This window comes from Rissa tridactyla, chromosome 2 (genome assembly GCF_028500815.1).
Source record: "Rissa tridactyla isolate bRisTri1 chromosome 2, bRisTri1.patW.cur.20221130, whole genome shotgun sequence".
In the NCBI taxonomy this organism is placed as follows: domain Eukaryota; kingdom Metazoa; phylum Chordata; class Aves; order Charadriiformes; family Laridae; genus Rissa; species Rissa tridactyla.
In genome coordinates, this window is record NC_071467.1 from 27,115,633 (window position 1) to 27,259,811 (window position 144,179).

Here is a 144,179-nt window from a genome sequence, read left to right on the forward strand (position 1 = left end):
TACTGATGGCCTTCTTTGCCTCAGTCTTTGTTAAAAAGGTCGGCCTTCATGAATCCCAGGTCCCAAAGACCTGGTACAAAGGCTGGAGCAAGGAATATGTACTCTTGGTGGAAAAGGATAAGGTCAGGGAATACTTAAGCAAACTGGATGTACATAAGTCCGTGGGCCCTGATGGGGTGCACCCATGAGTGCTGAGGGAGATGTCATTGTGAGGCCACTCTCAATAATCTTTGATTGACCATGGTGACTGGGAGAAGTGCCTGAAGATTTGAGGAAGGCAAATGTGTCTCCTATCTTCAAGAGGGACAAGAAGGAAGACCCCGGGGATTACAGGCCAATCTACCTCACCTCAATGCCAAGGGAGGTGATGGAGCAGGTAATCCTGGAAAGCACTTCCAGGCACATTAACAACAAGAAAACCATCAGGAATAGTCAGCATGGCTTCACCAAGGGGAAGACACACTTAAGAAACTGCTACGATGAAATGACTGGCCTGGTAGACAAGGGGAGAGAAGTGGATATTGTCAACTGGACTTCAGTAGGGTCTTTGACACAATCTCCCAGAAGATCCTCATAGACAAGCTGTTGATGTATGAGCTGGATGAGCAGTGAGGTGGGTTGAAAACTGCCTGAATGACTGGGCCCAGAGGGTGGTGATCAGAGGCACAAAGTCTAGTTGAGGCCAGTAACTAGCAGTGTACCCAAGGGGTCAATACTGGGTCCAGTCCTCTTTAGCATCTTTATTAACGATCTGGATGATGGGGCACAGCGTACCCTCAGCACGTCTACTGATGACAGTGTTATTGTCCATCATTTGTACGCACAGTTCTTTTTCCCATGGTGTCTGTGTAGCTCCTATTGCTGGATTTCATCAGCCATTTTAAAATGCAATCCCTGAATTTCATGGTATGTTTCTGCTAATCCTTGAATTTTTACTTTTGATCCCTTTTAATGATTTTGTATAATCAGAAAATTTTGTTGTTTACTATTTAGTCATTTAGGACTGTACTGAACAGCATGCATCTCAGACAGATCATTGTGAATATGCCATGGTTAAACCACGACATGCCTCCATCACACTGGTACAAAACCAGTTATTATTTCTATTTACATTTTTCCTAGGCTTTAAACAAGAGGAGTAACTTTCCTTTTATCCCATAGCAACTTAGCTGTTTTGGCTATCCAGTTATAATATTCTGACCAGTCATCTTTAGCCACATTTTTAGGTGACTCTTTCAAAGAACTCTAATAGATACAGGAGGCATGACCCTCACCTACAAAAATTATGGGGTATCTCCCTCCATATGTCACATCCACCCAGTTCTATTTGCTAGTGTAGTTTTAACCATTTTCCTTGGTAGAGAAGTCAGATGTGCTGGCCTGTAGTTTCCAAGCTGCTCTTTTTGCCTCACTTCCCCAGCTGTAAAACCGTGATGCTGCTACTCCTTTATCTTATAGGCCTGCAACGAAGGTGAATTAATTTTTGCTTCTGAATCACTCAAATATCAGTGATATGAATGACTATAAGGCATTTAACTATTGAGAGAAATCTACTAAGTAGCAGATAAAAAAGGGAGACCACACAATAAACAGCAATAAAAAATAAAATACTGAACTACCTATTATTTGTGGTGTGCTGAGTAGAAGCATGAAACTGAAAGGGATGATTACCACCCCTTAGTTTGCTTTACAGCTTCTCCAAAGCCACGACACATCCTCACAGAAAAAGGCCTCTTCTAGGAGGGAAAAAAAAAACTATTCAGTAAAACAATGGAGAATCCAGTATAAAGCTTAGAAAAAGCGTATGCCTTATTTCCAGTCTCACTTTGTCTAGCTTGAACTCTCAGCTATTAGCTCTTTACATACATATTCTTTCTATCTGTATATAAAGTTGTTCCCAGATTTTGATTGCTTAGATAGCTTTTCATAGATAGTGATCAAAGCATACAGTAAATTTCCATTGTTACATTAAGCAGATTGAGGTTCATGAGGCTGGGGTCTTAGAGTCCCTTTGGCTGGATATGCAAAGGGACTTAGGCATCTGCTGGCTACTTTAGGTTACATTCACATAAAGTCCAACATTTAGCCATCCCTTAGTCACTAGACTCTCAGAGTGTTGCTGCATCAGATCACATCATATAAAAAGTTTTCCAAGGACAGGACTCTTCATGGAGAAGAAATTCCTGTTTTACCTTGCATTCCAAAGGAAAGAGTATTCACCTGGTGGGAACTGTTTTCAATCCCTCTTTCTACTTGATTCAAAATAAAGAGTAGATTACAGGTGCCACACTTGCTAGGAGAGGGCCCTAAGGATTCTGCTGTTGAGTAACTGGGTGTAGGAGGAAAAGCTCTGTTTCTGATGTGATGAGTTTCAGAGATGAACTGATGCATTCAACTCTGTATTAGCTAAGGCAGTAGTAGTACAGAAAGGGGGATAGTGCTAAGGCACACATCCGGGGTGGGAGAGGAGTAAGCTAAAGTCCAGATGTAATGGAATATTTTATTATTTGTACAAAATAGAGGAGATTTCTGAGGGAAACTGAGGAGAACTGTATCAACCTAGTAATTTGGGGCGCTACCCTGCCACATGGAGAACGTGGCTCCCCGAACTATATTACAAATAATTTATAAAATTTTAAATAGGTATTTGTTTCCTGGATGACCACACTAATATTAGGCGGCAGAGAATTTCTTTGGTCAATTTTGGCATGGCAAAACCCACATGCATTCTTGGAAGCTGCGCTTTTTTTTTTAATGCTGTAGTAGGTAACTGTTATGTTGATACTTAATGGGTTAGCTTTTTCACCGAAGTAGCACCACAGTAATTTTCAAAACGTGCTTTTTCACAATATGAAATTCATCATTTTAATTATCAAATTAAAACAGTAAATATGAAAATCCCCTCCCTCAACTCAGACGGCAGTTGTTCAGGTCTAAGAACTGTATGTATTACACAGAATCATATTTCCAAGGACTGTATTGGAAAAAACATCATATATTATGATGTTATTAATCTTCATTTGGAATTGGGACACGCACATACATATATAAAATTATTATTGAGGTGTGTGTGGATGTTAGAGTGCCCAAATTCAGTTCATAAGAACAGACAATCTCTACCATACAAGAAATCTGTTAATATTGTATAATATAAATAAGTTTGGGGGTTTTATTCTGCAAGGTCCCCAAACAAATCACAGCTTACCTGTCTTGTAATAGGGCCTGTTCCAAAGACCTTTGAAGTTTCCAACTGACTCAACAGATCTGGCCTTAAAGTAGCAAAACCTTTGTTGAATATTTATAGATAACCACTTATTCAGTGCTGGCTTAAGAAAAGAAAAAGGAAATAAATTAAATGCATCTTCCAGTGACATAAGCCTCATGAAGAATTAACTAGGATAAGCACTTATTCTAGTTGGTGCACTGTCGATCTGAACAATGCAGACAAAAATAATAATTAAAACATAGCTTCATGCTGAGATGAAACTTTCAAGAGTCTCTACTGTGTTAAGCTTATGATTTTTCTGGTTTTGTATTTGCAAGCATAATTATGTCCCAGAGGCAACAGGAGCTAGTGCTTGTCAGTCCCCATTTCCCCCTCCGATAGGAGATTAATTTCTTTATACAGAAATCCAAAAGTTGATGCCAGAGCAATAATAATAATGTAAACAAGTCTTTTATTCTTTTAATCTGGAATGCATAATTTAATGGCATAGTTGTATAAATAATGAAAATACCACATCTACTTTAGACAATTAAGGGTAAACTGAAGGTAACGTTTAATGTAGTATTGATTGACTGTATCAACTGAATGACGGCAGACATCTGTATGGATGATAGCAGTTAGGAAAATGCTACCAAGTCTATCAATACAGATTAAGTCGGGGTGGGATGGCGCAGACTTGATGGCTCAGAGTACTGGTAATGGAATAGGGAGCGCTTCACCTCCAGCACACTGACTAGAGCCAGCCTAGGTCAGTCTGTGACTGAAAGTCATTACCATCAGATGGCTCTTCAGTGAAATGAGTTTGTCCTAATGGCAGGCTGGCTGTGTCACAAAATGCACCATCTATCATGACTGACACCGTGTTGAGATTTTCGGCTGGAAGGAGAGAGGATGGGCTCCACGTCCCTTCTACCCCTGTGGGTAGCAGGGGTAAGGACAGCTGTGCGGGGTTGCTCTGCCCATGCTGCAGAGGTTTTCAGAATGTCTGATTTTAGGGACCACGCGCTGGGGACCATTTAGTGCTAGACACTAAAGTAGGAGCAAGACAAAAGTACCTGTGCTGAAGAGGTTGCAATTGAAATGTAAGACATGACATGAACTAAGGGGCAGAAATGGTAAATACGGGAGAAGCATGATTGGAGCAGGCTCAGCATACCAGTGGCCTCAAGTGACAGCATGTACTCTGCTCTGCTTCTGGTTTTGGTTGGATTTGAGAGTAACGTAGTTTCATGGGGGAAAGCACAACAGGGTTTGTTAGAAAAAAATCCCATGAATAAAAGCACAGTGGAAGACAGTATCCTAGGTTAGTCAGAGGCGAAAAGCATCACACTAAAGCTAAGTGAAAACAAGACAGGATAGAAGTAAGGAAGATGTGCATACAGAGCCGGTGCGGCGGTGGGAGACACTGGAGAGATGGAAAGTGGGAAGTGACATGGACAAAGGCATGAGCTGAGGGGATTATTCCTTACAGCAGCAGTTCTCGTTGGATATGAGCAGAGAAAGACTGTATCTGTCAAAGCCACCAGAAATGACATTGTTAGGAAGTGACAGGAGCACAAAGAGAGTTTTAGTTTCCTGCTTGGATGGGGAATACTGTACCTTTCAGAAGTACTGGAGAAAGGTATTACCTGAAAGATTTAATGATAGCCTGAATAGCAGCACCAATTAAATAGCTGCTTTATTGGCAACATTCAGACTACAGTCCTGGATGAGGGAAGGGGGCAGAACTCTTACTCATAGTAACGGCAAAAGGAATGGAACAAAAATAAATAAGAACATTCTTTCACATCTTTGAGCTTAACCTGGCGGTTAGACATACATGAGAAGACATCAGGTTAGACAGCAGACAAGTTGTTGCATTTGGGGGAGTTAGTTTTCTGTATGTTAATTTAATGTGCCTTGTCAACTTGGAACAAAGACGTTGAGCATCATTTTCCAAACTTTTATCTACTGAACTCTAAAAGCTTAGGGACTGCTTCTAGGAGCTCTGCAAAAGACAAATACGAAAAGGAAGCCTTAACTTCTATTCAGAAATCTTTCACAAATCTTAAAGTTGAAAACCACTGCATAGAAGGAGAGCAAAAAGGGACAGATTCTTGTCAAATTGTCAAGAGTAAGCTGAAGATCTTGTGAAGAAATGAAAAGTAGGAGGAAAACCAGGAAAAGACAGTCATTAAAAACAATGGCCCATACATTTGCTTCTAAATTTTTGTGAAATAAGACCATGCAAGTTTAAAAAACACTTTGGATTTTTCAATTCATCTTCTCAAGCGACATGGCACCAAATTGATGGGTGTGGCAAGATCAATAAAATATTCCTCTCTGATTCATTCAGATACACATTTCGGTTATAGTTACGTATTTAGTAATTATATCCCTTGTGTATTTGATACCTGCAAGAGACCGATTACAAATATCCTATGACACATATACTCCACCCAGGCTGCTTCTTATCCTAGAAGAGACACAGCAACCCTGTCAGTAGTACTTTTTAGCATCTAAATGTCAACCGCCCTCCTGACCATTCCACCAATACACATGCCTTCTCTGCAGACGAAACCTCGCAATGGGAAACAAACATTTGTTCCGATAAAAGAATTCCTCTAAAGAATGAAGAAATTAAAGACAGTGAAACTAAAAATGGTGACAATTTCTCAGTGGCTGTAGAGCGCTTTTTCATTAAGTCATAATTCCTTATGACTTCGTCTTTATGGATTCAGTATCGAGGCTGCTGGGCATATACAGGTTTATTACTTAGAACAACCTGGTGGTGAAATGAGTATCACGATGAGATGAAATTAGGTGAAATTGAACTAGGACTAAATGTATTTTGCTACTAGGACTCACAAGGAGAAATTCCTCAGCGGTTGTTCAGATAATGCAAAATCATGTAGCTGGAAACACCGACTCTGATATTCCTTTTTTTGGTTGTGATTACACAGTCAAAAATCACATGTAACAGCTATTTGAATGTGATTGTTGTTTTGCACATAACACTATATTCAAATGTCCATGAGCATAATAATGAATTGGGTTTAACTGAGTCATACTAAAATAATCAAGGAATCAGAATAAATTATTAAAAACTACAATCATAGAATGGTTTAGGTTGGAAGTGATCTTAAAAATCACCTAGTTCCAACCTCCCTGCCACGGTGAGAGACACCTCCCACTAGATCAGGTGGACGTATTTTACACATACATGGTTCTTGTCTTACCATTAACAGTATGAATGAAACACTGTTGAAAATTCTGAACATGCAGACATTACAAAAATCAAGAGGTGGTGCCTAAAGTGGGTGTGACACTCCCTGTTCCACAGGGGACAAGATACCCCGGGAAGAAAACATAAGGTTGCGTCAGAGAACTGCCATGTCCAAAGCAGTTAAATACCCCTATTATGAGATTTCTTGGCAGAAAAGGTACAAAAAAAGCTTTGGGTCTCATTACTCGAAATCAGGATTGGCTGTATTTCTAAGAAAGCTGTTTCATTTCAGCCATCCATTAAGCTTGCTACAGAAATGACTGGAGACAACCCTGCGGTTTGGTACACACGCCAGACAGAAACTCCGATTAATCAAGTTTTCTGTAGGCTCATTCTCCACTCCGTATGCGTGTCATCGACAGAGATGGGGAAGTTCAGCTGGGTACGGCTTTCACCTCCTAAGTTGCAGAGGTAAACAAATGCAAATATTTCTTTTTCGTGTATCTTTCCTTACCGGGGAGTGTTACACTTGGTTATCAACTGCCATTTTGCAGGAGGCAAAGTGTGCACTTGCAATACTAATCAGAAAGCTGTTCCCAGGGTCTGTGGCTTGCTTCTTGTGCCCAAGTGAATGACTCATCTGTTGCAAGGAGCCTAGAATCATCTCGAGGTGGTGAAAAACTACCTGGCATGGTTAATAACTTCTCATACGTATGATTTTAGGATCTTAAATGTAAGTTCCCTCACAAGCAGGCTTGTGATGAGGTGAAGGTGGCTAATTGCTTTTCATTCTCTCTGTTTGGAGAAGCAATTCAGACACGGGTAGGCAAAAACGGAGCAGAGGGTGTGAAGAGTGCAAGAGTGAACGTCCAGCCTCCCTCAAAGCATCTCCCCTGGAAAACCCTTAGAGACACCCATCGAGAGGCGCGGGCAGCCGGCAGCGGGGCCGAGGCCGTCTCTGCCCCAGGGTCTTCCCCGAGGCACCTGCGGGCGCGGCGGGAGGGCGGAGGCCGGGTCAGCCCCCACCCCGGCGGGCCGGGCGCCGGGGCTCCGTCGCAGGCCGCGGCCCAGCGAGGCGGGCGGGAGCGGGAAGGCGGGGCGGGGGGGAGGCCGTTCGGGCAGGAGGCGGTGGCGACGGCCCCGCCAGCACAGGAAGTCGCCCCGCCGAGAGAGGAGGGAGGAGGCGGAGCTCCGCCGCTCGGCCCCAGGTACCGCGCCGCTTCCCCGGGGTGGGCGAGGGGCCGCGGGCGCCAGGGCCGGCCGGCACCGCCGGGCCTGTGGTTGTCACGGCAACCGCTCCCCCCCCTCGCGCTGCCCCGCCGCTCCTCCGGCGCCGCCATTGGCCTGGGGGCAGGCAGTGCCCGCACTGGCGGCGCGCTCGGCCGGCCCGCTGTCCGCCGCGGGGCCACGCTGCCATTGGCCGGGAGAAAGCGCTCCCCTCCGCGATTGGCCGGAGTGCGCTGCCAATCGGGGCGGCGCCGGCGGTGGCCGGGTGCCGCCCTCGGGAGGTGGGCTGAGGGGCCGGCGGGGGTCAGCGGCCGCCGCCGCGGCCATTTTGGGTGTGGGCGGGAAAAGGCCCGTCTCTTCCCGCTCGGCGGGAGAGCTCTGCCCGAGGCGGGAGCGGGCGGATCCCCTCAGGGCCGGGCCTGGCCGTGCCACCTCACGCAGCCCCCAGGGCTCCTCGGCTGCCTGGCCTGTTTGCTCCATGCCTGCAGGCGGCTGGTGCCAGGCAGGGTCCTCCGTCAGGCTGTCAGTAGCCGAGTTGTAGGGAAAGAAACCCCTTACCGGGAGCCTCCTCGGCGAGGGCAGTGTTTGGGGCCTGGCCCGGGGGCCGTCAGGCTGGCTGAACTGACTGGAGCCTGTGAGGGTGCCCACGGCTTTCCCTCATGAGGTCAACTCATGCACTGCCCACCAGGCAGCATAGTGCGTGGCTGGGGGGCGTAAGTGTGTAACCCCGTCTCTGGGGTTTCTGGGTGCCTGGGAGCTGGACAAACAGCTGCTCTGTGTGTGTAGGCTGACCCCCCACACGCAGTGAGACCAGGACGTGTTAGAGCTGCTGCACGTGCCGTATGTATGTGGTTAGCCGGCTCTGCATATGTAGTAAATCTGGTACAACCTGGACTTGTTGAGCTGGCTGTTGTTTACCTTGCAGGCGTGATGCGTTCCGGGTACATTGGACTCCTTTGTGTTTTCTTCTGCAGAGTGTGCTGGTCAGGCTTCTGCTCAGAAAATTCTGGGCAGAAATATGGGAGCGGCAATATTTCTAAATGTGAAGTGTTGGCAGGGATTTCTGCCAGCGTATTTGTGTGGCTCAAACTGCTCTGCCTTACGTCAGCCTACATAGTTACGAGGATAGAGCGTAGTACCAGCAGGCCCCTTTAAAAGAACTCGTGGTGTAACTGGACTGTATGTATGGCACACACATTCGCTCAGGGTAATTCAGTTGCATGTTATACAGGGATCAAGTTCTTTGCTGTTGAGGACCAGGCTCATTCCTAAAGAGATGATCAGAATGGAAGGGTACCTCTTGATAAAGACATGTTGACTTTCTTCCAGCCTTTGCTACTGGTGTGTGACTTACACAGTGGAAACCTTTAAAAGTAATGTTTAAGGGATACACAAAAATCTACAAGTATGGTGAAAATGGAACCATTTCTTAATCACTTCACCTCTTGGTACAAAACGGGCTGGGGCAAAGTTTGTTATTCAGAAAATAGCTTGTCAGCTCACGAAGGACAAATTGGCAGATGCTGTTGTTGGCATAATTATCCTTGATCATGAATTAGTATCATTTACCCTTTTAGGACTTGTTTTCTGTCTTCATGGAAGCTGTGAAGATGTAAGCCTACTTCAGGTCAGTACTCTGCGTTAACATAGAGAAAACGCAGTGTTGACTTTGAAATAAATTAATCACACCAATACAAACAGTTGACACATTTGTTTTAGGAAAGGGCAGTTGCTCACTTTTTTCTCTTGTTCTCGCTTCAATCTGTAAATCCTTTTTGTAATTTATTTTATAATTTATAGTTCTATAACTTATGTATAGTCTGCCAGCTGAACCTGTTTGAGTAGATGAGCCCAAGTAGATGACCTCAAGAGGTCCCTTCCAGCCTCAACAATCCTGTAATTGTGTGAATTTGATTTGTTAATTTAGCCAAGTAGAGATTACAACAGCGTTCTACAATTAGCTTCTTAGTCTGTCCAAAATAGTTATTTTGTATCTGCAAAAGCGATATAGAAAAATACTTAGTTATTTCAACATAGAAGTGGGAGCTCTTCAAATATCAAGTTTATATGCACTGGAAGATTACACATGCACTTCTGCCAGCTCCCGAACTTCATAGCTCTTGCCATTACACTCTGCAGCCCCTTCAGAAAAGGAAGCCAGTTTTGTCTGTGAGTTTTATAGCAGGTACGGGAAAATCCTCTAATTCCCTATTGGTCATAAATCCAGAACAAAGGCTGGTCATGTAAGCTAATATATTAACCTGTGATACGGCCCAGTGTATATCTAGGATCTACCTTGTTCAAATATTTCAGCCAGATCCTACAGCCCAATCTTAAAGGATGACTTAAACTCTACTTTATGGTAGTAGCTCCAGGAACCATCCAATTTTAGATCCTACCTAGAAAACAAGATGAGGGGGGGTTCTTTGCAATGCAATGAAGACATATCCCTTGGATTTTTCTGTGAAATTCGTTTCTTGATACCATAAATTAGTTTTTGTTTCTTACATAGTTTTAAAAATCTTTCAAAAGAAACCAAATACCATCAAGATTAGTTACAGTTAATCACAGTTGGAATTTTAGAGTTTCCATAAGATTTTTCTCATAACTAGGAAGGTCTTGGTTTTGTTTTCCTTTGGGATATTTCCGTATTAATCTGAATTTTTCATTAGGCAAGACAAGCTGTGAATTACAGACGAGGATAGGATAGTTTGGAAAGTCTTTATATGTGTCTAAAGCAGGCTCATGTTACAAAATGGGGTCACGTTAAAAAACCCTAAAACAGTTTAATATCATCTTGGAGAGACAAGTCACTCTATTAAGTACTTATTCTTCATAAGTAAATTGTTATGTTTATGTGTTATGAGATACATAAAGAGAACGAAACATAGATGATTGTAAGGTGTAGACAAAGAAGCTAACGATTTTCATTTACAGTAGAAGTCTCCCTCAATCCTCTGACCCTCTCGTGATACTACCGTTGTAATACAGTTACTCCTGGGAAACAGGATAGCAAAAGTCTATCCTTTCTGACACAAACTCTGCTTTCAATTTTTCTGCTCTTGTAGATTTTTTCATTTGCTTGCAGGTTGACTTTTTATTGAGGAAAAAATGTGAAGAGATTTACAGAATGCATACAAGCTGATCATTTTTTTAAATAAAAAATGAAGTGTTTTTCAGTGAATGGCTATCCTCATTTCAAATGAAGTCTGCAGTGATTAAATATTAAAATGATCGATGGTTTAAATTAATATAAAAACTTTTCAGGAGATTATTACAAAGATTAACATTTTTAATGTTTTAACACTTCCATAGTTTATCAATCACAGGCACAGTGAAACTGCTTTTAGTTACCATGCTGATGATCTCGTATATCATTGCAGTGTTATGTACAACATAAACATCATGGTGTCGTTGGTAGAGGAGATGAAGAAACATAATTTATGTTATGGCTCTTTAATAATCGGTTTTAGTCTTTTTGACACACAGAATAAGCAGGTAAGACTTTTTTTCCCTTTGGAAAGAAGATAAGAAGGAAAGATAGTTCCAGAAAAACAGTGGTCGTTGTCATTTAAGAAGGAACTCTGTTTCAGGTAATGGCAAACAGAGGTGGTCACCGGTGCTGCTACAGAAGAAGAAAAAGCACTTGCATGTGTTTTTGCAAGTAATACTTAATGCCGCTTTATTATCCCAAAATTATCTGTAACAGCCTATGATTCCTGATACATTTTTATTCATTAGAATTACGTTTGAAGGTCATGGGAAAATGTCAAGGCACCCCAGGTGCTTTTGTATCACTAGCTGTGCATAGATACCCCTGTAATTCAGTGGGCTGAGTAAACACTTACTCCAGGCATTCTTAACGTGGACAGTGCTAATCCCTTTGTTTCCCATTTCTTCTGCATTTTTTAGCAGCAAGGCTAAAAGTCAGTGTTAGTAATTTTGAGTTTGATTGTGCCTCTCTAACCACATATTGCAATGATACAATGGAGCTTTATATAATACAGTTTATTGTGTTCGAGGACTTTTTGCAATGTTAAATATGATAATTCGTACATCAACAAAATATTGCTTATTCATGTGTTGTGATTGTTCTTGGCATCATCCTTCATCTGGTATGTTTTGCCATCAAAAACATGACAGAATCAGAAAGACACGGTGTGACGAATTAGGCAATGTAAACCCAATAGCAGGTGTGAAGAAGGATGGGAGATAGGAGAGGAAGGGTGAAATAGAAATCCAGGAATACATGTTGAACTGGTGAAGTGAATAAATGCGGAAAGACTGTTCTGACGGCAGAAGCTGATGGTGGAGAAGTCACTTATACCAGAAAGGGCAAATATGAGAGAGGTAAAGAGCAAAGGTTAGCACTGGATTAATGTTGAGAATGGTACTGGGAAGTTAAAATCCAGAGGGCAAACTGAAGCGCACTGTTCTGTACAGAAGTTTGTTGTCAGCTACTAATGCTGTTATTTCTATTCTTAAGTAAGACAACAAAATAAAGGATGGGGTTAAATCGCCTGTAGTTGGTTGCCTCTAGCCAGAAAGCCAGACCTATCCTCATGTATTTCCATTCAAATAAAATAAATAATGGAACAAAATAACCTTTCATGTTATGAACTGTTTTTTATAGTGGGAAACAGATTGGGTTGGAAATGCAGTAGATTTCAAAGTTTCAATTGTTTTCTCTCCGGCTGTGCTCTGTGGTGTAAATGAAGAAAAGGTTAAGTTTACCCATGATAATTCCCTCTCACATTTACATTATCAATCAGCCTTTGTAGCTTTTTGTGCTTTTATCTATTGTGTTTTCATTGTAATCTTTACATATGAAGTTCTCAATTCTACAAACTCTTATGCTCAAATTTATTCACGCATGGCTCTGGCAGATGTGCTCTGGAAGCCTTAGATGCTGTGGTTTAAGATGCTGCCAGCTGGTCGTCTTCTCCCCACCCCTCAGATCGCAGTCTGTACAGAAAAGCCAGCGATACCCGCAGCTCAGTTTGCTTCCCTCACCTCAACTCACATTTCTTTTTGGGTGGCTTGCACTGAGTGTAGGCTAAGAATGGGGTCCTGGGGGCAGAATGTACCCCCTTCTGTTGCCCTTTCTTACAGGCTGCTCATCCCTGGCAGAGAGGTGATTAAACGCCCTGGGGTCAGCAACATCTCAGAGCCTCTCAGATACCCAGAGCTTGTTCATGAGACTCCCTTATAGTTTCAACTTGAACATGTTTTAAACTTTCTATTTTAAATTACCTTGTTTTCAACCTGTTACTGTACCGAGTCAATGTGGACATTTCAGTACTTGGCTTTAGCATATCACCATCTCTAGTTAAACTCTCACCTCGTGGTTTTGTCTGCCCTTAAAAGTGATCAGGCCTAAAAGCTCATATTAAAAAAACATAGGTGTTTCTTTCACGTAGTAGGTATGCCATAGAAATTGTCCAGTAGGCGCTTTCAGTGTTGCACTCCTATGTGGAGCTGATCATGCTGCCGCCAATTACGATTACATCACTTTACTGCTAGACCAGTTTTGTATTACTTAGTTCTTGCCAAAAGGAAACACTTAACCTGAAGCAGTGTATTACTTGTTTTGTTTTGGTGTCTTGGCTGTCAATCTGAAAGTACACTACTTGTATGGCTGACATTTAAATTTGATTACGTCTTTGATTTACTGTTACTCAACTAAAATTAATTTAAAAATTAGGACTGTACAGTAACAATAAAACGGATAAAGAGCTGGTGAGCTGCCAGCCAGCACTCAGAAGTAATGGCTGGAGGCGACTGTCAACAGATGAGAGCTTGTGGGGACTCTCCCCAGCGTTCGTGTTGGGTGTGATGCTTTTTGCTGTTTTAGTCAATTGTCTGGGTGTAAACATAAAAGCAATAGTGACAAACTATGGATGGCTCAGTGATTGCTGGATTGATGAAGAGGGGATGAAGTTTAAAGCACGGCTGTGATCATGGCAATAGAAGTTTGTTTAAATGCAGTTTGTCTACTAATGTGTCAAGGAAGAAGGAATGCTGGATGTGTGTGCAGAGTGGAAGATTTTATCTTGTTAAAGGCGTGACTGCGGGAAGAAATGGGGTTTGTGAGGAAGCACCTGTAGCCGAAAGGGATTCAAGTGCAGGGCAGTGACAAGAAGGCCTGGTGCAGCCTAGTAGAGGTGGGGGGAGAGGGAGAAGGGTGGTTTAAATCCCTTTAATAAGACCAGTGCTGGAATGTTGCATCTAGGTCTAATTTCTATGAAAAACACATCCTGAAAGATTTGAAAGCATGATGAAGGTCCTGGAAGACAGAGGCTTACTTCTATTAATGGTATTACCTTTGGTAGGTGTGCCTGAGAGTGGGCTTACGCTTGCCGTGATGTTTCTGACCACACGTCTACCTTCACCCATGTTGGACCTCAGCAAGCTCTTATTCGCTCTCTCTCCCACCTGGCTGCTGCAGAGGCCCTCCTGCACAGGCAGTGTTGGGTGTCCTAGGCAAGGCTATGCCGTATCTGTGTGAATTTGTCGTTTCCTCCTGTTACAGAGGGCATGGAAAGCATTGATTCTTTTTTGTCTTATGTATGCATTGTGGAAAGCTCTCTATAAGATGTTTTTTCAACCTTAGACTTTGGTGTGATTAAACTCTAGTATGATTTTAATGGAACCACAAAGAATTGCAGCAGTTAAAAATTTGGGGTTTTCTTTTTTTTGATTCTGCAATCATAAAATGGTCAGATGGATGTTGCTTTCTTTGGATTTTTTTGATATTTGCTGTTTAATTTATGAATCAATCTTTCCATAATTTGGAGTGAAACGGTTAATAAAACATTATTAGATTGCTGTTTACCTTTTTATTCTAAAAGATAGGATAATTTGAAAGCCTGGGTATACGAAGCAGCAGACCAACAGGCTAAATAATTTAGGAAGAGGGTATTCTGGAAAAATGATTATTATAGAGACAAAACCTATTTAAAAAAGCTTGAAACGATTTTCATTTTAAGTACACCAGTGGGGTTAAATAATATTAGTAACTTCTGTTAAAGTAACAGATCATAATTTAAAACAAAAGGTCCCAGCGCACTTGCTAATATCCTTTATGACTTCAGTAAAATACATCTGAAATGATTTACAAAGCAAAGCTTCTGGATGAATTCTTCCAGTTCTACATGGGAAGAGAGCCTGTTTGTCTTCATGCATGTTTATATAGACTCATGGAAATTATGATCTAAATGTGGGTACCGTACTAAAACATAGCCATATATGCAGAGTAAAGAATTCAAAGCACTTGCATTTTGTCATTTATTGCACACAAGTAATGTATATTGTGTAGGCTTGGTTCAATTCTGTATCGTGACCATAGAAGGACTCTAGAATATGTACCATACCTTGAGGAGACCTTCAAGGGAAGGGAATGGTGTGTGTAGAAAAAATCTCAGGGCAATGGCTCCGTGACCAAACTTGTCTGGTTTTGAGCCTTCAGGCTTAAGCACCGTCAGTGCTGGAAATAATGAAGAAAGATGTTTCCCCTGTACTATATTGGTATAGATTTTCATTAATCACCTCATTAAAAATAATTAAAAAAAAAAAAAAGTATGGAAACAACTGGGACAGCTGTAAAGCTGAGTGCATGGGATAGAGTATTTTGGAAGTTAAAAGCAGAAGCAACTTAGCTAAAGTTGTTTTCAGAGTTGACCCAGCTCTCCCTAGACTTCTTAAGCTTGGTTACAAGGTTGTACAGCTTTTGGTACAGTAGTGGCTGGACTGAGCAATTGTAGCGGGAACAGAACAGACCTGCACTTTCTTGTGGTGTTGGTGTTGAATCTTTGTCCTTCGGGAAGCCAGGCTGAACTCATGTTACTGTATGCTCTGGCAGGTTTGGGTTTTTTTGTTGTATGCAGTCTACAAGGCTATATTGGAGGCATTATATCCCCCTCCTCCTAGTAAGACCTTATGGTAATGCTGAAGTATACAGTCTCCTTTTACTCTAGCCAGGGGCATGTGCAAACCCCTAGTTTTTAGAGAGATGCACTCAGGAAATTAGAGCGAATGGAGTGGATTGTCATCTGCCATTTTGTCTTAGGCTAGGGTTTATGAAGAGATGCTCTCCCAGAAAATCTGGGACCTTCAGATTTTCATATGACTTTCTGATATTTCAGCTGATACTTTTCTGCTGGTTGTTGATTTTTCTTTTTGCTGCCTTTTCTTCCCAGCTGCACTCCACACTTCCCTCCTCTACCTTAATATGAGGCAAGTAAACAGTTTACCACATTTTCTGATGGCTATCAAAGCTTATTTTTTCATTTGGCGCATATGACGGTTTTAGTCTGTTTTTGATCCACTCCTTTAATTCAATTTTTCGTTCAAGATTCAGATTTTTGATAGATATCAATGATCTTACGTTCCTTGTTTGCCCAAATAGAACATAAAGCTCCTCCAGAGATGGTATCATGTAAGCTATTACTTAAGTCTTTATCTTAAAAAATCACTGCCTTTAATGGGATCTCTAGGTAGGTTTCAGGAGAGCCGAGTCTTGAGCAATTTAGATATAATCTGCAGTGAGCGTGCTTGGCCTATTGTTTTGAACTACTTTGGAAACTACTGAGCTGATGTTATTTAAGCCGTATTAAACTCTTCACCCAATTATGGCCTAATCCTTCAAAACCAATAGAGTAGGACTTGGTTTTGAAAATGCTGCTGCTAACTTCTATGGGTCTGATCACTCAGCCTGGCTATTAAGCGCATTATTACGTGCTGTAGGTCTGGGCTTTACATTTGATATGTTAACACAAAGTTATCTACTGGTTTATCTACTGGTTCTCACCTCAGACAATTTTAAGAAAAAATACAAAAAATGATGTATTGCATTAAGGCTACAGAAATGTATGTCAGTTTTATCTTCTGCTCTTTATGGAGAGGATTTACAGGTTATTCTGTCTTCAATCAGTTACTGAAAAGTAGAAGAAAACATAAATGCCCAAATGACCAAATTCAAACTCTTTACACTTAATGTTTGTTTTGCCTTGTGACTAGAGTAGGTTTATTTTTTTTAAAGCTGAGTTGCTTTCCAGAATGCCTAATACAGCATGTGAGACAACAAAAGTGGCATAAAAGTATTTTTCTTCATTCATAGATCAGTGTATTTAATACTTACTGAGCTGCAGTAGTTTCAGAGAAAGGAAAAAACCCACATTCGTTCTGAGTGCTGGATGGAAAGATTACCTTTTAAGTCCTTTTGAACACCAGGTTTAGTAATGGAACTAATAATTCAGTTTTGCTGAAGTGTTACGATGAGGTCTGCGTGTACTGAAGTGTTATTTGCTGCTGTCATTTGTAGCCTGCTTTCAGCTTTTGCATGCTTGCTCAAGGTAAGAAGTGAGGGCGATCATTAGGTTATAAACATGGTGACCAGTTTTAGCAATTACTGTGACTTGAACTCATGTGTGATGGGGCATCGTATTATAGTACAGTGAAATATAGAACAGAAGGGCACATTTGTCTGCCTCCCGGTTTTGTGCCTGTGGGGCTTGTTTGTGGCTGTTTTCTCTTCTGGTTTTCAGTTATTAGGTTGATTGTCAAGCAGGAATGGACTATTTGCTGAGAGCTGGCTTTCTTCTGGAATGATAGACAAAATAGATGGGATATCGATATTAGAATTAATGGGGGAAAAAATAAGGTGAAACTTAGCTTTAAAATAGTTTAAAAAGCATTTTTTTTAAAAATAGCGTGAGAGCAAAAGAAAAATTCCAGCAGTTGTCTTGTTTTGATATATTTCTTCAAAGGAACTAGTTCAACTTTTAAATAATTCACTCAGAAATTTTGGATTTTTAATGGTCCGAGATAATGCAAGTGGGAGAAAAAGGCACAGTAGAAACAAAGAAGAAATCAATATGGAATTACTTATTGTTCCAAATTTTTTTGCGCGTGAATAACTTCAAAAGTTACAAGATTTATTCTCACTGAAGGTCGTTATCCCATTTTTCAGTATTGAAAACATCGTGAAACAGACTTTCTGTCCTCTGGATGGTTGTGAACTGTAGTTTAAGATGGATATGCTAAAGGGAAGTATAATTACCGCCTAAATATTTCTTCTCACTGAAGGAAGAAATAAGAATTTCATTTCCGTCAAAAATGAGCCTAAGCTTAAAATCTACAAATGAGGAATTGACAAGTGTATATAATTAAAGCACCCAAGCTCATAGCAAGCTATGACTTGTGGCAGTCCCAGGAAAGGAGTAACATCTGGAAAAAATGGACTTTTTGTCACTTCTCAAAACTAAAGAGAGAGGAGAGGGGAGGAGAGGGGCTATTTTCCGGTTTAAAGAAGGGAAAGAAGTCACTCCTCCCCTTCTGTAACACCTAGCAGGGCAAAACAAAGTTTCTGAGGTTTTGGAATAAGACGTCATAGAACACGTGGTGCTCTATTAAATCTCAGAATTGTAACTTCATAACATATTAGAAGTGAAGTGCTTAGGCAGACTTAGCTGATATTGAAATTTAAGGTCTATGACCTCTAGCTTTATACCTGTTATTTAAATTATTCCCTACTTCATCAAAGGAAATGAGTGCTGAAGGGGGGTGTGGTGGGGATCAAAGAGGGAATAAAACTGCCTGGATTTGACCGAACCGCAAAACGTTGGCTGCTGCCGCTTCAATTACCGAGATGGAGCAAGTAATTGTTTCTCATCGTTGCTCTTGACTCGATGAAGTTTTAAGTGGTGAGGCGGAGAGCGCATGCTTTGTTTCCATCTTGTGCAGGCATGGTGGTGGTGTGTCGTCTGTACTTACCCTCAGACCACAGAAGTGTCTGTACAGCATCTGTGGTTGCTCCCACCAGAGGCTGTATCCATCCTTGGTGGATGTGCCTCTGGGAACTGGGGTGGTGTGGATGCCCGTTCTCTTACCACCCTTTTTACCTCTGATTTCTACCATAGTCCCCCCCCAAAAAACCCACCCAACTTTAAACGGATTCTGTTATTTTGAAGAATCTTAATCTGAAATACTGCATATGGTGTCATTTATCGTGTAATTTTCCCTTTAGCAGAGATTACTCTCTCCTCTGGGAAATACTGCATTTTGAACTGTCTGGCAAGGCAGAATCGAACCACATGTATGCTTTTTTCCTTCATGAACTTCTTTAAGGATATTTTCTTGACACACCAGTGCCGTCCTATATTCATAAAAAATGAAAAAAAAAGTTCATCTTTGAACGTTTGGAATTTTAAATTTGTTCAGATGAAGATCTGTCTTCATATTAAAATGAATATATGTTTCACAGATGGTATAGCTCTACTCGGCTTTGAAGTGAGTGGGGAATTTGGTTCTGGAGACAAATAACAAATCCTAATAATGAAAAGTAAATGTAAGGTGCATAGAATCTCTACAAATAGAAATATTCTTCTGAGAAATGTCATATTGTTTTTATAACAAGTGTAACACCAATTGCCAAACAGATATCTTCTATATAAGTAATTTTTTATAAGTGAGTTTTGGCCTAGTACATTTTGATTCTTCTTTCTATAGAAGCTGTGACAAATTGTACTCTACTGGGAATGGAAGGAACCTTTGACATTTTTAATATCATCTTTTTGCTTAAAAACCCCAAATTTACATAATTACGAAGTCTTTTAAAAAAAATTTAGTCAGGTTTACAATCCTTGAAATTTTCGCTTTTTTCTTGGCTGTCATGGATACATTTAATGATAATCTTTTCAACTTTTCAGATATTTAAAAACGTTTTACGCCTAGTACAAGGAAGTAGACTTTTTGCTAGAGGAGCGAATGCAAATATTTGGTCTTAAATAATCCCACCAAATTTTAGGTCCTTAGGGGAGGTTTAGGAGCGTGGCAAGAAAGCTATGCTTTCCAAATCCAAATTGCCAGAGGCAATTTGGATTCCTTGCCATTGCATCTCCATTCACGGTAAAGGGAGCAGAGGTGGCCTCCTGCATAACTTGGGCGTCTCACTTACCTTCCTGGAATAGGTGGAACTAATCTGGGTTGTTGATGAAATTTATTTTTTGTAATATATTGCCTCAGGATTTTGAAACAACCTGGAGAATATGCTAAATATTCATATGGACTATTACCTGTGTACTACTTTTGTGAAATAAATTTGGAGCTAATTTCGTGGGTTTCGTAGGTGTTGTATAACTAACAAACAACAGAGCAGCTCCTTTCCCTGGAGCGCAAAGGGGATTTACTGGAAGTAACAATGTGCATTTTGCTCCTCCTGCTTACATGAAGCTATGAAACAGCCTGATCTATGTCAGAATAAAAGTCGTACTTCCTAGATGGTTTTAATCTTGGGATATGGTACAGCATTTTTTGTTCTGTAGAATGTTACGATTATTTTAGCAATATTCATTCAACTGGAGTTATGGATCATTTGATTCATTTTCCCAGATTTAACTGAATTTTAATCACCTCTGTTGCTTTCAAGGTTAAATTAAGTAAATAAATGTTAAATTCCTTTTATTAAAAGAAAATGAAATAAATGCCCAAAGTAGCACTACATTCTGCAGGAAGCACCCTGGGCAGGTACTCTTTCCTTTGAAATAATAATCTCATCCTTTGAGACAGACTTTGCAGAGGAATGGTGAAGACTACTGTAAGACTTATAGGACGTGAATGGACTTTTTTTGCTTGTTTGTTTGTATGGTTTTTTTTAAGTAATAGTAGTAAAGGTTTTTAGATTCTTTCTCTTGGCTGAAGTATGGTTAAAGTATGCAGCTGCATTATTCTTGCAATTTTGTCTGCAGGTTACTTCAACTACATTTCTTCCACTGCTGTACAGACAGACCTTAGTTACTGTACTTCAGCAGTACACCATAAAAAAAGCCAATTAAAATAACTAACAGCAACGATTTCCAAAATGCAGACGGCTTCCCACTTGAAATGCATTGTCACCAGTTCTTTGGAATAACTTGATGTTTGCAGAGGATCTGATGTGCTCCTTGGATTTTACCCGAGGAGGATAAAAGGCTATTTTTGCTCTCTTGTAACTTGTAAGGGTTTTGATATCCATTATTTATTAAACTGTGAGCTATGGAATTGACTGGTAAAAGACCAGTTCTTTCACTGACATCAGTAAGCTTTGAATCCTATTAAAAAATGATTTGTGTTATTAATTCACATTATCAACCTGCATTGCATTCAACAACGAAGAAAAAAAGAAAAGGGGGGGGTTTCAGGTTAGATATGCATTTGCAATTAAGGATAAAGTACTTCTACATATATGCAGGTATTCACTGTGCGTTCACCTGCATTTTCAATTAGAGCTGAAGACCTGGCCCAGTACTTTCACATTCTCTAGTGGATTTTTTCCGTCCTGAATTTATACTTGCTTTTTTCTCAACTGACTAGCTATATGTCAGCTACAAAACCAGTCATTTCATTGATTATTTTTATTTCTTTAAAGTGCTCTCTATTAATATTTAGTCATCTTATTGCTGAAGAATACAGACATGCTATTAAATATCACCTCCAAGAAAGTTTGTACACGTGCACGTAATGTAGATCTTTGAGTGTTCACTGGCTCACACTTTAAGCCTTATCACTGTTATTAATCATTCATATTGCACCGTAAATGCACAAAGTGCAATCTTTTGCTGTATAGACCCTGTGTTTGTTTTTTATTAGTATTTCTGAAGCCATTCATGGTATATTTCTAGTTCATTAAAGTAATTGCTTTAATTTTTTTTGGTTGATACAGGCTGTGTATGCATCAAGAATAGTGAGTTGGGATGTGAATGCTCCTGTGGTCAGGCCTTGAATGGACATTCAGAAGTGGTTTTTATCTCACAGAATACTATTGACGGTTATAGGTTATAACAGGCAATTTATTGTGTGTATTAATTATTATCAGTCACTGCTTATGAATAAAAGAGGAGGAAAAGAAAAATTATGTGTTCTTCTGAGGGTGTAAGCCTTCAAAGGTGAATTACTAGAAGGGAAGAGAAAGAGGGTGAAAAAACAGTGAAGGGTACCACAAGAGCAAAGATGTCTTTTGACCTTGTAGTATCTCTGAAATAGCAGTAAACAAAGAATCATTCCATTGGGCCTTGCGTCATTTTCTTAAAACCATCTTTTGTAAAATCTTGAAAGTTGAGGAGGGCTCACGTTGCCTTCAAATGATCTGAAATTACTGTTGAAGTATTTTCAGTAGCCTGTAAAAAGAGCAGTGACAAGCTCCTTTATGTGTTTTTTTTTAAATGGTTATGTAGTCATTAAAATTCCAGGGACCCGAAGGCTGCCGGGGGTGCAGGGGGCATGGCGCGCTGCCCATCCCTTCCGTTCGGCAAGGAAATGGAGGAAGGGCCAGATCCTCCGCTTGCTGACAGCGGAGGCGGTGGAGCAGCCAGAGACGTCTGGGAGAGACTGGAGTGCAAATTTCATTTACAGTAAAGTCAAGATGACCATTTACTGCAGGATGACCATTGCTATTTTACATGGGGAAAATGCGCTTTTCACATCACTTTGTGACTCATAAAGGTTACAGGCTTTTCTGTTATGGAAATCTGATCAGAAAGTTATGTTGGAAACCACTCGTACAGCAAGGTTCATAAATAATAAATATTATCTCTTATTAATCCATATTTTAGTTTAACTCTGGCTCGTGGCAAGTTGCTTCCTCAGGGAATGCAGGATTCTTTACAAGAGAAGGTGATGAGCCACAGTCCCCGAGGAATTAAATTGTGAAAACAATCTCGGTTTCGTACATGCTAATATAGATCTGTTATTCCCTTTCCACATCTATCACAACACATTCTAAATTGTGGCTGATCTTTTATGCAAATAGCTGTCTTATTAGACATTGCGGCTGTATGTGCTAATGTCTCCATGGGTTTCTCGGGCGTTTGCTATCTAACCATCAAAGCGGTGGAAATGAATGATGATTACTGCATCCCTTTGAAGAACAAAGAGGAGTCGAGGTTCTAGATGTGGGAGTCGGTGACACCGAGCCACACGGGCAAATGTGAGTGTCTCTGTGGCTCGTATTAATTCAGGAAATAATTTTTGTCTGCATTTTCTTCTCGTGTTTTATTGGCACTGCTAAAACTGCAAACGTCTTTCACAGCTGATGTTTTGTTACAAAACATTAGTAGGCTATTGAAATTGCAAAAAGGCAAGTCAAAACAGTCTCTGACAGTGGCATAAAAAAGCCAAGAACTAGTTTTGCAGTGTAAAATGTATCTGTTATCTCCTCAACTAGCTGAAAGTTCAAATGTTAGTTTTATTTTCCACTCTTGTTATTATGATGTGAACGCTATGTGAGAATTCTAACTCGGTTGAGAAAATAGCTGGAAAGCATAATAGAGGGGGAAAAAACCCCAGTGGATTGCGGTTCACTGCTTAGTGTTTTCCATAAAATGGGAGTGTTCTCTGAATTAAACCAAAATAATGTATGGAGACCTTAGAACACTATAATTGAGTTTTCTGTTCAGACTAAAAAAAAATAATGGTATTCTTTTGTACCTTATTACTACTTCTAAATACATTTTTAAAAAATTGCTGTTTTTTGAGAATCGAAGTTCATTTTATGGCCTGTGTCCTGCACTTTAAATTAAGGAGCCTGGTTCCATCTGTGGTGTTCTGCTTTTGTCACCTGGCATTAAATGCCAATAATTCTTATAGAATAAATGCAAAAAAAATGAACGTTGTGGGTTTTAAACACGAATCACTGATGGCATCATTCCTGCACCTACACTTTGAACCTCTTGTTTGGTGTTAAAAGGAAATAACGGCAGATGTTTAAGGTTGTGATGCTGATGGTAGCACATTCAGCAGTGCCGTGGCATGTTTTTGTGCCCATGGTTTGGCATCGCAGTGCCAAGGGCTGCGCTTCTTGGCAAAGCCCGGGGAAGCTCATCTTGCTGTAACACAGCTGGTTGTGCCTAACCGAAAAGTAAAACTCTTGCAGATACTCCAAGGCCACACATGCACAATCTGCAGATGGTTTGTGGCCATCCGGGATGGTTCAGCCAAAGTTTGCCCTTGGCGCTGTGCTCGCCAAGGCTGCTTGGCAAAAGGCTGTTGTGTTGGCTGTTGTGCGTCTTCTGCACTCGAACCGTAAATCTGACACTTCTGAAAAATGTCCATCCTTTTGTGAGCGCAGGGTTGATGTTGGGATGCTTGTGTCATAATCATGGTGAAACGATGGGGCTTATCATCGCCGTGATGAGTGTTGACTTCAGCCTAGACAAAATGGTTGAAAACCAGTGTTTTGAGCAACAAGTGTAACTGTAAAAGCCAGGTATTTCTTGACTATGGAAAAAGAGGTGAAATGAGCATGTTTGTAGAATCTTACTGTATCTTTTGAGTGGCAGCCCTGCGCAGGGATGAATAAGAGACCATAAAGTTTTGCACATTAAATGGGTATATTGGGAGTTTACTAGAACACTACTCAAATGACACTTATTCAGTTACGCGGATGGTAACTGGATAGGAGCACCAAAGTACCAAAAAGAGCACCTTTGGAGGAATGAGAGTGCAGTTCCCTGTGCAGTCCTAGTGTCACCTGCTTGTGCTGTGCAACCCGAGAAGCCCATTCAAGAGCCAGGATGATTGTTACCTAAATGCATTGAAGGTGGGTTAAACTCTCAGTACTTCGTCTGAGAGGTGTAAAACGGGCACAGTCCCAGCTCTCACCTTTATTCTTCACTTTTTCATTCACAGATCTCTAGAGCCCGTGAAAGGAAGGTAGGAGAGTGGAGACTCACATGCCTAGTCCTGCCTCAGATTCCCAGGCATAATGTGAATGTGTTTCCCAACAATACAAGCAGCTCAATACTACATTCACTCCTTCGTTTACTAAAGAAAAAAGTTATATAGGAATTTAATTCAGTGGTACAAAGTGCTGAATTACAATGCAATCAGTTTAAATCCTTTTTTTTTTTCTTTTTTTTTTTTTTGTTCAAACTAATAGGCATTCTGTAATGTTAGGAACCCATGCAATGGGGAAGAAGGTATGTTTAGAATTTATCTAATAGTCTTCAGGATAGTATGATTAACTCCAGCGTCTCATTGTACTCTGGGAAGGCTTGTGTCTTTGTGTATAATCATGTAAATGTTGCTTGTTACAGGTTTTTCTGATGTTAGAAGTCATTGATTTCTTTAGTAACTTATTTAGGAATAATGCATTATTTTTTTTTCTGATACCGACAGTGATTTTTGGATTGAAAACGATGGGTAGAAAAGATGCCTCTACAGCAAGGACTCCTGTTGACCAATACAGGAAACAAATAGGTAAGAGATGTAAAGAAAAGTTTGTGTGCTTAAAAAAAAAACCTCTGGGTTTTTTTTGCAGCCAGACCAGCTTGTTTAACAAAATGTATTATTCCTCTTAAAAAAGTTCATGTTGCTTGTGAGTGGTACAAAATAATGCATGCTCCAGGAAAACATTTTTTGTGTGTTGTTGACTAGTGCATTCAGCAAAACCTTTCCTGCCGCCAGTGTCTCACGTAACTTGAAAAAAGACCATGTTCTGTCTTTGGAAATGCTAGTGAAATACTGCACTGCAGCAGCTACATGATGTTTCTGAACTGTTGGAACTTCCCTGATTTTGCTGTTGGTCTCCAGTGGCCATTTCTGACAAAGCACTGTTCCAGCTTCATAACAATTTTTGGTAGCTGAATGATACAGACCTTTACATTGTGTAATTACATGTATTCTGACGTTAATGGAATACTTTTGACACTTTAATCATTTATTTTCCTAGGTTTTTCTGTTCTTACTCATTGTAAATGTAGGTAACTTGTATACAATGTATGCACATGTGCATGCATGAACGTATACACATATACTCACACAGTTGCATACATCACAGACACAAATCCCTATTTCTTTGCTTAAATTCAAAGGTAAGTGACTTATTTGTGGAATCCATATATGAGGATTCTGTCTCTCTAGGTGTTAAATAATATTATAAAACAGACACAATATTTAAAAAGTACATATATAAAATGAAGTACCTTAATCCATACTCAGTTATTTAAGTAAATGACTTTGTTTTACAGTTGCTAAGCACCTACATCTGTGTTTAAATATGCAGAAAAATAGCAAGTGTCTGGGAAAAAGGCTGTTTATAATGTACATTCTCATAGTGAAAGAGCGAGGGTATGTGAACGACCTTATTTTTATCGTCTCTTAATATTTTTTAGTGGTACCTTACTAATTCAGTATAGGTGTTTTAATGGTCTTTTCCACATTTAAAGTTGAAAGTAAGGAAGTATTTTATATTTTATTTATTTTAGATAGCTGTGGAATCATAGAATCATAGAATGGTTTATGTTGGAAGGGACCTTAAACACCATCTAGTTCCAACCCCCCTGCCATGGGCAGGGACACCTCCCACTAGACCAGGCTGCTCAAATGCTTTGTATTTCCTAATCTTGGGCAGTTTGTGTGGCTGGCCTTGGTTAATTCTCTGAGATAGTTGGAAACATGGCTGAAAAGCTCCAAGTACCTTTACAAATGGGAAGCAGATACGCCACAAAAATGTTTAAATAGATGGGCTCTCTGCATTTTCTTGATTTAGGTTTCATGTAGAAATCCTTGCAAGGAAACTAGTACCCAGCAGAAGATGTCACCACAAATATTTCACCCAAATGGGTTTGGTGAGAAGTGGGAGCCCTGCAGCTCGTCTTCGGGACAACTCGTCCTGCATAACTGGGTGTTTGAAGAGAGGATGATTGCATCAGCTTTGCTGGCATTTTCTCCGCATGTTTTTCATCGCGGTTACTTCTTTTTCATCTGCCTCCTTTAGGGCTGCTTTTCATCCCTTTGTGAACACCTTCAGGTGACCATGGTTGGAGTCAATTTTTGAAGTCCTCCATAGAGCAAAAGAAACTGCTGATCTCCAGTGGGATCCCTGGAGAGGAGACTGGGCTGCTGGAGGACCAGAGGGGTGTAAATCTGAGTATGAGACTCACAAAATTACCTCCTGCTCTTCCAGGACTTGAGCTAGTTCTTGCATGTTACCACCGCACAGCACCATGGTTGCACATCTCACACCTGTGAGATGCCAGGACTGATCAGCTGTGCCTTGAGCAGGGGAGAGGACACTGCTGTACCAGGTGGGCGAGAGGATTTGTACTGGGGCCCAGCACTCAGAGGGATCCTGTTAGGTAGCTGACTCTCTGGTTTCAGGCTATCATGTTGTCTGAACAATTTGGCACCTTTCCTGTTATGTGATGCAGCACCGTAATCCATTGTGTACTGCAAAATAACGTGTCTGTATTTTGAGTCTATATATTACAAGCTCATTTTCCTTAGATGCGATGCATTGCTCTTAACTTGGCAAAAGCAAGTGTTAAAAATTATCGTAGGGAAGAATCTCACACTGGCAGGCAAATAAACTATATAACCTAGGAGGTGTTTCTGTGATTGTAGTATTCCTTAGAGGACAGAGCGCAGAAACTAAAATAGATTATCCACTGGCTTTTGCTCTGACGATGGTTGTTTCAGCTCACAGTCTGGTCATTAACTGATATAGCCATAGAGTTTGCCAGTGGAAATTGGTTCTCTGGTCTCACCGGTGAACTTAATGAGAGGGGGGAGTTGAAAATTTATGGATATGGTCTTATACTGTAATGTTGTGGGCATGTTTGAGTTTTACGTATAAGCATTTTGGGCTAGCTTTAGTCCTGGTAGCTGAGCACAGCGGAGCTATCCCTCTAGTCTCATTATGCCTTTAGGTGTATTGTAGGACAAATAAGTGTATTATTGACAGATAGTGTCCAATAAAGAACTTTTCTTGCCATAATGAATATGGAAATCTTTCCCTTTTTTTGCCATTACTTCTTGATTATTTTTTTTCTTCTTACATAGTTTTGCGTAAATGATGGTAATTCATCTCTTTACCACAGAATCACAGGATGGTTGAGCTTGGCAGGGATCTGTGGAGGTCATCTGGTCCAACCCGCCTGCTCAAGCAGGGCCACCTAGAGTTAGTTGCCCAGGAACATGTCCAGACAGCTTTTGAATATCTCCAAGGAGGGGAACTCCACAACCTCTCTGGACAACCTGTTTCTGTGTTTGAGCACCCTCAAAGTAAAAAAATATTTTCTTTGTGCGTTTCAGTGTGTGCCCATTGCCTCTGGTCCTGTCACTGGGCACCACTGGGAAGAGCCTGTCTCTGTTCTCTTTGCATCCTCCTTTCAGGTATTTACCAGGTATCAATGAGGTCTTTTCTCCTGGGTCAACAGCCTCAGGTCTCAGCCTTTCCTCACAGGAGAGGTGCTCCAGATGCTTACTTTTAACTCTTCTTTGATGTCGTTCTTCATAATCTCATTCAAATACTTATTGAAAATTATACAGGAAGAATTTCAATTCTGTCTTAAAATCTGTTCATCAGATAAGACCTACACTTGGCAGCTTACGTACTTTTGCAAGGATGCTTTAGTGTGAGGCTGTTCAGTAGAAGACCTCCCAGAATACAGAATGCCGACGTGCTCCAGGACCGTGTAGCCTATGGGAGGGTCATTCGTGTTTGTAGGAGAACAGAGGCAGACGGCTCATCTATTTTGGAGATGGATGTTTGATCACCCCTTTCCAGATAGGTTTTATCTAGAAAAAATGACCAAAGGGGAGGCTGCATGGGGCCTGTCTTAAAAAAAAATAATTTATCAAACCCATTTGAAGTTTTAAATCCATGCTTGCAGTGATTACCATCCTTCTGTTCCAGACGGTCGGTATCTGTGGATTCTTGAAAATATTATGATGGATGCTGGCTGAACAGCTATCTCTTGCTGACTAATGGTGTGGCGTTATTTTTTAGCTCACAGTTTGATGTTTTCTAGCCTTGCTGGGTAGAAGGTAACCAGATTGAATCGTTTTTAATACCTTTTTTTTTGATGTGAAATGGCAGTCTTCAAGGAACAACATGTCACAAAGTCATGTCAACTTCAACACAATTTTCAGTTAGATGTTTAGCGGAGTAATTTGAAATAAAAGCAGATTTTTAATTTCGTTTTGTTCCAAGCTTTCTGTTTTGTTCTGAGTTTCCATACGGCACGCCACATGTTTGCCCTGTGCCATGGTTCAAGTTCATGTTGATCACTTCGGTTCAGCCGTTTGCCTTTTTCTCTCCTCCGTGAGTGCCGGATCACTCGTGTGTTGTTTGCCACTGTGCCATTAGCGGTTGCTGTTTGCTTCAGTAGCATTTTCAGAGGATTCCCCCAGCACAGAGATTGATATTGCTCTTCTCTGTCAACTGGCTTTCAGCCATCTCTCCTGCCACCAGCCAAAATTTGTCTGTAGTGCCTCTCGTTCGGCAAGCGCTCCAGTATCCGACAGCGGCACTACCTTTTCTGTGGGAGCAGAGGCAGCTTTTTAGTGATCAGACCAAACTGGCACTGGCTTCATGAAGATTGTCCCCAGGTGGGGCAGGGAACAGCAGCAGCAGCAACCTTTTCAAACTGGCTTAGCCTGTGCCTGGAGGAGGGGGGACGGTGCCGAGGGAATCTCTCCCCGTTCAGTTCCCTGTGAGCAGCCGAGGCTCTGAAAGAGGCATGAGGAAAAGTAATTTTAACGCTGTTTATTCAGCGCTCTCTCACATAGCCAAACATATACCTGTCGTGCAGCAGCAAAAGGGGCAGCTCTTCTGCATAGTGTTTCCTTCTCACTGCTGCTGTTTGTGCTGCTGTGCCTAATTTGCTGGGATCAGAGGAAAGGTGTGAGGCAGTATGCATCTTTCTGCATTTATGCAGCTTTGCTCTGCAAATGCTGTGAAAGTAGCAACAGGTTTTGCACCATATTTGCTTTGTTTACTGTTATGTGTGCTTTAAGTTCCCAGAACAATTCCACATGTATATTTTCCATCCTCCTTCATCTGGTGTGTCGCTTGCTCGGCATGGAAGCCACAGGATTTGTGGGTAGTGTTCATGACTCGTGTGATTGCGGGATCCTAAGCAGGCATACTGAGAGGATTATAGCATAACTAAAACCTGGTCTACAAATCAGGAATAGACATACTTTTGGCTCCCATTACTATTGTGTTGCTGTAGCATAATTTTTCATGAGGAGAGGTTGTTTGCCAATCATTCAACCTCCAATTTGTAGACTCAAGGGTCTGCTTATTGTCTGCTCTGTATCTTCTGGCTTGCTGGTTTGATCTTTTAAGGGCTGAAGCTTATATAGGCATAGCCCAGGGGATCTCTAGAGTAAACAAGGCTCCTCACAGCCCCCGGGAAAAGAGTAGAAGTTATGAATGAAAATAAATTCTTTTTTTTTTTTTTTTTTTTTTTTGGAAAGCACATGTTGCTAGGCTGAGCATGGTGGCTTGATGGTGGAGGCATCCACCTATGGCTTGGTGGTGGAGGCATCCACAGTATGTGTTGGCATAGTACTTGCAGAGCAGCGGGGCGGTGAAAGGGACTGGTTGGGAGTCCTGAGACCCTGGCTGTAGCAGCGCAGGAGGGCAGGAGAGGAGAGAGAACTGCCCACCTGAACTAACAGATAAAACTCTGTGGGTAAAGTCACCCCTTTTTTAAAACTCCTCAGTGTGGGGAACTGGTGATTCATCCAGAAGAAAAGAAAGGCACCTCATCCTAGTGCCAAGGGTTATGGTCCCACTGTAGCCCCGATGAGATGGAGAAGAGCTTGTCTCTCAGCATGAGCATGATGGGCAGATCTGGGCTCTGTTGCTTCCCAACCTCCTGGGCAGAGCAGCTCAGCTGTCAGCTGGGTGATTGTGAAGGAAAGCAATCCCAGTTTCCCAAACCAGGAGTTGTTTGTGGTAATACAGTTGCACTGACAATATCACAGACTCGCAGAATAGTAGGGGTTGGAGGGGACCTCTGGAGATCATCTAGTCCAACCCCCCTGCCAGAGCAGGGTCACCTACAGCAGGTTGCACAGGAACGCGTCCAGGCAGGTTTTGAATGTCTCCAGAGTTAGAGACTCCACCATCTCTCTGGGCAGCCTGTTCCAGTGCTCTGCCACCCTCAAAGTAAAGAAGTTCCTCCTCATGTTGAGATGGAACTTCCTGTGATCAAGTTTCTGCCCGTTACCTCTTGTCCTGTCGCTGGGCACCTCTGAAAAGAGACTGGAATATGAAGGAATAGACCTTGATGAGATGGATGGATGGATGGATGGATGGATGGATGGATGGATGGATGGATGGGAACTAATGGCAGCAAGAATGTCTCTGAGGTTCCCACCTCCAGCTACCAGCTGAGTCATGAGCATGGACCTGTTGCCTCCCTGTCTCCAGAGGGAAGCTCTTCTTGTGTCAGATTGCCATCTCCACTTGCCCTGATTATAAAAGAGGTGTCTGTCTACCACCTCACCTCTCTGCTCTCTACCACCTCACCTTTTCCTCTGTTTTCCATTATTGTTCACCTTCTCTGTTCTTTTTCAGAGTTAACATCCCTCCACCTTCCTTATCTTGGGTAGTGCCATTACATACTCAAATCAAACTGGCTGCTGACAGTCTTCCTTTTCATCTTAAAAAAAAAATAGGAAAAATGTTAGATTATGATACTTTCTTCTGAAATATATTATATACTTTGAAGTGAAATGTGATTGTTTTGTTTTGGATCAGGAAATGTTTGTTATCAGCATCAAAATTTTAGATTTCATTTCTGAAACAACAGCAACAGCAGCAACCGCAAAAAATGTTTGGACTGAATTTGTGCTGAAAATTTCAAAATCGCACCATTTGTCACAAAACAGGAATTCTTGAATCTTTTGTCTCTTAACAAAAGGCACAGGACCAGAAGGCAACATTTGCATCACTGAGATTGCTCTTCACTATCACAAGTGAAGATGTAGCAATGGATAATTCGCCAGCCTATTTTTTTAATTAGTCATCTTTTTTTTCCCCCCATGTCTGATGTCAGTCACCTTTTTATTGGGGGAAAGGTAGGGAGGGGAAAAGTACAGAAACAAATACTTGCTCTTCAAAGTTCAGACAAAAATGGAAGCGACATCTCCTACTATTTATTTAGAGTGCAAAACAACCCAAGAAATAAGCAGTTCCAATGCACAGTGTGCCTTTTTTTTTTTTTTTTTTTTTGCGTATGGAACATTACATTTACTCTCTTGAATTTTTCTAATAAAAATGTGTTATTAAGCACATAATAAAGAGAAGTAGGAAAAAAAACCCCTCCTTTGGCTATTATGTGTGACTGTTGACAAGTTTTGGAATCTTTTCCTGTGCTGAGTTTTGTACTTCACAGTGATATGTCACGGGTACAACGTGTAGTCCCTTCCCTTTTGTTTGGGAGGAGGTTTTACGAAGAATGAATTTCTTTATTGCAAAAATTGAACTAGATCTTTTGGTCAGTGATTGCCGTTTTAATTTCAGTTTTGTGCCAGTGGCATCACTTCTTGGAAACTAAAGCAGGAGCAGCTGAGGAAAACACTGCTGTGAAGTGAAGCCTAGTCTGGCTGTACTAATTTAATCCACATTTTGTGACGATTGGGATGTTTTTAAATATGTTCTGTGAAGGCTGATGATGGATTTTAAGCACATACAGTATGCGAGCACTCATTTTTTAAAGTCCAGAGCGGTAAAGCTATATTTTATTGCCTTGGCTTAGAGCATGAAAGGTGATGGTAGATCTGGGTATGTACTCGTGTTTGCGTGGATGTTATTTCGTTTTCATTTGCCGGGCAGACGCAGCCCCATCCTGAGCAGTGACGGGAGGGGTGGCTGTAGAGCCGGGGGCTGCGGGAGCCTGTCACACACCGTGCAGAGAGGCTGAGGAGGAGGGCCGTCTATCTAACCCTTGGCCCCCGCCGCCTCTCCACAGCAAAAGCCCAGAGTTTCTTCGAACTTGTTTGGTTACACTGCTTTTATTATACGTTTATACTATGCTTGTACAGTACTTTTATACAGATGGAGGCTCACAGCCAGCTCTTATTTTAATCTCACCGACAATATCACCATTTCAGTCGGTGGAGTCACTACGAACTTTTTTGTAGGTGTAAATTAGAGTGAAATTTGACACGCTCTTTCCGATTGCGTGTTGTTATTTCAAGCAGTTGCAATTCCTGTGAAGTATCTGGTGTCTACAGGGCTCTTGCAATGATACATATTTGTGCTTGTACTTACTCTCAGCTTCTGATCCATTCTTCAATGGATTCATTTCTACAGCCAAAAAAATCACCCTAAAACAACCTCTTTGCATCCTCTCCAGGATACATAAAAATTTCACTACAGACACATAAGCATGTATGTATTACATTCAGAGGCAGAGCAGTTTAACATTTTTAGAAATACTTTCACCAGGCTTCGAAAATCTTAGCTTGTACGTGTGAAGGGTGGACTTCGAAGTACTCATATCTCCATGTGAATCTGTAAATCTTACTTTAGACACCCATTTCTAAAAAATCTCAGACATAATTTTTCTACGTATACGGTGTTCATATATATGCATTCTCTGCATGTGGCGCGTGCATTTGCATTTGTAGGTAATATTATGTCAATATAAATGCAAGGAGAGCTAGGCAGTGAACTACAAATCTGATTTCCTCTTCTTTCATCATAAGGCAGCAGTGCAGAAGGTATAAGAATGAAAAGCACAGTGCACACGCATCTATCAAGATGCGCTTGACAGACGTTTAAGGTGGACATAACGCGTAGTTGTAACTGCATTTCTTCAGTTACAGTGCTATGAGATGTAGTGCTATTTTTTTTTTTATTTTTTTTTTTTTGAGCAGTTAAGTTTTGTCCAGCCATTATCCTGCAATGGAGGGTGGCAATCTGTTAAGCCTCCGCTGCCCCTCCACTCTCTGGACTAGTAGAAATGAAGGCAGCAAGGAGCCTGGCGAGCATTGCAGGGGGCACTGGTCTAAGAAGAAAGACACAGAGTCCCCTTGGCTCAATTCAAGAGCTTTAAGTGAAGGGACTTTTGTATTTCATGCTTCAGGATGTGGCCATTATGTACTTTAGCAGGTATTGCACTTATTTATGGCCTTAAAAAATGTGTTAGATGTCTGTGTTCAGGGTAAGCATGACCATAGAACAGTCATCTGGCTTTTGTAATGAATTTGTTCACATTGGTGATTGCTATCATGCGGTCCATTAATTGCACATTGTCAGGGATTTCTGTAACTGGTTTGTATTAAAAATATTTTTTCGGTGGAAGGTTTTGCTTCTATTATGCCTTATTTTGGAAGAAAGTTAGGAACTGGCTACATTGTGGTTTTCAAGGTCTTGAACTATTTATGGGATTGTCTGCTAGGCTCTACGTATTACTTGCAGGCTTTAAGTGTTGGATGGGAAATGAAGTAACAGGGCAGCAGGAGAATGATCTTAGTGAGCTCAAACTGTTCGAATGAAAATATAAAAAGGCAGTTGCTTAATTTGAATTACAGAAATCGCAAACATCATGTGGCTAGCTTTTGCTTTTACTCGATGGTAAAGGCTGATTAAAAATAAGCACTATTGAAAGTATTCACACACTCAAAGTTATTTTGAGATTTTTTATTTGTGTAGCAGTTGGATCAGTACAGCAAAGCACCATGAAGTGAACAAAGAGCTCTACAATAAGAAGTGGAATGTGGGAAATCAAATACTGTGCCCTGATTGAGTGCTCTGGTTGCAGTTAATATATTTACAGATAATACAAGGCAAGTCACTGATCTGTTGTTTAATCTCTGAAATACTTCACTTCAAACCTGGTCCTTGTCATCGTTCCAGACACATAGATACTCTATTTACCATAGGACCAACGGAGTGAGTTTTGGTCTCCTAAGCTATTGATACTAGTCTAAAATAACTCATATATATAATAATATTTTCAAGAGTTTTGACTGCCTGTTAAATAGGAAAGGTGGAAAAAGACTGCCTTTTCCGGAGTTTATTTTCTGTGAATATCTTATCATTATCGCCATACCTGCATCGGTGCTATAAGATTTGTAGCAATACCGATATCCTTGATTGTGATATTTGATTTTTTGTTAACAAAGTAAGAGTAATCTTAGAATGCATGGGGGGTTTTGTTAGAATTAATTTTTCTATGGTATTTTAACCAAATACCCGTGGGCTTTCTTGTTCATAAGAATTGGAGTTTGGATGATCGAGGGTGTGATCGGTAAGAGTATGTGACACAGCTCATCACTAAATCACTTGCTCAGGTTCAGCCTGGGTGATAGTCATGGGAAGATGGTAACTGCCTGGCAGATGTTGGGTGGCATTTATGATGCGATGTTTGTGCATTCAGTTCCTAGTGGAGAAGTGTTGAAAAACATCATTATTTGTTGGCAGTCAAAACAGAGAGGAGCTGGATAATGAACTAGCATATGGAGTGAAACAGTGTCTCAGCATTAGACATGGTCCCTTCAGCTCAAGGTTACAGCATACTGATGAGAGCGTGGCCCAGATTCACTCAAGCTGTTGTGGATAAGTCTGAACTCAGAGGGTACGTTAAATCCCTCGGCTTTGAACCTCTCGAGCGCTCTGTTCGTGCTGACCTGCCTCTTAGCAGCGCTAATTAACTTGGCCACAATGCTGCGTATTATGGCAGTGCATCTCCTGGTTTGAAGTTGGCTTGCACCTAACCACATCACAGGCAGAATGAGGGTGCGACTATTTGTGTAGACCTGGCCTGAGAGGCCTTCAGTCACTGCCGCTGAAGAGCTGGAAGAAGTTTTAACTTAAAGTAGAATGCAGATGGGGTCTCCTAGGAGTTTTGCAGGCGTCGAGTGGAGATCATCTCTGTAGGCTTCTATTCTAAAAGGTGAAAGGTCTGAGTTTGGGCTGGTGATTCATGTCCGCACTTGTAGGTTAAACCAGCCTGGTACTGCTTTCTGGCACAGAGGCCAGCTGGCATCGAACGACCCCGACCGTACTGTTAAACCCTTTTATCCCTAAAACAGAGTGGCTGCTTGCAAACTGCTTATTGAAAATTGCTCCAGGCCCATGTTAACTCTTGAGCCATATGTAGGAATTGCTTGGGAGAGTGCTACTCTGGGCACAAACTGTGCCAGGGACTGTTGTAGCAATTGGAGTGTGAAGACCAGTGAATTCCAGTTCCTATTGGCATTGTATAATATATTGGTACACCTGTAACCAGATAGCCAGAGGGCACAGTTTGACATTACAAAGTGACCTTTAGCAACACCTACCTCTCTCTACTTGTTCCTGTCCCCATGTCACAGTGTATACTGTACCGTCCTCTGGGATGGCACTGCTGTTTGTGTGCCATTTTGATCCAGCCTGAAGAAAAAGATGTGCTGGGCAGTTTTTCAGCTGAATCAATTCCCTGATCTACTTCATCATCTGGCTGCATGCATGAACTGAGGCAATATGCATCGAAGAGCAGGACGGCACACTGCAGGGACTCAAGTGTGTGGCAAAACTCAGGCCAACAAGTGCCATAAGCCAGTATTGCTGTTAATCATATTGCAAAGCCAAGCCACACCTCGAGTGAGTCCAGGAAGAGTCTTTATTCCGTATAACATGCAGGTTCAACAGATTAGAAAGCGTAAGAAGGATTCGCTTCCTGTGTAGGCTTCCCCTGCCTTCTTAGAATCACTTTTTATTTCAGTCCAGTGGCTCGTGTGGGTCAGAACAGTCCTACTGGCTGAATTACTTTATGAATAATATCTATGATAGTTTAAATCCATGTATTTTTAGAGGTATTTCACACTGTCTGCAGTGAACAATGATGATGTCTTCCACACGTGTGGAAGGCACAGCAAAACCTGAATGCAGTTCTTTTTTTGGCATAACCTTTTCCGTAATGTTCAGGTATAGTACAGTGTATTTTGCCTACTGAGCATTAGAAAGAAACAGAGTCAAGTGACTAGCGGGATTATCTCTCTGAAGAAATACTTTTCCAGAAAGGATAGGCTGCAGTCTGCTGTGTCTTTTCTGGAATAGATGGGGACTGTGCAAACTAGAATGAACTGCACAGGGAGAAACATTGAATAAATTGCAAATCAAATAGAACTGAAGGTACGATCCTTAACATACTTCATAGTGTGAAGTGTCTCAGAAAATCAACCTGTTAAGTACAATACCAGATGGAAACGATTGGTAAAGTTACAAGAAAATCAGACTTATGTCTGTAACACAGGAGGCTCAGTGTGTCTTGATAGGCAGCTTGGAAAACCACAGACCCCATCGCATATATTCCGTGGTAGCGTTTCTGTCCAAATGGCTTAATGGAAAAAGCAAATATGACCTGTTGTGTTCGTGTAGAGAAAACTATCAAATTCTAGTGAATAATCGTCATGAAAAAGACAAAGAGGGAAGTGCTTTCATGTACTCTTCAGAGAGGGAGAATAAAATATTCTGGATGTGGCAAAAGCAGAAAAAATGTAGTCCACAGAGCATCTTCCCACACACTCTTCCCCATCTTACTTCTATCACTGATGCAAAAAGAGAAATTAAAAAGCATAGTTCAGTGTTAACATTTTTGCTTTATCCAGCTACTTTTCAGGTAATTTTTAGTCTGAAGAAAAACACTTCCTACAGTCAAGAGGCCGTAAGTAGGAAGGTTGGATTTTATGGTGGTGGAGATTTGGGACAGGTATCACACTACCGAATTTAGCAAAGTTATTTCAGATGCTTCATCCTTGTAACTGGGAGCAAAATCCAATCCGTAAATGGGAAGATAAAATGAATAACATTTAGATACTGGAAAGGCTTATTATGTTTCTTCACAGTTTGTTTGTTGTCTGTTGTCAAAATGCTAAGAACTGTGCATGTTGCTAACTTAGTAATAATTCTTGAAAAGTTTCATGATAAAGGAGGCTAAGGATCAGTACATGTTTCCCAGAGAAGTTGTGGAATTTCCATCTCTTTTGGAGATGGAGAATTTTTTTGAAACTGAGTTGTACAGAGACCTGAGCCACATGATCTAACTTTGAGGTTAGCCTGGGCTGGCTTCTGGTTAGAGTAGGTAACCTCTAGAGGTCTCTTCCATCCTGAATTATTCTGACATTCTCCGCCATTATTCTCATTTGTTTCTGAAATGATGGAAATTTGCTTAGAGTGGTACCAGTGTAGAGTCCTACCACAGAAAAGGTTTGCAGAGCTTCTCAGTACACTCCTGTGCATGGGCAGATGAGGAAATAGAAAACTAGTGATATGGTACTTGTCATACATCACTCTATGGGAATGTCAGCAAGAGCTGCATCAGGATCTTAAAACATGGCTTATATCTTTACTTTGATGACCAGCTAGCTTGCTACCAATGCTGTAAATTCATCAGCCAGAAATCTTAAACGAAAGGTCCCCTTGTGTCCGATGATCACCCATGGTCATGAAAAAAAGTGTGTTTTATCCTTGTATGTATTTAAAGGAAAGATAAGAAATACTAAAGCCATTAAATAGGGTGCTGGAGATACTGTGTTTGATGTACTGAAGATGTACTTAAGAAAGACGAATCGAAAGCAAAAGAATTGCTAAAGGAACTACTAGAATGACCAAGGAGAGCCTTGTTTAGCCCAGCTGAACACAAACTAAGGCAAATATGGTTCCTCTCACTGAATGTTTTGGGAGTAAACACTTGGGAAAGACAACAGTCCGTATATATGCAGTCTGTAACTGTGTATAAATCGTCCATAAAGAAACGTAGCTGGAAAGTAGAAGGCCGTTTCTTGCCAATAGGATATTGAGCTTCTTGAGTAATATTCTAGTGGTAGGGCTAAAGACAAAAAACCCCTCAAAGCTCTACCTTGTTTTCCAACTGATCATTTTCTATGCTCAGCTTTGAACAAAACTGAATGATATGGGTGCCTTCACTAGCAGAGTACTGGATTTCAGCAGTTCACCAAGTCCTTCCTAGTCATATGTTCCATATGGACAAAGTTTCACTGTGAAGTGGAGCAGCTTTCTGAGATATTTATAGAATTAGAAAATGCATTTGGAAGGATTACCATAACTTTCTGACTGTAGTTTTACTTGTGGAAAAATTAATACTGAGTATTTTCACCAAAATCAAGATTTCAGCAGAACTGAAAACATAGTCTTGAATTTCACAGGCTTTTTCCTTGTTATTGAACAGAATATGAATTTCAGGCTGAAAGTCCTGGCTAAAAGGAGAGCAATGAGGGAAAAGGGGAACATTTCAATTGTAACATTAGTTTTTCAGTGCCTGTGCTCTCAACATAATGTGGTGAAACTATCAAAATGTTTCCACAGCATCATCTTTTCCCATTTGTTTGGGGTTTTCTTAATGAACTGCTGGGTGTACCTTTGGTGTTGCTGCTCTTTTTGTTCTTTATATTGTAGAAGTGCAGTATTTAACAGTCTAGTAGTAAGTACGGTATGCAGTTTGATGGAGGATCCCCAGTTGTACAGCTTTGACAGGACTTTCTTCTGTCACCCCTTGGCCCTAGCTGTTGCAGCATGTCCCACTGGTAGGAACAGGATGTGACTCCGGCATTCTTGTCATCAAAAAATGTCAATGGGAAACTAAAAAATGGTTCATACCAAATACTTCTAGCAATTAGCTCATCTCCAGGGGGACAGAAAAGAGAAACACATAGTATTTGTAGGTTGTCAAGGAACCTGGGAACATATTTAATTCATTCAGTAAGTAAGAAGAGTTTGGAAACAGTTCGCACCAGGTGCCAAAGGCTGTGGAATAAGGGCATGGTAAATATGGGCTGTCTCCACCGCATAGACTGCTGACTGAAGTGCTTTCATTAGGTGGAGTTTGCCTTCTCCACCTATCTATTTATTTATTGAACAGCATATGCAAAATCAGTCATTTCCCAAGAATTATTTTAACCTAGCTTAGCACATTTTGAAAGAAATTCATGGGGGTGTGCAGCACTAAGCATTACCGAAATCTTTGGCATAAAATTGCTTGGATCTTGGAAGTGCATGTCAGTATGGGGGACATTGAAAGAGCTTCGTTCCCAGTAAATCTTGGAATAGGTCAATATATTGGCTAGAGTGGGTTATAGTTGGGTAAAAACCTGGAGCAGAAAGGGATCAAGACACATGTGTTTATGTGGACTGTTGGTGCCTAACATGTCACAGGGACATATCAACTAAGGCTGATCGTGATGTGGGATGCTGGCCTCAGAGAAGAATGAGGTAGGACTCTAGCCGTGTGTTACCTCATCAAATTTCTGCACTTTTCCTAACCCATAAGAAGGAAGACTGTTAGCTAGGACTGCCTGCACATTTAATGAATCAAAACGTGAATGTCTTGTCCAAGGTCATACCCAAAACATGTGGCTGAGAGAGGAAAAGATATTCTGGTCCTCGTCTATTACCCTCACCGTAAATGCATTTGTCATCTTCCGTTGATCCTTTGGCTCATTTACTGCACTTCATACAACTTGATCGATGAGTCTTATCATCCATATTTACTTAGCTACTGAAAGAGGAAGGGGCTCCTGAAGAGCATACATTATCATAAAATGATAAAAATTCATAAAATTCTGTATTCTGGTATATATGTTAGGAGCAGACATCTTTATATTTATTCCTTGACTTTTCAATGCCCGCCTTTGAACTTGCTAGTATCCGTATCTCTATTAAAAATACAGGTGGGTGCCTAAAGATTTTTCCTGAGATATTTCTGTGGAGAAAAACGATAAAAAATAAAGCACTAGCCCACCACGGAGTGAAATGTCAGTGAGTGCTTTTACCACACTCTGTATCTCTTTTATCATAAGAAAAAAAATAAAAATTACCAATTAGAACATGAATGTTAAATTAGCATTGTATTTCTGCCACACCTTTGGATTCTGCACCAAAAGAACTTAGTAACTCAATGTAAGTCTTCGTTTCATGTATGTTTCATTCAAATGTTAGTTGCAGTAATTTTGTTTTAATAATTTAGTGTCCTCTATTCTGCATATGCAAAATCCCTTTGCTAAGTTCTTAGAAGTTGACATAATCAGATCCACTGGCTTTTTCTTGGATCTAGGAAAAGTATGTCTGTCATAAGGACTGCATTGTTACTGAAAATGAAGTTGTGTCTCTTTTCTTCTGAGGAAATGAACTGTTGAAAAACAGGCCATGGGGAGGGTATATGGCTTTGTTTTGCTCTGTGTTTCTGTATCTATCTATCTACAAAATGACACATTCAGAAAAACAATACGCTCCAAACGTGAGACAAACCTCTAGGTTGTGAGGAACTGAAAAATGACTCTGAAAAGGAAATGCATTGACTGGTTTTCACTCTGCATGCTGTGTATAATAAATGTGTCCTTTCTGGTATATTTAAAGAACGGAATCAATCAGAGCGAGAACTGTTCAGGTAGTTTACAAATAACCTCTCTCATCTGTCCTGAGCAATGCCCGTCCTGTCAGCGGGGAGCCCACCCCCACAGGAGGTGGGGGATTCTCTCTGCTGATGCCGCACGTCAGGACTCTCCCCCAGGAGATGCACTTGAACTAGGACCAAGTCACTGGTCACCTAATGGTCCATGGCTGCAGTTGTGTGTCCTGTATCACATGCTAGGCAACACTAGGTGACTCTACACGATGGGGCTTCTTCAGCAAGGGAAGAGAGGAGGGAGCATGGGGTTACGTAGGACCTTTGTGATCAGAGCAGTGGCCTTATAAACAGTTTGAGAGGAAGCAGGCATAGCTAAAAGTTAGTTTTCTGTTTGAATCTGTTTAATTTTGTATGGTTTTAATTCCAGAAATGTAAATTGCTTTGTGCATGGGTTTATAAATATTTAACACACATTTTTAATGAATAAGAAATTGACTTTAAGGGTCAGTAGCAGATTCGGTTACTTTTTCAGGTACTTTTTTTAATTGTTTCTCATTATATTTGTAGATGTAATTTTAAAATCTTTAAAAATAAATTAATATAGGCCATCAGAGAATCATTTCTAATAGATAACACTCATGAGTGTTTTTCACTTCTATTACACCATTAGACCAGGATCTCAGGGTTTTTGATGAGTACCAAAGTCTTGCAAGGAAAAGAGATTTCCCAAGGTCATACAGTAATTTTTATGGAAGATTCAGGAATAGAAAACACCTCCATGCTTTATCTACTCTAATCAAATAGTTTTCCAGATGGTAGACTATTTTCCTCAGCAGTCTCTCCAGCTTTTTTGTATGTTTCCTACAAAAGGCAGCGTACTTAAAAGATCATCCTGTGGAATAAAGTTTAGGAGAAAATGATGCTGGGATCAATCTTTGTTTCTTTGACAAAATTAGCCTAATATATGTCTTTCACTATTTAAGTTGTTTATAATATCGTCATGTTCAAAATAAGACTGTTACTGAAACCAACTGACTTTATTCATTAAAATACAACAGAGCACTGATGCTGGTGCGAATGATGAAATAAAAGATAAACTCATTTTCAGATAAACTCATTATCATCACTCTGATGGCAAAATGATTAGAAAAATACAGCATTTAAGTTACTTGATAAATTTATATGCCTAAAGAGGTGGTGTGAAATAAAACCTAGCTATTCTTCATTGTATATTGAAGATTGCAGTATTTGTGAATGATAGCAGACATTCACCTGTAAGGCAGCAAGTCCAGTCGTGAAGTCAGGAGTAAAATGCCAGTATTTTACATGTTTTAATACACTACATGCATACACGCATAGTTCCTTTTCTATGAGCCTTCAGAAAGGGAAAAGGATGGAGTAATACGTCTGGAAAAATAAAGATAAATTTTAAAGTTAACCACCATCCTCTGTCCTACTATCTTAACACAAACAAGGATCTCATCCCTGGCTGTAGCCCAGTTCGGCTTTTGAAGGTAAAATCCTCCTAAAAAGTCTCCTAATATAATATGCCTTCAAGACATTATTACACCTTTAGTTCTGAGGTCCATAAACCATTACTCTGGGAGTTCATAAATATGCATTTCCTTTACACTTTTGAGTAAGCTGCTACTGCTGTCATTCACTTTTAGTTAAGACCTGTCAGGTGGTGTTTCTGTTGAAGGAAAGAAGTTTAAATTATGAGCGAACTGAAGATATGTGGTTCTTAAGAGTGCTAAAATTATGAGTGAGTTGGAGAGATTATTCCTCACAAGTAATTTTAGGATCCCAAGGGATAATGGTGATGTGTACAAGAGACGCTCCCTTCTCCGCTAATTCCATTAAAAGCCTCTGATTTCTGCATTGCTGGAGTGAGACTCCGAAAACCTGTTTTTCCATCTTACATAATCACTTTCACAGTATCCTGTAACATCCACCTCTGCTAAGACTGTCAGTGCATTGACTCCTCGAGTGACAGTGATATATAGGTCTGACAAAGCATCCTTCGCAATATGCTTCATTGAAGTGAGAACTGCAAATGCTGACGGTATTACTGGAAACCTTTTACTTAGGCAGAATTAATAAATTACAAGTTGTATTTTGGGATGGTCTTGTAATACACAGCTGGTCCAGAATGATATGACTTACTAGTAAGGAATTACTGCATCTTGGCAGACAGCATCCAATTTATTTTCAATTCTGAGAAAAGTATTATCCACTGGATAAGGCACTGGATCAGGAGTTAAGGCATTCAGGACCACAGTTGTGCCGTTCTTCTCGTACCTGACCTCATGCAAGTCTCTTCACCCAGATGTCTTTTCTTCCTTCTCCTACTCTTTCCCTTTTTAAACGTGGCTGTGATCGTTCACAGGGTATTCCCCTCAGCTCTTTCGGCTTCTCCGCTCTTAGGTGAACACCATGAATCCCATACTTGGACTAAATCCATAAATTCAGTCCATTACCCACAAGTTCTAGCTCCAGTCCAGGCTTTTTTTTATTCAGATTTGGGAAGCTTTTCTTTAGCAAGTTGTGACCAGTGGTGAATTAATGGTGAATCAGTCTGAAGCAAAGAATGTTTTTAATCTTGGCAGCAAAGACGCAAGCTAACGTTAAAAGGGATTTCAGCTTAACAAGGCAGGTGTTAGAGAGAAGTGACCCTAGCTTCTCCCGAGCTGCATGCTCTGAGGCTCTGTCCCTGGTTCATCATGGGACTTTGTCAATGTTCTTTGTTTACTGCAAGGCTTTTTTTGTTTTTCATAAAATCAGATATGTGATTTAATGCTGGGTGATGTACTAATCATGTTCAAACACTGCCATCCTATCATGTATGTGAACAGAAAACTGTGAAACTGTTAGAAACAGATGCGATGTGGTGTCTGTGGTGGAAGTCTGGTTCTTTCATATGGCTTCGTCCGTTCTCCGAGTTGCTCAGGTTTTCCATGCCACCCGCAAGACCTCCCTGTTGCAGCTGAGGAAAGGGAACCTGTGGGTGACAAGTTGTGTCCTTCCCTTCCTGGGCTACCTGTCACCATCCCTCCTCTAAGCAAAGTCCCGCAGCAGAATGGCTGGTCACGTTTGGCTGGGGAGGTCTGTGGCTCCTGGGAGGGTGCTTGTTGGAGGAGCAGGGGCACAGGAGAAGGGATGACTCCAGATCCCTGTGGTGCCACAAGTCCCACTGCGACATCCTCCAGTGACAGGCCCCAGTCACCTAACAAGGTTGGACACATCAGGTAGTGTGGGGTTAACTACAGCAGAGGGAGAGAGATCCTCCTCTCCTGAAACACCGCTGACCCTTTATCCAGAAGATTTAATATTATTATTACAGTAGTTGGTGATGTTGTGGTGCTTATTCAGCAACCGCTGTTGTGAATGGCTCAGTGATATTGGCTGGCAGTAGCATGATATACGCCAGAGTAATTTGGAATAAATTTAAAATTACTGGTATTGAAAAATCTTCAGGCAGTGGTTGGTTGGGTCCTGTTCACATACTCAAGAGGTTAAATTTATTGCCAGAGATGTGGTCTAGAAGAGTTTCTTGCTGGTTCAGATAGGTGAGGGCTATTGAAGGGGTTCGCTTCAGTGGGGAATGAGGGAAGGGGCTATTGCTTTCCTTTTGATCATGGTGTTAGAATCATTTACATGTGTGTTGTTTTTTTTCCTGAAAAAAATACCCCAGTAGGGAATCTTTCACTTCTCCTGTGACCTCCGTTGCTCCTGTTCTGTTTAAGGTCAAAAGAAAGTAATTTATGTAAGACAACAGGAGAAATTTCTGGCGATGTGGTTGCGGAGGTAAGAAGAACAGAGAAGATGTTTTGTGGATCATCTGTTACGTGGATATGCTTTATTGTGGGCAACTGAATTGGATGACCTGGTCATCAGTTTCTATATTTTCCTTTATTGTCTTTAAGTGGAGAACTCAGTGGAGAACTATTAGTAGTATTTTCCTACTTTCCTGCCTAAGCAGAGGCTAGCTTTTATTGGAGCTAACCTCTAGTAATTATAAAGCCAACATCACAATAACAAGCAAACAGATGGGACATGTAATATTCATAAATTATTGAATGCGGCTTCCTCATCCTTCACAGTAAGCTCTTCAGGACAGGGACAGGCAGTGTCTTGTAAGCACCTACAGTACAACAAGGAGGTAAGCAACAGCCAACGTGATTTGTCAAATCAATTCAATTTTCTCCTCTGACAGAGTAGCAAACCTTATCGATGGGGAAGAGGAAGAGGTGCCATATGCCTTGACCTTGTCAAGGCTTTTTGACAGTGTATTCTGGTAAAGAAGCTAGAGATGCATCAATATGAAGCTACTGCAAGATGGGTACCAAACTGGTATGAAAGCTGTTCTCGGTAGTTGTTAATGGTTTATTGTCTATTTGTACAGGTGTAATGAGGGATCCATAGTGGTCTGTCCTGCACCCAATATTTTAATTGCAAGTGGGATAATGAGTTTAGTTTGCAAATTATACCAGTATGGGAGGCAGTAAAGAGATAAGAGTTTAAGATTAAAATTCAAACTAAATTTAAGAAATCGATGAAATGGCTTGGAAAAATAGAATATAATCCAACAAGGAAAAGGGCAAGATTCTTAACTTTGGTATAAATAATCAACCCACAGACTGAATATGGTTAAGAAATGCTTAGGCAATAATTTTGGAGAAAGGGTTTGTAAGAGTGAGCAGAGTCACAGGCAGACTGTGATTGAATGAGTAAGGGGAGTTTATACATGAAAGATACCAATAAGGCCTCAGATGAAATGCTGTGTTCAATTTGCTACAAAGATCAGAAAAAAACATCCAGAGGAGAGCAAGAGGAGCCCAGAAAGCAAAGACTGAATGTATAAAAACCTTAATGTAAAGAAGAAGGGAATGAATCAACTGTCCTCCAAGTCTGTGGTGGATATGACAAAAAGTAATGTGCTAAGAGTTCAATACGAGAGATTTGAGTTAGATATTAGACATGAGGACACTTGTCATGATAAACCGAGTGGAGCACCATGGGAAAGCTAGTGAGGATGTGCAGTCTCTGTTTTTAAGGACTTGTTTTTCAGTGACTGTGTAGTCCCTGTGTGGAGCATTGTTGGTGGATGAGTCCTCCAGGTTGGCATCTGTGACAACAATGTAATCATCTCTCTTTCTCTTGTCTTTGCTACTTAGCTTCTGCTATACTGGCAGATCCCCTCCTGTTCAGCGTTTCTCCCCTATTAAGTGCGCTATAAGTACACCTTCAGACGGGATATATTAAGAGTCTGAGGCCTCAAAGGGACAGAGATGGCAAAGACCATATGAGCACGCTCAGGACTTGTGCAGCTTTGGAACGATGGCACTGCATGCTACCTCTGTCTTCCTAGAAAGCTCTGACCATAAGTCTGTTACCACTTATTTTGAGGTATATCATATTTTCCTCTATTTGCAGCCAACAAAGTTAATAAAATCAGTGTAAGCCAAATTGAAGGTGGGCGCAGTCCGTCTCAGGCAGAAAGACTCTTTATTTGCTGTGTGTCCCTCTTACCATGCCTTACGATGCCTTTTTCATACCCCTCGTCATCAAAGATAGTTTGATAGTTCAAAGTATGATAGTTTCCATTGTCCAAAAATCATCTAATCAAATATTTGATAAAAATAGGGCTTTTAATTGCATTAACGGTAGGTACTTCGCTCCTAAGCAGTAGTGGTTTTGTTTTACTTTTCTCATTTTCAGAATTCATATTCAAACATGGTTGATTATATGAAAATGCATCTGTTTGTTAGCAGTTGTTCCATAGCAGAGTAGTAAAAATGTGCTCAAAACTACACGTGCACATCAATGCATCTATGTATTATATAGGTGGAGAAGAAAAGAAGCAAAATACCTACCCAGTGATCTGTTTCAAATTAATTGTGTTAATTTATTTTTAAGAAAGGTATTTAATGTTTTCGTAGTTGCCTGTTTGAGTAGGAAACGTTAAGGAGATTGCTGGAAAGGTTAATTGAAGAACTGCCATCGTGTGTGTTAAGATACTCCTTTTACATGGAGCTATTACTTTTTAATAGCTGTAGGCATGCACCTGTTGGGCTTCAGCAAAAGACTATAAAAGATGATTTAGCACTGAAAGGCTTGAAAAAGGACTGCCCATCAAATAGTATCTAGTAAGCATCAATATTTTTAGGGCTGTTCTTCAGATCTTTTATTACGGTCTTGCAGTTAATTGAGTACATACTACAGCTATTGAAAACCATGAAATCAGCAGACAAACTGGCTGATTTAAAGTATGGATGTTATTTTTTGTTTCATGCATTATTGATAACCAGTTTTCTGAATTTCTTTTCTTAGTTGCTTATATAGATTTTTAAAATATTCCTTAAAAGAAGTATCAGAAAAGGTGCTAATTTAAATATGTTCTTAATTACTCATTACAATCAGCGTATGTCTAATACAAATTTTAGACGTAAAGCATTTCTGTAATGAAATGTTGCTTTTCATGGCAACTCATAGCAAATTCTGAGGGATTTTCTAAGGGATTCTAAGGGGTATTACCAGATTTCCATTTTGGAATCAGGGAAAGATAGCAATAATTATATGGGTATATTTTGGTATACTCAAGAATGCTTTATATTTTTTTTTTTTTTTAAATCTTGCATGCAGCATAAAAGGAACTTATTCATTTTAATGCATCCTTCTTGTTGGCTTAAAGCTGAAATATAGTTGCTTGAAAATTAATTTACCCCTCATGAATGACTGGTTGGATTATCTTCGTAGCATTAAATGTCAACCCTGAGCTCAGAGCACATTGTGTCTACGGTAAAAAGTTGTCCCTGAGCACTTAATGTTGTGTTAAATGATGATGTGTCCTTTGCAAATGTATTATTAGTGTCAAGCTGTTCCGTCTCTCAAGATTGAAAAATGGTCAGTGATTTGAGCTGCCATTAAACCTGAATAAAATAGAGGCAGGCTGTGGGGGGGTTTCATGCCTTTTCTGAGTACAGACATACTCTTGAGCAGGTATAAGACATACCAAAATGTTTCTGTTAACCTAAGAGTCCAAAAACTCCATTTGGAATCACAGCAATTAAAAATAAGAAAATCTCACTTCTGCTTTTCAGGAAAGCAGTGGTCATTGAATACATCTGTGTGATGCTAAGAGCACGAGAAACAATAATAAATACTTGAGAGCTTGGTCTTGTTTCCGTAGATGTGAGCTACAGTTGTCACCGATTCTCAAACATAGATTCTAATGCTGTTAATGATGTGTGATTTGCTGTCTGATTTTAACTGTTAGGCCCAAAATTCCTGTGGAATTTTGTTTTTGTGAGGTTCCTCTAACATCTTAAATAAATAGTTATTTCCAGTTTTAAGACTTACAGCGTTATGGAGGGGGCATGCATGCTTAAGATGTGTCGTCTGTGAGTAGAGTTTCACAGAGTTTCACTGGATTGAAATTCTGTTACTCAATGAATATACGATGACTGGTTTAGAATCTCTCAAAGATATTTAATCATCTACTTCTGTATATGCACCTTAGAAGCTAGGTGCCTAGGTACCTTTATAGATCTGGGTGATGTTACAAAGCACTTGCGAAAACACCTCTTTCCCCATGCCAGACATCTAACTTGCTGGCATTAATAAAGGCAGTTAAAGGAAAATTCCCCTACTGTGTATAAGATGATAGAGCCCAGTTTTGAGGAATCCCAGGGCATGCAGGAAAAAAAATAATTATATTTCCTATTAAAAAACAAACTACTGTAAAGTTAAGGAATTGTTGAACGTACAAACTGTTTAGTGCATTGACTTGCTGTTTACAGACCCGACTGAATTCCTTTGGTGCACTTTGGTTACATTAAGGTATTTCAGACAATGCGATTTTATGGCCAAATTCTCCCTGAGGTGTCAGCCACTTAACTGGTTCCAGGGAAATGTTCCCTGATGACTGGAAACGGGCAAATGCCGTGCCCAACTTCAAGAAAACTAGGAGGACGTGGATGTACTAGAGTGAATCCAGTAAAAGGCTATGATGACCATCTGGAGCACAGGGTGTACAAGGAGAGAAGAGAAGGGTCAACTGAGATGTTATTGCTGTCTACAAATATTCAATAGGAGGCTACAGACAGGGTGAACCCTAACTTTTCTCAGAGGTGCGCAATGGTAGGACAAGAGGCAAGTTAGAACATGGAAATTCCAATTAGGTAGGAGAAAAATGTTTTTACCAGGAGGATGGTCAAATGTTGAGAAAGGTTGCTCAGAGAGATTGTGTAATCTCCACCTTTGGAAATACTCAAAATTCAGCTAGACAAGCTCAGCTAGACTAGCCGCTTGAGCAACTGGAGCGAAATTTCAGGTCGGATCTGGTTTAGAAGTTGGCTCTGTTCTAAGTGAAGCGTTGGATCAGATGACCTCCGGAAATCCCTTCTAACCTAAATTGTCCTATGAGACTGTAGCTTAAAGCCCCAGGGACTGTAGCTGGTACACAGGAACAGTTCTGAAGAAGCAGCATGATAATTATGGTACACCTTCACAACAGTGCGCCTGTAGTACAGACATAGCTAGCTGGCTTGGGAAACACCGCAGCATAGCTGAGCAAGGGTGGAATTAAAGCTGTGATTTTAGATGCATTTTGCAGTCCCTTCATGGGTCTGTGATGTTCCCTGTGTAGTACTAGTAATACTTAAGATTATTACTTTGAAGGTAATTTGGCCATGTCTGCAAACGCCCCGAGAGTCCAGATAAAATAATGTAGGAAACCGGTTCTCCTTCTCCACTTGTCCTTTAGATGTAGCTTCCTTGGCTCAGATTAATTTTGCTTAACCTTAGAAGTGAAACCAACCCACCTGACTTGGGTGCTGGACATCTCTAGGCTCTCTCTGTTGGTGGTGACAGTAAAATAAGCGCTGACAGGGAGCACTTTCACAGAATCACAGAATGGAATGGGTTGGAAGGAACCTTCAGAGATCATCTAATCCACCCCCTCTGCCAAAGCAGGTTCACCTAGAGCAAACGGGACCCGAACGCGTCCAGGCGGGTTTTGAGTATCTCCAGAGAAGGAGACTCCACAACCAACTTTAGGCTGTCTTAGACTGCTGTCACTCAGTCTTTGGAAAAGTCTCTCTATGGGAAGTAAAGAGAGACCTAAACAAGCAATCACCTAAAACTGAAGTCAGGTGCAATGGTTGTGACCTTCTGTGCCTTGCATGTAAGGAGGTTGTGGAGGATCGTGTGACTGAGCCTTCCTCCATCTTGGACCTTCGCCTCCGCCAGTGAGATCTAACGTTTCCTTTCCCCCTGTTACAGCAGGGAAGAGGAGGGGATGCTCAAAGTCAGACTGTGGAAACCCTGAAAAGACTAGAAGACCGTTTTCTTGTTCTGTGTTTCTTCTGTGGGGTTTTGTGGAGGGTTCCTGGAACCTTCGCTAATTCAGATCAATAACGATAATAAGAACATTGATTTTAGCTTAACTAGGTGGGTGATTTCACACTTCCAGTTTGACAGTGAAGCTTGCCACAGTCTGTCTCTAGTTTCCAATTAGCTATGTATACATTTCAGTATGGGTTTCAGCATCAATTACGTTAATGTACTTTATTTAAACTACAACTGGTAACTAAAATTTATCCAGTACTTGTAGTTTTATTACACCTTAAACAGTGCTTTAACACATGAAGTGGATTGCTACTGTATGGAAAATGTCTTACTAAGTTTTGATTATGACTATAATACCAGCACAGAAAGATTCAGGACAGCAGTTTGTTGGTTGTTACGAATTATAGTTAAAGTGTTGAAAGGAATGTTAAACCTGTAATGTTGATTAGCAAATTTTACTATCTGTCAGGTTTTTTGGCATGCTGTAAATAACTCATCTTCAAATAATTTGTCTGAGTAATTAAATTTAGATTGCACATTTCTCGTTTCAAATATTTTGACTCTTATCTATTTGCTTTTCCATTGTGGCTTAATTGGTGTGGTCTATATAAACGGACAATAAATTTATATACCTTTGTTATAAAGATCAGTCAGTGAATAGAACTTGGTATTCATCCCAGACAGAATTATGATTGAATGTATTTGCAAGATTAAAGCACTGAATTTACTTTTTTCTAATTAAAGGCAATTAAAGATTTGCAGACACAAATGAATTGAGGAATAAGTGTAGGAGCAAGTCCATTTGCAGGTGAAAAGAAGTGCCTTTGAAGCAGAACCAGCTGTATTTTCATTGAAAGAATAACAGTTTAGGAAGCTTTTCTGCATGTGCTTGCTTGATAGCATAATGTACTCATAAGCAGCTTACGCAGTACAGTATTCAGAAAATAGCAGTGCATTAATTTTTAAAGTAGCAAATGCAGGCGAAGAGCAATGCTGCCACATGATGATAATGAAGGTGGATATTGTAAAGTCTACTGAGAGAAAAGAAAGCAGGGAGCTTCCGAAATGTGAACATTTATAAAACAATAACTAGATATTCATATGATAATAAGCTTGGACAGCAGCATCAACAAAGGCCAAAGATGCGGTCCTGTTTCTGCTTAAGCCTGATGAATTGAAAAGCAGAGAGGCAGTCTTTAGTCTGGTATTCAATTCCAGTAATGAGCTATTGTTAGAATGAAAGAGTAAATATCTAGAAGAGTTGTGAATCTTAATTTTTTTTTGTCGCGAAGTTATTCTGTAGATTTGTTCAGGCTGTATCCTAAACGGCAGCATCTTTAAACACAATCTTAAATGTAGTCAGTTTTCTTAAATATAGTGCTCAGCATGTTACATTCTCAGTTACATGTGTAACGGAGCTCGGTATGTGTGCAAAAGTACAGTGTTATGCATACTACCTGCTAATGTCACAGTATTTCTTTCTGTAGACTGTAAAAAAAAATGGTCACCCAGAACTTAATGAACTTGTCTAGCTCATATGTATTATTTAGTTTAAGTTTTGCACGGATCATGGTGTCATTGGAGGTATAGTTAAAAAGAATACTGAATATACAAGATCAGGTCATCTCTAATCTGTTATTAAAATTATCAAATAGAAGATACATGGGACCTCAGTTTCCCTTATGAGTAGAGATGAATCACAAAAATTCCTGTGAAATCCATAGATTTTTAATCCTAGTTACATGAGGAGAAACAAACTCCTGTTGCATATTGTACAAATCCCTGATATTTGCTCTGAGGGAGACACTTTGGCATTTTTCACAATGTAGTTGTGGTTAGTAGCTCAAAAAGTCCCTATACTTCACCCTTATCTACCCTTTTCTAATCCTACAGCTAGTAGAATAGTCTTCATTTCTACCTGTGGAAAGTTTTCCAAGCAGGATCTAGAAAGAGGGCACAACTCAGCTGCTACTGAGGCCACTTTGCCATCAAAAAAGTGGCAAAAACTGCGCAAGAAGGATGGAAGGAAGGGACGGGATGAAAGGTAAGCTCTGGAGAGCTTCTGAAGGGCAAAGGCAACTTCAAGCACTGAAATGGAAAGGTGGATGATCTTCGCACCTGGTTTTGGGAGGGACTGGCAGGAGGCAGGACAAGCGGAGGGATAATGGCTGTAGTCAGTAAGAAAAGTTGCCATATCGTGGACTAGTTCTTTGGCCTTAAAAATGGAAAGAAAGTGATGGGCTTGGGAAAAGTTGTAAAGAAAGAAGTGGAAAATTTGAAAAAAAAAAAAAAGGAATTTGTGGTAGTTATAAAAAAAGTTAAGGAAAGCTGACACTGGAGTTTGAGAGAAAAGATGAGATGACGAATTGATAACATTAATGAGGAGTAGAAGAGGAAAGGATTTTGCTTAAGTAATACAAAAAGTAAGATTTGGTCTGGAAATTTTACAGTTCTATCTTTTTGGCTTCTTCTTCTTCCCTTTGTATGTTCCCTCAGGAAAACTCAGTGTCTTGAATAGACATTGGGTAAAGCAGACAAATAGGGCTTTGTCTGATAAGTTCATCTTAACTGGCTTTGATGGTCACTTCCTGGGAAGGAGAAACAGCTTAAGCTGATGACTCTGACAGATAAGTGTATAAGAAAACTTGCAGGATAAGTGAGATAAAACTAGAAGGCATTGGAAGTGTGAATATACATATTCCAACTGGTTGAATTTGCAGGCCCAAAAGAACGTTTGGAGCCTGTATTATTTATTTCTGCTTGTTTTCCAGGTGGTAATGATCAGTATTCACGTGGTAGGGGCTTTGCGTTTCATAGTTCTTTATAGTCCTGTAGTGCAGATGTCTTTCCCAAGGCCTCAGAAAGTTCAGATGTTTTAAGAGTCTTTTAGTACAATTGCTGAATCTGGTTTTCATTACAAGGAACTCCGCAGATGCCCTTTTTAAACTTTTGCACTTGGTGGACTCAGACCGTTTCCCTACCATTTTTTTTTTCCTTTTGGCTATCACATTTAAGCAAGGAGAGTGGTAAATTAGTGGCAGGTGCATAGATTTGGAGAACTACCAGCTCTAGAGTCATTATTAAAATAGCCTATTTGTTATATAGGGGGGTTAGTTGTTCATATCAGATTTAATATAAATCTGGAAGTATTTTCTAGATAAGTAGAATCCAATCTTAGCCATAGCCACCATACTGGAATGAACAGTAGCAGAGTGCTTGAAACCAAGGGAAAGAACACCGATAAGCCTTCCCTTTTCTTTAATAGACTTGGTCCTGCTGATAGATGACATTCACAGAGTGGGTCCCCTGTGCAATATTTACCCCTGCTTGTGTCATCTTCACAGTTGAGCCTCAGAGAGGAAGAGGGAGAATGGGCAATGGGAGGAAGGAGAGGTGTGTTTCAGTAACTGATTTTTTTACTATTCCTAATGGGCCTTAAAAAGCTTTCTAGTTTTCATTACCTAATGCCGTTGCATCACTGGAAGGGAAACCTCTGACTGTCCTGCTTTACTTACCCGAGATGGGAGAGCAGCAGACCTGAATTATGAGAACTGAAACTGAACTTAGCCCTTGCCAGTTGTATACTTCTAAACGAAGGTATTTTTCATGCTTAAACATCTCAGATGGATAAATTTCTGTAGCATGTTCGCAAGTAAGTAAGAACAGCTGCATCACTTTATTGAAAGTTGGCTCCCAACAAACAAACAAAACAATTCAAGGCTGGGGTACGTCTATGCCAGCTTTCAGCCTGGAGTGAATTTTTATGAGTTATAAACTAACTCCTGCCATTTATAATGGAAATTCTGACAGCTCTTAACTATTTCTTAGCAAAAGTATGACTGCAGTACTTCAGGGAGAAGAAACAACGTTCGCTTTCTGGCTGGCTTTGTCTCGTGACTTAGGCATTTTGGTGGTTCCTGCAATTCTTCCCCTAACTGTTCAAAAAGATGACTGTACTCCTGATGTGTCCTATTATCAGATATCATTGACTTCTGAGGAATAATGCTGCAGTGGTCCTGTCCTGAAAATGGGATACATTGACCGGATGAATATATGGGAGCATCAGACATAAATAGTCATTTTGTCATCTTTTCTTCACTCTGTCCTCTAAGAAGGTTCCTTAGATATATGGCTTGTTTGGCTGTTTGGGTTTTTTTTTCCAATAAATATGGTTTCAGTTATTTTTCCTTTTGTCATTGGGTATCTTCTGAGTTATTTCAGGTCTTTTATGAAAAATACCTAACCAAAGGATAATACAGAGACCTTCACAATATATAATTCCTAGGGCTGAGGAGAGAATATACAGTGAAAGCAAATTCGTAATGCAAGTTCAGCATCCACAATATGCTACAGAGAGGAGCTCTGCTTTGAATATGAGCAGAGTGATAGAAAGAGTAGGCAAAGGCAGAGGTGTGTTTTCATGAATCTGGTATATCACTGGAAAAGACCTTTCTTTTCCACTTCATGCTTCAGAATTTCACCACTGCACTATAATATCCCAGTTTTGAAGGTGCCCATAAAATGAGAAGATTGCACTGTTGACTATGAATGTAGGCTCACTCCTGGTTGAGCAAATGGGAGTGTTGCATACACAGTTTTAGAGGAAAAGTTAAATTATTTGAATATAACAATAATGAAAGCTAATGTACAACTAGGTAAAATTAGTGGTTTAAAAATGGCCAAAGACTTCTGCTTTGGGCATTGTAGCTCAGTTTTGGAAACAGGCAAGAAGGCATGTATGCATTAGGGGGGAAATGGAAAGGACTTTTTGAAAAGCCAACGTGGTTGTGCTGAGGCTCTGCCCCTTTGAAACTGCTCAGTTTCTTCACAGATTCCTCTTTTCTTTCTCCTCCTTTTGTGACTGTATCTGTACCATGACTTCTGTTGACTTAACGAAGCTATGGTTAGTAGTACATAGCACAGCAGTAACAGGCCCTTCAGACAGCAAAAATATCCCATGTGTTTTATGCTTTATTATTAAGTTGAGATAAATGATGTATGCCATTTCTAAGTACTTGCATGTCCTCCTCTGAACTCAATTCGTATGGACTCACAGTAACCAAGCACTTGGCTGCACTCTGTGGCTGCAAGACATAGTCCCCATAAGTCCAAGGCACTTTTAGAAGATTCTGTGTAGCATGTTTCCACAAGTGATGTGAAGCAATGGTTTTATTAGCACTTACTTGGGCTGACCTGCATGTCTCTGAGTTCTGATGCTTGCAAATAATGTTCCAGTTCAGCATGATGAAACATTTACACTCAACATAATGTCCTGTATTATACATTTATACGTGCATTAGAGATGACTAACCAACAAGAATTATAATGAAAATTTTGTTTTGATTGAAATGTGAGGGGAAAACGGCATCCATCTTTAATCTACTTACTTGCTGTCTGATGCTTACTGAACACTTTAATAAACATTGTACTTGTGGATGGCTGTCCGTACGTGTATTTTGATGTCCCTCTGGAGTAATAGGTTCTACGCTGATTTGTCGGCTCTTGTTTGTTGCTGTCATTGTCTGTGTTAAAGGCTGTTGTTCCACGGATTGCGCCCCTGTCTTACAGAGTAGCTCCTGTTTGAAGTGCTGGACTGTGAGGTGTTTTCAAATGTTAGATCTGACTTTTCAACTGAAATAATTGCTGACAGTCTCTATATCCTTTTTGCATCATTTTCATTAAATGTGCTTTTCTACTCTAGGAAAACAAGATTATAAGAAAACCAGGCCTATGTTAAGAGCTACAAGATTAAAAGCAGAGGCCAAGAAAACTGCACTAGGCGTAAAGGTAGAGATCTATTTGATAGCTTATACCACCTTTCTGTATGTGTTGTATCTTTTCCCCATAGATGTACTGTGTGAATATTGATTTCTGAGAGATATTGTTTATGACACTTCAAAATCTAAGTGGAATGCCAGAATCTAAAATATTTATGACGGATTGCTTTTACTTAACCCTAAAATAACTAGAATAGTTGAAATGCTAAAAGATTTTAAGTAGTCCATGTCCTTGTTATGATGCATACATACTTACTAATAAAGTACTGTATGCTTAGAAAATTGATCTTTTCAGAGAGCCTCTCAACGCACAGAACAAATGCTTTAACAATTTCATATAGATATAAACATTACAATAAACATCTTCCTTCTTCCTCTTCCTATCCTGTACCCAGGAGTAATTTAAAGACTGGGTTTGTTAAGTATTATAAATTCTCAGCATCATTATCTCAGACTACATCCTTGTTTATTGCCTCAGACTTGGGAAAAGAAGGCTTAACTAACAGCAAAACACATGGAAAGGTACTGAACTTTATTTTGGAAATGTCCCTTTTTCAGGCATGTATGAAGTCTAATAATGACTATTTGATCACGGCTGTGAATGTAAGCAAGGAAAATATTTTGTGCTATCTACTATCCAGTGTGTCATCAAAATGGGATGTATCTGAATTCACATTATTGAAGTTGCATCCAGTATTTTTCCCTCACACTTATTTTGGAATCAAATTGGCAGCAAGGGTAAAAACTGAGCAAAATAAAATGTGGATCAAATACCTAGGTATTTTAGTGAAAGAAACTTCAGAAACGTTAAAAGGAGAACATTTTCTTGTTTCTGGCAGATGAGAAATCAATTTTTTCAAGTTATAGCTTATAGCAAATGCCAAGGTATTACTACCAAGCTGTAACAGCTGTTGAGCTGCCAGATGATGTATTTGGTTGTCTTCCAGAATTTGCTATTATAATCACGAAACAGTGCTTTCTTTTTGCTCCTGATTGCTGATCTCGATCAAGCATTACCGTGCGATGCAGTATGTTTTCACAACATAATCTCCTCAGTTAGTGCTGTGTGTCAGGTTTTAATGAGAAAAAGTAGATTGCCTTTTTTGTTTAAAGGATAGATTATTAACCTTTTGAGTTCAATGTTTTTTCCTTCCTTTCTTATTAAATTTTACTATTTCTTTTCATTTTACTTTCAATGACATGACCTTTTAAACGTGATGTTCTACTTGGAGACTTTTACTGTACAGCCTAGTTTTTTTAATATGTGCAAGTTTTTTGCATGCCTTTCACAAGTGAGGAAAATATGAACCTCGGTCCTTCAAAACCTGGGTTTTTTTCATTATTTTCTTAAGTAATGCTTACTTAAAAATGAGGGAGAATAGGAAAGCATACGTGTAATCGTATGTATAATCAAGAATCAAGTATTAGTAAGGAAATCAAGAAGAGTTCATTTTATACAAATATGTTCCTGCATGTTATAGCAGAGCACCAGCTGACTTCCAGGTAAGAATGAGTTTTGCCATCAGGGCTCACACGTGCTGCCCAGGCCGTGGGATGTTGGGTTTCTGGGGTTCTGCTGGTTGCAGGGTGCACTGTCTCAGCTCTGCAATTCTGCCTCCGCCTTTAAAAAGAAAAAAGAAAGAAATTCTTTAAAATATTGTCTTCCGGCTGTAGCATTTTTTGCACGTCTGGACCTTAAATTAGGACTGTGGATCATCCCCAAACAGATCGCAGTCATTTGCTTCCTAATTGCTGGGGAAAGCTGACACAGCTGAAGCAAAAGGGAAGGTAAGTTGGGCACTTAAGTTGGTAAGTTAGGTAAGTTAGGCTTTCGGGGGAAGGAGAGCAGGGCCTTTGTGTGCATCCTTCTCCCTGAGCCTGCTTAATGCCAGCAACCTCAGGCTTACTCAGCGTTACACCAGAATACGGGCGATCCCTGTAGAATAAACTTCTGCACTTCTGCTGACAGACCCCGCAGCGCTCGGCAGGGAAGCGAGGCATATTTAATGTCTCGGGGTAAACTTGCACCTCTTCCCGTCTCGCAGTGACAATTCTTCACCCTGCTCTATCCCTCCAGCTCAGCGGAGCTTCCCCGTGGGCAGTGGATGTGCCTGGAGTGTCGGCAGGGAAATCGCCCTCCCTACCCCAGGGGTCGCGAAGCCCCGTAACCTCTTCCTCCTCTCTCAGGCAGGGCTTGTTTTGCTCAGTCCATTGTTAAGTTCCTCCAGCTGTCCCGGAGCAATCTTCTTCCCTTCCTCCTCCACACCTATCCCAGATACTCCTCTGTTGTCTTCTGGATAAATTTTGAAATAAGAAGTTCTTGAATTCTCCTGCTGAGTGTGGCAGCAGAGTGTTAAACCGCTCCTCATGTCTGTGGCCGTCAGAAGACTCAGCAGAGTCAGGTCCCATCAGGTTATGTACCTTCCTGAAGCTGTTTTGAGGCTTGACTGTGCGTTCCTTTAATTGTTTCCTAATATTCAGAGCTTTTGAGCATGCCTGAGCTCTTCCTTCGGGAAGGTATCGTCACAGTTGTCACTTCTTATTAACAAAGTTTTCTGAAGGTGATGAGCGACACGGTTCACCTTCCAAAGCCTGGGATTTTAGGCTTTTTAATATGATGTAGGCCCCGGTTCTGTGCTGTGACAGTTGATTAACTTCAATCCGTGTTGAGGGAAAAAAAGCGGTGTAACTACAGTGCAATGAAATAAGTAGGCAGCACTTTAAATAGAAAGGTCCAAAGTTCTTGTAAGAAGTCTTTGAGAAAACACATACATATATGTAGTTACCATACATTTTATTTGTTTATCCAGGTTTCAGTACATGATGCAGTATAAAGCATTTCAAAATATATTAACATTTCCTTATAAAAAACTAAGTTGCAGTTAATAAAAATATTGTAGGAGAAGGATATCCTTATCGTACATGTAAAAGTACAAGCTCTCTGGGAAAGAGGAATATTTTTATAATTCTGTGAAATACCTGCCTCTAGAGCTGTTTTGCACTAGTGTCCCGAAGAGCTTATATTCCTGGCTGTAACCTTGAGGTAGTATTTAGGGGGAAACGCAAAAGAGGACTGGAAAATAGTGAAGGATTTTAGTCCTTAATTTCTATGAAGGTAATGAAATTCAACTGTTGTGTATTTCACCATGAGAGCTGACAACATTCCCTTAAAAAAAAGGCCCTATAAATGACATAAAACTTTTCCGAACCAATCCCCCGGAGATCCTTCACATTTCATTGCTGGCATACTAATTAGCTTGTCTTGTCAAACTTTGATTGCCTTGTCATTTTAATGCAAGGTTTAAAGTAACAAAGTTTCTTTCAGTCACTGGCATTTAGTATTTTTTAATTTCCCCAATGAGAGATTTTATCCACGTTGATAATGTCAGAGAAGCAGCTAAGCACTAATAACTATCAAAAGTTAATTCAAGCAGGGTGACCATGCTAGTATTTGGTGTGTAATATTTGCTCTTTAAACATGTTTTAAAATTAAATATTGTAGCAGAGCTATTGTGCTGGCTCTGTTTTTATATGTGGCACCAATGCAGACAGTGCCAAAATACATGGTATCTCTTGGAAAAGCAGGACCCCTCTCTCGAGGAACAACTCGTAGAGAAAGTAGTAAGCTGTACGTCTCACGGTGTTTGGATAAGACAAAATTCTTCGTAGCAGTACCAAAAAGGGAGCCTCTGAACCTTCTCTGTGTGGTTGTTTTGTTGTCCCCCCGTGGGGGGCTCGCACTGGTGGAAGCCTACCTGCTCGCCCTGGCCAGGTGGAGCAGCAAGGGTTCTGCACCATCGGGGCTAACGCTACTCTCGGTGGGAGAGGAAGAGGTGCCGGCAGGAGGGCGGCAAGCAGAAAATGTTTTGAGGAATGTGGAAACTCAGCCCCAGATAGCTGGGGTTTGGTACGCCGAGGCTGAAAGTAATGGGAGTTCTTGGGAAAAGATTTTTTTCACAGGCTGCAAGAATGAATCAGTGGTCCGTGGGCTAGATGATGAAGATTTCTCTCTTGTTGAAAGGTAGACACAAGTCTGAACAGTAGTATTTTACACCCACTTGCAAAGACATAATTGACTGCAGAATACCACTCCGTAGAGATTAGCAACGTAGTACATTGATTGAACTAAGGAAAAAATGTTTCCTAAAAAAGTGAGATTTTACAGTCTGTCATTCTTTTGCATATCTCCTTAATCTATTGTGTAGCTGGCTAGCTCACTATTAAGAATTTATCTCATCTGGAACAAGTTATGTTTGAATAGATAACAAGACATTCCTAGTGTATTTTGGCAAAGGGTTTTCTCTGATTTCATGCTGCTCGTAATCTGCTAAGTTAGTGAACTACTTTGCCAAGATAATTTGGGAATATAGTTTCATAGCTTTGCAGAAATTAAGGCCACAAGGGACTATTAGATCATTAGATCTGGTCTTCTATGTGTTACAGATCATAAAATTTCAGCCAAATACTTTCTAGGAAGTCCAAGCACTTTATAATGGCCAAAACACGGGGTCTTCAAACCAGTTTATGTGACTCACATAAAGAGCGGGGCAGCTTAATGTGCCACCAGTGAACAGAGTGTGGATTCCCAGTGATCCCAGTAGTCAGACCTTGATAACTACCTTGAAATGGGAGGGGAAAAAACCCATACAAAGAGAAAAACAAAATCAGATTGCTCCCATCTGACCCTGGCCTGACCTGTCCACATAAGTACAGTAATTGTGGTGGTTTGAGCATGTGAACAAGAGGCACCAAGCAGGAGCATTTTCTGTACCATCTTGGAGCAGTAGTCCGTCTTTCTCAGGCTTTGTCCTCTATTTATGACCAATCTCTAACACTTCAAAGGATAATTGGCAACAACCGAACCTCAAATCCCAGAAATTAAATCAATACAATTGGAGGAAAATTTCCTGAAAAAGAAGGAAACTGCTTTTGATCCTATACGGAAAAGTCTGAAGCATGAGGTGCCATTATTTTTAACAATCTGGTTCTTGAGGGGTTCGGAATATAGCACTGACCATGTAAGTAATCCCAGTCTTCCTAAGGTCCTGAAGGAGGGGAGCAGCCCGGAGGGCTGAGTTCACCCACTCCAAGGCTGGCAGCCAGGACCTCCTTTTCACACAAGCCCAAGTTGAAGTATTCTTCCCAACAGCTAAATAAAAATGCACTTTTTTTGAGAGATCTGACCAGAAAAGCCTCCCAGCCATGGAAATCCATATTTTCCCCAAGAGGTAACTGGAATGTTCAATCATTCTTGCTCCTGGGAAGTGGCATCTTATTTCAAGACTGAGCTTATCTAACCGCAGCTGGACCGTGAGAGGTTCTTATAAATAAGATAGAAGGACCCCACACTGTGAAGCGCCTTACTTAAATACAGGTGTATGGTGTATATAGTTATATGCTGTAACCAAACTACCTCTCATTCTTCTCTGTGATAAAATAAATACCAGTCATCACCCTACTGGAAATCCCTCTGCCTTTGTACATGCAGAGATCACACTGAGGGAGCGGTTACCCCTTACATGCAAAGACCTTTTTAGAATCACAGTTTTTCAAGGCAGAGTCCTCCACTTTGTAAGTACTAACTACATATTTGATACCTGTATATATTACCTTGCATTTATCTGCATTAAAATGAATCCTGTTGCTTTGGGATCACATAGCCAGACCTCTTAGATGACTCTGTAATAGTACCTTGTTCTCATTATTTGATACAATTATGATCTTTGTTCCATCTGAAATTTTTACAATTAAAAATTTGTAACATAAAAATTACTGATAAAAGTTAATAAATTACTTTTGTTACGTTGTATTAGATGTAGAATGTGCTGCATTAAGGAAGTATACATCCATTTTTAAATATGATTTTGTTGAAACTCTAAAAAATGGTCCCAGTGAATATGGAGATAAAGTCTTCCAGTTAGAAATTATACGGGATAAAAAGGTTGGTTGTCAAGTCCATGTGTGTTTGTTTTATTTCTACAGGTATCCTTGGTCAGCAAGATTTTCTTTTCATCTCTTTTCAGAAATAGCTAGGGATAGTTTAGCATTTCAAAGACAGCAATTTGTAGTACACTTTCACCTGGTTTTAAGCTGCTTTCAGATAAAAAAAGGTACAATTCTCTTTGGAGGACAATTAAAAATACGTTAAAAATCCAAAATTTCCCGAAAGTGTGATATTTCTCTGTATGTGTAAGATATGATGCTGTCATACACAGTGTCCAGATTTGTGTTATTATAACCAACATTTTTTCCTCAGCCCTATTTTTTCATCTCCTGATTAATCTTGTTTAGATCCCAACTCTGCAACTTGCTCTATTAGGGTGAATCTGAGGACATTATCCAAGTATTTTTGCATGAGAGACCTAAAACTGACAAAAATGATAGGAGAATTAAATGTACGTTATGATGTAATGGCGTGTGTTTCCTTTATGGAAAAGTTTTTGAAAAACTTAACCAAGGTAAAATCAGTAGGGTTCTACAGACATTATTCTAAATATAAGAGAATATAATAGAAAATTCTGTTCCTTTTAAAGGCTTCTTTGACTGTACTTGGGGATTTGAGAGCAGGGATGTTATTTCCTAGTGTTCTGTACCGTGTCATAAAAGAGAACAAAAAGGAGAAGCAGCCCTGTGATCATTTTAAGTTTATTTCTATAGGACTTTTTCTATATTGGTTAATTATTCATGGTGAAATCTTCTGAGTAAATGGATTTCGCAGAGGGATGATGGGGCTGATCCATAAAGCGCAAGAGAAAGGGAGCTGTACATTCCGAGCGGGGAGTATTTTAACATTTCATTTCTATGCATGGCTTAAAATACAAATAGCAAAGCCTGATAAGTATAAAACAAATTAAAATGACAATATATACTGTTGTTGCAAAGACAGTGTAGTGGTGTAGCATCTCATTTGCTATTTACATTGCAAAATTTATGTTTATAAAGGTTCATAAACTGGATACAATTCTTAAGAGACTACAGATCCCTAGCTGAGGGCCAGGTGTCCCTCGTTAGGCTGTTTATTTTAGATTTTTGTTACTCTGCCTTCTTCAGTAACTCAAAATTAAGGTTCTTGCATAATTCTCAAACCTGGAATTTCAGTAACCTTTTCATTCCCAGTATTAATAAATATTGATCCACCCAGTTCCTAATGCCTGTGTAAGGAAAGCGGTATTGTTATCTCAGTGTTATTCGCTGTAAAACTTAGGCGGAGGAATTAAAGAACTACTCCTGTCAAAGCAGTTACTGGGCAGCCTGAGAATAAAAACCAGGATTTTCACAGTTCCGCTTCCTAGAAAACAAATCTTTAATGCAAACATCCCCCCAGATTTTGCTGCTGCTACCACAGCGTTTCATGGGGAGACGGGGGAGAACGAACAGAAAGGTGAACCTATTGTAAAGCAGAAAGGGTGGCAAGCGTGGCATCCAAACAAGGGAAGAAAACTTTTTAATACTGGAATGAATTTGCTCTCTGTGTCAAGTGTGAACGGTGCCTGCATTGTACGGTTTTGTTGTCCACTCTCCTGAGCAGATGGAGCTTGCAGTTGTATGTCACTTGTTTATTACATCCTCTTAAGATTAGTAGCTGTGTGGCCAGATGGGTCTGGGAGCACAGCTGTGGATACAAGGAAATAAATGAAACCTGTCTGATGCTGCCATGCCCTTTTGTGAGATACTGACGTGTTGCAACTGCAACAAAGCAAAAATCACTTTCCTTTAATATATTAGTGAATTAGATGTACTTTCTTTTTTTTTTTAATCAAATCATAAGAAATCAGGAGGATGCGGTTCAGAGGATGATATAATTCTAAGAGGAAAATGTAGTTGAAATCTGTAGCAAACAGCCTCAGCAAATTTACAGGAGCAATTTTAATGTGGTAAAATAAATTTAAAGTACATCTCAATTAATCATCCATATAAAATGTAAAGCGAAGGTTTCTATAGAACAAAGACTCCTATAGAGCATATGCCAACTAGGCAGTAGTATTTCAAAGTTTATTAGATGGCATATGTTGAATTATTGATCCAACATTCTGATAAACTATATAATGCATTCATGTAAATGCAAATGAAATGCTGTTCTATAGAAGAATGCCAGATTATGGGCTAGACTTTAAAAAATGAAGCTAGCACAGTTTTAACTCCTTCATGGCAGTGGACACACAAAGTTGGTCACAAAGCCGCCACCGATCTAGAGATACTGGATGGAATTCATCCTACACTGCAGGTCTCCACACCAGAGATATCATCTCCATTCCCCTTCTAGTCTAAGGGGAGAAATAGGCATTTTTAGGAAGAATTCATCTGACATCTTTAGAGGACATGATGAATCTTACACCAAAGAGGGTGAGATGCTCCCCTTGGGTGGTAAAGGATGTGTGATTGTCTAGATGTGGTGTAGGCATCTCCTTTCAGTCCCACTGGCAGAGTAGATTTGACATGACATCTTCTGTACCAATTCAGATTAGTTGTTATAAAGTCGCTGAACTGTTTTTTTCTCTCCTTTGAAGTATTCAGCTGGATTCTTCTGATGCGGATGGTTTGTAGGTTAATATGAAGCTGAGATTTGGAGGGGAGGTTGTTGCTTCTTTTTGTAGAGGGAAAAGGGTTTTGGGGGCTACAAACTAACCTGTTCCTTTTGAGCATGATTTTAAAAATACATCATGATGATAAGGAATGAAGGAGTGCGTGTTTTTAGCTGTGGAAGTGGCACTTTCTGTGAGCTGAAGGAACATAAGGATTTTTCTCAAATTTATATTTCTTCTTTCATTGTCTAGCAAAATGAGTCAACACTATAGGAAGTGTGCTGTGCCTTCCAGGAAAATAAAAACTTAAAAATGTGAAATACTGTGACTTTGAAAGAAGTAGTGTTATAAAGAGGGTGATCATACTATGATTTATTGTATCTGAGATCTAAAGTTGGAGCTTAACAGAGTCCAGCCTTAAGATAGAACATGATGATAGGCAGTCACATAATGAGTGTGACGTGTAGTACAAAAACATTTTTCTGCTTCTGAAAGCTGCTATAAATCATGTATACTTTGGAAGACTCTTTTATGTTAATTAAGGAAGATGCAGCAAGTTGCAATATTTTATGGGAAGAGAGGCAAGTGCAAATTGTTGTGCTTTTTGCCTTATTGCAGAGGGGAAGGAAGAAAACTTTCATCCAATTCTGAAGGATTTTGTAGCTCTATATTGTAATGCATGCCAGGAGGTTGGGAGGTAGAGGTAGCAATTTTCATTGACTTCCACCATACTGTGTTTGCTTCATTAAAAAATTACAAATTTGTTGGCAAAAAGCAGTAACATATTGCTAGAAAACATCAAAATTCACAGTGTAAATTCATAACTTAAATTTGTGTTCAAAACTGTGGTTTGTGAATTCTGTCTTTTCTTTTAAAAAGGAAGGAATAGCATAATAAAAGGATGTAAAGCTCCTATTTCTAGGTCAGACCAAAGATCTTTAAGCCAAATATCCTGTATCTGGCAGTATATCAGACTTATGAGAATCTTTATTAAGTGGATGGGTTTTATAACATTCTGAAATGGTAATCGCAAAGAAGAAATCATTAAAGTGTCAGTGCCTTATGCAATTATATATGTCTGATGTTATTTTGATGTGCATTATAGAATGGAAATAATATTTATTCCTGATTTATCTGAAAATATGCTACTATTTCTAACAGGCTTTGTGGTGTTGTTTTTTTTCTCTTATTTCTACAGGAAGTTGCCCTTGTCCTTGCAGCCATACTGGTATTTTTGTTGGCTTTCTATGCTTTCTTTTATCTTAACATTTCCAATGAAGTTGACCTTGATCTGGATCCAGATGAAAACTAGCAGATGCAATGAATCTATCATCAGGATTTCTTCAGCTTGAACAAGACTACGTAGGAACACACAGTCCCTTCACTGTGAGACAGTAAACGATGCCATTTCTTGCAGTCCAAATTCATAAGAAAGTTTTGCAATATGTCCGTCACTTTTACATTCCAGATCTCCAAAATAAGAGAACACTTATGGCCAGCAAGTGGGTTTGGTTAACACCAAAGCCAGGAGCAGCAGTACAGTACATGAAGTTTATTGTTTACATTATTTTTTTCTCAGGCAGAGAACTTTGATGTCAAAAGACAGGTGCTATTATTATCATGGGTATTGATGCTGACTTCACAGGAGGAGAATCTGCCTTGACTAAATTTAGGAATCAAAGCTTCCTAATAGCCAAATTAGGTTCCTTTTCCTTTCCCAAAAGAAAACAGAAATACCAAATAAAAAAAAAAATCTTTTCTTGATTTGTATTTAAAATATATCAAAAAAACCCCTCATCCTTTCTCTCCCTTTTAATCTTTCTTGTGCATGTGTGCACGCGCGCACGCACGAAGATGGAAGAAATTGTAGGAAAAAAAAGAACCTTTTTAGAAGCAGTCTGTCACCTCCTATATGGACTTAATTTTATGTCATCCCAGATTCTGTGTGCCCATATATCTGCAGTAATCTTTTTCATTCTTTTGCCAACTGTTCGGCACACATGTGTTCTGTCAGAAATGGCACCTGGATGACAGAAGCTCTAACATTCACATATGCCTCTGAAACACAGTTCTTTGCCTCCTGTGCTGTCTGAACTAGTGTAAATAGAAAGTTCAGTCGATGTTGGTTTTAATTAGTGTATTGCTCTTATTATTAATATAAAGTCAAAATCGTATTTTAATTATACTCTTCCTGCTGGCTGTGGTATCAGCTTGCACTACCTGTTAGGGGGATGTTGTAAAAAAATTGCTTTCCAGTTATACAATCATTTTAATCATCAAACTAATGTGAGAATCTGTACGTAATAAGAAACCTTTTTGTTTTTTCGTGTGTAGTAATAATTGGGAAAATCTTGGCTCCATGACATCTTTCGGTTCTTGCAAAGTACCTTTCAGAGTATGCACTGTAGATAACATTTGTGATCCCTTTGATAATCACAAGCCACTTGAAGAAGTCGGTATGTCATAGCAGCTGCAGGGAGCTGTAGAATCCTGGCTTTATCCTGTTCTGCTTTGGCTTTGGCATATAACTGAGCTTTGCGGTTGTAAAGGTTCATTTTTGATCGCTTTACAAATGTGGTCAGTCTTTCTCTAGTTCAGATTCACTTTGATACCAAAAAAAGCATAGAGCCATTGGTGCCGAATGTGGCAAGGGAGTTAGGCAGGTTGACTTCTAGAAAAGTTATAATAATTCTGAAATTCTATTAGCAAACTAGCTTTATCTTTGATACCAATTTCAGGGCTGAATGTTAGGTTTAGTTGCAATTGAGATATTTACTGACTTGTTCCAGAAATGCCTGACTAATATTTCTTACAGTGATTTTGAAGACAAAGGGATACAAATCATAGCAAGTATTATAATGGAAAATATATTTATTTTAAATTGACACGGTCCCATTATCACCACTTAAGGAACTTAGATCAATACAGTTACTTTTTAAACCATACAGTAACTATGACCATATACATTATGAGTCTCTAAGGGTCCACTTCTTATCTGTCGTACTCCTCATTCACTTTATGCAATGCAAAACACCTCCTCTAGAAATTCAGAGTACAAGTCTTCCAAGAAGGATATGAAAAAGAAGCATAGACATATAAGTGCAAATTTTTCTCATTTTCTAATTATGACTGTTACGGACACAAAATCCTAAGAGTTTCGCATTCATATGACCTATAGTCTGCTAATCCAAAACACATGACCAAACGCTTAGCAACATGTTGCGTTTATGGCGAAGCATTATCTGACACATGGCCCGACTTTCAGCGGAGAGAAAAGCGTATCACAAGCTGTCTCCTTGGATGTGACATGCCTTTCACTTCGCCAGTGCCACACCACATGTCACAGAAGCTGCAGACCTCTCCCGTTACTTTGCATGAGCAATTTTCTTATTCCATAAAATACTGGAAGGATTGCTTTCTTAATGTCTGCACGTAGGCTCTCGGGGTGATGCGTGTCCTGAGGATGATGTGTCGTTATCCGCTTCGTGCGGGTTGTCTTGTAACTTGCTTTCTGAATCGGTTACCTGAAGAAGCGAGGTGTTCTTACTGTCAAATTTGTGAACATGAAAATCCTAGAATAGGAGGATTACATTTCCCATAATTATGACTCATAGACAAAATCTGAAGTGCATATATGTGTGATTGAAGCAGCTTCCCTGATTTGTGGCTTATCAGTCTATATTGCCCACAAGCGTCATAGTTTGCAGTTTGTTGGCTGTCTTTAGGTTAGGCCTTTTCATTCACATGAAAGATATTCTCATGTAACAAGAAAATTTCCTTTTGCTTAGATAAACTGGATAGACTTTTGTTCAGTGTACATAGAAATACATGGCAAATATTGCAGCAAATACACTTTTTCCCTTATCAGTGCAATAATTTTTAATGGGACTATCTCAATAGTATTTTTAAGCTAAAAGCTCCCACTTCTCATCAAATTATTCATCCTTGGTTTTCTAGAAGGCACAAACACAACGATACTAGCAGTGAGGTCTGTTTCTGAGCGTACTAATTTATGATTCCCCTGAGTTCACTGAAATTACAACTGATTTACTCCAAGGGAAAATCAGAAACTGACCTGAAGTTATTTCTGCTTTCTGGAGCGCGACATTGTCCATGCCTGGTATTTTAAAGTAGAGACTGATTTCAGTCTTGCAAACGTGTGACTTATTTTGCCCTCAATTGTATCTCAGATTGAATGCCTCTTGGTTTTTGGACCATCTATCTTTGTATGAGCTGCTTAGTGTCTATTTTAATAATAAATGTATTTTTACTATTTTTGTGCTCTTATTAATGTTGGACGTGTCACACTGAATTATATATACACTTGAAAGGATATTAAAGCAATCTAAACAGCATGATGTTCAAACGTGAGCAGTGATACTCAACAGTTTTAGAATACCTGGATTATTCTAGGCAGTTCTAGCCCCTAAGCTCATATTAAAACTAAGCGTAGCCTATGAATACTTAAAAGACAATAGAGAGAACTTTCCTTGGCATCCTACCTGATACCAGTAGAACAGATGTCTTTCTGCAAACTTGTTCCGTGTAGCTCCCATCAACTTCAGACAGATTGACTTTATTATAAAAGTAATAATTTTATACACCTGTTTCAAAGAAAGATTGCTGATCAAGCTGTTCACACAGCAGCCCTGGCTTAACAGGGCAGATTTTTTCAAGGATATTCACCTCTGGGGAAAGGGTAGATGTCAGTATCATTGTTTCCCTCTGCTTGTGGAGGGAATTTCTTTCCAGCAGAGGTTGTGGAGGAGATGCCTATACCGAGTCCTCACGCTCTGGGTGGGAGCGGATGTCCCATCTGGAAGAGTCTCTGGCTAGGAAGCCACAACAGTCTTCCAGCAGTGATTTTGCTCAGTAAATCTTTCCTCAGCAGTTTTCATTTTCCCCTTTGATCCTACAAAAGCAGAACCAGCAAGTAGAGCATCTCAGGACAGAAGCCTCGATATAGTAGTTTTACTAGTGCCACTGATGAAAGGGCTTTAACGCTATTTCCTAGAGTCCATAAATATATTTTACTGGAAGCTTAGGAGGCATGTTAAGCATTTCCCTAATGGACCCTAGAGATATATTTAAACTTTTCTTGAAGAACGCTTTATTTAAAGTTCACTGTTGCGTATCATATAGACATCATGTGATTCAGTATCTGTCATAGCTCCTTCCATGCATCAGACCAGTGGCAGCAGGGACGACACATAGACTGTGAGAGCCTGGTCTGGTCGGGGGTGTCCCTGCCCATGGCAGAGGCGTTGGAACTAGATGATCTTTAAGGTTCCTTCCAACCCAAACCATTCTATGATTACGTTGCGACACATAACTGCGAACATACGCAACATGAGCAAACTCATCTGTTTAGGTGTCATCTAGAGTAGTTGACCTAACAAGTTGTGTTTGAAAACAAATGTTTTTTTAAACAACCCTATGAAACGAAGGCACAGTGAAAGCCTTGCAAAACCGCTCGTCCCATTTCCATGAAAATTGCTACCATGGAAGAGGCTTATCTGCTGACTTAGGGCCAAGTTTTGAATGCTGCCCTTTCAGGGAGGAAAATGTTGCTAGCAGCTACCGGCAGAGCGATGATTCATTTTGCTCTGATATGGGATTGTGCCTGTAAGGCACAACTGAGCCAGCTGGTGAAGGTCAAATGGATTCAGGACAATTCTCACTAAAGGACTGTACTTGAAATGCAGACGAGGCAAGTTAGAGTGCCAACAAACAGGATACTACAGATCTTGATCGCATTTCAAGTTTTACTTACAGTAGCATAATAATTAGTGGTGCTTATGACTAAGAAAATAACAATATGGCACATCAATAAGACAGCAGAAATGTGATGTTGGAACCGCTTCTTAAAAGATTTTGTAGTGGATTGTGCCTGCACTTTGGGAAATGAATCCATGAGATGAATAAACTGGCAAAGATTGTCTGTGATCTTATGCTTACAATATTTTTCCCTGAAAGAGCCGACGGAGATATTTTGCAACACTTTTCCCCATCATCCTCTTAGTTTGCTGTAATACATTCTTTTGGAGATGTATTTTTACACTTTTCCAAAAGTCAGACAGTATTTTTTGTAGTTCATCAATGCATTTAATTGACAGAATCCTCTACTCTTCCTTTCATCCCCCCCTTAATCATAATCAAATTGGTGGGGAGACAGCCAAAATGTTAGGTACTAGTGTCTCTCAAGCAGATGTCACACCACTATTTTTTAGCTTGTTTAAGTGAATAAACATGTTAAACTGTGAAGTATTACATTTTAGATTTTTTCATTAAAAAAAAAAAAGGGACAATCTGTTTACTGTCCTTAATTGAGACAACAATCCTGGTGGTTGCCAGTTTTGGCAGTTGTAATGATGAACTATAAATATTGGGAGAAATCAACTAACTGGTGATTGTGGAGGATAGTTCAAGTAGAAGCCTCATTCTGCATGAATACTTCTTTCAGTGCTATATTTTTTCTAACTTCTATAATCGTTATACTGGTTTTGCATGTTAAAACCGCAAATAAATACATGACTAGTCAAACAATAGGCTTGATTCTGTTGTCTTATTCTGAATCACTAAAAAAAACCAGATAAAAGCTGACAGCCCTGCAGCACAGTTCGTGCCTTGCCCGAATTCTCCCTAAAAGGTGTTTGTTCAGGTGAGTTATAAATGTGAGCTACAAAGAGCTTCGTTTCGCTGAATCTTGGAAAAACTAAGCAGCATATAGAGTCTCCCATTTCACAAAGAGATTGGAGGAATTTTAAAGAACGAAGCCGCAGGAGGTGAGTGTGGAGTTTGGTGACAAACTGATGTCATTCTGCTGTTGCACTTCTCCTTGCAGAACGAGAATGGAAGAAAATCAAAATGGAATGTCCAGTTCTTCCAGGAGACAACCACCTCACAGCTCACCGTGTTGCTCAAGAAGAAGAGGCTGAAAGAAAAGCTAGTTCTGATACCAAAGCAGAGCTATCTCAGCTTTTTATTTTTCACAGGGCAAAAAAATGGCCAGGAGGAGATAAAGATGTCCGGAACGAAGCAGCTTCTCAATGGATCAATGGTTCATTTATTGAAGTAAGGAATAAACAGGGTTTGGAGGATTTACACAAAGCATTAGTCAGGCTAATTGCTGTTGCCTTCATGTATAAAAAAAGTTACGTGCCAAGGCAGAGGAGCTTTGTATGTCTGTTACTGGGTTAAATAAAAATGTACTGGTGCTGGCACTGTCCCCATTTCTCTAGAGACACCGTCTCCCCCTGTGATACTGTCAGCAGAGAGGAGGGACAGGGAGGGAAATGACAGGGGAGCCCTTTCGCTGATTCTGCACTCCTAAAGCATCACCCCCGCTCAGTGGGGAGCTGCTGGTGTTTAGAGTAGGAGTGCGGTCCTGGGTTGCTTTGGACAGGCTACAAAAAAAGAACAGAGCAGAGCTTAACCTACAGGGTGAGTCTCCTACCATCACTGGTGCCTGATTTGTTACCACAAATAAATAGAAACTGAGATGTTCAGGCTTTTTACTTTAATTTATTAGGTTCTCGGGGAGGTGCCAGTAAAATTGTCTTTTGTTGTCCTTTTGAAACTTGTCTCTGCGTAGTTGTTTCCCGTGGTGTCTGTGGGAGTGCTTTGCAGTCGAAGAATGCCAAGCTCATGCCTTCTGCTTTTGGTGGGAAAGCTGTAGATGTTCTTTTGCACGAAGGGGCTGGGGAGTGACCTGCCACCTCCCCAGCTCTCGCCTGGCTGAAGCTGGAGCTGTATTACTGCATAATGTAGTAAGACTTGCTCTGGACAGCAAATTCTGAATTCAGGGCACCTTTATTTAGCCTTTGCTGCCGGAGGAGCCTTTGGAGCAGCCCGAACAGTGAAAGTCATGTTTTTACTTTCTTCCCTTTTGATGGCTTCCCTCAGCTTCTCATTTAAGAGAGGAGCTAAGGTGCTATGGTTGTCTACTTAAAGCAGGGCTGTTGTAGCAACAGTATCATGGGTTCTTCCTGCCCTAATGAGCTCGTGACTGTTCTTTCTTAACAGGCAGACAGTCATATTTGTGTTTATCTGTTCATTAATCGTAGCCGTTCCCGAGCTGCTCTTCTCAGGCAGTACTTTACCTTTGTGCCACTGTGTCTCTGCTGCTCCAGTAATAACAGGATGTGCTGAACAGGGAAGGGAGGAGAACAGCTTCTTCAGCTCATTACCAAAGCCACAAATTCATTTAAAGTTAGGCAGTATATGTGGGGGAAATTTTCCCGGTGCGCCATACAGGTTTTTATTTTGAAGAGCAGCCTGTAAAACCTGCTCTGTTCTTGTGAATGCCATTTGACAGTCCTTGCCCTAATAGGTGAAGGCTTGTGAGTTCACATTAAAATAGGACAAGTTATAAACACGATTGTGTTATTCATGAGAATACGTCAGAATTTATTTTTCTCATAAACCAGTCATCAGCATGTTGTTAATTAATACAAAAGTGGCTTTGTTTGTGGGTGATAGAGTTTGGTCAAATGTAGCTTCTCATCTGAAATGTTAGAGATTGATAATTACCTTCCTTTGGCTAATGGTTGCCTCAAAATAGGAATTACTTGTAATATGTATGACTTTTTCCGAAGACTGTGATGCTGAAATTTGGTAAATTCGTCACAGAAATATCACCTCTATGACTCCAACAAGACCAGTGGTTTTGAAATTTTTCCTTGTCAATGAGTTTTACCTTCTGTATTAGGAAATTTTCAAGTCAATATCGTGATGGAGTGGGTAATCACAGAATCACAGAGTCACAGAATCGTAGGGTTGGAAGGGACCTCTGGAGATCATCTAGTCCAACCCCCCTGCCAGAGCAGGGTCACCTAGAGCAGGTTGCACAGGAACGCGTCCAGGTGGGGTTTGAATGTCTTCAGAGACGGAGACTCCACCACCTCTCTGGGCAGCCTGTTCCAGTGCTCCACCACCCTCAAAGTAAAGTTCCTTCTCATGTTTAGGTGGAACTTCCTATGCTCAAGTGCCCATTACCTCTTGTCCTGTCCCCAGGCACCACGGAAAAGAGCCTGGCCCCATCCTCCTGACACCCACCCTTTAAGTATTTATAAGCATTGATAAGGTCCCCCCTCAGTCGTCTTTTTTTCCAGACTGAAGAGACCCAAATCCCTCAGCCTTTCTTCATGAGAGAGGTGTCCCAGTCCCCTAATCATCTTGGTAGCCCTTTGCTGCACCCTCTCCAGCAGTTCCAAGTCCTTCTTGAACCGGGGAGCCCAGAACTGGACACAGTACTCCAGGTGGGGCCTCACCAAGGCAGAGTAGAGGGGGAGAATGACCTCCCTCGACCTGCTGGCACACTCTTCTTGATGCACCCCAGGATGCCATTGGCCTTCTTGGCCACAAGGGCACATTGCTGGCTCATGGTCATCCCGTTGTCCACCAGGACTCCCAGGTCTCTTTCCACAGAGCGGCTCTCCAGCAGAAGAGCCTGAAGGACAACTGAAAAGAACAAAATAAGTGCTTAAGAAACTCCTCACATGCATTGTTCAGCCTCTGACATACACGCTGCTGTGACTGGACTACGTCGGTGTTACGGGGTGATGGAGAGGCAACACATCTGAGACAATCTACTTTGTGATTGTTGCACCCTCAAACTCACGGGGGCCAGTGTTTCTGCTAGCCTAAGTTATGCTCTTATACACAGGAGAGATGTCTCTTACTAAATGGATTACTGCATACAGAAGAAGATAACTTCTGTTTTGTACATATTCATGTAAAATACACAGATAGAAGAAAGAAAAAATGCTCCCTGTGAGCAAGGGCGTTTGGAAACAAGAATCATTCCTGCAGCACAGGAGTTGTGCATAGGCATAAAGCATGTTAAATTTAAAAGTTAATACACATACAGAAAGGAGGTTTTCATTACACTGCACATTTATAAAGGATGAAAATAGGCCTCACTCCTCTGTCATATATTCATCATTCCTTACAGTGCAGATCTCTAGAGCAGTTTCCACAAAGCTGGTATTCCCCCTATTCCACCATTAGTTTGGGGATTGTCATTGCCAACTCAGAATGAGAAAAGATCTTGTATTTCCCAGAACTTAAACAAGAAAATTAAAGTATCCTTGTTAAGCGTTGAGTTATTCGGTTGCTTTGAAAGGGTCTACCGGAGGGTATGTACAATAACGTATAATGCAAAGTGATGTAGAATAACAGAAAAAAATTATAACTGACTTTCAACCGATCAGCTAACTATGGAGCTGGCCTGGGGGCCTTCAGTGCTTTCTTGCTGCTTCCTTGCAAAGCCTTGAGGAGCAGATCTGTCACATCCACTCATCAACATTTATCTCAGTTACCATCTTACTTTTCATGTCCTTTGTAAAGAATTAAAACTTCAGGGTCATTGGTCTGGAGAAGGCTGGTTTTGATCTTTGCACCTAGAACAGGCCTTCGTGCTTGCTCAGATCAAGGCTCTTCGGCAGATTCCTTCCAGAGTGCTGTGAGCAGTTTGAAAGGAGACTGCATACTCTTCTGTCACATTAGCAATGAGATAACACAAGATGAAGGCGCTGAAAAAGTACCTCAGCCTCCCTTGGAGAGAGAAGTATTTGCTGAGGTTGTCTGGCGGTGGGGTACCAGACATGTCAAGCTCCGTACGAAGTGAGCCCGGGCAGACGAATCTCAGGATGTCAGCAGGGAGTGGATGCAGATGTGCTGCCAGATGCTTCTTCTTATGCACTCCCTTCTCCAATGGCACAAACCCAAGAAAACTTATGAGAGGACTCCAGTGCAATCTTGCTCTTCAGGAGTAAGAGTTGATATCATGAGAGGTATCTCTCATGCTAAGGATGATGAAAAGTTGGTCAATTCATTAACAACTCAGGATTGTAGGAGCTAAAAGTGCTAAAATAAACCTTCCTTATTCTAACAGCAGGGGTTCATTTGTAAATGAACCTTCACGAAAGTCTATGCACATTACAGATAACCAAGCAGTTTAATACTTGTAACAGGAAAATCTATGTGTCTGAATATGAGAGAAAAAAAAAACCAAAACATTTCAATGAGAAATATATTAATTCTGTTCCAGAGGAACTACAGAGGCCCTAGCTCTGATGGGGTCTGAGGAAGGGTCCATGTACACTAATGATGTCTTCCTCTTTTCATCATGTGCTAGTAACAGGGTAACACATCTTTCCACCCAACCAACAGGAATACTTTAATTAAGTAAAACAGGATTACAAAACACCAGGCTACCCAACTGCCCCAGTTTAGAGAGCTGCAGAAATAAAGCTCTCAATTCATTAAATTATGGCTTATATAGGTACCCCACTATTACCTGCCTCACAACCAAATATCAAAACCAGATCCACGAGCAACATGTTCCTGCGCTGTCAAGTTCTCCTGTGTCTCAGAAGTCTTGAGGAATACAGGGACTGTCACATGTGTGAGAGATTTTGTCTTATGTTGCTCCTCTCACAAGGTGTTCCTTGACCTTAGCATAGGCTGAGAGCTGAAGTTGGCAGGCTAATGAGGAGGAAAAAGAGGATATTCTGTAAAACCTCTACTATATGCTAGTCTTAATCATGTAGAGGCAGATATCACAGCCATCCTTGGAGGTGGAACTGGGATAAAGTACTCCGGGAAAGACACTGTTGCTCCTCTTTGGAAAGCACAGTGGAAAAAGCTTTGTGCTTTCTGTGTCATAGTGGAGGAATCATCAGTGATGTGGAGGCTGAATAGATGGTCCTGAAATGAGCACAGCAGCCAGCAAGTGGAGCAGCCCCTTCTTCCAGAGCGTCAAATCCACAGCAGTGCCGTGGCCCAAATGGCACTGCCTCTCCATCCAAAGCCCAAGCCTTCAAACATCTCACTCTGCCTGGCAGCATGGGAAAAACAAATCTTGTGTGATCTTTCAATAGCAATTACACAGGATGTCTCTCCAAGAATGAAAATGTGCTCACACAGGAGAAAAGAGCTTGAAAACCTCCGCGTAATACTACCACCCACCAACACCCACTATTTGTGAATTATATCACTGGCTTTCATCCCTCTGAAAAACAAACTTGATTTGACTAATAGTGTAATGTTGCTAATGACTTGTTTTTTTGGATATATGGCAGCTGTATTAGGAAAAAAAAAAAAAAGCCCACACAGACCACACAGATAGTGTCTTGGTTCACTGCGGCTGGCACAGATGGCCCCTGCTCACAGAGAAGGGCGCAGTGCCTCCAGCAGGGCACCTTGTGTTGGAGAAGGCAGGAGTTTGTTCATGGTTATGCCCTCATGACACACTTGTCCTAGCCTTGCCTGCTCTGGGAGTCCTGGGTCCCTGCAGGGTTCAGGGTGGCTGACGGTGCTCCCTGCTGCTACATCAGCCCTCCGAGCAGTTTAAGCATCCACAGGGCTTATCTGTGCCATAGACCTGAGCAAGCAATGCCCTGGAGGCAAAACTGAGGCAGGAGTGCATGTGGGATCATGAGCGGAAGCCCCAGGGGACACAGAGCCTATACGCCAAGTTGTCGGGAGGACAAACTCTAAATCTAACTCCAGTCAGAAATGAAGGGAATTTAGAGGCTGGTTTGGTTTAGGGCTGATTCTCGGCTGATCCTGAATGTACAGTGGACAACCGCCCGCACCAGAAGTCTCCGCAGAGCAGAAGACAGTCCGGAGTTGCAGATGTGTGAACATGCCTCCGACGGGCTGCTGCCCTCCTGGCTGTCTGCTCCCTGTCCACAATGGGACCACAGGTGACTTGCAATGACGTGGTTGGTAACACACCCACCCACTTCACACCACGGCAATGTTAAATTTACTCCTGGGTGTGCTTGGGTTTGTGGGCCCATGGTCTCTGAAGGCCTGTCCCCGGCTGCTCCCAGGGTGGCCTGTGTTTGTTGCCTGTCTGAGGGTGAATATGCACGAATATGCATGAATATTGCATTGAGAAAGACTGTGGGCACATTCAAAAGTAATTCAGCTTTTGGTGTAAAGGTTCTAAATTTGCTCTGGCATAATTATGTCCTTTTTGTTTATGACTTGCGACTTGTTTTTTTCTGATGTTTTTCACACAGCTGTATCTCTAACCACCACTGAGATTTTAGCAGAACTTTAGGAGACTGTATCACTTTCAGTCTCCCACACACACGTGTGTTTTCGTGGGCTGCATTAAATAAGATGGTTTGCACGCGCTCTATTTTGTAGGAAGCTAGTATCGCAGAGTTGCAACTTCTGAATAGTTCTGAATTGAACATATAGGGAAAAGAATAAACCTAGACCCTCGTTTCCAAAAAATAAATTGAATAGTTGTAGACATTATTCAGTCATGGATTAAAATACTTATTTCTAATTATTAAATCATTAATAATTTAAATACTTTAAATATTTTAATTAAATCCACCATGCTGAATAATACCAAATTCATTAAGATAAAAGTGATAAGTTGGGACGAAAATAGGCATCTTAAAAAGCGGTTCATTTCTCTCACTTCATGGTGCCGGCGGGCTTCATCCCGAGACTTGCTCAGAGCGCGTTTCACAGCCGTTGGGAAGCTGAAGTGTTGACCCATCACCGGCAGGTTTTTCCTTCCACCAGCATGGTGTTGGGATAGCTGTACAGCTTAAGGTTTTGCCATTAGGATAACGCAAATCTCAAAACCCTAATCATTACTAAACACCCCATAGAACTTTCCTTCAAAGCTAAGGGGTTTTAGCTGTGGTTTTCCTACAAACTTCAACTCAAACAATTTCCCTTTCATTATGACTTAGTTATAGCACTTCTTCCTTCTCCTGATCTTAATCTGTCACACAGCATTGATATTCTCCGTGTTTAAGCAGATGTTGTGATTTGCTCCAGAGGTGGCTGCATTTCAGTCGCTGGATAAAGTGGTCCCACCACATCATTTTGCTAAGTTTGTAGAATGATTTGGGAGGAAACATTCTATTTAAATAGAATCGTAGAATCATAGAATCATTTAGGTTGGAAAAGACCCTTGGGATCATCGAGTCCAAGCATCATCTCCACTCTACAAAGTTCTCCCTTACACCATATCCCTTAACACCACATCTAAACGAGTCTTAAACACATTCAGGGATGGTGACTCCACCACCTCCCTGGGCAGCCTATTCCAGTGTCTAACCACTCTTTCTGTGAAGAACTTTTTCCTTATGTCCAGCCTAAACCTACCCTGTTGCAGCTTGAACCCATTCCCTCTTGTTCTATCGCTAATTACCTGTGAGAAGAGACAAGCACCAACCTCTCTACAATGGCCTTTCAAGTAGTTGTAGAGAGTGATGAGGTCTCCCCTCAGCCTCCTCTTCCTCAAACTAAACAGTCCCAGCTCCTTCAATTGCTCCTCATAAGATTTATTCTCCAGGCCCTTCACCAGCTTCGTTGCCCTCCTCTGCACTCGCTCCAGCACCTCGATATCTCTCTCTTATTGAGGTGCCCAGAACTGGACACAATACTCAAGGCGTGGCCTCACTAGTGCTGAGTACAGGGGGACAATCACCTCCCTCCTTCTGCTGGTCACACTATTTCTAATACAAGCCAGGATGCCATTGGCCCTCTTGGCCACCTGGGCACACTGCTGGCTCATGTTCAGCCGCTTGTCAATTAGAACCCCCAGGTCCTTTTCTGCCAGGCAGCTCTCCAGCCACACTTCCCCAGGCCTGTAGCGATGTATGGGGTTGTTGTGGCCCAAGTGCAGGACCCGGCCCTTGGCCTTGTTGAAGCACATACCGTTAGCACTGGCCCATCAATCCAATCTATCCAAGTCTCTCTGTAGAGCCTCCCTATCCTCATGTAGATCAACACTCCCGCTTAACTTGGTGTCATCTGCAAACTTGCTGATGATACACTCTATGTCCTTATCAAGGACAAATGTAAATTATTTTACTGTTATCATTATTACCATCATCATCATCACCATCGACTACTAGGAGTGAATAATAAGAATTCATTTGTCCACATTTGGAATAGAAAGAAGCACACAGAGGAATACAGCAAAGGTATTTGTCTACCTGTGGCTTAATGTGAATGGACTTATAGTTTATTATCAGTGTTGTATTTTTTGCCTTGGCTCAGCTAGCACTAAATGTAATGAAAACATTTTGGAGGTATTTGTCTGAATTCAGTAAACAAATTGTTTTAAGCAGTTTTGAACATGAATTTCACATTACGGCTTCATTTTCCTGGCAGGCTTTATTATTCAGTTGTAGGACATCATTACACCGACTGTGTTGAAGCACTCAGAGAAATGGTTTACAGGTGCATCTCACCTGTTGCTCATTGTGACAAGATTCATACCATTAAAAGAATGGCTGTAAAATGCTCTACATGGAAATCCTCTACCTGATTATCTAAACATGGTGCATACAATTAATTCCTAATAAAATCTGGATCAGTCTTTTTTAGCCTGTTCTTTAACAGCAGGGAAAAAAAATCTGTCCTTTGTAGCTCTGATACATGCTGGCTGATGGCAGAAAGCTATTTGGAAGTTCCCAAGAGGTTTAAGAGGATTGAAGACCAATGAAGACTTTACCCATTGCAACACTCTAGCATTGCAGTGTGCAATTTCTCAGTCCCTGATCCTTGGTTGTGTACCCAGGGTTCATGAACAGCACATGCAGATGCACAAGGATGGAGATCCTTGAGATGAGATAACTGATCAGAGAACACGGAGCTGTGGATGCCAGGAGCCCATCTGAAATCCCATGCCGTTCACACTTTTGAATGGCTTTGTAATAGGCTTTAGCATTTCTGTGCCGTCGTGAAGACTTGTCCCTTTCCCCACCATCTGAATGCTCTTTTGATGGTAGGTGCCTAAACCATCTCTGTCAGAGGTGGAGCAGCCGTTACATCTCTAAATCACAGTCCTGATGGAAATTACCACTCCTTTTCTGTGAGAAGGGGGGAATGAACTCTGGCCGGGCAGAGCGAGACATTGAATTTTATCTCTCATATGCCATTCAAATACTGCAGTACCTTACAAAAGAGGAGGACTCCAGCAGCCATATTTCAGAAGAAATTGATAGCTGCCATTGTGGTTTATGTAAAATCCAATTTCAGAGAGTTTGGTAGGAATTTTCAGAGCACTCAAAACGGCCCTGGGAGAAGATAGACAGAGGAACATTTTTTGGGGGCGTCCCAACTAAGCTGGTGCCTGAACTGCACGTTGCGCAATTTGTCCTTTTTAAGACTGAAGAGCTCTTGGGTATCACCAGAATTCGAGATGTTTGCAAAGCTTTTGTACTGGCAGCTGAAGTCAGGGAGAGTTTGGAAACCTCCTAGAGTAGACAGCAGAATCTCTGTTGGGGATGGAAGCACATAAATTCCATCTCTGCCAGGCTTTAAGCGCCTAAGTCCTTTACCAAGTACAAAGATGTGGCAGATATATGGCAGCCCTTCAGTATGAACTCTGAGTGGCTTCTTCATTCTTATTGCACAACTCAGGAAACTTTTATACCTTAATTTGTGCTCAATGTATATTGAACAGCACTTTTATCCCGAGTTTTCCTTCCACCATTTCTTGCTGAACTAGCATGCAGTGGGCATGAAAACGCATGAGGGGTTTCTATAACAACACTGTGAAATAATAAATACCACAAAGCAACTCTGCAATCTCCAACTAATGTAAATGTTTTTTTTCGTTTAATTACTATCCACATTGCTGTCCAGCTTCAGAATAATACAGCTGCAAAATTAATTAATAAATACAGGAATACAGTTTAATAACAGCACAAGGGTTCTGTGTTCACCCATTGGTTACGGGCACTAGCTAGCATGCTGATAACAGGTTGTGGCCATTGTTGCCACCTCATTAGAAAATTAGCATTTAATTAACTTAGGAAGATATGGAACAATTTTGATATGGGAAATATTTGTACACATTGTCTATTGGAATTAAAAGCTCCCATCCAGCAAAAAAAAGCACAGCAGCCTCTACAGCTGGTGGCTGTTGGCCCACAGAAACTAAACAGACTCGCCGGTCTGTGCAGCTGCAGTCGCTGCCTTTGATTTGGAGGGGAAAGGGAAGCTGTGAGACGCGCTCGTATCTGAGGCATCAGATGAAAGCAGAGATCCAGCAGCGGCGTCAGCGCTCGCCTCACAGGCGCTGTAGCAAGTCCCCAAAAAAGTCCTAATGCGCGGCCAGCGCCAGCCTAGGAACCGTCAAGGACAAGTTCTGAAGGAAAGATGGCTCTGCTTCAACCTGGGCCTGAGAGGCTACAAGTCAGTGGGAGTCTTTCCACTGACGTCAGTGGGTTTTGGATGGCCCCGCTGGGGTTTCCTGGCCCGAGAGCCCCGGTGCTGCCGTGAGCCAGACGCGGGGGGAGGCAGGTCAAGCTGCAGAAAGGTTAACCACCCCCAGCCTGGAGGGGCAGAGGGTGGGGAGGAGAAGGGGACAGCAAGAAAGGGAAGGGTCTGCTGAAAAAAAACGTGTTTTCTTGCTGTTGCTTTCTCGTGTTGACACTGGCTGCACGGTCTGAGGTTTGATTTAGATGCTCTCGTGGATGAAAAGATCTTCTTTGAACTGCGATGTTGACAACTCCCACTAGCAAACACAAAACAGAAAAAAATCCCCAGTTCCTAGGGTGATTTGTTATTTGGACCGGATACTTTTATTTAGGTTGATGCGAAACCAGGAGAACAGTCAGACGACATCGAGCCCCACTCCTGCAGGGTGAGGAATTCACACCTATGTGTGCCAGCACCGCTGTACGCATCTGGGGGGGGGATTCCTCCAGGCAGGGGTAAATGGTTGTATCACCTCTGTCATCCCTCGGGCTCGGGAGCAGATCCTGCAAACCCTCTGCACGTGTTTAATGCTGCACATGCAAAGCCGTGGAGTCGTGCCAAAGCATCCCACAAGTTTCTGCCGCTGACGTTCCCCGCAGCTGCAGCTGCGGCAGCAGGATCCATCCTAACCCCGGGCTGAACCGTCCCTCTGCAGCAGCCAGCCCGCCTTGGCTGCGCTCGCAGCCCTGCTCCGGCGTCGCCAGGTACTTCTGAGAGAGACGGCAATGCCCTTGCCAGCAAAAACAGAGCTCCCAGCTCTTCGCTTGCCCCTTCCCCAGCCCCGCCGAGCAGCTTGCCACCTGCCGGGAGGGCTGGGTCAGGACATTCGGGTCCCACCAAACGGGATGGGTGGGCTGTACGGCGTAAGGCCGTCTCCCTTGGGGGGGATCTCACTCCTGTCAGCGCGATGGGCTGACAGGTAGGGACCGACAGCACCCATCAATCACACCTCTAACAGCCTGAAATGCTGCCATTTGTCTGGCGGAGAGCAGCAGCCGAGCCGACAGGCTGCGCGGGGCTGTCAGTGGGGCAAACGTCCTCGGTGACAGAGCTGCTCCTGAGGGGACCTCCCGCGGTCGCTCGTGTTTATCCCGAGCAACTGCCCCCTATTCTTCCTCCTGGCGTGAGGTGAACAAATATCAGAGCTGGAGGGATTAAGAATAATTGTGTTGTGATCGGCGCAGATGCTTTTTAAGGCAGACACCACTGAGGCGCGTGACACTGCTGTACGCTGCGTGTCAGGGCACGAGGCAGGCAGATAAAATGCAATGGCATTCCTTCAGCAAAAGGACAGCAAAGGGTACACCAGTACCGCAGGGATGAGGTGTGTATGCCTGCGTTACGTGCCTTTAATTGGTGGCGGCAATTAAAGGCTTTTTGTGCGTGTGAATAGAACAACGTAGATGAACATAAGCACTGAGGCTTCGTCGTGTCTTGAGAGGGAAATGATCAGGCCTCGACAACTGCATCAGTATTTTATCACCCAAAAATCATGTGCCTTCCGAATAAGATCAGCACTGAAGGTCAAAGGTGGAAATAATGTAGCTCAAAGTCCTTTCAGTGGTCAGTCCCATGAACGATCGTTAAATACCCAAAGGGAGAGACAAATAAATGATGAGGCAAAGCAAAAAGCAGCAAACAAACTAAACTTCTGATTAAAATCTCACTCTGCGTCAGTCTTATATTTTCCCACAACTGGTTCAGAACTGTCTGCTTCTAGCTCCCAAATAATCCCAGAAGCCTGTTGTAAGGAGCACAGCTTGGGCCCTCGTTGACAAGTGACTGTTGCTGTGTGTATGGCTCCATAGGAAGACATATGGGCAGATAATTTACCTTTGGTGAGATTCAGACCACCTACTTGGATGCTAAAATCCAAGAATATGATTTAAAAACCCACAGGCCATCGCAGCTTAATGCTAGAGGCACCTACATCCATTTTAGACCCCAGAGCTCCCAGGAGCAAACACCTGGTGTTCTCAGAAACATTTGGGCATTTAAAGGAGTAAGAATCAGAGCACAAAACCATCATTTCGTGCTCACGCAGGGCAGACAAGAGGCAACTGAAGCATGGTGGGGGTCTCTGACCCGTGAGCCTGTCTTGGCTCGGGGCCTGGAGTCAGCGGGAGGGTCGTTGCGTCCCTGCTCCATACACTTTTCTCCTCCCAGGTTATCCCACTTTCCAGATGAGATTTGTGGGCTACATATGTACTAGCAAACCACATCAGGCCAGCACACGGTTGTGTCTCCCACTCTTGTCTGGACTGTTTCCTTGGCAGGTTTCTCCCCAGCAAGATTCAGGCCTGAGCCCACCTGCTGTGGCCAGTCAAGGTCTGTTCAAGGTCTGGGATGTCACGTCCATGTCTGCCCATCCTTTACGTAAGAGCCACTTCTGCCATCTCTGGGCACAGAGGTGCAGTGGTTGAATCCTTACAGCCCATCCAGTCTCTGCTCTCAGAACGTGTAAGGAGACTTACACTGTTGAACGCTGATGAAATTTCAGGTAGCGCTGGGTTCTGCCCCCTCCATGCTACCTACATTCTGGCGTTTCACTAATTTGAATTGCTGATCTATTTAAAATGTAAATTGCTGATCTATTTAAAAGGCTACAGCAGGAGCACAGTTTACATGGAGATCCAGCTGGGATGGAGGGTCAACATTCAAGTTCACTGTTTTCTTTCTAAATAACTTGGCTGCTAGAACAACACCTCAAGGATTTGAATTTAGTAGATCAAATTTTCTTCTCAGTACATCCCCACTGACACCACTTAGGTCAATGGACCAGCTTGTGATCTCAGTTAAATCAGCATGTATTGGGAGTAACATTACAGAGACTAGTGGAACTATTCCAGATTTATATTGGTGCTAATGAGACCAAAATCTGGTCCAATGTACTTGCCGAGATAGAACTGAGAGCAAAGCATTCATTCCGCTCCTGCAGTAAAATATACCACCCTGCAGACTTTTTAAAATCTTTGAACATAAGTCTGTGTATAACAATAAGAATAAACACGGTGAACGCTAAAAGAATAACAGATTAAAATTTATCCACTAACTTATACCAAAACTAGTAAAACCTGGGGGTGCTCCTGGGTAGATGCAAAAAAATACTGATCATATCACATAAGCTACATGAATGCTTAAGTTACGAGATAGAAATTATTTTTTAAATGTTCTAGTTTAACACAATATTTTGAGATGAGAAGAATAATTCAAGGTTCCAGCCTTGCAAAGACTGGGGTACACTGCTTTTGTTATTGGTACCAACATCCCCTTTACTTTATTCATGTTTTTTTTAATCACCCATATGATTCTTTGTACTTCTATTCCCAAATACCTGCCAATTCATTTCTTTTTATTCATTCCATCTTAGATTCTTTGTGATTTGTCAGCTTTTTCAGAGAATATTTCAGAAAGCAAACCTTTTTTTCATTATATGCATGAAGAACAGTATGAAAATTTTACAGTTGATATGAGAATGATTACTAAAATCAGAAAATATTTTTTCAAGTTCTTCTTGACTGCTTATTATGGTAGAAGAGATCTTCCCCTTTTTAGCTCATTGGAAACATCTGAACCCTTCCTGTTTGAATGATGAACAGTGGTAACTAGCAGCCTGATAACCAAGTTCCCAGTGTTAATACAAGTGCAATGTAGTTGTAGAAACTAATGGGCCATCAAAAATAGAAGTATGAACTGGAGAACAACCAGAACAACTCCAGCTTCTTTAGCATTAGCAAAACCTGTAGTTCAAAAGGCCCTTCACTATTGGGACAGGTAGCAGAAACCTCTATAAATTGCCTTCCACCAAGCTGGCTTCTTTTTCCAGGTGTGCAGAATGCTAGTCTGGAAGTGTGGGAGAGAAAACATCAGGAAAGATTTTTCATAAAATTAAAAACAGAGGAGGAGAGAGGGATAACAAACATCTAAGCTGTCCTGTCCCTTTCCTTTCAAATTAGATCAGAAAAGGGAAATGGGAAAAAAAGAAAAAAAAAAAAACCAAGAAAAAAGAAAAAAGGAAAAGAAAAAAGGACCGTAGGGCAGGGGAATAGGGAAAAGCTAAAGAAAGGTTTTAATCCCTCAGGAATCCCTCTGAAAGAGGATGTTTCCTGTCTTCCTGCACTGGAAGTCCTATTTCTAGGATTTTCCTTTCTTTCTTTTTTTTTTTTTTCCCCTGCTTGCTTTCTTTTGCAGTTACACCTATATGGGCTGGGATTCAGTACAGAAGAACATGCTGGAGGTTTAGCTTTATGGGAATCAGTGGAGCTGTGCTGATTTACGTGACAAGAGGATCACACCTTCCTACCTGGCATCGAAACTGAAGTAGCAAACAACTAGTGGCATAATTTGTACGGGCTTTGTATTTCTGTTTTAGCTGGTTTCTGATATGGACAAGGGGAAAAAAACACACAGAGATCTTTATTATCATATCTAATAAGAATCCAAGCTCCAAACTTGATAGTATGTGACTGTGCATAAAATTATCTAGACGTGTCTGGTAGCAGGTCTGGCTGAAGTTGTGCGTGATTACATTCTGCATGCATATTTGTTTTCAGTCATATTTACAGGGGTGCCTCTATCCTGATGCTTCAGTTAACTGTTACTTTGAGGAAATAAACAGAGGTGAGGGTCCAGTCACCTTCAGCTGTTGGAAGCTAATAAGGTGTTAATGAAACATTGGCAAATAGCAGCAGTTTAGCACTCGGTTGACACTTGATTTTTAAAAGAGACAGAGTGTAAATAAGCTGTGTTTGCAGTGAAAATTAAAAAAGTGGGAGGTGGGGGAACAAATAACACTCTCACAGCTTATTGGGTTTAATCAGGAAACACTTGATAAACCACATCAGGGAGAGTAACTTGCATGCCACAGGCACTGGCTGTCAAACAAGACAGGATGGCAAAGGGATCTGTTTTCATACATGCCTTTTTAAGACACTCTTAGAATCATAGAATCATTTAGGTTGGAAAGGACCTTTAACGTCATTGAGTCCAAATATTAACTTAGCACTGCCAAGTCCACCACAAAACCATGTCCCTCAGCACTACATCTACCCATCTTTTACATAGTTCCAGGGATGGCGACTCAACCGCTTCCCGGGGCAGCCTGTTCCAATGTTTGACAACCATTTTGGTGAAGAAATTTTTCCTAATATCCAATCTAAACCTCCCCTGGCACAACTTGAGGCTGTTTCCTCCTGTCCTATTGCTTGTTACTTGGGAGAAGAGGCTGGCACCCACCTCGCTACCACCATTCACCACAACTCTTTGGGCCCGGCCAACCAGACAGTTTTTTACCCAGCAAAGCATATGCCTATCCAAGCCATGAGCAGCCAGTTTCTCCAGGAGAATGCTGTGGGAAACAATGTCAAAGGCTTTACTAAAGTCCAGGTAAACAACACCCACAGCCTTTCCCTCATCCACTAAGCGGGTCACCTTGTCATAGAAGGAGATCAGGTGAGTCAAGCAGGACCTGCCTTTCATAAACCCATGCTGACTGGGCCTGATTGCCTGGTTGTCCTGCGCATGCCGTGTGATGGCACTCAAGATGATCTGTTCCATAACCTTCTCCAGCACTGAGGTCAGATTGACAGGCCTGTAGTTCCCCAGATCCTCCTTCTGGCCCTTCTTGTAGGTGGTCCTCACATTTGTAGAGGTGCACTCCACTATAAGGCCAGTCAATATGCATAACTGGTGTAAGAGGACACTTGGCACCCCTGCCCCTGACCCCTGGAAGTGTTCTGTGGAAACATCTGGCCTGTTTCAGACCACAAATCCTATGAACACTTGTGGTTGTTCGTGAGGCATGTGCAGTCCCTTTCTGCAGGGCACCTAATGCTCTCAAGAAGCATGAGCTCTGTTGTTCCTGCTGCGTTAAGGACAACAAACTACACCTTGGGAAATGGTAGCACTCCGAAGATTTATTAACTTCTGTGTCCTGTAGCAAGGCTGTGGAAGTGATCTCTGGGATGCAAGGAGCAAGTCATTTAGGCTTGATATGTATCAGGTGTACTACATAAGGTAATACAGCATCATCCTGAGTAAATCTTTCCTTTTTTCACCACTCACAGTATAGAAGTGGGTCCTGGAGCTGGTATAGCCAAGCTATACCTGGTATCCTGCTTCTAGCTCTGAAAGAAGAGGAGGATGGTGACGGACCAAGGAGCTCCCTTGGCAAGGGAGTGGAATTAAATAAAGGTAGCTTAATAAGCTAGCACTTCAGAGAGATCTGGGAAGAGCATTTGCAGCTTTTTTTCAGAGTGGCTTCTTGGAACAGGGAGCATTGACACTGACATCTAGTACAGATCTAGGCTCAAAAGAAAGGTGCGCATTAGTAACTGATGCACTGAGGATTTTCTGTTTATGCAGTATATCCAGAAAGTTTTCTTGATAAAGTGTTCTACAACAGAAGAGCTAATTCCAAGGCAATTAAAAAAGGGATGATACCTGGGGACATCACTTTTTCTATATAGTTACAAAGACGTTGTTTGTTTTGCAGGTGAGAAGTGTGTGAGTGATGTTTCCTTGCCAGGTTGGAGAGACCGGTGGGTTCCAGCAGATTGTCAGCCATGTCTGAAATTACTTTAGCAGTGTGGAGTTGTAGTTGTTAGTAACCTCAGTTACTTGATTTATTTTTTCTCCTGTTCTCATGTGTCACATTCATTCACAGCAGCCCTTACTATAGTGTACCTTACCAGCATAAGGCAGCTCCTTTGGCACACATACTGTATAATAATCTCTTACAGTACATTACAATTGCAAATTAGAGTTAGCTTTAATTTAAAATGTAAAAATTTCATTTTTCTGAGGTAAGGATTGTCAGAGGAATAAACCTGTGGGTGTAATAAACCCGTGGGTATTAGCAATTCTGAAGTGTTGAATAAATGAGAGACACAAAGCCTGTATTTTTGCGTAGGGTAAATAATGACACACATAAATATTGAAGTATTGAATATAAAACACTCTATGTAAAAATATAGACTTTGTTTGCTTGATTCTCCCTGTCGTGTTAGAAAACCTTTAACCCAAGGGGGACTATAAGTGCAGTCTTTAAAATGAATTCAAGTGTTGTATGTTGTCTATAAATTTCTGTATTGAATTACTGTCTTATTTTCAGTTTGAGGCAATATATTGTTTTGTTTATGAAGACTCCAGCGTAGCGGGTATCTTTTTGGTATCAACACACCGTGAGATAAACATCTTGCAGTATGTTTGAAAGAATCTGCAAATCCACTCTTCCTAAATGAGACAGAATTCCACGTTCTTGAATGTGCTTCCCAGTAGCCCTGGAGTTTGGCCCCAGTCCGAGTCGGGACGTTGGGGAGGGCACAGGGGTGTCCCAAGTTGACTCTGAGGTATCTTGGGTACCCGTCCACTCACACACTGGGGACTTGGGGTCAGGATTTCCCCTGGTCAGGCTGGCAAAGAACATTGAAGGCCCTTTTTCTGCCTTTGTAGTATATGATCCATTTCCTAGGATAATCCATTTCTTCGCTAGCTGCAATTATGAGGACGTAAGACACCAGGAGGTGCACTTTGACCTCTCCTGTTCTCTTCTGTCATACACAGAGTATTTGAAGCTTTTGGCCTTTTGTACCAAAGGTCTAGTTTTGTTGTAGGATGTCAAGGCTCCTTTTGTAAGGGGCACAGAGTATAATTCCTATGATGCTTTTGTCACAACAGTGTATTTGTTTTAATGACAACTAAACCACCTTTAGCAAAAGCAATTGACCCTTGGTGACGGACTGACTTTCTTGCCATCAGAGCATGGAACATTTGTTTTGACATTAATGCAGTAATACCAGTACTGCTATTTTCTCTAAGTATTGTGCTCTGACTATGTATCCAAAATTTATGAATGCAAAAAATGCTCGTTCAGTAGTTAGAATATAGAAATCCGAGTGAAGAATCTTTTTCAAATAGAATTTTCATCCTTTTTCTCCTTGTTTAGCATTTAAAATAAAGAATACAAGGTCTGTTTTCTTTAGATCCAGGTCAGTGCAGCAGAAGATTGTGTAACCACTTATAAAGGGAGTCATCTGAGGCTATGAAACAAGGAGAGAGAGAAGATAAAGCAAAACTGCTATCAATTATGGTGTAGCAGAAGGTAGAGGGGACTGAGATGAATAGAAAGACCGAAGGAAAGAGCACTAATATTTCTAGAAAGAAATTATTTCCTCTGGGATATTTTAAAGGAAAACCAAAAAGTAATAGGAGTTTAACACCTGAGGAAGATCTGCTCTATGATTGTGCTGTGAGTTGCTCTTTGCTCTTAAAGGTTGAAAATCTGAAAGTGACCAACTTGGATTATTCATGAGCTAGAAAATTACTGCACAGACTTCTGCTTGATTGCAGATCTTATGGAAGATTATTCCAGGCGTAGCTTCTCCTCAACCCATGAAGACAGTATTCTCCTAGGCTGGGCTAGAAGTTCAGGGCAAAATTCAGCCTGAGATTGAGACATGCATCTTTGGGTACCTAAATGTAAGTGTCTTAATATAAAACAAGTCTGAACAGTCTGACACTCCATGGCTATTCCAGACTAATGTTTAATTTCCATTCGTGCTCATTGAACAGGAACAGTCCTCTCCAGAGGAACTGACATACCAGCCTGTGGTCAGGACAGCAAACTAAGTGGGACAAACCTCCTGGATATGCTCAGGTGACTAATTTGGATTAGACACCTACGTAAATTTGATTAAGATGACTTCTACCTGTAGCCTTTAAAATTCACTTTTCAACTATTCCAGATTCCTGTCAGATGCTCCTTGGGGGAGCATCTTTGAAATACAGGTTGTCCACTGTTGGCACATATGTTTTTCATACCACAAGGGCACTGGTGGTATACAGAAGCATTTGACGGGCAGGATGGCACAGAGCTGGGGACAGATTTCAGCCTGTGAGCAATAGTGTGTTAGACATGCCAGAATTTCAGCTCCTGGTCTGGGCAGCTTTGGGGGAACTTACAGATTCAGCTTGCTGAACTGCTACTAGATGGTTTGCAGTATGCAATGGAGAGTGGTTGTTTTCCATGCTCTCATCAGGGTATTTTTTTTGAGCAGTATCTAGAATGTACCGCTGATTTTGCTGCCCTTCTACACTCTCTCCAGAATTAGCTTTTGAGCACTCTTGGGGTGGGGTGTTTGTACATCAGGGTCCCTGTTAGCTGTGGCACATAGATTGCACATATTGCTTGCATCCAGGTTGCAAAGTGGCAAAGACTGATTATAGGCTACTATCCTCTTTGGGTAGCTTGTTTTGGGCTTACAAATGTCTTGCAGAGGCTCAGCATGTCCATGTATAAATTCTTGTCGCAAATGAGGAGAGGAAGGCAGGCAGATCTGGACAAATGGGCCATGTACCTAAACTGACAGTGAAGCAAAGGACATTGAGACCTTTCTCCCGTATGTAATAATACCTTGTGATTTCTCTCACTGTGTCCAGTTTGAAGTTTAGACAGGTGATTTTCTGATGGGTAACTGTTAGGGTGCTCTGATCCCAAGCAGCTGGACTACTGAAGTTGGAAGCTCTGTTTAACTGCATTCTCCATGCCCAGATCAATAGTCCTTCTTTTATGAAGCAACAAGCATGACCGCGCACAAAGGGTCGAGTCCTTTTTAATTATGTGCTCCCATGATGATTATTTTCCTGGCATACAAAAAAGGAAAATTAACCTATGCGTAGTTTGCCTCCAAGCACTCTTCAAGGGTTTCATTTAATTTGTCAATGATACAGAAAGAGGAGTAATTTCTTGGTAGATATTTATCTGGAAGTAAGAAAGTGGTAAATAGTTACCCAGGCCTGTGAAGTGCAGGTGTTCATTAAGTGTACCCTGACATAAATCTCTTCCTTTTTCTTTCGTCTCTTCTGTTTGTTTGCTCTCTCCTGTTTTATTCAGGAGCAGCCAAGTGTTACCCAGCAGGGATATCCACCTGTGGTCACTGGGGTAGAGATGTCATAAATGTTCCTGGAAGCTCATTAAGATAAATCCAACTCCCAAGCAACTTTTGTTTGCTTTTCAGCATTCTCTTAAGAAAGTCTGCAGGCAACATTTTATTACATCAAGGTATGAGGTGTTTTTTATGGACTTGTCTTTTATATCACTTTAAAAAGAACTGGTTGTATTCCTTTTTCGAAGTGACAGTTAGTTAGAATTTCATCTATAATTACAGCAAGCCCATACTTCCTTAATAGGTCGTAACTAAAGCCTTAAAAAAAAAAAGCCAAAAAAATCCGAAAAACAATCAAACAGAAAAAACACACACAAAAAAACCCACAGCCAAAACCCGAAACTTCAGAAAACTTGAAACTTTGCTCTGCAGTTTGCATTACTAACTTATTGGTTGTTCAAAACACTGGCTGCATAAAACACCTCTTTTACTCTTTTACCTTTTTCTCAGTCTAACCGTCTGGTTGTTTTTCTGGGACAATTTTTTTTACGGTTATACCTGTTAAATCACTGGGAGAAGTTATAGCAAAAGCGCATTCAAGTCAAAGCCTTGAATATGGAGTCATATTCCAAAATAGTTGCACTTTGCGTTTTTCTGACCTGTTCCCAGGAGTTGCTTTCACAGCTTCCTTCACTTTGAATATTTTACCTCCAAATTCAAAAGTCTTCTTTATGGTCACAACTATTTACAGTGACCTTTAGCTCATAGAAATGCATCCACCTCGATGGTTTCTGAGTTGAAGCAATTATTAACATGGCAATGACTTTACCTGCTATCTTCTTTGAAGGTTAGAATCAAGGCACTGACCTCATGCAGTGAGACTGGGAATTAGATACGAGTTTGGAGCATGCAAAAACCCCAGCCTTATATTGTTTTTCTCTTGGTTAAAACTATAATTCCTGTATTTTTATGCAATTCAAACTGTATTTCAGGATTCCTGATAGATGCATGAAGATTTGGCAAAAATTATTTGATTTGTTAAAAATCAAATAGACTGCGTAATAAAAAACTGTTTTCCTGCTTTATTAAGATTGTTGTCATGCACAATAAAATAATAAAATCCAAATGATTCAAACAGAAAGCTCAAAGTGTTTCTTTGCCACATTCAAGTTTGCATAAAGGTGTTATTCAGGGTTTGAAGGCTATTAATTTTAAAGCTTTTTGGCATTTGTTCAGAAGAAAATAATGATGATTTTGTTTAAATGTAGATGGTTGTGTCTATATTTCACTGGAAAATAATACCAAAGAGAAGAATAGAAGGAGCAGATATTAAAATTCAGGGCATAGTTGTGACCAACTGAGAGAAATTGCTCAAGGTGGCTCTCAAAGATAAGCAAAGAAGACCACAGAGACCTAGAGGATGGCAGCAATCAAGGTATGGGTATGACGGACTTTATCAAACACTGCTTGGAGACAGGAGTCTGCAAGACCTGGGGCCTTAATGAGGTCTAGTGGTGGACATTTCCAGCTGGAGAAGCCTAGGCAAAGATATCAAGTGGAAATCGGCTGCTGTTGACGATGTATAGTCTGAAGTGTTGTGTACTCAAGATAGCATGCAACACGGAGTGCAGATCTGACAGTATGACCAGTCCATACCATAAATTGGTCTTCATCTGTGTTATGTCATTGTTCTTTTCTTCTTATAATGGGCAACTTCCCTAGCCATGCTTAATTCATAATGGAAAGTTTGGTGAGCAAAGAGATATTGGAAAAGAATATTTGTCATTTAGATATTCAAATAATTAATTTTCAGCATATGTTATATTCCAGTGGGGAATAACAGGCTGGTGTGTTTGGGGATGAATGCATAAACCATTCAGGAGCTGTTTGAAAATAATTAAGGAAATAAGATGCCTAGTGTATATAAAGTGGGCTTTTAATTATAATAGAAAAGAAATTCTTCAGAAATCATTTGTAAGATAACTTATTTCTCAAGTGTGTTTTGGCAGGGTTTCAAATAATGTATCAGACAGCGATCGCATATTGTGTGACAGGATTACAACTAACCCAACACACTACACAGGCCCAGCTACCGCAGCCCAGCTCCCATCCAAATTTAATGGTGTGCTACGAAGGTTTTGGAAGAATTCATTCTGCATTCAAGTACTTTTGTGTGCCAGATGTTATGATATTGTGTCAGAGGCGGAGAAGCGTTCTGTTACATGGAACCAAAAAATCCTGACCAAAGCAGGTTGAGGATGGCCTCCACGGGGCACGTGAGCAGCATTAATTCCCCTTTGCAGGAAGGTGGTCGCTGCATGGTGCAGGATACTACCTGTTCAGTCCAGATTTGATCTGGATCAAAAATACATGCGCAGACATTTCTGTTGAATTAGCCAAAGCATGCAATACAGAGTTTAGACTTCATGTTTTTATGCTGGCTTTACCCTTTGTCTGGCCGGACAAAGAATATGACATTCATGGAATGCTTTGGGTTGGAAGGGACCTTAAAGATTGTCTAGTTCCAACCCGTCTGCCATGGGCCAGGACACCTCCCACTAGATCAGGCTGCTCAAAGCATTAAAGTGGTGAGAAAGTTTTGTCTCACAAAAAGGGAAGGCAGCCTTGGGTTTACCTTCCTCCTTGTTCTTTTGCAGGGATATGACACTCCACCAGCGAACTCTCAGGAGACAGCTGTAAGTGCCAACCCATATGGGATCTGCAGGTGAGATGTTGGCAGTTACTGGGATGAAGGAACAAGGAGGCTCGGTGGTCCCAGCGTCATCCAGGGAAGAAATACTAATTTTGCCAAGTTTCAAATCATGCCGCAGTGCCTATTTTGCTGTTTCATATGACATCATAATTGTAGCAAAGGCTAATACTTCTGTGTCTGGGCTTTCTACTGAGCACAGCAGGCCCACGCTCTGTATGTCTGTTCTCTTACTGTGAATATTGCGCTGATGCTTACAAAGAAGATAGGAGGAATTCAGAAGATGTCACCTTAGATTACAAGCTGCTGATTAAGGTATTTTCTCAGGAAGATAAAGGTGAAAAGAAAGATACCTTGGATATAGTATGTGAGCTACCGCTCATGTGACTGTGAGAAGGCACAAGGCTGTGTGCCGTAGCTGGTTCTATATCATAATTGCTTGCCCACCACCCGTAAGACTAATCTTACTTATTAGAGAATCACAGAACAGCTGAGGTTGGAGGATGTCTCTGGAAGATCATCTAGTCCACCCTGCCCCCAACTTCAATTTTGGGAATATTTTTGCAGAGCGGGGAGTGAGTCCCACCTAACATAAATACTTTATGCTTTTGAAACCTCTAAACCTGTGAGACTCTTGACAGTATGACTTTTGCATAAAATACATTGAAAGTAATTACACTAAAATTTCCCTCTTGAAATACATGTGATTCTTTTTAATTCTCTGTCTGGCTTAGAAACTAGTGTAATATTTGCTGTTTCTGTAAACTGCCCTTTGCAAACAGCTATTTTTCTTCAACTGCGAATCCCAAGCTCTGTACAAAGCCAAGGGTATAGCCCACAGTTTGCGTTAAGTAGCATTTGATTAGGTGGTAATGACATTAATTGACACCCAGAATCAGTTGGCTGTAGGTGATCTGAAGCGATAATGCACTAGAGCTTCTAACATTCTGTTTTAAGTCAAAATGCTCCCTCAGCCTGGGGAAAGATGCAGGTGTTTGGGATAAAAGAGTGGTTTTGTAAATGAAGGACTTGAACACTGTGATTCCACTTCATTACGCTTCTGCTGTTGCTTAATGTAAAATGATTACTCTGTTACCACTTTTCTTCTGTTTTAAAAGTGTTAGCAAATTAAACAGCAAACCTTACAGATAAAATCCAACCCAAATATTTTTTTTGGAAAAAAATCATTTCAAAGCAAAGAAGGAAAAGGATCTTGATTAACTACAAAATAATAGAGAAACATTCCTGATTCAAACCAGGGCGTCTGTTACTAAAAGCTCTGATTATAAATGCCTAGTTCTTGATTATCTCACTTGCCTTTGTAACGATGAACCCCTCAAAACATTGTCCTTCCCTGAAAGATCGTTTCAGCTTTGTGGATTAGGGTCTTCATGAGACAGAATATATGTATGCAGCTGGCGAAGCAAGTGTCTTAGTGAATGGTAATTGTTCCCCAATTCCCACAAATCCTTTCATAAACTATAGGCCTCATTCTTTTTTTAGGGATCTTTCTTACATTTCATTAACAACTGAGCCATTGCTGAATTATACTTGATATACTCAGGAGTTAGGCTTTAGCGATGCCAACTGAGGCAGTCTTAGTGCTCTAGTAATTTTGCACCCTTGGGAAAAGGAAAAAAACATGAGCAAAAAACGATGAAAGCTTCTAAAATTGGTGTACGCTATATATGGCTATGTAGAATATAGGCATAAAATACAAATTGACTTTGTTGTGAAACTACAGGTGTGCATTTCATGTTTTATTACCTTCTCTGAAAATGTCCTTGTCCTGTATTTTTCCAGGCCCAGGACCATGAAGCTGGGAGAAATGCTGCGTTATCCGTGGCATGCAGTAACAGAGCCAGAGCAACCCTGGCAAGACCAGGGAGGTCTTCTGCAACTAGAGCCCGCAGCATTTAGTCCCTGCTCCAAGAGCCTGGCTTCTGGCTTCAGGCAGAGAATGGATGGCATGGGATGGTCAGGCAGCAAAGCAGGGGATACGACCGTCGTGCCTCCGACCTGCTTACGCGGGAGTGTAGTTTGCAGCTTGTGTCGTACCAATGGACAATGCTCCTAGTATGAGGTGAAGGAGAGATGATCGTGGGAGTCTGTGGGATCGTATGATCTGTGGGAATAAACACTTTCCTCCTTGTTTAAACATATGCGCTGTATTCATCTATGGTGAAAATGATTCTTGTGGGTAATTCTGAGCAAGCCTTTGGTGTCCTCAGTTGTACCCAAGAATAAAAATGGTTTTCTTTATTTTTAAATAACAGGGAAGAACAAGCATAATTAATGAAGACACATACAGTGGGTAAAGCTGTGCATGGAATAAAGCAGCATTTAGACATGTAGATCAGTATTTCTGAAGTTACGCTATTGGAACATCCAAGCGGTTCCTATGGGCAAATCATTTGTATAAAACACGGAAGAGAAATGTGTAGCATAAACACAACAAAGATCCGATTCTTTTCTTAAAGACTATTATGCAGTTTACACAGCCTGCATTCCCAAACAAAGAGGGGTTTTGTCAGACAGGGAACAATGTGCATTGCTGCAGGCATGAGAAAGGAGAGCTGCATTTGGAAAGTATTACAATTATAATGGGAGTAGATTTCGAAGCAGATAATTAATGGTAGGGATACAGGATCTTCCCTTCCCACTGGGATTCATTCTCACTCTGTTGGTGTAACTTATAGCCCTGAGGAACACTCTTTTTAGTTTCAAGGCTCTCTTTTCTAATCTCTAGGTCTTTTAGTGTTTTATTGCATTGGTCACAAAGGTTCAAGGAGGTCACTCCAGAAGATATTCTCTACAAGGGATTAAATTGACTCAGAGGAACAAAGTAATTTGGAAGAGTTTTTGCAGAAGCCTTCTTCCACCTTTAAGCTACAAAAAGTCTCCTCTTCCACTCCTGCAAGACCATTTCTGAAGTGCTCCGTTCTCTGCTTTGTATCATTCTTCCTTCAGGAAGGTCAGAAAAGAGTATGTAAATCTAAATTGACTTCATCGTTATAGCTAAACAATGGAAATGGTACATTAAAAAATGTATATGCTCGGAAGATTATTCTGAATGTTGAAATCAGTTGTTTATATTATTATTGATTAATATAGCATTGCTCTTTCTTTTCAATTACATTAAATAATATAATGTTCTCTTCTGAAGTATCTTTTGTTATAAAAAATAAGATTTTTGGATGGAGAAAACTAGTCTACACAGGATGATGCTTCCACTAATGTTTTTTTAAGTCATTCCAGTAGAATTGGGTAGATCAGAGGGTTGGCGTGAGACTTATTCCTGAAACACTTGAAAAAGTTGTTGAGCATAATTATTCACAAAGACTTAAGAAAGCAACACAGACATTGCAAGCAGAGAAATCATTCTTAAATTTTGAACCATTAAGCTGGCTGGTTAACTATATAAACAATGAACAAGATAGGCTAATATATTCTTTAGTTTATCCAATACAGATTGTTGCTCACTTAGTGTCTGACCTGTAAATAGAAATCTTTGAATTCGTATGCTGAGCACATATATAAGAACAAGAGAGGATTTGTAAGTGGAACACAGCATCACCTTGAAGTGCTTCAAAGTTATACGGAGTCATCAAAACAGTAACTCAAAGTACCGTCAAAGCAGTAAGCTGCATAGCCTCCCTATAGCAATATGTGAATAATTAGAGGAGAGCCATCTGTAATGCATTATGAACCAGTGTGTTCCGGATATCGATCTATTAACGCACACATATATTAATGTATTTAATGTGTTGAGATATGCCATGCTGTACATACTGCTAAAGTAAAGGAAAAATATATATTTTAAAACATTTTTCATTTGTACTTTTTTCTATGTGTACTCAAGCATTTCTGCATTTTTGTCTTAAATAATAATATTAAATTTAGCCTTTATTGATTATATTTATGTGAAGAGAAGTAAGTCTTTCAGTAGGCCAATTAATACAGGCAAAAAAGGCTTTTATCTAGTCACTCAACCCCTTTTGGTCTAACGTACATGGATATTGTGCATTCAATTAATGTGTTTCAGTGTACAGTAAAAAAAAATTGGAAAAACTTTTATAATTGCTGAGGTTGCTGGAAGAAAAGATATATATATATATATTCATGAAGTGGGCCCTGTAGTTTGATATTTTGCATAATATAATCCCTAAAACATCATCAAAAGACAGCCCTGCTTAGAGAAAAATGCTGACTGTATTGTTTAATAGGAAAATAGAAAATATTATTGATTTTATAGTAAAATAATATATGCAGTTTTATTTAAGATTGAATCATGTTTAATTCATATCTGTTTCTATTTGTTTTGCAGAAGGTTTTGTGCTGTTCAATATTACTGAAAAAATAATACTTCTACAGAGTCAAGCTTATGACTTTTGATATGGGAAGGCTGGATAGTGTTGAAATACGTAGGTAATATCTTAACGTGCATACCATTTGTGGTTTATGATTAGCAGATAGATATAGTTTCTCTGAGTCCTAAAATAGTGTTTTTCTGTAGCAATGCTAATAGATTTTTTTGAAACAATATTATTGTAAAATTTTGGATTTCACATTTCTTTAACCTACACCTTGTGAGTTTTTTTTTATGAAAAGGAAACGAAACTCCATCTCGATAATAATAGAAAATCCCTCGTAGGATAGAAACTCTCCATAACAGGCTTTTAGGAGATAGCAACTCCTGTTCCAGTGCTTCCAGGGATGAAGGTGAGGAAAGAGGACAGGGAGACAGGAAGAAAAACAGGTATAACTATCATCATGTCATATATGGGAAAATTACATGGAAGAATAATTGGCCAGTATAAATTTATTCATGGAGACTTCAACATAGCCAAGAAGCAAATCACGTGTCTGGTCCCAAGTCCTATCACAGGTTCTTAACCAGAAGACTAATCTTCCTTCTTCAATTGCAAATTAATAATAGCATTCTGAAATTATAATTTCACTCAGCTTTGTTTCCTGTTGTGCTGGCTGGTGGTTTTCAGTGTCTCTGGTATCTTACCTCTTATTTTTCATTAATTGGTTGGCATTTGATTAGCCACCAGCCTCCTGAACAACAGGGAATTTTGTATTTGAGCAAGCTGAGGTGAGAATTGAGTCCAATATAAGTCATTTGAGTGCAGCTGAGCTGGAGATTCAAGGTGTTAAGTACTTACTGAAGATTGTTCTTATAAATCAGGTCAGTATGTGTATATACAGCTATGTAATCTCAATTAATACACATATGCATGTTCTGTATTTTAATAAAGCCGGACAAAGGAGGTACAGTAAGAAACTAAGTAACTCGGTGAAAACCTAACTGCCCCAATGGCAATGGGACAAAAATGTCTGCGTGTTTACCTACAGTGTAGCCAGACTGTTTTGTTTTTTCTTTGCACATTCATATACCCTGAATGTGAAAATGGAGAAGTGAGGTAATGTGGGCCATTTGGTTTGTTGCTGTGCTTTTTCTTCTGTTCAGCAGATAGATCACCTTGCTTCTCTCCCTCAGTCAAAATAGACTTGAGGACACCTGATAAGAACAGAAGTTCTACAAATGCCTGTTCCCTAAGGAAAGATTTTTTTCAAGTTTGTTTTTTTTTTTTTTTTTTCCTTTATATATAGTAGAGCAAAGTGCTCCAGTTCATTTCTGTCTAGTGTTGAAAAGGGCTTGTTACGGTCTGTCTCTTTTTATGTTTTGCACCCTCTGCAGTGCCCTTTTACCACCTGAAAATTTACTGCATGGCAGAGGAGCACAGATCCCGTAAATGCGAAACACAAGAGTTTGCAACGTTTTGGAATCTAAATACTTTAGCACAAAAGCTTCCTGTTTTTCTAGCATTATAGGAATGAGAAGGGTCCATAAATTTGTAAAGCAACTCATTAGCTTAAATGTCATATGTGCTGTACTTGTCATGCAAATTTGAAGACTGATTTACAGGCTTAAAATGTTATCAATTGAGCTAGAGTATTAGGTAATACCTAAAGTAACTGCTCACCCTGCATTATTCAGAAGCAGGTATTTATTAAAGAAAAACAAATTGACCTTGAGTTTTTTTGTGTTAAATTTAAAAAGGGGAGCAAACTGACAACTAGCCAGCCATAGCTTGTAAAAATGATTTGTGACTATAAAAGGAAAGGGGGGGGGGGAGGGAAAAAGAGGAGGGGTGAGAGGTAAACATTGTACAGTGCAGATCGGTTGTGCTTTATTCTGGAGCAAACTTGTCCAAGTGAATTATAAATGTGGTAGCTCAATAACAAATGGGGACCAGGAGGGTACGAGCAATAAAATTAGGTGAATGCATAGAGTGCTTTGTATTTTAGTTAGGTGGGTGGTGTAATGTGGTAATAGAAACCCGTTACCTACATACCCTGTTTTAATGAACATTGCTTCGTTATACTGCTGTAGTGAACGTTTCTCATTTCCAAGAAGATAAGAGGGTCTGTTACTATGGGAAAAAGATATACTCATTAAACTGCAAAGTTGCCAGCATGCCATTCTTGGTATATACATACACACAAACACACGCACGCATATATACGTATATAAAGCATAAAATGATAAAAATGCTCCTGAACCTTTGCATACCATTTCATTTTTGCAACATTCATTTCATCTATTGCAGAGAAATGCTATTTAATTTGAATGAGACTGTGAATTTTGCAAAATGAGGAGGTAATAGCATTTTACTTAAACTTATGGCATCTCTCTTCATATTGTATGGTTCAGAAACAGTTTCTTCATAATTAAAGTGTCAAAAAAACACATTTGAATCAAGAATGATGAAATTCATTCAGGATGGTTTGCTAAAGAATAATAACTTTAAACTTTCTCCCTTTAAACGGAATTGTTTAGGGCGCTCTCATCAGTTGTCCAGGGTCCTCTTATTTCCTTCTTTTACCCTTGGAAATGAACTTTTCTCTCACAATATTTTCTTTATTTCCATGTGCTCTGCATATTATATACTTCTTATGGGTCAATTATTGGAGTCTGTTGTACTGGTGTTTTATATGAATATTGGGTAAATAATTTTAAAACTTCAGTGAGTCAATAAGAAGATATAACACATTACACCTCTGGTACAAAGAGTATAATCAGTGGAAGTCCAAATTTTTACGCTAATGTGGAGACTTCCAGGAATCCAAGTTGAGAAATGTGAATTTGTCAGCGGGTCGAACTTGACTCCACAATATTTGGCTTATTAGTTCACTGCTGAGCACAGGATGGTACCTCTGGCCTTGATTCAGCAGTCTTTAAATAAATGAATAAGTGCTCTGCTGAATCGGGGCCAGGCGGGTGCAGTGCCTGTACAGGGCACGTTGGGTGAAAGACAATGTTGACCAAAGGGGTTTGATTTCTTTTTCCTTATAGGGGAACAAATCTGAAAAATATCAGGGGAATTATGTACATACAGAAACAATAGCAAGAAAGAAGATGGACCAAGAAATCTTACTAAAAGTAACTTTAAGTTGTGTGTTTAGAACAGCAATACTTGTTCTGTGACATGGAAAAGATTTGCTTGATCTTCATTATTTTTCTGGCGTGTTTTTTTTTTTTTTTTAATTACTCACTGGGGTCATATATAATAAGGGTGGGATTTGCTGCACCTTAATGGCTATGTGAAAACTGTGTAGTCTGAGCTTCTTTATGTGAAACGAGACAGACTCTCTCTAGGAGCTGATTTATCCCACCCTGGGGTGCGTGTGGTGAATTACCCCCAGAGACGCCGCTGCGCGGAGGGAGACTCTGATCAGACAGAAGTTAGGTGAGATAAAGGTGATGCTACCTGGCTAAATATTAAAAAAGCTTATTACACAGGTGTCTGTCTTGTCTCTTGCCCAGCAGAATTAAGACGTGAAATGAAGGGGAGAAATTAAGTTTACAACTTACCCCTGTGCCTGCGTGAAGCAGGTGTCTGAATGCGAGCCAAATAGCCAGCCCTTAGATCCAGCTTAATTTCTGGAGAACGACTGCTGTAGAAAAAAGCTCCCAGTGTTCCTCACATTGACCTAGTTTTCAGTGTTATCTAGTGACTCTGTGCTAATGTGACCCAGTATTTTCCTTTGCTGTTAGCTGCCTGGTCCATTTAGAATTTTTCCTTCTTGTTTACCGTCGGCGTCTGTACTCACCAGGCACCTAATCCTGCAAAGTGCTGAGTCCCACCCGGGAGCTATGGGCTATTCTCTGCTCTCATCTAGCAGGAGTCAGTCTGCCCCATTTCTCCCAAGATTAGGCTGGATAAGAGACAGGTAACCATAAACAGCATTGTAGCTGGTTTTAGGATTGTACCCCGGCAAAGGTCAAGCATAATAGTGCAGTGAAAATAAAGCATTTTGAGTCATTTATTCCTTTAAAAAGGTTTGTATCATCCATGCAGCTGCAAAGCCATAATGCTTTCATTAAAAGTCACATCTGTGCTGAATTAAAACAGGAGCCTTTTCCAGCCAAGAAGTATTTGTCAGGTTGAAAGTTTTTCTCTTAGCTCCTGAAGCTTTTTTCCAAAATCCAAGGGCTAAGACAGAGAGCAGACCTTGTCACGAGCTGGTACCGAGGTTTAAGTACATTCCTGCTATGTTATTCACCGTCTGGCTCCAATTTGGAGGTACATCTCCCTTGTGTTCACTTTATTAACCTACATATGACTGGCTCTTTTGTTTAATGTGGAAATGAAAAAATAGACGCTGGGCCCAAGAAAAGTAGTCTGAAAACATCTTTTTCCAGATTTTCTGCTCCTTGTGGCACATTAACCACTTGCATGGAAAATTCGGTGGATAAAATATCTTTTAAAAGATGTTTTTTTCAGAGTATGCATTTTTAGCTTTATGTGAAAAGACTTAAGCAATCACCAAACCTTAGTCCTCTCCTCTCCCCTAACTTTTTGAGCCCAAGTTCTACCAAAACTGACTTCAAAGATAGGAATGTACCAAGTCTATGAAAATTGCCAAGCAGATAGAAAAGGAAAGCCAAAATTAATACCTCCACTGAGGGTGCATCTGGGGCGCAAGCCCTGCAGCTGTGTGCTGTGTAGCTGAGCGGTGAAATAACAGGCGTGTATTCCTCAGCACATTGCTGGCACCGATTTCACGGAAAGCCACCACATAAACGACTACTGGTTGGTCCATCTGATGGGTATGGCACCTGGTAATAAGTGGGAGGACTTGAACGAGGAACGGGAGGTATTGTGGGAAGATCCGTGGTGGATATGAGTGTAAGTGTGGGTTGTTGGGCATGCATCTTTAGGACAAAAGGCTTTGCTATTTCTGCTGCTCACAGGCCAGCTGACTCAGAGAAATGCTTCCTCCAGAAGGGGTGGCAAGCGTCAACGTTTCTTTGTCGTCTTGTCAGTGTGACCGCTTCAGTTAGAAAAGGACAGCAAGCATCTGTCTGTATGACAACCATAAGCGGAGAGCCCAGTGGAGCTGGGTTTCCAAAGCACTGCAAATTATCTTCATTAGTTTAATTAAATTTTTTATTTGAATGCAAGATCAGCAAAGCTTTGAGAAGAAACTCAAGGAAGAAAAGGAAGAGCACACCTTTACCAGCACAAGTGATAGGAAAAAGTGCAATGGGACAAGAAGGATAAGCTACCTTTTATACCACTATTCTGCCCAGGAATCTCTGGTATTATCTAGGACTTCTTGTGCTAAACTTAGTATGACTGAGAAGAAAAGTCCCTGCCCTCAAGGATCTTAGTCTACTTTTTCTGGATAAAATAAACAAACTTCCGCAATTGTTTAGGCTTTTAATACCTAATGTACATAATATATTTGTATAAATTATCTATCTATCTATCTGTCTATCTATCTATTTACCTACCTACCTACACATGTGCATACATAGAAAATCTGGGTGCTTCTTCAGGTCTTTAAAAAAATCCATCAAGCAAAGAGACCAGTTTTTATTTTAGAACCAATAGCATTTCAACTAATTTTTTCCCTTCCCTACTCTGGCATCCCACATCGCTGATGTCAAGGTCTTCCCCAGTCACAGAATTATACTCTCTTATTTTTCCAGTAAGGGCTATCATCTCAGAGGGAAACTTGTACCAAGGTTTCCTCCAGGTTTTTGGCTGAGATGTTTCATGAGGGAAATATTTTGTTTGAAGAAGATACTTGGATGTATTACAAACAGTGCAAAGAGCTTCCCTCCACTGCGGAGGAAAAGGGGAAAACCACCTCCAACTTTTTTTTTTCATGAGAAGTGTCAGATTTTCTGGATGTGTTTAACAGTGCTGTGCTGAATCTCATATGCTGGGGAGAAGTTCTGGCTCTGCAGAAGCCCACAGAGATGCTCCTGCCAGCTCCTGCAAAGCCAAGCAGAGGCAAGACTCATGGGAGCACGGAAAGGCTCATTTCTTCCTCGGTGCTCCAGAGCAAGGTTTGGGGGAAGGGGGGGGCCCTCTGGAGCCTGCATCATGCCAGGTCTCTGAGCTCATACAGCCACAGCTCTCCCTTCCTCGATGTTGCGGAATGGGTATCTTGTTTCCGTTGTATATTTTTATGGAAATAAATTTAAGGAAAATACCCCTGAAGGTAACCTTTGATTTAGGTGTTCCCTCAGGGTTGATTGCTTAACATTCTTCTTCCTGCAATTATTTAAAAGGGGAGGAGGATGGAGAAAAATGTGAGGGAAAGTAGTATTTTTCTAAGCAAAACCAAGGGAATTGAAAAAAAATGTTGTTAAAAGAGAATTTCTGACACAGTCCAAACTGTCTTTGCAATCCTGCACTTTCCCTTACCCCGTAAGGTTTCACTTCCCCATATCGCTCAGGAGCAGGGGAGGAGATGGACAGACCTTGGCTGTGTTCCCTCCAATAGATAGTCTTGGGGCAGTGGTGGCAACTGTTACTGAAGCACACTTTGAGATTTCCAGGTTCCAGCTATTGAGAGTTTCTGAATTTCACTGTCAGGTGCAAACACTAAAGAAGATGAAGGGATTTCATTATTGCCAGGTCGCAATATTGCTCGGAATCTGCTGTCTCTGGAGGATGACTGGGGTCTTGTTCCTGGTTCCTCACAAATTAAATGAAAGAGGGCTGGGGTGGTCTTCCCTGTTACCTGAACTTAGCAAGCTGAGAACAAGAGCGTAGAAAGTTAAAGAGAAGTAACACGGATTTAACACTCTGGTGCCTATAAACTTGTAATTTCAGTGGAAATTTGCATGCTGAAAAGCTGTTTATTCGGTATTTGTCTTATCTTAATGTTTATGGGTTTATTTTCATTTTCAATACATTTAACCTTTTGAGCGTCTTGACCCAGGAAGAGGTCATTATTTATTTAATAAGAAAATTATTTTGTTTATGGCCACCTTTCTCCTTGTGCCTCTTATCACACAAGAGGTGTGGGGTGGTGGGGCAGGGGTATCACTATAACCATTGCTTCACTGAGGAGGAAATGCAGATGATCTCCTGGAGCTATTAATCATTCCCCATTGCCTTGACTTGCTAACCATTGAAAACAGATACAGGGTGGATGCTGGTGTCCAATGCAACGTTAGATGATTGAATAAAGTGTGTTGGTGAAGACTCGAATGAAATGTCTTCCTTCCCTGGCACGCTTACCATGAGGAAAGCACTGGGTGCAAAGCTCCGTGGGGCTTTGCTTGTGGGTGTTCAAGCAATAAGGCGTTTCCCTACTTACACCCCCGAAAGGGAGAGTTCTGAGAACCTCTAACACATGCATATGGGATTAGATATAAAGATACCTCTATGTGTTCGCAGGATCACAAGTTCAGTGCCTAGAGGATCTGGAAGGTGGAGACAGGGGATCCTAGCAGTCCCAGCCCTGGTCATCAGGCATCTTCCTGGGGACAGGGACATGCTGAGGCTGGGCCAGAACATGGGCCCGTGGGTGGGCCTGGCTTGAGAGTGCCCATGGCCAGTCAGGGCAGGGCTATGGGGAGTTACAGACCAGTCTTGCTGTGATGTCTCTGGGGCAGGGCCTGATGGTCCTGGGGGACTGAAATGGCGTCCTGGGCTGTGGATAGGGTGGAAAGAACCTGGGGGGCTGGGCAGGGATGGGAAAGCCCATCAGTGCCCAGGACACTGGCAGTGTTTTGGTTAGCTAGCCAGGAGGTCAAGCAGAAAGGGGAACCTAAGAGTTTGAACCCTAACTTTCCTTTAGGTGGGGATGCTGGTTCAGGTCTCTTTCCTCTGTCAGGTCACCAACTTCTGGGTGGAACTTCATGTATTTGAGACCATTGTTTGCCAGTTAAAAATAGTTGAAATTGGTCAGGTTGAAACTTACTTGGCAGCAAAGATGGGCAGATGCTTCTGGGGTGGAGGTTAGTTGCCTTTAGGTGCTGATAGTCTTTGGGCAGGGTTTATGAGATAGCCGTTTTGAACAACAATGTCTAGACTTATCTAGCTAGGTTTGAATTTGCGTACAAAATTTGTTTTCAAAATAGTACGCATTTTTCCGAGATCTCCAAGGACAGGCACAAATTCCTCTCCTCACACAGGAACGCAATGATGCACCCACTTGCTTTATAGTTCTCCTTAACTGTCATCTTCTAAAACTGGCCCTTGTTATTTGTATGCATGTCGGACAGATGCATTGCATGATCAGGGTTTACATTTCTAGACAGTACTCGGGACGCAGAGAGGTGATGTTCTCTGTACATTTCTGTATCTGTAGGCTGTACTTGACTACTGGTTTTCCCATAAGAATCTCTTTGACCCCCATTTAGTTTTCCTTGTGATGAATTCTTATCTCAAATTACTGTGTAACTAACAGTTTCCAGTAGCCTGCTTTAAAAAAAAAAAAAACCTGGAAAAACCAACCCCAAACAAAAACGCCTAACCACAAAGTAACTGCAACGATAATAATAAAAAACCTTGTTCTTACTAGGTTGCAATCTCAAACCAATCCACTTTGACTGTAGCCGTGGCAAATTGCTGTCTGAAAATGACTGCCCTATTCATCTGTTAATATTGTTAGAAAGAAAGCTACAACTGTACCTATCAGTGTAACTAAATTAGAGCAGGTTCACATAAGGCAGGCGCACATAAAAATGTACTTATGAAACAGATGTATCCCTCAACAGGAAAATGACAGCAATTCTGATAAAATGCTTTTATTATTTACTTTCAACAAGTATCTATAGCTGCAGCTTGACTATTGTTGAATCATTTCAATAATCTTGTTATAGGCCTGGCAATAAAAGGAAAAGCACTTCAGCACAGTGAAATGGCCTAGCTCCTGACATGTTCAGTGGCATGTCAGTGATACGGTGGTATTTTTTTAAGCTGTCGACACGAACAGCAGCATTGTTTATCCAGGCAGTGAAGTGCCTCAAAGGAGAGAACATCCTTTGCGTGGAAGGCGGCAGCTGGCGCAGGTGGAGCCCTGCCGGTAGGGATGGATGGATGGATGGATGGATGGATGGATGGATGGCTGGCTGCTCTGCAAGGGAAGCCTCAGTTCTGCTGGGTACAGCTCATGTCTCTTGGAGGTAAACACAGCAGCGTGAAGATTACACTTGGAAATTAAAAAAGAACGTTGGCCTTAAATTGGGCAAGTGCAGGTATCTCCACTTTTCTGCTTAATTATGTACCATAAAGTTTATGGTCCACTTACAAGTTCCTCTGAAACTAGTGCCCAGAGCATCTCCTCTTTCAAACCTAAAGTTTTTTGGGCATGGATTGTGGGCATTTTGAAAATGGATGCAATAGTAAATGGATAGTTAACATTTTTGTATTCGCTGTCTTTCCAGGTTTTCATAGATTTCGGAAGAACTGTGAGATGATAACTAACTATGTGCACAAAACATTGCAGTTGGCAAGTACAGAAGTATCTTTTGCTATCTATAAGAACACAGAAAAATAGACTTGGTGTCTTGAATATAGTCATGTAGGATGTTTGTGGCAAAGTAAGGAATATCTTTAGAGTATTTAATTTTAATCTGCTACAAAATAACATTGATTCCACTTCAAAAATGTGGAACAACTTATTTTTATTTGTTCTCAAACTTCCAGAAATATTCACATCTGAGCAGAGAATGAAGCTCAGAGCATTTCAGAACAGGAGCGGAAAATGCCTAAAAATGTTAAATAGTGGACAGTATCTATGAGAAGTTATATGAAATGCAAAATATAATATTACAAAACTGTACTGATTCTTCTGGTAATTGTTTCAGGTGACTATAAAAACATTCTTTAGCAGAATATGTTTAATTACAAGCTCTGGTAATTAAAGAGTTAAGGTTTCTGTAGCAGCATTTCTTTACTCTTACATTGCATATATTATTCTATGTAGTAAAAACTTTAAAGTTTCTGAATGTTCAGTGTAAGAACATTCTGTGACTGAATTCTTAAGCTTTTTAATCTTTAGCATATTTTGGGGCTCTTGCAGTGAAATTGGTTACATGACCGTTGCTTTTTACACTTGTTTTAATTTATATTTTCCCTGTTGTGTTTATATCTCTATTTTTAATAACTATTTCTTTTTAGAGTTTATTTTAGTATCTATTGTTAGGAGACAAACAAGTATATTTGAAAACTATTTCTGTCTATAACTCATAAGTTTCTGAAACTTCCTCCGCTTGCTCTGAAACACACCGTGATTAGATTCCGCCCAAAGGAGAATAATTATTCTGGAAATTAGAAATAAATCCTGTACTGCTTTTCTTTTTGTTTTCTTTTCATTTCAGACAATGGGAAGCAGAAAAGCGCCCCATATGTTAAAAATGTAAAATTTTAATCTCTGCTATTCCAAGAAACAAGAGAAATTGTTGGATTTTGAGCTGTTGCCTTCAGTGAGGACCACGTACTTGGATAGTTTGAGCAGAAGTTAACTATCACAAACATCTTAGGCAGTTGGCTAATCTCTTCACATGCACGCTCAATGAGTTTCTGCCAAAATATTTCAGGCAGCGAATGGAATTGCTTCTCTGCTGAGAGCTCCCATTGCCTGGTTGCCCTGCTCAGCCTGAGAGCCCCAAAGGGGTGGTTTGAATGGGGAGATTATAAATATCTCAGCAGAACAGACATAACACTTACAGTGAAAAGATGGTTGTAGAAGGAAGGAGGGAGATGGGAAATTGGGGGTTTTGCAGGGAAAGGTGTTTTTCCCACAGGGAATGTACTTTTAGCAGGTGTCCAACTGGTCCTGACTCAGCATAACTAAGGTTTCCATCTAGATCTCTTTTTCTAAAACACATGTAAACATCATCTTCAATTTTACCTGAGTGATAGCTCAAAATACGTTGAGTGCTATAGAGATGTTTTCTTTTAGTAACATGAAAATTGATTTCTGGTCAAACCAAATACTCTGAAATGCCTGTCCAAAGCCCATAAATGGAGAAGCTGATATTGTATCAGTGGAGGCTGGCAAGCATGGGGAAAAAAGGTTTATTCATTCTGCCTACGAGAGCTGTGTAAACAAAAACAAAACATTCTTTCAGGAGAGAACATGAAGAACTGGCAAGGAAACAAAAGTGTAATGGAGAAGATTTCTAGGCCACCCAGCTGCCTAATTACTGGCAGCATCTCTGGATTTTTACAGCATGCCTCCCTAACACAGTCCTTTGGAAAACAAAATGCCATATTATTGCAAAATAGTTACAAATCTAAAGCATTTTGTATCCTGTAGACTTCAGATTTTATCTACAGTGGGATTTTTAAGAGACTTGTACTGCATGTTGAATTAAATAGAGCAACCTGTTATCTTTTTGTAACACATTAAAATTTAATTTACCAAGATGAGCAAACTGGAAGTCTAGTTTCATTTTCCAACGTGATCTGGAAGACAGTGGTGGCATTATTCACAATTTCCTACGGACAATAATGGAAACCCTGGGTTTTGTACAGCCTTGCACTTACAGTGTCCATACTGTGCTGTTGCGGAATGATTTAGCCATTCCCATGAGTATTCTCAGCAATGTTTTATATCTGATTCTTTAACAGTATTATTAAGACATGATGGGCTATTTTTTAGCTCTGCTAGCAAACTATTTAGAGGAAATAACAGAATTTTTAAAATAATAACAATTAAAAAAAAACCCCAAAACCATACCTGCAGGGACAATAAATAGGTTTTATTCAGTTTCCTGAAACTGTGACCATGCTTGGTTGTAGATAGAAAAGACCTTTGCTTGTTCTAATAATGCATTCCTAATCATAAACATCTGTATAAAATAATGCAGATGTATGTAATTATAAAAGTATTTAAGGCTTATTTAAGTTTTCTGGTTTTGAATCTTTGCAGTCTTTCTCTGTTTAGAAAACAATGTTGAAAATACATTTCTTTATTAGGAAAAATCATTTCTTTCCAGATATGAACAAGAAAGCATTACTTTATTTTTCCTGAAGTTACTGCTCTCCCATGATGCATCGTTGATGCTGTTAATACTTTTTCTGTGTATTGAACTTTGTTATCACAGTATTACTGGGGGAGTAATTGCAATCCATTTAGCACAAGCAAAAAAAAAAAAAAAAGTAGGTGAGTTAGTTACTGCTGTCTCCAGTGACTAGTGTTAATTAACTCTGGCTTCATCTGCACTGTAAAAATGAGCACTTTTTAAATGGTTGTGAAATAATCTTGTGGCTCAACAATATTTATAAAATGTATTTCCATTTTTAATCCAAGAAACTATCCAGCAGTTTGGACATCTTGAAGATCATGCCAGTTAAGGAAAAAAAAAACAACCCACAAACGTATCAGTTATATGTAATTGTGTTCTCAAGAAAATATCAATATCCTGTGCTACAAACACAGGAGGATCAAATGTCTTCTTCTCTTACTTGTATCTTTAAGCCTGTCCCAGACAGCACCTTCTGCTCTAGTTGGGCTTCTCTGCAGAACTTCACTGCAATCCTAATTCTGGCTCTAATCAAAGCTGCCTCCTCTGCCTCCAAGCACGTTCTTTCTCTCTCTCTCGTCCTCATCTGCTCCTACACACAGGGGTCAGCAAAGCTTTGGCATCCATGTAAGTTAGATTCCTGAGGGGATTTGCATATTTCTGTATTTTGGGTTAGAAATCTCTTCCAGTCATTACCTGTTTGCCCAAGTATGCTTCTTGCCTCCTCCCAGACATCTGAGTATCAGGTCAATAGTTACATATGTCAGTCTTAACAATGTTTAATCAAAACTCTAATGGTATATGTACTTTTTTCTCTCTTCATTGACAGATAAGACCACTTTTATTACTGCTTATAAAACCATATTTAAATCTTTTTAGATGTGTAGTTTCTGTGCATAGCAACTATATGTCAGAGTTTGCAAAATGGTCCCTGTCCAATGCAACTAAGTTAGTGCAGCACGGGTAAAAAATCTCTTATAAAGAAGAAAAAAAGAAAGTAGACAAGTTAATGCAAAGTGTCCTACCACAGAGTGTATCCTGCTAGTGTAAGCTGTCTTTTTTTCATATCATTTTTAGACACAAGGCAGAAAACCAAATCGCTAGCAATGTGCACTCTGTGGTGAGCATCCCAATATACTGACAAGCTGAACTTTGGCAGGTTCCATCATCCCTAGAGTACCAGTGAGATTTCAGGGCACAAGCTAAGTCCAGCAGCAGAAAAGTTTGGTACTTTGGCTGGTGATACTCTTTTTTTTTTTTTTTTTTTTCCTGGGCCCGATGGCCTAAATATATTATTCTGCCAAGGTTATGGCATGATAATCACTGCATATGTCAGAGAAGGCACTCTGAACTCATTGTCTCAGGTGACTAAAAACGTCATTTTACTCTGCACGCACATATTGATTAGTTATTCTCACCAACTTCAATTACAAATAGTACTGCTGTGGTGCACGCCAGATTAACATATCCTAAAGTAATTCTCAGCCTTTAGCCTATTAATCCAAGACTTGACCCAGTTCAGGTGTGATAGATCCATCATTGTTGCCCAGACGTCTCATATGTATGTTCAATTAGATCAAATGTGAAGAAGTGCATGGTGACATACACCAAATCTGTGAACTACACTGCTATGTATACTGCTCATACCTTTGCAATGCTGTAATTGTACCCTTCAGTTATTTTAGACCTTTGGAATGTAATGGAGAAAAATGCTTGCTTGCAATAAGTAATGTTGGTTTGTTAATTGCTACTCATTGTGTTAAATCTTTAGCATATGAGGATTGCTCACATAGAGTGGGTAGGTCTGTCTCATTCAAAAATAAAAGCCAGAAAATATTACCTTGTTGCCCCCCAGTACTTGTATTATCTTGGGTTGCTATGACATTGCCACACATAATACAACATAATGGCAACGGAAAGCAAAAAAGCATTCTGGCCTGTGAGTGTGTTGATGTAAACAGATAATGAAGCTTTCTATTGTATACCATGATAATAGCACAGGAACAGAAACAGATCTTTATATGATAGCAGCTTTGATTTATATATTTACTGGGCTTTATATAAGGCATTCATCATGATTCTGTCCTCCTGCACAAATAATTACATATAAACTCCTCATGCCAAGATATCAGAGCCACTATCTATGGCAAGATCTTTTTCATTTGTTCAACCCACTTAGACACCAAATAGGATAAGGCTTTTTTTAACCACAAACCTCCTCATGACCCCAAACCTTTTGGGATGCTGACTTTTGGAGCCTTTTTTAGTTAGGCAAGGGGATCATTTCATTCAGACTCTTTGCATTGGAAGAACTCTGGTGAGCATCCTAGAAGCTGCGTGTTTTGTGGTGGACTTGCTGCAGCAGTATTGCACCAGGAGAGAGATACTTCCCTTTGGGAATCAAGTTTCGGTCAATCTGAGAAGAATTTTAGCTCACACCAGCCAACCAGCAACACAGTCACCCAGTCAGTCTGAGCTCTGGTGGCAGCATCAGCCTGAAGTACTGAAGGCTTTGTGGATGATATGAACGTGCTGAGAGACAGATGCACTATTTTTCTGCAGGATGTTGAGAACTGACCTGATCCTCTGGGCTCAGACATGCAAGAGCAGCACCACAAGTCCTCCTTCCTGACTTCTGGCAGCTCGGCATCTGTCACCTCTCTCTGCTATCCACAAGTCAGTGACATGCAGACTGTTTCCTATAAGCTTCCTATGGTATGAAAGAACCTGAGTTATACTTCAAGGTTACCTTTGAGAGTTCAGAATTGCAATGTGGGCAACTTTGCTGAAGGCTATAGGGCATGGTATAGATGGAGTTTGGAGTTAAGGGAGCCATAAGGTTAAACCTATATATTGGAGTAGAAATCGTCTAAGTCTGCCATCCACTGAAGTCAGAGTGGCTTGACAGCATGTTAAGTCTCCACAGGGAGTAAAAAGGTTGAAATAATTTGAATTGGGAGCCCTCCCCCTCCCTAACCAGTTGCAAACTTAAATAGCTTAAGGCTCAATAGAGCCATAGGAATGCTTTGCATTGGCAAAGCAAACTGTAAGCTGGTGCAACCCGAGAAGCTCTGCTGTGAGTATTTTCCCTGGGTTGCGGCTAATGAGTGCATGGGTATTCTGCTCCCAGAATGGGAGTTTCAAATTCAGTAAGAATTCTCCCCACCCCCACACCGCCCCAAAATTGTGAATAGTATAGTCAATGAGATGAGGAGAAAAAGTGTACAACCCTCTTCCACCACCATTCTAAAATGGTTTTTTCCCTGGACGTCCCCTTTCTCCTACACTCACTTTGGACTGAAAATCCATTATTTGATGAAGTCAGGTTAGCAGCAAAGAGAAAAGCGTCATATCAGCTGTCTGGTGCATGGGACTTTGGAGGTGCTATGATACTGGGAAATGGCTCATTTGTGTCTGTTGCAGCTATACAATGTCTTTCCAGAAACATTTTGTATGTTAGACTAAGAAACTGATGCTTTAACTGATGTCTTCTTGATTCCTTTAACACAGGTCATCCAAAAGAATTAGCTGGCTCAGGAGCATGGTACAAAAAGGGAGAAGAAGATGAAAGCTGGTGACAAAGATACTCAGAAGCCAAAGCTCTTGGTAACATCCAGCTGGATCTTGGCAGTGCCCTGGGACTCTGACCCTCACAGGCACCTCTGATCTCCTGAACCACAAAGGAAAAAACTCTATGGGTTCACCGGGAGCTGTAAGGACAGTTTTACTCCATCACTCTTTGACAGTCTTTAATTATACAGCCTAATAAAAAAATGCAGACAGTAATAGAAATCGGAAAGAATTATCCCTTATAAGTTTAAAAATGTTAGTATATATATTTTCAGCCCTCATAAGCAGTCCGTATATTATGCATGTTAATATGTATCTTTGAGTGATATTAAAAATAGCATTATGATCATATGACAAACCAGTTGCTATAGTAACTACATTTTTGCTGTAGAACAGCAAAGTAATAATGTGTAAAATGTGTAAATTATCAGTGTGTAAGAGCAACTGGTGCGTCTTCGCTCTGCTATGCTGCTTTAAAATGAATCTTTCTATGAATATACATATCTCATTCATGTATTCTCATGACACTCCTGTTGCTGGCTCCGTCTCTTCAGTTGGCCACCCTTGTAGCGCTTAAGTGAGACATGACATTTCAGCCAAAAGAAAAAGCAGTGGAAGAAGCAGAGATAATGGAGTCGATCCAAAATAAAAAGGCTTATACTGATTTCAATGGACTTTGCCTCGGGCCTTATGCAAACAAAGGTGATTTATGAGGGATAGCATAAAAAGGCAGAGTTCACTCATTTTTGCGTGCCTGTTACCACATTCTCCTGCTGAAATCTGAAGAGATGTTGCACTTGACACTGGGGAGAAGCAGGATCAAGTGCTAACATGTTGGAGATTTCCATAGCAGGCTGAGGATATCTCGGTGAATGTGGAACCAATTTTCCAGACCTCATCTCCCTTCACCCCAAAATTCCAAGCTTCTAGATTTACACGTCTGTCAAATGGGGTTTTTTGCCATTGAAATTTCTTAGGATAGATAAGATAAGTGTTACTAAAATTTAAGAGTGGGTGAAAGACATGGAATGAAGTCCTGGCTTAGCTGAATTCAATAGCAAAACTCTCATTGACAGTATTTCACCTTTTCTGCTTAGTGTCACACTGAAGAGGGCAGTGACCTACTGGCCTGCAGGAGATTGTAACCCCCCCCAAACCCAACAGAGATATTTATTTTCAACTCCAGAGAGAGGAACAATGTTTGTAGCAGTGCTGGCTACAGATCAGATGTGTTCCCATCCAGGGGGAATTATACAGTTAACCAGTAAATCATTTGGCTCACTCGCTTTAATTATACTAGGTGACTGTGCTATTTTATTTTATTGGGCTTTCTAGTTTTGCTGCAGTCCACATTTTAAAACAAGTTGGTCGAACCTGAAGTCATTCCTAATTTTTAAGGTTTCGAGGCACTGTTTTTCTTGTTGCAGCCACAGCGTAGATGTAATTATAATCTGCCTTGTAACAGCACCTGCCTAAGTGGAACAGTTAGTTATTTACTAACACTCCAGGAGGGACTCCAGATTGAAGGGGATCAGCTGCGTCTCTGAGCTCATGGGTAGCCCAGTACTAAAACATGAGTCCAGATTTACTGTGTACGAACTTCATGATACAGCTTACCCCCTGTTCTGCTGAAGGCTTTTTGTTCAAATGAGCCAAAGCCCATTTTTGAAGCAAATACATGTTCCAAAATAGAAAGTGATAGTTTAAAATCAGGATTGATTTATTATCTTAACTCATTATCAAGAGCTTCTACCTTTCCCTTGGAACATTTAAAAAGCAGGACTACTGCTGCCTTAAATTCTGCTGTAAAATTATATTATGGGACTTTGTGATACTGGTCCAACAAAGAGTGCCTGTACGCAGCCTTTTGGAACAAAGATTTTTATAAAGTCATGCTCTGAAATCTACGTATAGAAACCAACGTACTTTGTACCAATCTTGGTATGTGCAAAATTAACAACGTGGTGTGTTGATAGTAGTTTTATGTGACACCAAACTAACATTTTCCCTGTTTCCTGAGTCATTGTTGCAGTATCAGCTCTATCATTCAGTGTCAGATTCTTGTATCTGTACCACCAAATTGTGAAACAAGAATTTTGCTGGAGATTGCTTTTCTTTCTAGTGGAAAATTTTGACTTTTGGCATATATCAGAAGCTGTTTAGTTGGAAATGATGCTGTGGTACCTCCATCTATGTTCGTGCCCTATGGAGTTGGTGCTTACATGGACTCTCATGATGCACTGTAGAGGTAGCAAGAACCATCTGAGGTGTCCCAGGCCCCATAAAAACTGTGGGACTCCCTCTGGATAATATGCTGGAAAGCTAAATTTACTCCTGCATTAACCTTGCTTAGGTATTTCTATGCTGTCCTGCGATACATACTCGCTTTCTTATCTGTAGCATGGAGGAGGAAAACGTGGTGATAGAGATTCCAGCCCAAACAAAAGAGTGGCAGCGGGAGGTGTCTGACTACAGTTCTTAAAATGTGCTGCAGTGGCATTTCCAAAGTGAAAACCACCGGTGGAGTTTATTTAAAAAAGCCTGAGGGTATTGGGTTTGTGCTCACCTGGAAAGCTTTTCCTTTGAAACCTGAGATCTGTAGGTGGAGATCCAGGGTTTTCTAAGAAAAGGGAAATCCTTCTTTCTTTCTTGTTTTTTCAAATAAGAACCCCAAAAGAGAACAGCCTAAAGGAGTTACTTTATGAGAAGTAATGGAAGCAAAGTATGCATCAATAATCAACAAAATAAATATTTTATAAATTATTTGTGGTAGGAAATAGTTAGCAAAGGTAAATTCTGCAAAATGGTGACCGAGTGCATTATTGTTCACATTCCCACATTTTTGTCATCTCCTCAAAGATTTCTTTTCCACTGACAATAAAGGATTAAGTATTATATTTCTTTTCCCTTTTTAAGCAGAATAGTAAAGTGTATTGTGCTGTAGGGCTTCCTACACTTCCTTGGTATTGAAGTTATAGAGCTTATTAGCAAGTCACCTTTGACTTGAGTGAGTCGTCTTGTGGAGTCAGAGCTGAGTCATTTAAACCACTCGTCCTTCCAGCAGTGTGGTCGTTCCTGATGGTTATGAAATAAGGCTCATAAGTAGTAGCCAGTCAGGAATTTTCTAACAAAATAATTTTGCCAGGAAACAATTAATTGACCTTGAGGTTATGAAGGTATGAACTGTTTTACTCAGAAAACATTTCTTTTGTTTTATCTGGGATTCCTGTGCTTAACCAAAACATTTTTGTCTACTTTTAATTGTTCTCATAGAATCATAGAATACCAGGTTGGAAGGGACCTCAAGGATCGTCTGGTCCAACCTTTCTTGGCAAAAGCACAGTCTAGACAAGATGGCCCAGCACCCTGTCCAGCTGAATCTTAAAAGCGTCCAATGATGGGGAATCCACCACTTCCCTGGGGAGATTATTCCAACGGCTGATTGTTCTCATCGTGAAAAATTGTCCTCTTGTGTCCAGTTGAAATCTCCCCCGGAGTAACTTATACCCATCACCCCTCGTCTTTTCCATGTGACTTCTTGTAAAAAGGGCAGTCTCTGTCTTCTTTGTAGCCACACTTTAAGTACTGGAACATGGTGACAGGGTTCCCACTAAGCCATCTTTTCTCAAGGCTGAACAAACCCAGTTCTCTCAGCCTTTCCTCATACGGCAGGCTTCCCCGTCCTTTGATGATCTTTGTAGCCCTTCTCTGAACCCTCTCCAGCCTGTCCACATCTTTTTTGTACAGTGGGGACCAAAACTGAACAAAGCATTTCAGGTGTGGTCTGAGAAGCGCTGAGTAGAGTGGGATAATGATTGCTTTATCTCTGCTGGTGATGCCTTTGCTGATGCAACCCAGCATCCTGTTGGCTTCCCTAGCCTCAGCAGCACACTGGTCACTCATATTGAGCTCCTTTTCCACCAGGACCCCCAGTTTTCTCTTTCCACAGAGCCGCTTCCCAGACTGGTAGATCCCAGCCTGTGCCACACTCCTGGACTATGTTTTCCCAGGTGCAAGAGCTTACAGTTGTCCTTGTTGAACTTCATAAGGTTCTTGTTATCCCATTCTGCCAGCCTATCCAGGTCATCCTGCAAGGCGACTCTCCCTTCCAAAATGTCCATTTCCCTGCTCAGTTTGGTGTGTCTTTCCTTCCTGCAGTTGTGTCCATTTTGTGTGAGGGATCACAATTTCGCTTAGGGGTCAGAGTATTCCTTGCCAATCCCTGGGATATTGTAAGTACACCAGGTTTTTTTCTTTCCCTTTACTATTTCTTCCTCAAACCACAAAACCTAATTTTGAGCCATCATAGAATCACAGAATGGTTTGGGTTGGAAGGGACCTTAAAGATCATCCAGTTCCAACCGCCTGCCATGGGCAGGGACACCTCCCACTAGACCAGGTTACTTAAAGCCCCATCCAACCTGGCCTTGAGCACCTCTGGGTTGGATGGGGATCATGGATTCATATCAGCACGAAAGGGATCTTTTTTAATGGAGAAAATCCTTCAGAGACTGGAAAAACAGACCAGACCTTTTACTTTGATCCGAAGGTTCAAACATCTGCGTCAGCTTTGCAGGTATGGGACACTGTTTTCCAAATGGGGAGCAGGTTGCTTCCATTTTGATATAAAACCCTTTGCCTTCACATGTAGCTTAAGTTACGCGAAGCCATAGAAATCTGTAGGAATATTCAAGGAATAGTTCACAATTCAATTAAGGTAAAGACAGCAGAATCTAAAATTCAATTTGCCAAATATTCTGGACAGAAGCCAGAAGTCCATTTACATATAAATATATAATTTATAATGTGGAAATGCTTCAAGGCCTTGCATGCAAATGCTTTGGATTTTTCTGAAAAAAAAAAAAAAAAAAAAGTTTCTTTTCATCCTCTTGTCTTTTGTTTCAATTAAATCATGTTTCATTGTTGCATGCATTACAATAAATTAAGAGGGCAACCTTTTCTCTCTTTGCATACAACTGGCATATAAATGACACTTCCTGCATGACATAAAAACTCAGATAATTGTTTTATAATTAATTTACCTAAATTAATTTAATAGAGAAAAAAATGCAGGATTTTATTACAAATGTGTCCAATTCATTTAGAGAAAATAAACAGAATATGGTTTCTAACTCCAGTCTCTTTCTTTAAAACACCATTCCTCATGAACAGATTAGATATTGGGGTTTTTTAGCTACTGAATTTTTTTTTCTCATTACTGTTTCTGAGTGTCAGTGCATTCTGGATGTTAGCTGGATCAAGAGGTAAACATAAAAATATCAGATCTGAGAAAATGCGTCTGAAAATATTTTCAATATTTTTAATTTTTTAACTAAAACTTTGTTTCTTGTTTATGTTCAGCTGCTGTTCTAGTGTATTTAGTTTGTTGGCAATACCAATGACAAATAACCAGTTCATCTGAGGAAAATAAATTCTGGCTTTGCAGCATGAGCTACTGATCACAGGAATTTGTTTTTCAGACTATGGAACTGAATACCAAATGCAGAGACATTTCACAATAAATTGTGTTGTAGCCATTTATTCAAAAACAAAAGTCATTCAGCAAATATTTTGATGAATGGATACACAAGAAAACTGTTTAGCTGATGGATCAACCCCAGCTAGGAAAAAAATACCAACAGCTTCCTGCCATTTCTAAAAGTTCAAAAATAAAAGCCCTTCTCATGGGCATACAGGTCTCTCGAATGTACAGATAAAGAAATGCCAGATTTTAGAAGAATGGACACTAAAAAGAAAAGGAGCATTTATGCAGATGAAGTAGCTGGGGGGCAATACAGTATTGTCTATTTGGCTAGGAAAATGTGTGCCTTTTATGAGAAATAAGTATTGGACCATAAATGCAGGTACCTGGGCAGGAACCTTGAGAAAGATATTTTCCTGTCACAGATTGTGAAAGCAGACAATACAGAGATAAAGGAAACCTGGTCAAAGAGAACCTGGGCTTGGAATGTGGTAACCCATGGAAGTGGATGGAAAATTGCTCATGGAAAATTAAAAAATAAAATAAAAATAAAGGTAGTGCGAGGCTTTGAATACTAACAATGTGTTAAACTGTTAGGAAAGAATAGAGTGCACAAAATAACACATTTGGAATAAATGTGTTTTTGAGAAGGCTAATAAACACCTTATTTTCCACGTGGCAGTAACAGTAAAGGTGGTAATCAGCACACCCAGATTCGGAATGGACAAACAGCTTATTGAATAGGCCAGACGTTGCCGGGAATTGGAACACTGTGCCATGAGAGGAGCCTTCAGCCGCAGCTGAAGGAGCAGCCTAATGTGAGTAGTTGGTTTGCCTGGCGCAGCTCTTTCTGGATGTGGTAGCTGCCTGATTGCCACATCGTCACTGGACCAACAAGAAATTACGAATTGGTGTGAGTAATGAGAACGTTACAAAAACGATGGTCTCAGAGAATAATCTTCTATCCTGATCAGCAGTGGTTTCTTTTGAAATTAAATGGAAGCTAAGTAAAAACAGGTGCTTAAGTGAGGTTTCTTTACTGTTTAAGACATTAAGGAACCCAATTAGTGGAGTCAGCTGGATTGAAAAGTTCACCGTCTTGAATATGGATGGGCTCTGGAATATTTTAAAGCCCAAAGTGCAAAATCTCTCTAAAAATTTGAAGGAGAGAGGTGTAGAAAGGTTATCAGGTCCAAATACATTGAAAGCAAAAAGAGACTCAAAAAAGGACCTAAGGAATGAACAGTGAACCCATAGGGAATGGAAGAAGATATTGATCAAGAAAGCAAGACACTTGAATGGTGAAAAACTGGAGAACCACCTTAAATCAGACTGAATTAGGCATTGCAGAGAAAATAAAAACAAATAAACAAATAGCAGAAGGTTTATTGGTAGTAAAGCTAACAAAGTAACAATAAAGGAAACCATACTTCTATGCAGGGGGGTCAGGTTAAGGTTTAACTATGGCTCAAAAGCAAAATGAACTGATTTTTTTCAGTTTTTGCCAAGGATGAAGATGTTGAGCAATGAGTTATCTTGCTAAACAGATAAAGATACCCAAGGGAAAAGAGGAGAATCTGAAATCTCCACATTTGAGATAGATAGAAACAAAATCACAAAAATTTAATATCATCATACATAGGGAGAAAACATATACATAATCATCAGTGCAGCATGAAATAATTGGAGTTTGATAGCTACTCTTTTTACATATTACTTTAAAAGGTAGAGAATAAGAAGTATAAACCTATATTAAGAAAGGGGAAAAAGTGTTCTGGACAATTACAGGTTCATGAATTTTTACCTCAACAGTGCATAAAGTTTGAAATGAATTTGGAAGGAAAGTATAAAAAAAGATATGAAGCTAAGCGAGCTAAAAACTAACTTGTATTTACCAGAACTAACCTGATATCATTACTGAGTAAAATAACTGACTTAAGCAGGCAGTAAGGTAGGTCAAGTCTGCTTGGACTTCAGCAGAGCATCTAATGTAGTGCTCCACTGGAATTTACTAATTGCACTAGAGAGGATGGGTATTAGCAGGGAACTTATAAAATAGGTAAAGAGCTGACTGAGGGCAAGGTAATCATGCAAAGGCTTGTGCTTAAAGGGGATCATCAGGCTGGAAGGAGGTACACTGAAGTCTTGAGGGATCATTGGGGACTGATAAAGGAGACCTAATCGATTGTCATGACTGTCAGGGGCTACAGTGTGAGTTTACAGCTTAAGTGCAGTAGTTATTTCTCTGAACAGACTTGCCCCTCAGTACCCCATGATAAACCGGAGACATCTCTCTTTCACTAACGGTAGGAGGGTGCACGTGGGCAGCTGCCACACAGTAAATGGCTTGTTCTGGCTTTCCCTCTGGCAACCGGTTCCTCTGCCCATACCTTTCCTTAATAGCTTTAATAATGACAAAGGCATAAAAAGTGGCAGCGTGGTAATGAGACAAAATTGGAGGTTTTGTCAATATGGAGAGGATCGAAGCGTAATGCAGGAAGACCTGTGTTACTTAGAGGACTGAAAGAGTAGAAAAGAGCTGTAATTCAATAGCAAAATGTGCAAGGTCAGTCACTTAGAGGGGCAACTAGAAAGAACTTGTCTGCTAAGCGCAACCGCAGGAAATGGCAGAGGAGGAGAGGAACCAAGGTACCCTCATCAGTTTCAGGATACGTCTGAGCCATCCCAGGGATGCTTCCGAGAAGGTGGCAAGCCCAGTCTTCAGAGATATCAGCTGAGCCTCATGTCTCAGCCTAAAGACATTAATGTGAGCACACAGACAGGTTTCTGCGGTTCTGGTCACCTGTATTAAGAAAGGTGAATTCCAACTGGAGTAGTGGTTGTTGGCGGAAACGATGGATTGCTTTTATGAGAAGAAATTAGTAGACCTTGGTGTGTTCACCTCATGGATGAACAAGGGCTGGGAGAAAACACGTTACTGTCTGTCAGGGGAATGAAGAAACAGGAAGCAAAAGGTCTTTTGGGGAATACGACAAAACTGGTTACAGGGTAATAGTCATGAGCAGACCAGGCCATACACAAAGGTAGAACTGGGAATAAAATCTGACAGATAATTACAGAATAAAGTCTTGAATTTCCTGGAAATTTATAGTCCTCATGGATGTATAAGAGTTAAAAAAAAAAAAAAGTTTTGTTTAAAACAAGTTTTTAAAAATTTTTAAAGTGTTTTGGCAGTTTAAAAATCACTTTATATGACAGTTCTCAGTAATGGCAGTTGGTAAGACCTGATGAGTTGGTAAGACGCCTTAAAGACTTACACAGGGCTTTTTAGCACTGACTAAATGAAGACAAGAGAATGGTTTGGCTTGATAGTGCCAAGGTCTTGTGCAGAGTGGGTATCTGCTGGTTTCTTTTTGTTGTTCTGCTGTGTTGGATCTCAACCCTGATATCCATTCCCATTCACTGAAATACTTGGCAATGGCCTAGAGCTAATTGTGTGATAAAGTGCTGTGCCTAGCGTGGAAAGGCTAAAGGACATGCTGAAATAGTTTGCAGAATTAAGACCACAGAGAAGTCTGGGCTGTTATTTTAGTTTTGCTTAACTGTCTAATTTTTGCAGTAACTTTGTTCTGCCCTGTCATTTTAAAATGCATAGCAGAATATTTTAATGCTATATTTTTAGTATGGTGCATTTGAAATTTGTTGTTGTTGTTGTTTGCAGAATTCAGCATAAAACTCAGGAAGATATAAGTCCTCTATGTGGTGTGACCATAGTTCTTTTCAGTTTCTGGCAGCACGGGCAAATCTGCTCCTTTAATTATGAGCAGATTAAGTTTGTCGCACCTCTATCTTCAAGTGATAATATACAGATATTCTTGCTGTGTAATTAGTGTAGGTAAATCTTTGTCCACTTTAGGTGTATTACTCAATGGAATTTATTATTCTGAATTTTTAATGTTTCTAGCCTTACAGTGAATGAAGGCCATAGGGATTTTCAACTGTAGCCAGAAGTAAAAATCCTGTTAACTCAAGTGCTACAGGAGTAGATGTATAGTGTGCTGGAACCTATCAACTACTTGTAAACTTTAATGTTTGGAAATGCACTTCTTTCCTTTCATCTGAAGGTTAGTGCCGAAAAATCCGTGATGACTTCAACTGAAAATTGCACAACTTCAACGAGAAGTTAAACGTGAGGTTTGAAGAAAACAAAAATGAAATGCATTTTCATGGTTACGAGCCATGAAATACCGATGAGATCTCGTGGATAATAAAAGATTTCAGTGGGAGTCACCTGTGCTGAGAGGCAACTGCAGTGGAGGAAGGTGCATGTAGTTAAATTGTTGGAGACTTCAAGGTGTCTCATTATACCAGAAAACACAATGATAAGTTTCAGAAATTGGAACACTGTTGTGAAGATTTAAAAAAAAAAATAATCTGAAACACTGGAAATTAGATATAAACAATGCAAAGCCCCTATGCAAAGGTCACATCGCATGGGGACTGAGAATGTGGCTTTCATCAGACACAAGAGCAACAAGATTAAAACCATACAGTGATCCCTAGGTAAAAATATATAGTGGCCTTCCACGTGAAGCACTCTGAAGGTGCAGAGCTGCCCCCACCTCTTAGGTAGGTGTAGCATAGACCAAGAGGTTACGGGACAGTGGGAACCGCACGAGAGGCACAATTTACAGCAATAAGTCATTTGACAGAATAGATAGGAGGAATTAGTTTTGTTGATGCAGGAAATGACTTATTTGGAAAGATCCTTTAACTGGAAAATGTTGCTTTTCAGTGAAAAATGGAGAAGTTGTAAAATTTCAGTGGTTTTGTGTAACTTAATCTCCTTTTCAGATGTCTAAGTTGGCATCCAGTGTGCTGAATTTGTCAAAAGTTATAAAAATTGTGCTTAGATTTCGAATGTCACATACAGCACCACTTCTGAAATAAACACCTAAATTACTGCTAAATTACAGCCTCTACATTTAGGGCAGTAAGAATGCAGTGGACATTAGAAAAGACTCCAAGCAGAAAGAAGCGGGTGCCTTTCAAAGCCGATAGAGAAGTCTTACTGGCCTGTCTCATCAAGAGGGTTAGGAAAGTTGGGCCCTTGGAGGACAGGTGAACTGAAGAGCTTTGGGAACAAGAAGAGGTGGGAGGTGACAAACGGCAGATCTCGACCTGGCATGAGGTGATTTAGAACAGGACAGAAAGGGCGCTGGGCTGGGGTGAAGAGCTCGGCTGCAGCACGAGTGCATTGCAAGGATGCCAGACACTGGGGAGGACCGTTTCCACCCACCCTTATGCCCAGCACTGCACCTCCCAGCCACCCTAAATCCCTGCTCGCACAATGCCCTGTCTGTTACCAGAAACGGGGTGGCTATGCTCCCGTCCATCTGCAGGAAGCTCTGCACTACACAGCCCGCGGGGATGCCTGCCAACTTAGAAGCCGGTGAAATTCACTGACCCCAACTTTTTCTGACAAAGTGAGTATTTACATTCACTGCCCTTAACACACAAAACTATTTTCAGCTTCCGTGTGAATAAAGCTATTTTTGGTAGGTGCACGGAGCGTTTGCTATTATTCTATGCACCTTGTCACATTTAGTGCGTAAAAATGCTCTCAATGGAAATACCTGGATCAAAACCAATGAGGAAGCTGCACACATAGTCCAAACACCTGCATATCACAAAAATTTAACAGTGCCAGCACCAAATAGTTCTGGTTTATCTCAGAAGAATGTTTGCAGTTAATCCTCTCTTGTGGACATAGATAAACATACTGCGGCTAATACATACTTATCATAATTCAGCGGAGACATTTCAGAGTGCACCACTTAACTGCTTTTCAATTTCTTTTCCTGTTTTGTCATTATCATTGTTGGTTTTTTTTTTAAAAAAATCATTTACAGGTGATTGTTTGGCCCTGTCTTCGAACTACACCCAGAGCGTACTTCAACTTTCTTTTCCTCTCACTGCTGCTTCTCTTTGGATAGAAATCTACAGAGCTGTGGGAGAGGTTTGCATGGAGCACTTAGCTGCATTGCAGGTTTCTCAGGCCTTGTGCCGGCAATGCTAGAGTCACTTTGGGGTTTGAAATTTAAATTGGAGGGATGTGATCTATATTTATTCTTCTGTGAGACAGTCGTTTTTTTCAGTCAGATTTCTATTTTCATTTCCTGAGTATTATATTTTCATTCAAACCAATGAAATGCTATTTATTCTTTGCCTTTCTTCTAGATGTAATGTCAAGTTCAAATCCAGAATTGGTATAGATCGAGGTAGATTTACTATGGTACCGGTTTGTACTAGCTGGGCCAGTACTTTCCTGTCCTTGTGCTCCTGCTGTAACTTCAACCATGCTTTTCATCAATATCTATCTCCCTTAAGATGGTATTCTTCTCCTGCATGGCTCTCCTGAATTTCCGTTCCACAGATTTCATCTTGTCGTAAATGGTTGGACTAGATGATCTCCAGAGGTCCCTTGCAACCCTGTGATTCTATAATTCTATGACTCTCTGTTCATGTATCTTGTGTCCCAGACATGGGACATGCTCAGTCACGCAGTTGTACTCTCACTAATATGAAGTTTCTGCTTTGAAGAACAGATATTTTGTCTCCTGCATCTTCCTCAGAAGCATGTTGTAAGATGGTTAATGCAGACCTTCAGGTAGGTAGGACAGAAGGCTGAATTTTGATGCCCTTCCCCTCATGGCCCAAGAAGTGCAATTGCAGAGGTGGATAAAAGAGAGTGCGATTGCCAACAGGTTTAGCCTGCTTGAGTTTCCTCATCGTCTGGAGATTTCTCCGAGACATAATTGTCCTGCTATGCTTCCACAGTGTTTCTCCTCTTTGCATTGAACACTCTTACATGCAATGCAGAGACTTTTCCTTGTCTGTATGTTCTTTGAGACTATCCTGGAGTTCCAAAGTTGTGAAAGACGAAAGCAATAAAAATGGGCATTCATTGTTCAGTTTAGCAAACTTCTGTTCTGAGGAAAAAAAGAGTTATTTATTCCAATTCCATAACTTGGAGCTCTCTTGCCTGGTCTGTCTCCACTGCTGTGGTTTATCCCACATTTCAGGATGCTGCAGACTGGATGTTATTAATCTTTGATTCCGTCTTTTGAGCTAAGAGCATATTAGCATGCCAGGGGTATGTAGGGTGGTAGACCAGCTCGTCCTTACCACCACGTGTTACTACCGTGCAGCAGGCGTTTTGAAGTTGCAGCGTGGTAGAATTTCCTTTCACTTGGTTCACCAAAGGTCACGAGGATGTAGCTTGCAGAAAAAGAGGGAGAGTGTTAATTTGTCACAACACTTCAATCATCTCCAAAAGAACTTTATCTCACTGTTTCCTCAGCCCAAAATCTTTCCCTGTTCACACATAGCAGAAATTGGTCGTTTTCCTCTGTGCAAACTCCTTCTACTGATTGGCCTGACCTTTGCAAATTTACTCATGTGCCTCTGTCTTCACAGTTTGCTACACGGCCTAACCCAACGTGTGCTGCATGTGAGGCCAGGCATTAAATGCAAGCTTTTGTGTATTCTTCTTTGAGAGATGTGCCTTGTGTATAAATATGTTCGGTCTGTGCTTTTCAAAGATTGTCTATTATAGTTTGACGGTGCATCTGCACTTTAACAACACCACTTTCTTTGAGATGCATTCCTCGCACCAAATAAATATTTTTCTGCTCATATTTTTGTTCCCAGGGTGGTTTGATAGCCATTATTCTTTTGGGGTGGGGACAGAAAGCATGCCAGTGTGAGGCGTGGTTATTAACTGAATAAGCAAGGACTGGTTTTGCCAACTAGGAATGATATAACAGTGTAATCACACATGCTGATAAGATCAATACATACCAGGTTGTCTAAAAATTGACAGAGGTGAAGTATCTCAAGTGCAAGAACACTACAGCCTCTCCTGGCTTTCTGGTACTCTTGTTTACTGGCTCTGTCTTCCTTTTGCCTTTTGATTTGCAATCCATGTATAAATTCTTTGAGAACAGAGATTATATGTTTCCACAGTGGTTGGCAACTGATCCCATTCAGAGCTGGAATTCTACTCAATAAAAATAAAGACTATACTTTAGATGCTGGTGGGCATTCCTGCTCGCAGATAGGCGTAGCATGTAATATCTGAGAGAGGGCATGTGTATATGATTTTGCATATAAAGTGGGTTTGAATCATTCATAGGCTTCAGGGAAGTGCCTGTAAGCCTATTTCACCACCATGGTAGCCCCGGAGCAAATGCAATGCTAATACTCCTGCTTAGTGATTTTAAATAGTTTGTAAGCTGCTGTAAAAAATGTGTTGTCAAACTCTGCAACTAATTTACTTCTTCCAGTCTATAAAACAAGGAAAGGAAACATCTGTTTAAATGGGAATGTAATGGCAGTGGGGATTATACTTTTCTTGTCTCTGTTGTTGTTCATTGTGTTTAATCAGTTTAAACATACAAAAATGAATGTCACTGATTAATAAGTAGTAATATTTATTAGAGCTTGAGACCCTGTATAAGCCTGTGTAGATGAACATTTTTGTGACACTGCTGGCATTTCTGAAATAAATTAAGCAGATGTGGGAACATTCCAGACATTGCTGAAGACATAGTTCACTCCACATGGATGAAGTTATGGCAGACTTAGCACAGAAGACTGGAGCTGTCAACACAACTCCTTTGTCCATAAATTCTCTGCAGAAAGGGTTAACGTGTTGCAAAAGGCATATCCTGCATGGGAATTTTCATATTCCTCTGGGTGACTCATTTATCTGTGTGTGCGCTGTGTCTGCCTCACAGATTATTCAGCCCCTGCTTCGCCAGAGTAAATGGTTTAGAAAGGTCAGGGAGGCAGCCCCGCCATCCGCCGAACTCGCAAAACCCAGAGTCCATTTGTTGCGTGTGCTTTATAACACCCCTGAAGAAAATGCACCAGAGCAGCATTCAGCAGAGTGCGAAAAACACTGAAGGGTTTCACCCCAGACATTGTGGTCTGGTGCCCTAGGCTGAGGGGCTTTTCCTTGTCTGCTCTGTTCTCCTTGGTTTCTATGTTGGTTTTTTTTTTGTTTATAAGCTAAGACAATCCAAGGTTAAGCTGTTGCTGACAGAAAATAAATAAATAATTTGATATGAATGTTTTGACATAATCAAGTGAGATGAACGAAAATACTGGGGGCACGTTCTATTGATCATTTCTTACTCCAGAGCGTGTGGTGCTCTGTTACTGAGCCTCGAGGACCCTGGAAGCAAACTGACCAAGCCATGAGTGTTACTTTACAGGTTTAGAGATATGGATTGGTATTCGGATGGTGTAGATATCATAGAATCATAGAATGTGTTGGGTCGGAAGGGACCTTTAAAGGTGATCTAGTCCAACCCCCCTGCAGTAAGCAGGGACATCTTCAACTAGACCAGGTTGCTCAGAGCCTCATCAAGCCTGGCCTTGAATGTGTCCAGGGATGGGGCCTCCACCACCTCTCTGGGCAACCTGTTCCAGTGTCTCACCACCCTCATTGTAAAGAACTTCTTCCCAATGTCTAATCTAAACCTACCCTCCTCTAGTTTAGAACCATTGCCCCTCGTCCTGTGGCTACATGCCCTTGCAAACAGCCCCTCCCCAGCTTTCTTACAGGCCCCCTTCAGGTACTGGAAGGCCGCTACAAGGAGAAAAATCTCTAGAAAAAAACAACTGTTTGTTCGTGCCCAAAGTAAAATACAGTGGAGTGCAAGGAGAGGAATGTGAAAGACATACCGAAACAGTAAATAAAAATGTCTTGGGGGAACAAAACAAGTGTTTGAGGAGATGCCCAGTAAACAGCAATGAGCAATCAGTATGAAGAGTTGTCAGCAGTTCGTGTTGGAGCTCCTTGAAGAATGAACAGAAACTTTTGCAGGATCTAGGTCTTAGTGTGACGTGTAGGGCTGGGATCTTCCAGAGACACAGTCCGCCGTAGCTCAGGGTAGAGGCTCCCTATTGACTGTGCAATAATTCACATACATTTCATATGGTAATTATTAGAAACAAAAGAAAATTCAGGTGTATTCATGTTTTTGGTCTCCACATAGAAAAGCATAGGCAATAATAGTTCCTTTCAATTTTGCCTTGGGTAGCTGGAGAGAGAGGGCAACTGGAGCTCTGTAAAATTGCATAAATGGGTCAAAGTCTGTGTATTTAATTTCTAATTTCCTTAACTATTTTTTGTCTCTAATGAACATTTTCTCTTCATCAAAACTGTGTTCCTAATACTTGATTCATGAAATGGTATTCCTCTTCCACAGTGACTGACAGAACAAAATCAATGGTGGAGCACGTCTAGTGGGCAGAGAGGTAAACGATGAGTAACGTGCTAAGGGCAAACACTCAGCGAAACATTGCGGCATTAAATTTAAGACTTAAATCTCCACAAGGCACACCTAGGAGCCTAATTAACATTTTTGTGAAAAATAAATATCAGCTAAGAGATACGGCTGGATTTTTGCAAACTTGGATTTTCTGAATGAGGACTCATGTGGCATTTCTTGGGCTTAAAATGGATTTTCTAAGGCCAGCATCTCTTTTGGACTAAGCAGAAAAAGGCAGTTTAACAGCCCTTTAAAACATGGATTATGTACTTTGTTTTTATTTTTTAGATATTTGTATGCATTTTAATCAGTCTTCTGGAAAGTTTAAGGCAAGTGTTGTATTGTTAACATCATAATGTCCAGCAGCTACCCTTGGTCAAAGCGTGAAATTCAAGGTTGAAGGGATTTACAGTACAAAAAATATATTTTTTTAATGCAATGAAGACACGAAGATGAAATAAAGGAACTTTGTTGTTGTTGTTTGAAACGCTGCTTTATTTCCTCGAAGACTCACCAACCTATGCAATTTTAAAATATTGTCTTATCAACATGGAAGGAGGAAATGAATATGTCCTTTTAAATATGTCCTCTTCACATGAGTAATGAAATCAAATATGAAGTTCAGCATAAGCAATGCTTCATCAGGAGATGAAAGAGCCTTTTTTTACTGTCTCTGAAAGGCAACCGTCACTTTTACGAGACCAAAGAATGGAAGGGCTTAAAAATCCTGTATGCAGGCTATTTGTAACACTTGGACAATGTCAGTCAGAAGATTTGAACCAGTGGGAAAAGATTCCATTGGTTTTCTAGCTTTGATCACAAGAGGGAGTATTTGCAAGTAATCTTTCCTTGTAAAAACAAAAATGCTGTTTAACAGTGCAAGCAATGGATTTGGGCAATTAACTGTTTTTTGCAATGCACCAGCACCATCCCTATCAAACTTGCAACAAGTGCGAGTTTTTTCTTCTTTCTCTGTTTGCGGAAGAGCACACGATGAGGAGACCTTTAGAAGTTTCATGCAGATTGTATACCAGTCATGGTAAACAGTTTTAGAGGAAGAAATTGTATTCTAACACTCAGACCCAGATCACTGTGCCATAAATGCTTTGTTAATGCGTCAAAGGAATAAATAAAACTTTCTTCTGCTTGTATCTTTCTGCCCAAAAGAGACTGGCCTTTCCATAAGGAAGTTTTAACTTCTATTGTTCATAATCTTTAATTATAAATTTTCAGAAGATGGAATGTCAAAGAAAGGAACATGTGGATGGTAAAAAAAAAAATGGCAGTTTTGGACTAGTGTGATTTAAAGGTCACAGTTTAAAACTATCTGCAAGTTCATAACAGCAACAAAAAAGTCCTCATTCATTATCAGTGACATGACTTGCAGATGTGTTTGGTGCTGATCAGTTATCTTACACTAAATAAAGAGAAGACAACCTGGCTGGTAAAATTAGAATTAAAATTAAAAAAAAAAAAACCAAAAAATATTGGCATAGTTTGTTACATGTTCTATGCAAACATCTTGAAACTAAGCCATGAATTAGTGAAGGTTCGTAACTTCCCTGCAAATTAAGAATGATTTTTGCCCCCTCTTTGACCTATAAGCAGAATTTGACCCAGGGAGGGCTATACTGCTCATGCAGCGGGAGGCCACTGACACCGAGGGGGAAGGAGGGGGTAGCCCATGTTATCGCAGGAATAGAGAATTGCTCAAGGTTTCAAAGGAAAATGGCAGCAGGCTTTGTAATTCCCAAACTGCTGGGTTAACCTTTTCCTTATTTAAAAATTTTACAGAGCTACTTGGGGATCAGAGGAACCTGGAGCAAGGGAAGAAGGATTTGCTTTAAAGCCGCACTGTCAGGTAGAGTTATGCTCTATATAAACGTGATTTTTTTGAAGACTGCTAGATCAATAGAAAATTTCCATGAAATCAAATGTGGAAAATTATTCCACTGAAAAATAACCTTTTGTTTGTATTCAACCATTCCACCGCAGTGTCTGCCATCCAAAGAAAGCGGCTTTGTTCAAACCCTTCGGTGCAAATTTTTCTGGCCTTCCGTGAGGGCGATTAATCATTTTGCAGTAAGGAGAGCTGCTCTTTGTGGTCAACATGTACTTTTCCTGACCGCACAGAGGTGTTTTGATGATGGTTGGCAGAGCAGCATGTCAGGATCTTGCTCACTGGCGTTGGTGATAGGCGGTAACGTATCGGAGCCAGTGGGAATGTCTGAGTGGCCAAACTATGAAGGAGTGGAAAATGCCAAAGCCAATGCTCGGAGGTGTGAGCAAGGATGGTGCCCCTCTGCCCTTCCCCTCCAAACTGCCATGCATATGCCTGACGGCTCTGCAAAGCCCTTGTAAAGCCTGCGCTCTCGAAGATGGCACGTGTCGGCAGGCATGGGAGAGGAAAGGAGGAGGCATTGGCTGGCCATGGCCCCATGCACGCCCCCGTCCTTGCACTTGGGAGGAGGTATTGCTGCTCTCTAACAAGGAGAAACTTAAATTGGAGAGCTTGAAGTGAGTTTTAATAGCTCTGGGTTTGCTTATCATTGCGCATAGGTTTATCATTTCATCTCCTACTCAATGTCAGCAGCCATTGTCCTCAATGCCTGTAATAAGCACCAAAATAGCTGTGCTGGAACCAACCTCTACCTACTCTGCCCCTCTGACCTGTATTATTCTTGATGGGACTACCTCATGGAGAAGAGGCGATAGGACAGCATCCTTTCCTTCCAAGTGGCAGTGTCTTTGTCTTTGGGTGACCCCTGGGAAATGAACCCATTTCATAGCCCCAAGAGCCAAGATACAGTGATTTTTTGGCTTTAACTACACCGAGGAATCTTTCAGGCAATGAGTTTCCACAAAATCACCATTTTTTTCTCAACTGTTACCTGATTTCCCCCAGTTCCCATGCCTGATTTCTAAAGGGCTTCCTCTTTAAAAGCTGTGTGTTCCCTTTGTCCCGGAGCTGCCCTTAAGAACAGGAGCGCAAAGGAAGAGAATATCCCTTCAGCTTGATGTGAATTGCAAAGCAGGGCTCTCTCCTTCCATTCTTAAACACGAAGGGTGGTACGAGTAGCAATGCTGACAGTGTACATTTGCAGATGCCACCATATGGGTCTTGAAAAACTAGTTGCACCGATGATTCCCTGCACATGTAGGAGACAGTTTGCATTGTTGGCATCGTCCCTGCACAGAAACAAGCACAGCTTAGCAAAGCTAAGCAGATGGCACTAGATCTGGTGCCAGGGAAGCACTGAATTAAAGGTTATACCCACCAGGTTTGATGCGGTGCCAGTTTGAATTGGTACAGAAGCTTCGGCCCACCTGCTTATTGGCCCTGTGACATCTGGCATCTTTTTTTTTCTTTTTTTTTTTCTTTTTTTTTTTTTCCCCTTGGACTAAGCTAAATGCAGCAAGGAAAATTGTCATTTTAAAAGCTAGTTACCAATAAATGGGATTAAAATTCTCTAAGAAAAAAGCAAGCTTTACAAATACATTGTGTTTAACACTGCTATATTAGAGATTTTGGGACAGCTCGGGGAAGATTATATGGTGGAAAAATAAGGGTCTGGGTAAAACCACATTTTACGGAACCACTTAATGGTCAGGGCGGCATACTAATGAACACGCATAGCTGTTAGGAGTTTACGGCTATCAGTAGCCTGCACATAACGGCTCACAGTCTCAGACTGTCACCGTACATATGTTGTCACTCAGAGCGGGAGAGATATTTTACGCTACGCCACCTGAGTGTGGCTGGTGTAGGTGCCTAACGATGCAAGGCACCCTGCTAAACTTATTGCCCTGCTCCACTTCAGTTTCTCCCTCTCTCATTTCTGCTGTCCTACATGTTGCACCATTCACCTTGTGAAGATTATTACTATTTTTTTAAACCAGTCCCCCCTTCCTCTCCACACGTTCACATGCTGTATACACAAATACGCTGCCATGGGGACTGTGCTTGTTGCAGAGACTAAAACTGTTTATACGTCTTCTCCATTAGGGATTTAATCCTTGCTCCCTTGGTGTGAAATGAAAGCATGCAGCTGTATGGCACTCTGGAGATGATTACCATTAGAGCTAAGCCTGAGTTTATACACACCATGAGCCAGATTAATCAACAATTTATTGACTCAAAATTGAATCCATATAGCATTGGTTTTGACTTTTTTTACCTTTTTTTTTTTTTTTTTAAAGGAGAGACTCAGGCTGCCTGAATAATTTTGGTGGAGAATTGTCAGAAAATCATTGAACCAGATTTATTAAATATCTGAAAAATAGTGACAGGCATTGTGTAATTTCTAAAGCTCCATCACAGAATGGCAGGGAAGTCGATTTGCTTATAAACCGTAGACGTACACTTTTAAATCATCAGTGCTGGTTTACAGTCTTCATTACAAAAAGAAAGAAAAAATGATCAGCTTTGGAAACTGCCTTGAATTTTCTTGGCTTCTGTATAGTCAGCACCAATGTTTAGAAAAAACAAATGAAAAGCTGATAGGAATGGATAAATAAGGCAATATATAGCTGATGAGATAAATGTATTGGGGAACCAGTTATAACGCAAGTGCATTTCACATCAAAAGGCTGTTGGTCTCCTCCACACAGCAACAAGAAAAGCACTGTATGACTGGAAATCTTTAGCTTGAGAATATTTAAAAAAAAAAAAAAGAAAGAAAATAATGCAAATAATATTAAACATCCAAATTTTCCACTGCTGACCTTTGAGATAGAAAGTATTTGCGAGGGACCTGATCAAAAACCTACTGAAGTCAGTGGAAAGACTCTGTTGGCTCATTCCTGTCTTTTCTTGACCTTGTTGCTGGTATCTCTGCTATCTCTGCCTCTTTCTTTCTCCAGTGCAGACAACTCCACGGTGCTCTCCACTGCAGGAGGCTGCCTCATAAGTCCTTTCCCAGCACAGATATGTGTTGAGTTTCAAGTTGGCCGCTGGCTTTTTAAACTTTCCTACAGCACAGCTTTGAGATGTGCCTTGGCTATTGATTTCCAGGGGCAGGAATTTGCAACTTTCAGCTCTGACCTTCTAGATTTGCTACTTGTAGGCAATAGCCTCATCACAGGAATGAAGACACAAGAGCTGGAACTCTTCTGACAAGGTATCAATGAGGATCAAAGCCTTGGAGGTAACTCCCTTCTCCAGCTGCCTCTGAAGCAGCCTAATCTATGAACATCTCTATGATTCTCCAGATCTTCAGATTTTCAGAGATGGAGGTGTGCAAGGGCAGCTCTGTTGGTTTTGGGGTTGAGTGGGGAGAGACAGGCTGGCTTGCTTTTTTTGTCTCACTTCAAGTGTTGCCAAAGCAAAATTTGGGTTATTTTCTTGGGTTTTGCTGAACGTCAACACTGAAATAAAAACAATGGGCAAGACTTCGAACCCTTATTCACAACAGATCCTCCTCCTTGTCTTCTCTGAGCTTGGGGAATTTATCATTCAGTCCAATAGCAGTACCAATTGAAAAGCAGTTTGTTTGTTGTTGGCTTTTTTTTTTTAATAATTTGACAAATGTTCTATTTACATAACAGATTGGTAAATAGTTTGGAGGGAAATTGCTTTTGCTAGCTCCTCAGATTTCCTCATCTAATACTGCTTTCTCAGAATATTGTCTATTAAAATTGTTCCCTAGTATTTTCAAGTTATAGTCAATATTTCATATTACCCAGGGACAATCATGCTGAATTTAAAATAACATGCCTAAAGAAAAAGGTTGTAAACAAAGAAGTTTATTACATATCTGTAACTAATATGCAATAAGGACAGAAACTTTTTCACTAATGATTTGCCTGAATGAATTTGCCTGAATTTTCTTCTCTTATGGTTTATTGCTAGCGCAGTTTAGATTTTTCATCTGGCACCATCATTTTCATCACTGTCACTCTCTTCACCACCTTCAACTTCTTCCCCACTTTTAGTATTTTCACCACTCTCAACTTCTTCTCTGAACTCAAATCATCATTGGCTCCTCTCATGGAATTTGAAATACAGTATTTCCTAAAACATTCAGTGACAACTTCTGGATTTTTCTGGTCCCATGCCGTCTTAATCCAATGACAAAGCAGTGTTGCACTAGGACTTCTTTATCTTCCCTGTAGGAGTTACAGCAGGATTCCCTGCCAAGAGCCATAAGGGCTACAAACACTCTTTAAAAGGCTTGTTCTCTACTACATCAGGCACCTGCAGTTGTGACATTCCTCCTGGTACAACTGCAAGAGCGGCATTCTTTTCTCCAATGATATTCTTCATTTGTAGTGTTAGATACCCTTTGAATGTACCTAGGACAAACGTTCTTCTTTTGCATACCAGCACACCTGGTCTCCTGTTCCAAATGATGTTCAGCCAATCCTTCATTAAGTCTGTAGACATCCATCCTTGGTTTTGACACCTAACACTTATTCCAGTAGGCAGCTGGTCCTTCAGCATTGTTTTCCGCTTCAAGATCACATACGGTGGCAATTTTATACCATCTGCTAACACTGCCAGCATTACTGTAATGCACATTTTTTCATTCCCCAAAGTTTTGATGATGACGGATTTTGTGCCTATTTCTTCAATGATGTTATTGGATGGCTCATCAAAGGAAACTGGTGTCTCATCTGCATTTCCCATTTGGCTCAGCAGATAATCGTGACCTTTATGCAATACAGTCACATATTGCTGGAATGCAATGAAATTTTTGGTGAAGTCGGAAGGTAGATGTTGGCAAAGTGAAGTCCTCTGTCGGCAAAAAACATTATGACACATCATCTGTATGCACCAGCCATTACTGGTTCTTGAAATTTTGCCATGTAATTTGTCATGCTTGTGCCATTCCTTGAGATTTCCGTTTAATGATTTTCAATGTAACTAGGGTTCTATCCTTTTTTTTTTTTTTTTTTTTTTTAGTGCACACATTCTGCAACTTATAGTTCTATTTGAGCAGGAAGTCTAGACTAGATTACCTTCAATGACCTTCAGAGGTGTCTCCCAACCTCAACTATTCTCTGGTTCTGTGATTCTGTGATAGTTCATGGAAGTGCCCTTTTTCAGGCACTGAATAATTTCTGCATGGAGTTAGTGCATAACAGCTTCTGTTTTGATTATTTCCATCTTGGCACATTTGCCTCAGTAACATTATATCTCCTCTTGAACTCACAATTATTAGTTTTTTCTGCATACAATACCACCATGAGTTTAAGATCTGCATCGTAACTCCTACTTATATCTTTTGGTATATTCCCTCTTGCACTTGTCCTTCTCATCTCCAGATGTTTTGCTATTTCACATTTCACCTAAAACTATTGAAAAAATCACCGTGGAATTCTCTGATCCAACCTACACTTTTTCCCTAGCGAGTGAGAAAACCAATAGTAAATCACGGCATTGTCTTGCTCAAACTTTGGGCTGCTTTGGGCGTATTTGTGCACATAACTAAGGAACTTTCCACAGTGCACAGTCATAGTATCATAATAATGCAAAGGGAAGACAACCTCCAATGCGAGTTAAATTTTTGGACAAACCCCCCTAATCTTACTTTTAGGTAAATGGAGTGTTGTTTTATGTTGCTGGAATTGTGGTCAGATTTAGTCATCAGGTTTTGGTAGTCAGGAAACCATCAACACAGTCTGTGTATCCACTCAAGGGTATCTAATTTTATTTATTAAACTACTTAAACCAGGTCTGCATAGCACATGACCTGTGAAATCATCTTTTTTGGACAGCTAGTCCCACAGACACAGCGTGTGTGCTCTGGCATGGGCAGAGGTTGGATGAGCAATGACCCTCAGCTATGGCCAAACCCGATGTCCCGTCAGCGCGTACGTACCTCTGGTGTGCTGGCCAGCCATCCAGTTAGTGTTTGTGCACCTAGAGAGAGATATCAGGTCTCTTGCCTGGTATTTTCTTGCTGTAGACTATGCGACAGTTATACTGGCCCTCTGCATAGACATTTCACCTGAGTAATATATTATAAATACTGCATACACGAATCATGTAACACCAGACGATAATTAATATAATGCTCATAACAACCCAAATACAAGGTATTTTCAATGCATAACAGGAAACTATTCAGAAATAGTATTTAATGATGAAAACATACTGATGTGAAATATTTAATCACATTTTTATATTTTGAGATACATAGAGGAAATACAATGACATTATCTGCATTAACAAAAAAATCCGAGCAAGCAACTCCTTGTCTTTGCATATAATTGCTTGAAACTGATCACTAGCATGGTTTAAAAATAACAACAAAATAAATTGGTAGCATCCTGCACTTCTCCTACCTTAATCCATAACAGTAAGCACTGAACTTCATTTTTTTTTTCAGCCGGTGACTAATTCCGGATAATAAATTGTGTGTTGCTGTGAAGTGCCTCATAGCAATGGAATGTATTTAACTTCTTTAATTAAGCTACAACCGGATCTATTTTTAAAAGAGCGTTGTTCCTTCATTATTTTGGTGAGTTGGATTTAACTTCACAAGTTACAGAGTAGAACTATTTTATAGACTTTCTTTATTATTTGAAAGGTAGACAAATAAAAGCGGACATAAAAAAGGTCGTTTGTTTTTGAAAGTTTTATTGCTCCAGTTACAGATAGTACATATACGTGTAAAAAGACTGTGGCCCATATTAGTTCCGCTATATATTTCTGGTTTTGCTCTTTAAATTAAAAAAGTGTGACGGCATGAAAAACAGATGCTTTCAACTCATTTTCCTCCGAAGTGAGAAAAAATATATGTTTGTTTTGAGGTGCTAGGAAAATTGTATATAAGGATGGATCGTTCTGAAAAGATTCTCTACTTCCTGAACAATTTCTTTGGGGTTGGCATAGACCACATTGCGGTTCACAGGCTCAGGTCTGAATTTTGGAGATGAGTGTTTGATGCCTAAGAAAACATAGGTTTTGTTTGGTGCAAAATCTACACCCACAGTGTCGAGCCTCAAAACAAGACTGTGTACATCTGTTGCATTTTGCTTTCTGGGAGAAATCTTGAAGCTGGAGGCCACTGAGCGGCTGCAGATCTGCTCCATGCTGAGTACTTCTGCGGTACAAGAATGCAAGGCGCTGTGAAGAGGGAAATGACTGGAAGCCTTTACTTGGCAGGTCTGCATAATCCTGCTGCTTATGATTTTAGTCATATAGCAGTACAAGTAGATTTTAGATTTTTGTGTTCATTTTTCATCAGATATTATATGTATATTCATAATAATGAAATGAACCTAGGACAGCTTGCAAACTCCTCTGTGGGTGTTCAGATTCCTCTTCTTGATTAGCTCCTTATTCATTTGTATTAATATCATATCCTTTCTGTGGAATAATTTGCTAGTTTTCCCCTGGTTATTTCTTAAAATATTAATACTTATTGATTCTTTTCTAATTTGACTTTGCACTAAGATTATTTCATTCTCAGTTTTATTTTATTTTCAGTTTTATTTCAAGAGACTTTAGTAATGCAGTGCTGAAAATGAGTATAAGCGTTAAGGGTATCAAGTAGAGTAAATGTTAGATTATCAGCAGAACATCAGGCTTCTTGTTTAATGTGGTTTTGCACTGGCACATCATGTACATGTCATTTTTAAGCACTGGCACAAGTAGACAGTCTATAAAGTATCCAGATACAAAACCTGTTCAGTTTGTGCTGGATTTGCATGTAAAAATGGGATTTTGCCTGTAAAAATACCCTAGTTTTCATATAACTGACATTTTCATACTCAAGTATGATACTTGTAAAACTCAGAGGGATCATAATTTTAAAATTTGGGCTTCGGGGTCAAGTTCAGAAAGGTCCATATTTCCTCCACTGATATCAGTGGTGGTGTTTCCAAGGGCATCCTTTGTCTTTGCATTTTATAAAGCTTTAATACAACTTGCAGCATGCTTTTCATATTGAAAACAAGCACATTTTAGTGGGAGAGACATATGGGGAGAGAACTTAAAGAGCTGCATCTTAAATACATCAGGTGAATAATTAGAAGATAATGCCACAATGCAACATGCAGGAAAGAGAATCAATGTAGCAGCCTGTATTAAAAATCAGTCTCCCTCCCAGAATGGTTATACTATGGTATGACGCCCACCATGGTGAGCTTCTGCTTTGCGCATGTAGAAACATCCCCTGAGACAGAACAGCACTTGTCTTTGAGAAAATTTAAAGCAAACAAATAGCTGTTTGGGAAATCAAGATTGAAAAAATCTTGAAATTAACAAAACTTAAACGAAGGGCTAGCTATAGTTTTGTTTTGTAAGAAAATTGTTAAAAGGAAGATCTAAAATCAGGTTTTTTCCTCACATGTCTTACAATTCAAAAAGAAACATGAAATTATCTTCAGCAAAGATTGCCTACAGCTAAAACGAAATTATTCTGCTACACCCAACTCAAAGGGAAGTACCAGCCCCTACGATGTGTAGGATCAGTAATAAAGTCCAACTGTAGAGCTGGGAACCTGGGACGAGGGCCAGTCTTCATATAATGAGTCCCAAGATTATTTGGACAGGAATATGGAACACTTACTCATGAAATCAATAGTTCATTACAGTATCAAAGACAGACAGACGAAAATCATTTGGGGGGGCGGGTGATTTTTTTATTATTATTTCTTCTACTCTGGGAAATTTTATATAACTAGAGAAGGGACTTACATTGATTACCTGTTCCTGGGGTGAAATGACTTCAAGGTGATGAGTTTTGATGCCGATTTGAATTAGGACAGAATTTCCTTGCTGGTGTGTAGTTATGGAGATTTAGGGAAAAGACGCTTTTGTAATATTCAGATAAATATACAGCAATGGCAATACGGCAAAATCTCCATTGATGCAAATGTTTAAACTCTCTCATTTAGACCATATATAGCTTCTTTCCTCCTCTAAATATTTTTGTGATGAAACAGCTGGAAAGGGATTACTTTTTAAAGACACGTGGAGGGATGTGTCTTAAAAGCATTTTCAGTTTCCCATGTAATGTTTTGCTCAAAAAACCTGAAGGAACATTAACAGCAGTGATGACTTCTCATCACTCAATGAGTGAGCAGAAACACGCCACTTGAACACTCGATACACAACTTACCTGTTGCTTATTAAATACCTGCAACACAGTGGCTACAGAGAGTTACAAAGTTATAATGAGAAATTATATGACAAATGCTTTTGAAAAAAATGATTCTTTGTAAATCATGCAAACAGAATTATACGCTTAATTATTCACATTGCTTTAATAAAGGTAACAATGCAAAATACAAAGGAAATGCCTACAGTATTTGAACAGTAAAATTAAGAAGCATCCATAAAATATGGAATTGGTTGTAAATATTTTTAGCCCCTACTTTAATTTGACATTAAAGTGGTTCTAAGGACCCAGGAGTCGGTCTGTAGTGGGCAACACCAACTTTTCCGTGGTTCTTTGTGTCACAGTCAAAGCACGTAGTAGAGGTGACCACCACAAAATGTTTTTGTCATAACTACAGGTAAGAGATAACTAAGGAGTGACTGCCGTTATCAGAATTTTCCATGCAAAAGATTCAGCATGCTCTAAAAAAGTATCTGTCGTGTGACTACAATGTCGCTAAGTTATGACAAGGAAATATCTGTGATATGACAGTGGCATCGTACAACTGTCAATATAAAGTAAGTGCGATGGGATTGCTCCGTACTCTAAAGCAACTGTCATGTAACAGGGGCTGTGACTAGGCTGTAATAGCAATGTGACTGCAATGTGCCAGCAGAGTGACTGATAAGTAACTCCTAGAAGAGATGACTCCCAAGTAAAATTGGCTCTAATCGTTTTGAAGTGCTGCGGACCCTGTTTGCAGTGACAGCGCTGCCCATCAACTTCGGCGGTCTTTTAGTTGGTACCTCACAGGAGGCCAAGCCAGCTCATTGCTGCGTGTCTGGCAGCCTCTGAGGCCATCCTGGATAAAACGTTTTGATACCCGGTCAGAATCACGCTGTGGTAAGGGAGCTGATGCTAAGTATAGCCTCATGAGCAAATGCTCCCCAAGCCAAAGGTGGGCAACACTGGTGGGTGGCAAAAACACGGGGTTAGACTGGTGTCCCTGGATGTCATGGCGAGAGGTGTCACCCCCAGGACTCCCTGGGATGGCATTACCCTACAGCAAGAAGGACAGAGACATCACTCTCAGGGATGTCACAACCATCTGTGAACGCTTTAGACTAGACCTCTGTCTATGGGTTCACGGCCTCTCCGCTGGTCAGCCCCTCCGGCTCCCTGGAATTGGTCCTCAATGATGAATGCCATGGGCACTTGGCAAGCAAGGAGAGAGAATATTACGAATTAATTAAGAAAAAGAGAAAAATTATTATATTCATATCACAGATGGAGATATTGATGTTCAGATTAATTGATTTGCCCTGAAGCTATGCAGCATGTCATTAGCAGCCTTGTGATTACAGTAGTGTTGGTTGAAAAATGGCTTTCGTGGATAGTCTTCAGTTTCCCAATATATCAATGGAGAAACCTAATTCTCTGAAAGAGAAATATATTTTTCACAAAAAGAAAGCTGTTAGAGATTTTCCATTATTTTTAGCTTTTGAGATTCCATGTCTCCTCTTCTCCCCTCCCTCAGATTTCCTCATCTTTCAGTTTGTCTCAAATAATATTTGGAACATTACAACTAAAATGAGAAAAAACAGAAGATTCATTTTCTTTTATCTTTTGGAAGTGCAATGGCCATCTTTGCTTTGGAAGAAGTTCCAGATGGAAAATTAAAAGCTGCTTTAGAACGCCAAGTTTGCCTTGTTTAAGATGAAGGCATGGACATTTTTACATCAGAGAGAGACTGAAGAAAAAGTAAATGATGCCATGAGAGGCCAGATGACTAATTTGAATCCTCCTCTTGCTAGTTATTGTTTAACATACAGGGATCAAACTTATTCTTGCTTTATATTGTAGTAATTAAGAAAAGAAAAATAAGCTATATTAAAAGTAACAGTCATTAGCCCAAATAATCTTCCAATGTGAATCATAAACTATATTCTGTGTGTCACTTACCTCATATTTGGCCAATATTTCAAGTTAATACTTTTTTTAAAATTTTCATACCGTTGTACTGAGTGTTCTGATGATGCATTTTCAAGCCTGCTATTCGCCGGCTTCTGTTTTATGTTCTATCTTTATTCTGGTGTGCCTAATACTCACTGGATAGACCCCAACAGCTCCGTTGGAGTGTGGTTTGTAGCTTAGCAGGTATTTTAGAAAACATGTTAATTTGGAGAACATTCTCTGCTTGGGAGATTGTGCAAAGTGGACTTTGGACCCAGCAGACTATAAAGGCTGGGGAGGAACTGTTACAGTCTGTCGTGCTAATCCTTCTTACAGCCTTTTGGGTCAATAATCTGAGCACTAATGTTTCCTTAGATCTATTGTGTCAGTTCAGCTGCCTTGAATTCATATTAGATTTATGTGCTTAATATCTTTACGAGATTTTTGTGGAAAAAAAAAAGAAAAAAAAAAAGGATGTGCCATTTATGCCTAAATTCGAAGAAATAATGTGGTCAGATTGCTATCCCTTTGCACTCCCAGCTTCAAGAATCCCAAATATGTTAGCTCATGTAATGGATCTTTGGTATGTATGTCATTGTATTCAGGTCACAAATCAAACCAACTGTGTTGGAAAGGAATGCAAACATCACTCAAGTGGAGAATAATATTTCATACTAAACAAAGGAGGATGGGAATAGAAGTTTATCCTATCTGAAAATGGTTCTGGTTTTGCATACCAATGCCTTCTATCAGCAGAAACACCTGCAGCCACCATAAGGTCCACCTTTCAAAGGGAACATTTTCATCTTTTCCCTTTTTCTTTAATATAAAGGAGCAAAATAAGTATACTGATGTGCAATTAATTGTAAAGGCTCACTGCTGAAAAGATTTACTTGTGGTTCAGCAGTGTAATCATCTGTTGGGCATTTGCTATAAATCACGGGTGTCTGCTGTTGTCTCCACTAATTAGTACACTAACTTATTATTAAGTCCCTTAAACATTATACGAGATCTGGGCTGTGCACAGAATTACTGGAGGAATGAGAACACTTGAAGTTTTATTGCACAGCTACAAAGTGTACAGTAAACGTCTGGGTGGTGGACAGTTGTAATGCATACGACAAGATGGAATATATATCCTTTAGTAACTGCTCTACCCATCCGTAATTATAAAAGCCCTTTATTTCGCAGCCTTCAGCATGCCAGTTCAGTCACTCAGGCACCAAATAAAGGTCTCAAGCA

At 40.4% G+C, this 144,179-nt stretch overlaps 1 protein-coding gene across 3 annotated transcripts; it reads left to right on the plus strand.

Moving 5' to 3' along the window:
• Positions 1–7,545: 7,545 nt before the first annotated feature.
• On the plus strand, positions 7,546–70,995 carry TRIQK (triple QxxK/R motif containing). Of its 3 annotated transcripts, none has more exons than XM_054192098.1 (4): positions 7,546–7,639; positions 24,810–24,890; positions 55,836–55,921; positions 65,632–70,995. In XM_054192098.1, exons 2-4 carry the CDS (start codon positions 24,830–24,832, stop codon positions 65,743–65,745), a joined length of 261 nt encoding a protein of 86 aa, XP_054048073.1. In that variant the 5' UTR covers positions 7,546–7,639; positions 24,810–24,829; the 3' UTR covers positions 65,746–70,995. The 3 variants fall into 3 exon arrangements, with proteins under 3 accessions (XP_054048073.1, XP_054048075.1, XP_054048074.1); XM_054192100.1 differs by lacking the exon at positions 65,632–70,995 and adding an exon at positions 52,028–52,178 and having other exon boundaries at positions 55,836–55,860; XM_054192099.1 differs by lacking the exon at positions 7,546–7,639 and adding an exon at positions 8,132–9,285.
• The last annotated feature ends 73,184 nt before the right edge of the window (positions 70,996–144,179 follow it).

Coding starts and splice junctions, on each gene's coding strand:
- TRIQK (XM_054192098.1), top strand. CDS start 24,830: ATGGGTAGAAAAGATGCCTCTACAGCAAGGACTCCTGTTGACCAATAC. Junction 24,891..55,835: donor CCAATACAGGAAACAAATAG/GTAAGAGATGTA, acceptor TTTCTACTCTAG/GAAAACAAGATTATAAGAAA. Junction 55,922..65,631: donor AAACTGCACTAGGCGTAAAG/GTAGAGATCTAT, acceptor TTATTTCTACAG/GAAGTTGCCCTTGTCCTTGC.